Here is a 121,896-nt window from a genome sequence, read left to right on the forward strand (position 1 = left end):
GCTGAAAAGAGAAAGATTCTAAGATGAGAAAAGAGAATTTGGAAGGTGGGCCTTAAAGAGGAACAAGAGGGAATTCCTTTCTCTCAGCCTCATTCTCTTGAGCCTGCAATCCAAGGAGTCATAATATGCTCACTAGTACTTCCAAAAAAAGAAGGGATAATGGCATCTGCCATATGAAGGCAAGCTAGGAACTAAGTTGGGGAGTTAATGAGTTAATACAAGTCAAGATCTTAAAACAGTACCTGGCACATAATAAGCACTCCACAAATATTAGCTATCATCACCTTCATAATTATTATTATATGTGATATGATTACCGTAATTTAGCATAGCCTTATTATTATTATTTTTGAGACAGTCTTGCTCTGTCACCCATGCTGGAGTCCAGTGACACAATCTCAGCTCACTGCAACCTCCACCTCCCGAGTTCAAGCAATTCTCCTGCCTCAGCCTCCAGAGTAGCTGATACTACAGGCGCATGCCACCACGCCTGGCTAATTTTTGTATTTTTAGCACAGACGGGGTTTCACTATGTTGGCCAGGCTCGTCTCAGACTCCTGACCTCGTGATCCATCCACCTCGGCCTCCCAAAGTGTTGGGGTTACAGGCAGGAGCCACCACGCCCGGCCTAGTCTTATTGGAGGAAAGACAATAAAAATGCACTTTAGACTCAGCTTTGATAGAGATTTAAGAAAAGGGTTTATATGGTCTGGAGGGTAAAGGAGAGAGATTCCTCCTCTCCCTCAGAGGCCACTGTTGGTCATAGGGATGAATAATAGCTCAAAAGGAAAAGGGAAGCTGGAGTGAGCATAAGGAACCAAAAACTCTCAGTTCCAGCCAACCCTCTCAGTGTGGCGCTTGTCCTTCCAGTGCCAACTGTGGATGAAAAGAGTGTTTATCAAGTTACTTACAAAGGAAAAAAAATCAGGCTGGCATCATACTTCTGCATAACACATTAAATTTCAGAAAAGATTATCCACAGAATATTGCAGATGAAAAACTTCAGCTGAAAACTCCACAACAAGCCAAATTTCATTCATGTGTGAAGCCAATTGAAAGGCACTCTCAATTATGCAAAAGCTCAAAATACCTGCAAACCCTTTTTTAAAGAAAAATTTATTTCATGACCCACTCAAGCCAAGAGAGAAATATTTTTGTTTTTTGTTGTTGTTGTTGTTTTGTTTTGTTTTGTTTTTTGTTTTTTGAGATGGACTTTCACTCTTGTTGCCCAGGCTAGAATGCAATGGTGCAATCTTGGCTCATTCAACCACCACCTCCCAGGTTCAACCAATTCTCATGCCTCAGCCTCACGAGTAGCTGGGATTAGAGGCATGTGCCACCATGCCTGGCTAATTTTTGTATTATTAGTAGAGACAGGGTTTCACCATGTTGGCCAGGCTGGTCTCGAACTCCTGACCTCGGGTGAGACACCCGCCTCAGCCTCCCAAACTGCTGGGATTACAGGTATTAGCCACCGCGTCCACCCAAGAGAAATATTTTTTGAAAGAATTCAAGGCCAGGCATAGTGGCTTATACCTGTAATCTCAACATTTTGAGAGGCAAAGGTGGGAAGACCACTTGAGCCCAGGAGTTTGAGACTAGCCTGGGCACATTGTGAGACCCTGTCTCTATGAAAATTTAAAAATTAGCCAGGCATAATGGCGCACGCCTATAGTCCCAGCTACTTGAGAAGCTGAGGTGGGAGGATCACTTGAGCCCAGGAACTATAGTGACCTGTGATCATGCCACTGCACTCCAGCCTGAACAACAAAGTGAGATGCTGTCTCAGGAAAAAAAAAAAAAAAGAAAGAAATCAAAAAGGCAAAGTATGAAAGAGGCTGATGATGAATACTGAAGACATTTAAGCATAAAATGAATTAAATGTAACTATTCTAAGTATAGTTACAACACAGAATACAAATATCATAAATAATCCTTAACAAAAATATATTTTTAAAGTAAGGTTTAAAATCCCAGATTACACCAACGTAAGCTTGGGTATTGTGTGGGGTGAAGGGAGTAACAAAGAAGGAGAAATGTGAGAAAGTAGAAGTGTCCTGGTATTCTCAACGTACAAAGATACTATCTTATTCTCTATGTTAGTAATAAAAAAATATAAAGTTGTGTGTGTTATTTTAAAACAAAATGCATGCCTTCCAGATTACTAGGAAACAAAACAAGAAACAAGGACTACAAAGTCCATATAGCAAAAAGAAGAAAAAACAGAAAAAAGGCAAAAATAAAGACCAAACACAGAAAATACAAGAGCAGAATCATTAAACCAAACCAAAATATTGGTCTTTATTAATATAAAATATAATATGCAACAAAGACACACTATGAATCATTTTGCACTGAAAAATAAGGCACTGGACTGTATGAAGCTCTCAGAAAAAATGGAGATATGGACAGAAAAATAGTAGCAATAAAAGACTTCAGTCCTTGACGAATTCATAGAAGACAAAAATAGAGAGGACCTAAATGTAATTTACAAGTCTGATTTAATGGATATGTAATGAAATGTTAAAAAAAAATTTCCTATGTCTTGGAGTTTCAGTAAGGCTACATAACCAAGGACAATAAATGCTCAATGTCTACACTTTCTGAAAAGTGGTACAAAGCACAATCTAGAATTCCTTAAAAAAAAAAAAGTAGCCCCTAAGTGGTCTTGCAACTCCTAGCTCACAATCCACCTCTGGGTTATTTAAGAGAAAGATAAGGGTTAACTGATAGGAGCAGTCTTTGAAGAGAGTTGTCAGACTAGAAGAAAGAGCTGTGGTGTTTCTCACCCCCTTCTCTCATTCCCCTCCAAGTGAGGGGCTCAAGGAAAACCTCTGAGACTTTCTGGGAAGCACTTGCTGGGAGGGAGGCCTGACCTCTTTCTCACTAGTCATTAGTGGCCTATTAGTCTGCAGAAGTTCACAGGCTCACCTCTGGCTGCCACAGTAGCCAAGCTTGCAGGAGCTTGATGTGTGTCCTCAGAATTTGCTGGGACATAGACACGGTGACCTTCCCTTGCCCAGGGAAAATTGTAGCCTTGAATAAGTGTTTCTTGTGGGCCAAATTCTTCACCATCATATTATTTTATTATAGTAAACACCACTAAAAAAAAAATCCAAAAGGTAGATTGGTTAAGTTACAAATGACATAACCATATGATGGAATGTTATTGAGTCAATAAAAATGTTATAAAGTATTTGGCACAAGAAAATATTCATAATATACATTTTTTTGAGACACGGTCTCACTCTGTTGCCCAGGCTGGAATGCGGTGGTACAGTCACAGATTCTTACAGCCTCAACCTCCTAGGCTCAAGAAATCCCCACACTTCAGCCTCCAGAGTAGCTGGGATTACAGGTGCACACCACCATGCCTGGCTAATTTTTTTTTTTTTTTTTGGTAGAGACAGGATCTCCCAATGTAACCCAGGTTGGTCTCAAACTCCTGGGCTCAAGTGATCCTCTCACCTCGGACTCCCAAAGTGCTAGGATTACAAGTTTTAGCCACCATGTCTGGCCTATAATACTATAATATATTTCTTTTTTTTTTTTTTTTTGAGACGAAGTCTCACTCTGTCACCCAGGCTGGAGTGCGGTGGCACAATCTCAGCTCACTGCAACCTCCGCCTCCCAGGTTCAAGTGATTCTCCTGCCTCAGCTTCCTGAGTAGGTGGGATTACAGGCATGTGCCACCATGCCCAGCTAATTTTTGTATTTTTAGTGGAGACGGGGTTTCACCATGTTGGCCAGGCTGGTCTCAAACTCCTGACCTGAAGTGATCCGCCCATCTCGGCCTCCCAAAGTGCCGGGACTATAGGCGTGAGCCACCATGCCCAGCCCCATAAAATATTTCTAAAATGAAATATAATGAAAAATATATAACAACATAGTATACTCATTGTCTTAGTTCATGCTATTATAACAAGATACCAAACATTAGGTGGCTTAAACAACAAAGTTTTTAAAATTTTTTATTCTTAAGTTTTGTGGGTGCATAGTAGGTGTATATATTTAACAAACATTTATTTCTCAGAGTTCCAGATGCCAGAAGTCCAAGATCAGGGTGCCAGCATGGTCACTTCTTGGTGAGGGCCCTCCTTCTGGTTCACTGACAGCTGCCTTCTCACCATATACTCACCTGTCAGAAAGAGAGTGTGCTGGTTCCTTCATCTCCTTGGAAGGGCACAAATCCCATCATGGGGCTTCACTCTCATGACCTCGTCTAAATCTAATCAGCTCCCAAGGGCCCTCCTCCAAATACTATCACATCGGGAACCAGGGCTTCAACATATGCATTTTGTGGGTACACAAACAGGATTCATTTTTTCAATATTGGATCACTAGGAGTCCATAGCACTCCTCCAATTTTGGGAATCCAAAATTGTGATCCAATTTTGGGAAAATCAAAAGGTATATGTGCATTGGTGTGGGTATGCATCACATTAACCAAGAATAAGAATGAATATCCCAGACTTTGGAAATATGCCAGTGTTGTACTCCTTTGCAACTGTCTTAACATTATGGTGGCAAATCTCAATCCAGTGGTAAAGATGGGGACTTCTTTAAAATAAGCAAATGTCCCTGCTGGTAGTTATCCCAAGAAGAGGTCAGTCCTGGAGCAAGAAGTGGTGGGGCAGTAGGGAGAGCTTTCTGCTCTGCCTGAGCACAGACAGCAGGGGACCAGAAGTTTGGAACAGTTCATACAATAAGAACATGAACATCCTTTACTTTGAACTTCAACTAATATATTCCATTTTAAATTTAATCTCTACATATTCTTCCCCTTTGTTCACAAAATATATGGATCAAATTCATTCTGCATGATAATTATATCAACAGAGAATCCCAAAATTAGTTTCAATAAATGGAAAAAATTGGTGTTATATATTTCAAATAATGCCGCTGAATCTTTCCAAATTTGAGAGCTCTACGATCATGTCTTTTCAGTATAATTTGAATAATTGACAACCAAAACTTTTAAATATACATTTATAAATATTAATAAATAAATATACATTGAAACTAATGATGAAGGAAAACTGAATGTAAACTCATAATAATAATAATAATGGGTAAAAATTGTTGCATACTTACTACAAAGTGCTTATTTTCCTGAGGGCTTTATGTATATTACTTACTCTTCATAATAACCTTATGAGATAAGATACTATTACTATCTCTATTTTTTAGATGAGGAAACTGAAGTACAGAGAGTTTAGTAACTTGCATAAAACCACACAACTATTTAATCTTCTTTATTCCTCAGGAACACGGCCTCAAGAACAACCAAGCACTTGATACAGAGTTGACTCTAACTCATATGAACCAGTCAAGGCCCTGGACAGGGCGGTGCATACCAAGTCAGCACCAAGCTCAATATATCCAAAATGAGATTGTATAAGAGGAAAGGACTGGAATGCACCTCCAAGAAGGTCTGGAAAAGTGAGAACCAACTAGGGAAGAGGTTCAAAGTAGACTCAAGGAAGATGAAGGGGAATTCTTGAGCCAAAGCGCAAGTGGTTGGAAAAGATCTTTAGGCTTCCTGAGGCTATAGAGTGAGCATATCTAGAGAAAGGGTGCGGGAGTGGAAAAAAGCAAAGAGCAAAGCTAGCACCACTCTGGCCCTCAGTCCCCTTTCTCTAGACAAATCGGAGCTGGCATTTTCCTAGTGTGAAGGCGCTAACTCACTCTAGGAAAGTTTTGAGATGGGGAGCAGAGTCTCACAACCAGTCCCCAGTCAGTATGCATAACAGTCTCCTGGGATGCCATTACAAATGCAGATTCCTTCTTAAAAAAAAATTGAACTCACAAAAGCAGAGAGTAGAGTGGTGATTACCAGGGGCTGGGGGGGGGGATAGTCGGGTGGGGTTGGAGAGATGTTGGTCAAAGGATACAAAATTTCAGTTAGATAAGAGGAGTAAGTTCAAGAGATCTATTGTACAATATGGTGACTGTAACTAATAAAAATGTATTGCATTTTTGAAAATCTCTGAGAGTAGATTTTAAGTATTCTCACCACAAAAATAAATAAGTATCTGAAGTAATACATATGCTAATTACCTTGCTTTAGCCATTCCACAATGTATACATATTTCAAGATATCATTTTATGCATGATAAATATATATAATTTTTACTTATTAATTAATTGACTCCTAGATTCCTCCTGGGAGTCACTTTCAGAAATCCCAAGTCCACTGGTCTACATTAGGACTTATAAATCTACATTTTAAATAAGCTCCCCAAGTCATGAGAGAACCACACTTTGAGAAAACTGCACTTATATATTTTCTAGGTATCAAGTATAGATACTGCCCATGGGACCATTGGGAAATAAACACTTTTCCTCCGAATACTTGGGGTTTCCTGTCCAGCTTACACTGGTGACTTAGTGGGGCACACAGGGGAGTTCAGAGACTCAGTGAACCTGGCACAGTGGGCAAAACTACAAGATAGGTTGTCTATCCATGAAGGGAGACAGCTGGAGTAGGATGCCATGGAATTGGTGATACCATATGTCTCAAACGATCCCAGACTTACAACTGCATGTGAATCTACAACTATGGCACAATAAGTAAAAAGTTTCAAAAGAAAATCCCTAACAGAGATCATCCAGCCACTGGCATGGGCAGGTGCTATGTATGTGCACGGAGAAGAGGTACTAGGGTGTTTCCCAGGGATCTAATGTTAGTGTCAACTCCTGGGCCCAGTCCTTTTCATTAATTTGGAGGAAGGGGGTGAAGTAGTTAGCTGTCAGTATGTGGATGGTGCTGGGAAGTGTGAGAGTACCGTAGGTATGAACACTGCAGTTGCTATGAAAAAGGACAGTAAAGTGGTGTGAGCAAACACTCATCCAAAGGACACAGACTGATCATCTTGTCAGTCGACTCTTTGTAGCACATCTATGGGACTGGCTGTCAGTCTCTGGATGAGTGGCAAACAATGGCTATTAGTTATGAACATGACATATTTTGAAAAGCTCCCTTGGAAAAAGCACAAACTGGGGACTCAGAGCCCAGATGGTGTGACTGTCCATGGAGGCAGAACCAAAAGATCCCACTATTCTAAGAGGATGGCAGCAGCTAGAGTGGATCAGGAGAATATTACCAGCGGTAGAGATGGGAGGACAAGCCATTTTAGTGTCAGAGTCCACCACCAGCAGTAGAGACTTGCTTTGAAAGGAGAGTCAATTGGATACTAAATGCAGTGCGAAGGTTTCTAAAGACGTTCCTCAATCAAAATCAGGGGATAAAGCAGTCGCTTGAATCACCTAGGCCTGTCCTTTACCTGGACACAAGTGGTACAGTAAGGAGAATTCTGAATAGTGTCACCCAAAGCTTTGCATAGGCCTTAGGCCAGCAGGTATTGCACACCTTTCTCTGCTATTCCTCGTTACTGATATTCTGATCCCCACTGTGCACCCCAGTAAGCCACCAAGGTAAACTGCTTGCCTTGATAGTCTCTTTCAGCACTCTGCACTCTACACACTCTTGAATGTCAGTTAGGTGCTGTTATGTGGGAATCTACCTGCTTACCTAATAGATATAGCCTGGACACAAAGTTCTCTGGTTTATGACACTCCCATTGTACAGCTGCCTCCCACAGCTCCTTGAAATTCTGGATCAGGGATTGGACATCTGACAGGTAGTTTTGACTGCTTGGTATCACAGAGTTCAATCCAACAAAAGGAAGACATGTTCCCTTGTGTGTAATGAATCTGCAGGTCACTTATTCAAACTATAGTAGTCTGAACTCAGATGCTGGATGTCAGGTCCCCTCAGGATTGTCTTCCTGCGTCTTGACTGCAGCCACTCCTACACAGGGTGATTTCCTGGGCTGAAGCCAGTTTGCAGGACTATGAGACTATATAGACTACAAAGCCTAGCTAGGCCCCAGGTCGGCGGCAGAGTAAGCCCCACAGCAATGCATTAAGCCTTCATGAAATGAGTGTTGAATGAATGAGGTAGTGATTCAGTGTATATTTGATCCACTGCAACAGGTGGGAAGGGGGCAGAGGCAGCTACTTCCTAAAATAACCCTTCTTCAGACTCTTAAAGAACTGATCCTTGTTTTGAATTAAAATCTATCTTCATTTAACTTCCAGTCCTTTGCCCTACAGATAATTCATAGCGCCACATCAGTTCTACCCATTCTTTCACATGAAGACAGATGTCATGTTCTGAGTCATCTTTCTTCGCCTCCTTCCAGCAGCCCTTATCTGGTGGCTCACATTTGAGCGAGCTCCAATATGTCTCTGTATAATCTCTCTCTTCTTTTTTCTTTTCTTTTTTTTTTTTTTTGAGATGGAGTTTCGCTCTTGTTGCCCAGGCTGGAGTGCAATGGCGCGATCTCGGCTCACCGCAACCTCCCCTCCCGGGTTCAAGCGATTCTCCTGCCTCAGCCTCCCTAGTAGCTGGGATTACAGGCATGCACCACCACGCCCGGCTAATTTTGTATTTTTAGTAGAGACAGGGTTTCTCCATGCTTGTCAGGCTGGTTTTGAACTTGCGACCTCAGGTGATCCACCCGCCTTGGTCTCCCCAGGTGCAGGGATTACAGGCGTGAGCCGGCCCGCCTGTAAAATCTCTTCAAAGTGTGGTACATGGAGTGCAGTACTCCACCTGTGGCCTGACTGATATGCAGTACAATAGTATCACTAAATTGCTACAGACAGTGTGCTTTTCATTGTTGTCACAGAAATGTATTTGGTTAGTTATATTTGTTAATATCTCATCTGACTTTCCAGTCTTCCCTCACTTTGTACAGTCATATTTGCCGAGTCAAGTAAAAGTTATGACATTTAGGACACAATGCCCGACTTACTATAATTACCATTATTATCTTATGATCATTACAAAACAGAATTACCACTTAGCTCTCAGGCCCTACCTCCTTCAGCCTCAGAAACGTTAACGCTACCTTGCATTGCTGCTTTTAGCACCGCCCCTAATAAGCCCCGCCCCTGGGGCCTCCGTGGCGGGAGCCTAGCGTCCGCCCCACCCACCCCGAGCCCGAGGCGGGGCTGTGGATGTAGCCGCTGATTGGCTGACTGGGGCGCAGCTTGATGGCGTCGGGCTGGAGAGCCGCAGTCTCGGCTGCAGCACCTGGGAGAAGGCAGACCGTGTGAGGGGGCCTGTGGCCCCAGCATGCTGTGGCCTCGGGGAGTGGGAAGTGGAGGCAGGAGCCTTCCTTACACTTCGCCATGAGTTTCCTGATCGACTCCAGCATCATGATTACCTCCCAGGTGAGTCACCGCCTCCCGCCCCGACACCCGTCCGCCTCCCTTTACCGAATCCCCCTCTCCGGTCCTCCGCGGTGCGGGCTGGTCCGGGGTCTCGTTCCTCTCTTACGCGGCCTGCGCCAGTCACTCTGGCACCCAGAGAGGGTGTGCGATTTGCTGCGGCCGGTTCCCTCAGCCCCGGCTGTCAGGAGGCTGGCCTGCGGCCGTCCGCGTCCCCACCCGGCATCCATCCCCGGAATTTCGGTCCACTTTTGGAAGCGGTCCGCCGACCTCCAGGCTAAGAGCCGGCGCCGCCAGCTAAGGCGGCGGTTCTAGGAGCTCCTTGAAGCTTCCGGGCTGCGCCACTGATCCTGGACTGCGGAAGCCTGTGTGGTTCTGGGCGCGGGGTGTGCGACGCGCCAATACTGGATACTGAGGACACGTCAGTGCAGGCTTTGCTGTTAGATGTCAAATCCTGAATCCGGGTGTGGAGAAATTTGCTGCTTCAAAGTATCAGTATAAGATAATACCTATGCTTGAAAGTATAAGGTTTCGTTTTTGCACTGACACCTCGTCCTTTATCCTCTGCTTAGTTACCCACCTTTTCCGGATGTTTTTCTGACCCTCATTTCTTCTCCATTGGCCACCTTCATTTGTTTGTACAGTCAACAAACATTTATAGGCCATTATATAAAGCTCTGAGCGTAAAAACGTGTAAGACACTGTCTCTGCTCAATAAAAGTTTCGTCTAGTTAGCCTCTTGCTTTTACCATGTAATCCATTGTTAATTATTGTTTCTTCCTAGCATTCATCATAGCACTGGCATCATTTATGTGTGTGTTTCTGATTTTGTTTTTTGAGATCCTGCCTTGTTCATAGCTGTATCCCCACTTCCAAGTGCAGGCATTCAATAAATAATTGTTGGCCAATATTTGTGAAGCTCAGACTGCCTGTTGACCTTCTTCCCCTCATCTTTCCAATAAAGATTTTGTGTGTGTGTGGTTGTTTTTACTTGTTCTTTCTCTCAAACGGCAAATAACAGAAACAGTTACCTTTTGGGGCTTAAAGTGAACTAAATTTGTGTTCTTTGATTCAGTTTTTGTATTGCTTCATCCTAATACTCGTCTCCGTAGACCGGAGCATTGTCCTTTTCTTTTCAAAAACTTGTTTACAATATTTAAGAAAATAAGAAAGAAGGAAAAGCCATCCATAATCCTACCACTCTAATGCAATAGTTTTTTCATTTTTAAAATTTACCACCTTTTCTATAGTTTTCATAAGTATCGTTTTTATTGGCTGCATAGTATTCAAATGTATTAATGTAAAAAAACCTAGACATGTAACTCTTCTGCTTAAAACCTTTCTAAGACTACCCAGTGCCCTTGGTGACAACTCAGGGTTATTTTTAGCCTTAGTACCAATTTAAGAAAAATAACAATATTTAATTAGCTTTTCTTTTCACTTAGAATAAAGATAAGAATGTCAGTAGAAAATTGGCTTTGCATTGCAGCCTCTACGATTTTTAGCATGGATATAATTGATACGTTGAACCAAGGAAGTGGCTTTCTAATTTTGTATGCCTTATTATCATAGACTTTCACTTCACACATGCATCCACATGCAGTAATTAATTGTTAAACCTGCTCTTTACAAATGTGGAAGAAAGACCCAAAGATTCCTTTGCATGGAATGTTCTCTGTTCAGATATTTATGTGGCTACTTTATCATCCTTTCAGTAGTAATAAAAATGTCGCTTTAGGAAGGTTTTACCTGACACCCTGCCCACAACCAAAGTAGCTTTCCATTTCGGCTGCCTTCTTCCTCATTTCCATGTTTTATTTTCTCCTTGGCATTTATTACTATGGTTCATTTGTATATTCATGTGTTTGTTATCTGTCCATGAAGTCTAAGATACTGTCTGTCTTGTTCTCTCCTGTATTCACCAGCATCTAGATCAGTTGCAGGCACATAGTAGAGTTGTAGTGAATATTTGTTTAATAAAAAGCACCTCTCTAGAGAGGTGTGGTTACCTTGGAAACACCACCATTACCCCCTGCGCCCCTCCCCACTCATTTTTTCTGTTTTGTATTAACTGAAAGGTTTATTTGAAATGAAATCTGGAATCAGAGGTCACGTATTGAATCTTGCTCACCACGGCACAGGATGAAGTTCAAACTCCTTTACATGGCTTTTCAGGTCCCTTATTGATGGGACCCTGGCTCTTCTCTCTTCAGCTGTGGCTCCAATTTATTCTTTAGACTTCCTGAACTTCTTTTAGTTCCCTAACCTGGCCATGCTATGGTGCCTCCAGATTTCCACACAGTGTGTTTTCTCTTTCTGGGCCTTTTCCTCATATCCCTCCCTTTCTTTAAGCCTTCAGATCTCAAGTTGAACATCCAAGAAGCTTCCCCTAGACTGGACTAGATGTCCCTATACCTACTGCCATAGTACCCTTCACCTACTTCCCCTGTAACAATACTACCACATTGTTTTGTAATTACTTGTTTATCTCCTCCGTAGATTATAAACTCCTTGAGAGTAGCATTCATGCTCTCATTTGCCATTCTATCCCTTGGACCTGGCACATATTAGGCACTAATAAATATTTGTTAAATGATTAAAAGGGTGAATAAATGATCCAAGAAAGGTGTCTTTTATAGTTAATTCTTTAATAACTATCCTGCTGATGGCCATCTTTTTTTTTAACAGTAGCTAATTTTCAACCCAGAAGTCACTTTTTTAAAAGCAACTGTTAACTAACTCATGTTTTGAGCCCTCTATACCATCATAAGACTTATCAGTTCCAGAGTACACTCTTAAGTCCTAAGGTCAAGACTCTGTGCAATTCTGAAAGTATTAAGTCTTATTTTTAATAAGAAGCTATGCGCCTTCCATTTTATTTGCAAAGCTATTTGAAATTGCATTTTGCTTCTGCTTTCTTTTGGATCCTCTATAATCTTGCCAGAATTTGTGTTTACTTGGATGTAAATGAATTCTCCAGCTACTTGTGTGTGTGTGTGTGTAGTTTAAGTCTTTTTTTTTTTTCAACTTTTATTTTATTTTAGATTTGGTCCTTGTGCTGGGTATATTGTGGGAGCTGAGGTTTGGGGTACAAATGATCTGGTCACCCAGGTACTGAGCGTAGTACTCAATAATTAGTTTTTCAACCCTTCCCCCTTCTCCCCTCCCCTGCCCCCAAGTAGTCTCCAGTTTCTGTTTTTGCCATCTTTATGTTGGTGAGTACCCAATATTTAGCTCCCACTTAGAAGTGAGAACATGTGGTATTTGGTTTTCTGTTCTTGCGTTAATTTGCTTAGGATGATGGCCTCTAGCTGCATCTATGTTGCTGCAAAGGACATAATTTTGTTCTGAAAGTCTTTTTAAGCTTTCTTTGTCAATGTGAAAGGAGGCCACAATGAAATATTAAAGGTATATATCTGTTTTGCTTTTCTTCCATTCCCCTCCCCACCATATAAACTTAAAATTTTTGCTTGTTTTCTCTTCCTTATCTAAAGTTCCATTTCATGGCAATCTTGGTGATTTTTTTTTAATCATCCATTTCCACTATACATACCACCCTCAGTCCTAACTGCCCAACTTCTCTGTCTTCAGTCGTGGCTTCATAAGTCATATAAATATGGTGTCTAAACTCTGAATTTACATCTGTCTCCACCGGTAAATATTTATAATAGCCAAAGGATATCCTGGACATTTTCTCCTAATCTGTTTGACCCTTTCCTTTTCTGCTTGATCTAGATGCTTGGATCCAACTTACTTTCTTACACCCTCTTGTTCGTTTACCTTCATGTATATAGAAGTCCACACTTGGATCACTGCTATAGTTTGTTTACTACTAATACAGAGGCCTGAAGGCTACTATAGAAAATCACATAGCTGTGTAGTTTGCCAACGCCGGGAGTTTAACCCTCAGCTCACTGAATTATTCCTTTTCTTGACCTTAATCAGCTACTTGTTTCATTCCCCTCAAAGTTTCTCTGAATCTTTGTCACTCTCCTCAAAGCTCCCTTTTCTAACTCACCTCTCTTACTCTTAGCAGATAACCTTGCCTCGTACTTACTCAACAAAAGTGAAGCCAAAAGGTATGATCTCCTACTATGAATACTTTCTGCATTTTAATCTAAAAGGTTATCTGTGTTCACAACCATTCTTACCTCCTTTCCTCCCATTTCAGAAAACGGGGTTCCCCTACTCAGGTTTAAAGCCATTCTACCTACCTTTGATCTTAGAGTAGCGTACTTTGAAGTGGTTAAAAGCACAGATTTTCTAAACAGACAGACTCAATAAGAGCTGAAAAAATAATATTTTTAAAAAAGCACAGATTTTGGAGTCAAACAAGCTTGAGTTCAATCTTGATTCTGACACTTACTATAAATTGATTAACTTCTGTAAACCTCATCTTTCTCTGTGAAAATAGGATAATCAAACCACTGTACTGAGTTTTTAATTATTTTTATAAGATTATAATGCTAAGTACTACTTAGAGAGCCTGGAGTATAGTAAATGCTCAATAAAAGTTACCTAATAATATTAATAATAGTATTATCAGTTCATCCTCTAGTATTCCACCATCCTTCTCATCTTTTTCTCCGTACTTGACTGCTTTCTTTCCCCTTGGCCAATAAACTTTCCCTTTATTCCACATTCTTCTCTAGCCTATTATCTAATGTTTTCTTTTTTTCTCATTCCTGGCTCTCCCTAGAGTAATTTGCATTTACTGTCCCCACTGCTTTAGCTCCCATTCATTCTGACCTGCTACACTCTGGTTCCTGCCTCTACCTCACCATTCAAAATTGTTTTCCTTATCCTCTAGTGTTTTCTTCTTGGCACATTGCTCTCCTTACTCTAGATACTATTCCCAGGTGATCTCATGTACTTTGGTGGTTTCAGCTCATAGGTATATCTTAGACCTGCCTTCACAATCTGTCTTTTATTCCAGATACTTGCTGGATATCTTGACCCATCTTGCTGGCTGTCCCTCAGGCCCTTAGTGTGTTCAAAAATGAGCTCATCATTTTCCCCATCCTCTGCCCCCTTTCCTAAACCTCTTCTTTCTCCAGTATTCTTTATATAAATTGGGTAGCTTCACTCTTCATCCTGTATTCCAAACTAGTCATCCTTGACTTCTGCCTGTTGATTTTACCTTCTAAATAGTTCTCAAATCTGTTTTCTCCTCTTCTGTCACCAAATGTCTTAATTCAGGGCTTTATCATCTTTCATCTGAATTCCCATAACACATTTCTATAATGTTTCTCTTTCTACACTGTTGTTTCCTTCAAGTGTGTCTTCCACACAGCCACCATACTGCTCTATATAATATAAAACAAATCAGACCATGCCATTTCCCTGCTTAAATAACCCTCACCATGTACAGACTATAATCTAAGCTCCTTAGGGTGGCCTTCAAAGCTCTCAGTGATTGGACATCCACTCCTCCTGTCTAGCCTCATTTTTAACCTCTTCCTTTTTTGAATTTCATCTTCTAGCAGCACCAAACCATGTGTAGTTCCCAGCATATACCATGCTATTCACTCTGTGCCTTTACTCATGCCCTTTGCTATCTGGAAAGCCCTGTCCTCCTACCCCTACCACCTGTTTTTACCCTACCTGATTCGTTTTTTGTTTGTTTGTTTTGTTTTGAGACAGGGTTTCACTCTGTCACTGGAATGCAGTGACATGCTCACAGCTCACTATAACGTCTACCTGCCAGGCTCAAGTGGCCCTTCCACTTCAGCCTCCCCATAAGCTGGAACTACAGGCATGCACCACCATACCTAGCTAATTTTTGTATTTTTTGTAGAGATGGGGTTTCACCACGTTGCCCAAGCTGGTCTCGAACTCCTGGGCTCAAGCGATCTACCCAAAGTGCTGGGATTACAGACGTGAGCCACCATGTCCAGCCTCCCTACTTGATTCTTATTCATCCTTTGAGAGGATGGTTTTTATGTTAGGGGTGGTGGAAACCTTTGACTGTGTGATGAATACCTTGAAACCACTCTAGAAAAATGCACATAACCCCAAAATGTGCATACAATATCAGGTTTTAACCCCAAATTAAAACTTCCTTCGGCTCGGGCATTATCTTCTCCAGAAAATCTGTCCTAACCCCCTACAGATTGGTTTGGTCTCCCTCTTTCATATTGTTTTACAATATCATGTATGTATTTCTATCATTGCACATCCATATTATGTTATAATTATTTATGTACTGTCTTCACTATATTGTGAGCTCCTAGAGGGTAGTAACCATCCTATTCATCTTTGTATCCTCAGCACTTAGCATAGCACATAGGAGTTATTACAGAAAATTTAAGATTGAATGCTGAAGAATAAACCATCTTTTATGTAGACCACTTAGCCATTCAGCAAGCACTTATGGAGAGCCTGCTACGTACCAGGCTTTGTGCTGGATGCCAAGGATACAAAGATTACAAGACAAACATGGTTTTTGTCCTCATAGAGCTTATAATCTAATGTCAAAAAATATTTGAATCACACATTACAAAACTGTATGGTAAGCACTTTGATGAGGGAAGTACAATGTAAAACAGGATTATATAAAAAGAGCAATTTATCTGCATTTGGGAGGGCAAAGAGGGCCTTCCAGGGGGAGTAAACAGCATAACTGGGAGAGGGCTAGAGAGAAGTTCCTTTCAGAGGACATCTACACAGGTCTCGACGTGAAAGAATATGGATCTAAAGAACCAAAGAAGTTCCAGGGGGCTGAACACATGAGTTTGCTAGGCAGCAGGGGCATGATAAGAAGCTAAAGTAGTCTGTGCTAAACTACTGAGTTTACACTTGCTCAGTAAAGTAGTCCCTAGAAAGACATAAAATCATTTTATTCATAAAGGTCCTAGCCAGTTTAAGAAGAAAAGAGTAGTTGTGTCAATGTGTATGTATAGAAAGTTCTGTTTACTACAGACCAGCTTTGTCAGCTGTCATGTGGCTACGGTCTCTGCCAGTTTGAAACAAAACTGACGAAAGAGGGATCCTGCAACCTCTCGGCTTTACACTGAGATGAAAACCACTTTTATGTAGATTAGGCAGGATGGTGGAGAAGCTAAGAAAACTCTCTGAAGGAAACAGATATAAAAAATATTAGGCTTTCTACTACTCCTCTAATTTTGGTCTCAACTCCTCTCCCCTGAAGTTTTTATTTTTTAAATTAATTTATTTTTATTTATTTTTTGAGACAGGGTCTCACTCTGTTGCCCAGGCTGGAGCGCAGTGGTGCAATCATGGCTCACTGCAGCCTCAACTTCCTAGGCTCAGGTGATCTTCCCACCTCAGCCTCCCAGGTGGCTGGGACTACAGGCACACCCCACCACCCCCAGCTAATTTTTATGTGTGTGTGTTTTTTGTAGAGATGGATTTTCACCATGTTGGCCAGGCTGGTATTATTTTTAAATACTTGCAATCAGGGATCATCCATAAGAAGCAAGTCTCACTCTGACACCTTTTCTTTTTTTTTCGAGACCTAGTCTCACTCTATCACCCAGGCTGGAATGCAGTGGCATGATATTGGCTCTCTGCAACCTCTGCCTCCCAGATTCAAGCGATTCTCATGCCTCAGCCTTTGGAGTAGCTGGGAATACAGGTGCCCACACCCAGCTAATTTTTGTATTTTCAGTAGAGACGGGGCTCTGCCATGTTGGCCAGACTGGTCTTGAACTCCTGGCTTCAGGTGATCTGCCCACCTTGTCCTCCCAAAGTGCTGGGATTACAAGTGTGAGGCACCGCGCCTGGCCACTGACTCCTTTTCTATTTGCAAACTTCTCTGGCTCATATAATGATTATCATAAGATTATGTACTTCCATTTTTGTCTTAAAGCATACTCTGTAACATGGATAACTTCAAAAATCCAAGGGCATTTAAAAATTTATTTCCAATGTCATGAGCTTTAATAAGTAGGTCTTATAAGAGTGGATCTTGTCTTTAATCCCTGAAATAAGTTAACCGTCTAGTTAGCCGACCTTTTTATCATAAAAGAGTTTCTATAAAACATTTCTCAAAAGAAAATATGTATTGACATTCTATCTTCTTTCTCCTCCAGATACTATTTTTTGGATTTGGGTGGCTTTTCTTCATGCGCCAATTGTTTAGACTATGAGGTGAGAAGAAATCATTTTGTCATACTTACATTATATGAATTTAGATTGACAAGAAAAATGTCTCCATTAAAGAAACATTATGTTCATTTCCAAGATAGGAAGCTTTTACCAAATAAGTACTATATAACTATTAGATTGGAGAATATAAGTAGACTTAATTGATTTAAAAGGGGGGAAAAAAGGCAAATCAAATATAGCCCAGAAGTTAGGAGCAAGGATTATGTCTTAGTCATATCAGGATATGTACCAATAGCAAATAGTTATTCTGTAGGAGAGAATTTAATTCATAATGTCTCACAAATGTTCCCTTTCATTTGTCTATCTGGCCCTGAATTGCAAACCTTATATTATAAGTTAATACCAAAATCCCAAGGCTATCAGGGGAACCAGTCCCCAATATTTCAACATAGGTTCTTTCTGCTTTCCTTAAGTGTCGGCCAGTCTGAGAAATAAAGAGAAAGAGTACAAAGAGAGAAATTTTACAGCTCGGCCTCCAGGAGTGCCATCACATATTGGTAGAACCGTGATGGTGACTCCGAGCCACAAAACCAGCAAGTTTTTATTAGGGATTTCAAAAGGGGAGGGAGTGTACGAATAGGGAGTGGGTCACAGAGATCACATGCTGTAAAGGGCAGTAAAATCACAAAGCAGAGGCAAAAATTAGAATTACTGATGAGGGTCTGTGTCCCACTGTGCACACATTGTCTTTTTAAACATTTTAACAGGAAATAGGGTTCGAGAGCAGACAACCAGTCTGACTAGAATTTACCAGGCTGGAATTTCCCAATCCTAGTAAGTCTGAGGGCACTGTAGGAGACCAGGGTGTATTTCAGTCCTATCTCAACCGCATAAGACAGACACTCCCAGAGCGGCCATTCATAGACCTCCCTCCCAGAATGCATTCCTTCCCCAGGGTTATTCCTTGCTGGAAAAAGAATTCAGCAGTATTTCTCCTACTCACTTTCTGCAAGAAGAAGAATATGACTCTATTCTGCCCAACCCTGCAAGCAGTCAGACCTTATGGTTATCTTTCCGTGTTCCCTGAAAACTGCTGTTATTCTGTTCTTTTTCAGGGTGCACTAATTTCATATTGTTCAAACACACATGTTTTGCAAACAATTTGTACAGTTAACGCAATCATCACAGGGTACTGAGGTGACATACATCCTCAGTTTACAAAGATGACGGGATTAAGAGATTAAAGTAAGACAGGCATAAGAAATTTAAAAAGTATTAATTTGGGGAACTAATAAATGTCCATGAAATCTTCACAATTTATGTTCAGAGATTGCAGTAAAGACAGGCATAAGAAATTATAAAAGTATTAATTTTGGGAACTAATAAATGTCCATGAAACAATTTATGTTCTTCTGCCGCGGCTTCAGCCAGTCCCTCCATTCGGGGTCCCTGACTTCCCGCAACACAAGGCTGCTGTTGTTTTTATCTTAAGCTTTGGATTCAGAAGATCACCACCCTAGACTCGACATTTCCTAGTTAGTTCTCCTAATTAGTAATAAGATCAGTGGTTATAGTCTACATTTGGGTCATTTCTAGGATATTCTCCATTAAACTTTCCCAGGGAGTTTATTGTCTGAAAGAGCCTGGGATTCTGGAGATTTTCTTCTGCCCAATACTTTAAGACCTCCCAAGGAAGGTTCCAGAACTGATCCAGGATCTGCAGAGTGTTGAAGAACCCCTTTAAACATTAACCATTATATACGAATCTGTCAGTTTTTTGTCAGTATGCATCAGGAATTCTAAGTGCTACCTATGACCCTGTCACTTCATCTTCTTGTCCTCAAAATTCTTCATCCACAGGAGGATGCTGGTAATAGTGACTCAAGATTCAGAAGTGCCACCTATATTGATCTTTTTCTTTAGCTCCAGGCAAGTTGCTGTTGTGGCCCTACTTCCAATGACTTGAGAATTTCCTCAAAATAAGTTTTCTGACTTGTAACCAGAAGGAGGTTATCAGTTCAGTTTTTAAACAAGGAAATAACTTCTAGTCTCTATTTGGGTTTTAACAGATATGTCAGTATGTTGTACAGGTGATCTTCTCCGTGACATTTGCATTTTCTTGCACCATGTTTGAGCTCATCATCTTTGAAATCTTAGGAGTATTGAATAGCAGGTGAGTAAGAGTACTGAAAACTCCTCTTGAAGAGTTCTGTGCTACATTCTTTACAGTGGAAAAGCTATTGGATCTCATAACTGAAAAAAAAAAAAAACACTGTGTTAATAGTTCAGTTTCAGTAACTGCAATGATCACAACAGATATGGGTCACAGCCACCTAATAGCTGGTTTGATAAAGATTATGAGATACCAGGAAACAAAAGATCTGACCGTTAACTCTGAAGAACTCATTGGAGTGAGGCTGTGAAGCCGCAGTCTAGGCTTCACTCCTAGAAGCTTTATTTTTCCAGGACTGCTCGCTGACTGAATCCCAGTAACAGCCCTTCACATTGTTCTGCTGATTGAAAATCTCTACCTGAAAAGATTAGAATTCCTCAGAGCTACTTTAATGATCTCTCTGAAGACCGAAACTCCAGTTCTTACTTAACTTAGTTATTTTTATTGATTTTACAGTCATGGTCAAGTTTGGTTGAATTTAAAGTGTTTCTTAAAACACTTTTTAAAAATAACTCTTTACTCCCCTCCAAATAATAGACTTGTTAGTTTATTAGATAGTCTATCCAAAATATTTCTTGCTTGTTAATCTGCAAGCTTGAGTATGTTTTTAGGCCAGCATTTATATGTAGGGTTCATCAACTATGCTATGCAGACTTTGTTGTGCTTTTTTATCACCACCTGGAAAAACCTTTTAGGAGTAAAGCAGTCTTTCACTCTAAAGTTAGGATTCAGTGCCAAGGTAAGTTCATTATAGACCCCTGGCACTTGAGACTTGTAGAGAGACTATACTCTCAAATCCTTTGATAATCAGAGTTGAAAATGAAATTTAAATTAAAAAGAAAAACTTACTATACAGATGGTTAATCACAAAACATTGAAAGGTTAAAAAAAGAGAGAGGGGCCAGACACAGTGGCTCACGCCTATAATCCTAGCACTTTGGGAGGCTGAGGCAGGAGGATCACTTAAGTGCAGGGGTTCAAGACCAGCCTGGGCAACAAACTGAGACCCTGTCTCTACAAAAAAATAAAAAAAATTAGCAGAGTGTGGTAGTACACGTCTGTAGTCCCAGCTACCCTGGAGGCTGAAGCAGGAGGATCCCTTGAGCCCAGGAGTTTGAGGATATGCAGTGAGCTGTGATCACTGGACAAGACAATGAGACCCCATCTCTTAAAAAAAAGAGTGAGAGAGAGAGAATCAGAGTTGATAATAATGGTCTCTTGATAGAACAATGAATAACATGTATTATGGTAAAATAGAAGTGTTTTCTGATTCTCCTGCTTTTAAACTTTAATAATCCAAACCTTGGCCGGGTGCGGTGGCTCACGCCTGTAATCCCAGCACTTTGGGAGGCTGAGGCGGGTGGATCACAAGGTCAGGAGATCAAGACCATCCTGGCTAACATGGTGAAACCCCGTCTCTACTAAAAATACAAAAAATTAGCTGGCCATGGTGGTGGGCGCCTGTAGTCCCAGCTACTTGGGGGGCTGAGGCAGGAGAATGGCCTGAACCCAGGAGGCAGAGCTTGCAGTGAGCCGAGATTGTGCCACTGCACTCCAGCCTGGGCGACAGAGCAAGACTCCATCTCAAAAAAATAAATAAATAAAAAATAATCCAAACCTTTTCTTGGATGAGCTAGATATAGATCCTGTGACTATAGAGAATAGACAGATATTATTTTACATAATGGTTATTAAATTTTATTATCACAACCTGCATCTTTCACTGCTATTTAAGCAGGGGTTGGCAGACTTTCTTCTGTAAAGGGCCAGATAGTAAATATTTTAGGTTTCTGTGGACCAGAAGATTTCTATCACAAGTACTCAGCTCTGCTGTTGTAGAGCGAAAGCAGTCATAGGCAATATATAAACAAACGAGCATGGCCATGCTCCAATAAACTCAATTTGTAAAAGCAGGTGGCTGTGAGGCCATAGTTTGCCAGCTACTCATCTAAATATTGATACAGAGGATTCAGATATTCTAAAGCTATAGTTACTGTTTTTGGTAGATGATGTCCCCCAACTTTTAACTTATAGTTAATAACCCTTATAGTAAGAAACATCTGTCATACTATGGTGTATGTTTCTTAAATTTCTTAATTAGTTAAAGAGGATAAGAAGTAGCATTGCTAAAATCTGGTTTTTCTTTGTGTGCTATATAGAGGATTGGGTTTGTTCAGTCTGAGACGTATCTTCAGTTATACCTGTTTTTTCATGCTAATGTTTCACCCAATTATGGAACACAAATATGAACCTTGATGATGTATAACTGTCCATTGACTGGACTCAGAATCGTTTTGAAAAGAGAATCTTGGCCAGAATATTCCTTTGACTCACCTTTGAGCAGAGATCATATGACTTCCTATTCAAATATGTAATCTTGTTGGGATCCTTAGTTTTTTCAAGAGAATGTCACTTTACTCTCAGCTCAAAAGACTAGTTAAAACATGTGGTTCACTTTTAATAGGCAGTCCATACTGCCAATTAAAGTTGCACTTGTTATTTCAAACCCACTGCTTCCCAAAATCTTTCAGAAGCTTAGCTGAAATACTATGTAGTATTGCCTGGAGGATGTGCAGCTTGTTTCTTTCTCTAAATGTTCTAAAGTAGGTTAGCCTAGAGGAGCAAAAAGCTGTCAATGTATCTAGTCTAAATGGTATTCACTCCCTGTAGGGTAGCTTTTACTGAATGGCTCTTTGTTTCATGATGCCTGCCATCTGTACTAAGGAAGGAACAATAAGAAACAGCCCTCTGAAACATATTTCTCTTGAAAGGATGTTGTTGATGACACTGTTAATTGCCTTTGCATTTTCTTTATGAAATCTTTGAAGAAATTTCATTGTAATCTTGTTAATAATTCAGTAACAATAAATGATAATTATGCTTCCTTTGAGGAATTAATTTTTATTTTCTTACAGACATGATGATTTTATCTAACTGATCAAATTTTTTATTTCACATTGACCATTAGAAAACTTAAAGCTAAATTTATGACCTACCCATAGCAACTTTCTAGAATTGTATTTTATAATAGCCATCAGGCTTGGCCCAATATTTTACCTGTTACCATTGTTGTTCATATTTCCTTATAGTTCATTTCATCATCCTGTATTTTATTTATCTTTGTAAGCCATTTAACCACTTAGGCCTTTTTTGAAACAAGGCTTAAGTAAGTTTAAAATCAGTAAATACAAAGGACACCATCAAGAAAGTGAACCAACATTCCAAAAACAAGAGAAAATTTTTATAAATTACCTATCTGATAATGGACTGGGACTCGTATCTAGAATATATAAAGAATTCTTGTAGTTTAATAATATAATACAATTAAAAAATGAATAAAGGATCTGAATAGGCATTTCTCCAAAGATGATATACAAATGGCCAGTAAGCACATATGAATGGATGCCCAATACCATTAGCCATCAAGGAAATGCAAATCAAAACCACAATGAGATACCACTTCACACCAACTAAAATGGCTATAACCAAAAAAAAAAAAAACAGAAAATAACAAGTGTTGGCGAGGCTGAGGAGAAACTGGAACTCTCATACACTCCTGAGGAAAATGTAAAATGATGCAGCCACATTGGGAAACAGTGGGAGTGCCTAAAAGATTAAATATAGATTTATCATATGACCCAACAATTCCACTCCATTTCTACCTAAAGAGAAATGAAAACATACGTCCACACCAAAATGTATACACACACATTCATAGCATCTCTATTTATAATAGCTAAAAACAACCCAAATGTCCTCAATTAATGAATGCAGAAACAAAATATAATATATCCATATAATGGGATGAATATTGTTCAACCATAAAAGGAATTATTGATAGATACTACAACATGGATGAACCTTGCAAACATTATGGTAAGTAAAAGAAGCCAGTCACAAAAGATTACATATTGGTGGTTTCCTAGAAACAGAAAGTATATTGACGGTTTCCTAGAGCTGAGGAGATTGGGGAGAAACAGGGAGTGACTGCTAATGGGTACAGGGTTTCTTTATGGCGTAATGAAAATGTTCTAAAATTGATTTAGGTGATGGTTGCACAACTCTTGAGTATACAAAAACCATTGAATTGTACACTTTAAATGGGTAAATTATATCTCATTAAAACTGTTATAAAAAGTGCTAACAAAAAGTTTTAATAAATAAAGTACATCTTATAAACTAATAAAAGTAATTCATGCAAATCAGGTGTTTATATCAAGAGTACAAAAGAAATATTTTTGAGTATAACATATATTACTGTTAACATTTATTTTCCTTTAATTCTTACATTGGAATGAGATTCCTAGGGGTGGGTAAAACAATAGTCATTCTACCAGCAATGGCATATGTTGATACATGTTAATGGTATCTGTTGCCTATGAATATATCAAAAACATAAACATTCTTATTTTAATATATGAAATTCTTAAGATGGTAAGATGGTCATATATACCTTTCAAAAATTTGTATTTTTTAATCTCTACAAATGAGTAGATTTTAAGAGCCTAGTAGGCTGATTAGATAGGATATATTCAATATTGAGTCCAAAGAGCAAAAGGACCCTTTGGAAGACTAAAGAGAAAGAAAGTTGCTGCCCTCTCTTCCTCCCAGTGACAGTCTTTGGCATTTATTTCAGCTCCCGTTATTTTCACTGGAAAATGAACCTGTGTGTAATTCTGCTGATCCTGGTTTTCATGGTGCCTTTTTACATTGGCTATTTTATTGTGAGCAATATCCGACTACGTAAGTATTTTACCCTCTCAGTCAGCGTATAGATTGAGATGAGTATTTGAGGGGACTTAAATTGTGGATAGCTTCATTTCTACATTAACTTTCAGTAGCTACCGCTATTTGAGGATACCTCACACACAACAACTTAAAAATAAATATAAAATAAATATTGAATGAATTGGCACAAAATAAATATTGAATGAATGATTAGGTTATTTGTTCTGCCACAGCTTTATTTTTCTACCTATTAATAATGTCTCCTTTAGTTCATCCCACACCTTAAATTCAGCTAAATTTCTCTTACGATGGTAAGGATGCTTTCACTAAAAATTATGCTGTTCATCAGTCATTTGCCAAGTGAATTAGCAGCCAAATATTAGTTAGCATTATCTTATATTTTTAAATAGAGCAAGCTCTTTAACCTATATCTGTTTTTCGTAACAGTTTTGTCTCCTCTGTCTCAGTGCATAAACAACGACTGCTTTTTTCCTGTCTCTTATGGCTGACCTTTATGTATTTCTTCTGGAAACTAGGAGATCCCTTTCCCATTCTCAGCCCAAAACATGGTGAGTATATATAGGAGGGCAGAGGAAGTGGGGGGAGAAGAATTGTTTAATTTTCTGATTTCAAAAACAATTAATTAAATTTCTTGGGGAAAAAATGTATTTGGGGAAATAATTTATTAATTCACAGGTTCTTGGGATTTGGAAAAAAATTTTTCTGATTGAGGAGGATAGCAAGCTATTTCTCTGAAAAATGTCTGATTTTGAACCACATTTTCTTCTTCATTCTAAGAGATAACTAATGCTGGTTTTGGACCTCACTTCTATCATTCTAGAGTAGGAATTTTTGACCTTCATTTACTGAATATACTTAAAGGGTATAAGGAAAGAGAACAGTGTCTAACTCATATTGTATATGGAACTACAGGAATATATTTGTATGTGTATTTGGAGGTAAGGTATCAATAAACTTTTATCAGATTTGGGTAGCAGATTTGGGTCTGTGACCCAAAAGGTAAACGGCCACTGCTTAAGTGATGATAAAGATACATTAGGGAAGCATATGTATTTGAGGAAAGGTGACATAAAACACCCACAATTAGTAGATAAAGAAAAGCTTTCCAAGAATCGGTGTCTCCCCTCTAACAAAAAAAGTTTATTTTAAAACAAGAAATTTGGCAGAGCCCTAATTTTTAAGCTAAAAACAATGAACAAAAGTACCTCAGCTAACAAGTCCTTCCAGAACTATTTCAGAAGTATGCATGAATCTATCTAAAAAGATTAGAGAATCTATCTAAAAAGATTAGAGAGCCCATCTGTAATAAATATACTACAGGTTTCATGCTGGAACCTTTTTAAAAATATATATATATACACCTCTTTATTCACCATCCTGCCGTACCTATTATTAGGCTTCTTATTGCAGAAAACAGAATCTACTGTAACTAATTTAAAGCAGAAAGTGATTAATTATACAGTATCAGGCAATTTATAGACTTTCTAGGAAAGTAGGGATGCAAAGCTTAACTGCTATATAGTGAAGAGAAATACCCAACTATGCCACAATACTAAACTAGAAAACTTCACTGAAGTTATCACCTGCCACTCAGGGTCTATGATATCAGGGACCTCAGTCCCAGCTGTTTGAGCTCCTAAGTGCTATCACCACCCCTACACTGTTCATTTCTGCATCTGAGGCCTCACATGGGCCTGGTTTTTTGGTGAAACCTAGGTAATATTTAAAACCTTAGCCTCAAGGAAGTCTAAGGCGCTTTTGGCTTTCTAAACTCTGTAGTACCAAAACAAATGCTGGAAAAGGATATTGGAATTAATGTTGAATGAGCCAGTGTCTATTATAGAATCTGCCATACCTCCCACACACCCTTCCATGTATACTGATTGCCTATAGCAGGAATTTCGGGAGAGAGAGGTTACGAGACTCTCCTGCAGTAAGATCAGAGAAGATACGCAGTTTTGAAAAGCATATGCAATACCATAAATAGTTGTGTATTTTTAAAATAAGAATAACTTTCAAAATTTCAAATAACGTTAAAGGCCGGAAAACTTAACATAACACCAGCCTACCAAAAACATTCAAACTCTTAGGTGGCGTATGAGACCTTTCATGACCTGGCTGCTGCTCTCTATACATGTTGCATTCTCCAGTCCTGTGAAATTATTTCAAGTTTCTTTTTTTTTTTTTCTTTTTGAGACAGGTCTCACTCTCACCCAGGCTGGAGTGCAGTGGCATGATCTTGTCTCACTGCAACCTCCGACTCCCAGGCTCAAGTGATCCTCCTACCTCAGCCTCCTGAGTAATGGGGACTATGGGCGCATGCCACCATACCCGGCTAATTTTGGTATTTTTTCATAGAGATGGGGTTTCTCCACGTTGCTCAGGATGGTCTCGAACTCCTGAGCTCAGGGGATCGACCCACCTCAGCTTCCCAAAGTGCTGGGATTACAAGTATGAGCCACCACACCCAGCCTCAAGTTTCTAGAGCTGTTCTATCAGCCTCGACAATCCTTCACCAACCCTGTCTACCTAGAAAATGCCTATTTATCCTTTCTAGATTCAACTGTTGTCAATTCCTTTAGGAAGATTTTCCTGGCCATCATTAGGAGATATTAATTGCTACCGTCTCAAGGTATCTATATCATCTATAAAACTTAAAATTTCATGTTTCCTTTTCTAACTTCCTCATCAACCTACGGGCTCCCTGAGGTCAGAAAACTGCATGTTATTTGTCTTTGTATCCCTAGTGCCTAGTGTGGAAACTGACACATAACAAGTGTTTAATACATGTTCTTTGAATCAGTGAATGGAAGAAAATTGAGTCTTTCCAAAGTGGTAGATGAGTTTACTACTTTAACACTCTGGATAGGAATTTAGGAAATGCTAATGTGATCAGCATGCCTATGTCAATGGTCAACGAAGGGAACGACTTGCACTAAAGAGTCCTGGTAGTGTAGTTCTCATATAAACCTATTTCAAAGAAACCCACAGACAGACACATTTATCTGTGATGGTAGAAGTCAGAGAGAAGAGTTAGAAAAGGCCCCCAGGGCTGCTGACAGGGCAAATACAGTCTCACATGCACTACAAAGACCCGACTCTGACACCTTTCTCCAGCTTTCTCCTGTGTGCATTCAGCTCACATGATCAGTGCAGCCAGGCCACACCAGAGGGAAGATGAAGGCCATTGTATCTATTGTCCTTTCATCCACCCCTTTTTCTAAATTCTATGGGATTACCCTGAAAAGGACACTGAGGGAGAAAGCTAGGGAGATAGTTTGTTTTATTCTTTCCATTGTACTCCAATAGGCATTACAGTTTTATGCCTGAATGTTCAGGTATCTTAATTTATTTAACCCTCTAAGATAAGTAAGGAGGAAGAAAAGTTTAGGTAGTAGCTGAGAAGCAACCAGCCTTACACTGCCTTCTTAGAGCTTTCCCAGGACTGTCCCAACAACCAGTATGGTTGTTTATTGCTGTGGTGACCACAAAAAAATGGGCTGGGCAGGTTGGCTCACCCCTATAATCCCAGCACTTTGGGAGGCCAAGGCAGGGATATCACTTGAGGCCAGGAGTTAGAGACCAGCCTGGCCAACATGGCAAAACCCCGTCTGTACTAAAAATAGAAAAATTAGCCAGGCATGGTGGCGCATGCCTGTAATCCCAGCTACTCCCCGGAGGCCGGAGACACAAGAATTGCTCAAACCCAGGAGGCTGAGGTTGCAGTGAGCTGAGATCGTGCCACTCCCCTCCAGCCTGGGCGACAGAGCGAGACTCTCAAAAAAAAAAAAAAAAAGATAAGACCAATCCTTATGTAAAATGAAAAAAAAAAAAATATGTAAAAGTCCTTCTTGTGCGGTGTCTGAACCAACCTTGGAATGTCCTTAGTGGGAAAGAGTAAGAGAGATTACAAAAGACTGTAAGGAATCTGTGTGAGCAGGTGGCAAAGGTGAGATGATCTTCTGCTAGTCTCCTTATTCATCTGACTTTCCATGTATTAACTGCTAAATGGGGATAATGATGACTGACTCCTACTTCATAGAAATGCTGAGATTAAGTGAATAGTATCTACAAAGTACTTTAAACCAGAAAAAGATATGTAATAAAAGGACAAAGACACCATGTTAAAAGGAATAAAGGTAGAAGGGGAATTTTTTCAGTTTTTCAAATTTAATAACCCACATTAATCTCTTGGATTTTTTATGTTACTGAGTGATATTATAGTCAACAAACATTTGTTAAACACCTCATATGTGCCAAGCAGTAAGGAAAACAAAGATCAATAAGAAATGATGTCTTCTTGTAAAGGGGTTGCAAATTCAAGAGGTATACGGCAAGTAGAATAACAGAATTTAGGTGAGGATTTATTCGTTCATTTAGCATTACACAAATATTTATTGAGCATCTACTTTATATAAATTAAGCACTGGAAATAAACCACAAATGAAACAAACTTAGTTTCTGCCCCCCTGAAATTTATAGTCTTGTGGGTGGAACTAGACAATAAAGAGGTAAATATATAAATAAATAATTGCCAATTGTGATCGTTGTCATCAAGGAGTGAACAGGTTGCTGTGATAGAGAAAAATGCCGATAATGTAGTGCAAACAGTTAGATCCACCCTTTCTGAGACAGGGATATTTAAGCTGAGATTTAAAGGACAAGACCAAAGGAAGACCCAGCAAGAAGGCACAAGAGACATCATGTAAAGCCCTGAGGCAGAAAGACCTTGGTGTATTCAAGGAAAGGCAAGAGATAGAATGGAAAGTAATCATATAGTGTATAGATTTTATTGTTAGGGTGATTATGTCATTTTCTAAGACAGGTAATGCAGAAGAAGGAACAAGTTGAGGGGAAAGATAATTTTAGTTTGGTATATGCTGAATTTGAGTTACTTATGCATATCCAGGTGATGTTAAATAAGCAATTGGATGTACAAATCAGGAGCTTAGGGAAAAGGTGTACATGTATCAGTCCTCATAGAGATGACTCCAGGAATCTAAACAACTAGAAATCATCAACTAAATGCCATTAGGTGAAGCTGGGGAAATTGGTGAGATCACCTAAGCAAAAAATGTGTATACTGAAATGAAAGTGAGAACTCTGGTCCAGACAGAGCAAGAAGTGACCAAGAAAAAGCAATTAGAGAAGTAAAAGGGAAAACCTAGGGAAATGGTGTTGTGGAAGCCAAGAAGATAAAATAATTTTAAACAAAAATGATTCAATGTCATAAAAGAGCCAATGAAACAAGGATTGGAAAATGTTGAATTTTGCAACCAGGGGAAAACTTATTACCTTAGTGTCATAGTGGTTAAAGCCCAGACTCTGGAGCTAGACTGCACTTGAATCCTGACTCTGCCCCTTTTATCTGTGTGGCCTTAACTAAGTTACTTAACCTCTCTGTGCCTCCATTTCTTCATCTGTAAAATTAGGTTTTCAATAATATCTACCTCATAGGATTGTTATGAGGGTTAAATGAATTAGAACATGTGAAATGCTTAGAACAGTGCCTAGTCATAGCAGGTGCTTGGCGAATATTACCTATTATATTGCCATTACAATTATTAGTGAAAGTAATTTCATTCAATAGAGAAGAATGGGAAGAAAGCTGGATTGCAGTCAGTTAAGGAATGAACTGGAGGTGAAGAAAAGGTGCCAATAACTATAAACTTCTTTTAAGAAGCCTGGCTATTAAGGAGGAAATAGATGGGGGTTGGTAACTAGAGGTAAACTTGAAGCCAAGAACAGAATTTCTCTTAGAAAAGAGAATTGAAACTAAAGAGAAAGAACTAGCAAAGAAGGAAATATTGAATATACAAGAGAGAGGAGACAGATGATGGAACAAGACTCTGAAAGAGGTGGAAGGGATTGAATACAATCAAAAGTATGGTGACTTCTAGTTCCAAGATGGTGGCATAGGGGCAAGCTGGCTTTGCTTACCCCCCTGGCAGAAAACCAAAAACAAATAGCACCAAGATTATCACTAGCAATATCCCAGAACTCACATATAAGGATGAGACAGTTCCCAGGGCCCAGAGAAGATCAGAAGCACAAATGGAGAAGTCAGCTTTGGATGCTACTTTGTTCTAAGGGAGACAAGTTGGGAGGATGATTGCAGATATATATTCAATGTTATAAAACAGCCCATAAAACAAAGATTGGAAAATGTTGAATTTTGCAACCAGGAGAAAATTCATGACCATAGTGTAGAGTGAAGGTAGTTTGTAGTAGAGTGAAGGTAGTTTATGGCTAATAGCTATGTCTTTTATAATAAGGACATTGGCAAAGGAGAAGGACAAAGGTAGGAAAAATAAAGAGTAACTGCCGAAGACAATGGAGAGAGATGGCTGACCAAGGGCAAGATAAGGATTAGTCAATAGTGTGAGAGCTCTCTTAGGACTGGAGACCATACATTTGTAATGGCTCCAAAATCAGTATGCATTCTGGCAATTTGAGGCAGCGAAACATGGGCACAGGGAAGGCAGAGTGTTAGACTGATCCAGAGTTGGGAATTTGTAGGATTAGCGCTTCAGAAGGAAGATAGTAGGAGATTGAGGCTCCTGGTGATAGAATTTGAAGCCAGCAAGCCTGGAGTCCAAGCTAGGTGAAGAATGGAGAATCAGAAGACCAGAGGTTGCACTGACCTCTAAAACGAGTGTAGTGGAAATAGAAAGACTAGGAATGGAGGCCAGTAGTCAGAAAAGGAATATTGGAATTTTCAGTTTTGAAGCTGACAGAATTCCTGAATTATAGCTCTGGCATTTGACCATAGGAATGGATGGCTGTAGTGAATTCTATCCTAGAAATAGAAAGTGAAAACCAATTAAAACCATTCTTTTTCTGCAATGCCAAACTTACTGAGTTATTCTTCAGCATTGCTTTCTCTCATTTATCCCAAATACTTCAACCAGCAGTATTTATTTTAACTGCTAAGTTGATTTTCAGCATTCTCATGTGATATGAAACAATTGATAATTAGGATACAATTTGTAATCCGAAACTGATGTGTTTGCCTTTGAATTACTCATTCATCTATAAGTTTAGTTCTTTTATTAGATGAATTCTGTGTTTATTGGATGCAAAAAAGAATAAGACAAAAGCAAAAGAGTATCACCTTAGGGGAAATACATATATATCAAAGATAATTAGCACAAAGTAGTTCCTGCTATTTATACTTTTCCAGCAGATTTACTTTTCTTAGTTTTTTTTTTTTTTTGGCTGATGCTTTTACTAAAAGTACTTTGCTTTGTTAGCATTCATGCTACCAAGAGTAAACAATGATTGTTATTTATAATTATTATTGTTATTATTTTACTGCTATCACCCAATAAAAGAGATCACTCTGAAGCATATGGGACAGGAGGAAAATCAGTAAACTTTTAGTATATTTATTATAAATCATCTACACATTAATAATTAAAAGTTGGTTTGTATGAGTTAGTTATGTGTAATGGTTAATGTTTTAAATAATGTTTCCTTTTGCAGTGCAGATGAGAGCCATTTTGTCTATATTACCTGGCATTAATGTGCCTTGATGTTTTTAGGGATCTTATCCATAGAACAGCTCATCAGCCGGGTTGGTGTGATTGGAGTGACTCTCATGGCTCTTCTTTCTGGATTTGGTGCTGTCAACTGCCCATACACTTACATGTCTTACTTCCTCAGGTAACAGAGCGCTTTGCATCCTTTCTTTTTTGCCCCATTACTTCTTGAATACATATGTCATATTATGCCACCATCTTTAAGATTATATATTAGATCTATGACACTGTCTTTTTATTCTTCTCTTCCTCTGTCCCTGTGGGCATTGACCTGGAAATCTTTCTAAATAAGTATTATCACTTGTACGGCTTGCCTTTATTATTTGTCCTACATTCATTTATTTTTTAAATGGCAAATTTCAATCTGACACTCCCCTCCCACTTTTTTAAAGGCACATTTCTAGTGACCAGCAGTATAAACCAACTCCAACTTCAGCAGTTCAGCTCCTCCTAGATATTAACAGAACAGTAGAAGACAATGCCAAGTTAAAAGTGTGCTTAAACATACATCCTAAATGTCACTGAGCTGAGATCATGCCACTGCACTCCAGCCTCGGCGACAGAGCGAGACTCTTTCATAAATAAATGACGGGTTGATGGGTGCAGCAAACCATCATGGCACGTGTATACCTATGTAACAAACCTGCATGTTCTACACATGTATCCCAGAACTTAAAGTATAATAAAAAATAAAATAAAAATATTTAAATATATATATATCTATAAATGTAACTGGATCAAAGCTAAGAAAAACTGTAAGAGAGCTGGGTGAATTCCATTTCCCTGAGATCCCAGAGGATTAGCTATAAGAAATGAGAGCAAAGGCATTTTAGTTTATTATGGTCATTTTACTATTTTCTAGAAAAAAGTAGTAGGTAACAGTTGAAGTCTATGTTTATCTCCAGATACCCTGTATCATGCCCAAGAGTGGGACCCCAAAACATTTTGCTAGCAGTTTGTGCTTTTTGTAGGAATGTGACTGACACAGATATTCTAGCCCTGGAACGGCAACTGCTGCAAACCATGGATATGATCATAAGCAAAAGAAAAGGTAAGATATCAACACTGTAATACATTTGGACTCTCTTACAATTTCTCAACAAGAAAATTTGACTGTGAATTGGTGCTGGCAGGGAATTTTATCTTACTCATTTTTACTGTAAGGTAAAGTACCAGATTTAGTGTTGGCTGGACACAGTGGCTCACACCTGTGATCCCAGCACTTTGGGAGGCCACGACGGGGGGGATCATTTGAGCCCAGAAGTTCGAGACTAGCCTGGGTAACAGTGAGACCCCACCCCTTTAAAATAACAATAAAATTAAAAATATAAAAAAATTTTTTTAAAAGATTTAGTGTTTTTTGTGAAAGAAAATTCAATCTCATTTCTTGAATTTAGATCATTCTCCTTACATAAATTATTAGAATTTTTTTGTTTAATTTTTTAAATTGTAAATTGACAAATTATGGTTGTATATATTTGTGGCATACAAAGTGGAATAATTAAATCAAGCTAATTAACATATCTATCACCTCACATTTTTTTTTTGTGGTGAAAACATTTGAAATTTACTCTCAGTGATTTTGAAATGTGCAGTACATTATTTATTATATTCATCATGCTGTACAGTATGTTGCAAATAAAAAAAAACCTTATTCCTCCTTGTCTAACTGAAGCTTTGTACCCTTTGACCATTATCTCTCCATTCCTCCCACCCATCCAGCCTCTGGTAACCATCATTCTACCCTCTGCTTCTGTTAAGTTCACTGTTTTAGATTCCACATATAAGTGAGAACATGCAGTATTTGTCTTTCTGTGTCCAACTCATTTTGCTAGCATAGTGCTCTCCAGTTACATTCAAGTTGTCACAAATGAAAGAATTTCCTTCCTTAAGGCTGAATAGTATTCTGTTGTACATGTATGCCATATTTTCTTTATCCATTTTTCTGTTGCTACACATATAGATTGATACCATAACTTGGCTATTGTAAGTAATACTGCAGTGAACATAGGTGTACAGATATCTCTTTGACATTTTACTGATTTCAGATCTTTTGGGTAAATACTAAGAAGTGGGATTGCTGGATCATATGGCAATTCCATTTTCAGTTTTTTTAGGAACCTCCACACTATTTTCCATAGGGTTGTGCTAATTTATATTTCCACCAACAATGTAATAGGGTTTCCTTTTCTCAGCATCCACACCAATGTTATTTATCTTTTGCCCCTTTGATAGTAGTCATTCTGACAGGTATGAGGTGATATCTCATTGTGTCTTAGTTTGCAATTCCTTAATGGCTAGTATGTTAAACATTATTTGATATATCTGTTGGTCATGTGTATGCCTTCCTTTGAGAAATGTCTATTCAGGTTCCTTGCCCATTTAAAAATCAGGTTATTTGTTTTCTTTCTGTAGAATTGTTTGAGGTCCTTATGTATTTTGTATACTAACCCCTTATCAGACATATGGCTTGCAGATATTTTCTCCCAGTCCATAGGTTGTCTCTTCACTCTGTTAATTGTTTTCTTTGTTGTGCAGAAGCTTTTTATTTTGATGTAATCCCATTTGTCTATTTTTGCTTTAATTGCCTGCACTTTGGGGGTTAAATCTAAAAAGTTATTGCTCAGAGCATGATTTGTGTAGTTTTCCCCTGTTTTCTTCTAGTAGTTTTATAGTTTCCAGGCTTAAGTCTTTAGTCCATTTTGAGTTAATCTTTATATATTAAGTGAGAGAAGGGTCCAAATTCATTCTTCTGCAGATGGATATTCAGTTTTCCCATCACCGTTTAGTGAAAAGACCGTCCTTTTCGCAGTGTGTACATGTGGCACCCTTGTCAAAAATCAATTGACCATACATGTGTGGGTTTATTTCTGGGTTCTTTATTCTGTTCCCTTGGTCAATGAGTTTGTGCTTATGCTTGTATCATGCTGTTTTAATTACTATTGCTTTGTAGTATAATATGAAATAAGATAGTATGATGCCTCCAGCTTTGTTCTTTTATTCATGATTGCCTTGGCAATTCAGTTTTTTGTGGTTCCATATGTATTTTAGGATTATTTTTTCTATTTCTATGAAAAATGACATTGGAATTTTGATAGGGATTACATTAAATCTATAGATTGCTTTAGGTAGTATGGATGTTTTAACAATACTAATGTTCAATGAACATTCCAAAAATGAAATCAAGAGAACCATCCCACTTAAAATAGCTACAAGAAAAAATACTTAGGGATAAATTTGACCAAGGGGGAAGAAAGACCTGGACACTGAAAACTATACAACATTAATAGAAGAAATTGAAGACGACACAAATAAATGGAAAGATATCCCATGCTCATGGACTGGTGTATAACTTTTGTATTCAAAGAATGGAATATTGTCTATTGTGATTTTTTTTTTTTTTAAGACGGAGTCTCACTCTGTTGCCCAGGCTGGAGTGCAGTGACGTGATTTCAGCTCACTGCAGCCTCCACCTCCCAGGTTCAAGCAATTCTCCTGTCTCAGCCTCCCGAGTATCTGGGATTATAGGTGCGCACCACCACACCCAGCTTATTTTTGTATTTTTGGTAGAGACGGGGTTTCACCATGTTGGACCAGGCTGGTCTCAAACTCTTGACCTCAAGTGATCTGCCCACCTTGGCCTCCCAAAGTGCTGGGATTACAGGCGTGAGCCACCATGCCCAGCCTTATTGTCCTGAATTTTTTTAAGTCTATTTTCCTTAATTTTTCACAATCTTTTACATATCTGACTTAGATCTCAACTTCCTTCATTCCAACTACTTAAAATCATTTAAGTCCTCTATATCATCTTTGTTATTTAAAAAGTACTTTTAAAATGTGTATTTTCAAGGTGGGATTTCATAGAAATCTATATCACAGTGTATAAAAGCATAGGCTCTGAAATCAGACTGTGTATGAATTTGAATCCTTGATCTACAACTTAATGGTGTGACCTTGAACTAGTTACTTTATGTCTTTGTGCCTCATTTGTAAAATAGAGGTAATAATAATGAGTTAAGACTTAGAAAAACAAGTTAGAGCCCTTAGAACAATGACCCACATATAGCTAAGGACAACTACTGAAATTATTAATAGTCTCTACAGTACAATCATTTGCTTTTCATGCTTTGCCTTCATTTATTCATTCATAGATTCATTCACTTAATAATTTTAGAAAACCTAGTTTACGCCAGGCACTGTACTAGATGCTAGGGATAGAATGATGAACAAGATAATCATTTCTTACCTTCATGAAGCTTATTAGTCTACTCTCTTTATTAAAGTTATTATTACCCATAAGTAAATGGTAACAGGTTTGAATTGCATGAGTATTTTCACATTTCATATTTCCTCCTTCAACACTTTTTTATAGTAAGACCCATAGTCAAGTTAAAGAAGCCTTAATGTAAGAGATAACATTAGACATAAAGGCCAGGTGCAGTGGCTCACGCCTGTAATCCAAGCACTTTGGGAGGCCGAGTCGGGCAGATCACAAGGTCAGGAGATCAAGACCATCCTGGCTAATACGGCGAAACCCCATCTCTACTAAAGATACAAAAAAGTAGCCGGGCGTGGTGGTGGGCGCCTGTAGTCCCAGCTACTCGGGAGGTTGAGGCAGGAGAATGGTGTGAACCCAGGAGGCGGAGCTTGCGGTAAGCCCAGATGGCGCCACTGCACTCCAGCCTGGGTGATGGAGTGAGACTCCGTCTCAAAAAAGGGAAAAAAAAAGAATGATAAAGAAGGCTCAGGTTCACTGACTAATTATTTGTCTCTATTTCTGCATGTCTTTACTAGGCTATTGAAGGTAGACACGTGTATAATTTATTTTATTTACATTTATTGTTTATTTTACATGAGTGTATATAAATGCAGATTTTAAAAAATAGAGCAAGATTATTCAAAAGTGAAAGATTTATATAAACAATACTATTTTGATTCCCAAGGCTATTCTCTTTCTCTCTGTATTTCTTTTATTCATACAAAGAAATGAATATATAAAAGTGAAGTCATGACCGGGTACTCATGCCTGTAACCCTAACGCTTTGAGAGGCTGAGGTCATGAGTTCAAGACCAGCCTGGCCAACATGGCAAAACCCCATCTCTAGTAAAAATACAAAAATTATCTGGGCATAGTGGTGCATGCCTGTAATCCCAGCTACTTGGGAGGCTGAGGCAAGAAAATCGCTTGAACCCGGGAGGCAGAGGTTGCACTGAGCCGAGATTACACCACTGCACTCCAGCCTGGGGGCAGAACGAGACTCTGTCTCAAAAAAAAAAAAAGTGAAGTCATGACCCATGTCAAGTGTGGATACATACTTTTAAGCCATTTCATACTAGTAGTGCTAAGGAATTGACTCTGATCTATACATACTATAGCCCATTTCCCCTATAATGCATTGTCTGGTCAGGATCAGGAATGGTTTGTGGTCTGACAGTAAGTTTTATTAATTTGAGTGGCTCACAGAAGAATCAGCCTCCCAACATGACCCCGTTACCACAGTCCTTTACCCAGTGGAACTAACAGAGCAGATAGACAGCAAACATGACAACACTGGGGCCCTTGGGATTCATATAATGCCCTTGCCATTTACCACAATATAGAAAAACTGTTTTTGTTGTTTACAAGTGGTTTTACAAAATAAAATTTTTTTTAATAAAAAAGAAAAACTGTTTTTGCAAACATTCATAGTTGGGGAGGAGTAGTGACCAGAAAACCATCTTTCACCTTAACAGTAGAGGGCCATAGTGAGATGACATACAAGAAAAGTAACATTTGTTATGTACAAAAAAGTTAGTGGTTTAAAATGGGAGGAGGAAAGAGGCATACGTCTTCCTGTTTGGAACAGTGAGGGAAAAAATGTTAACCTCTACCTTGAATTAGTTTTCTAGGACCTCTTTGAAATTTTCTAGAGATAGGAGGAAGAAATATATTCACTAGTGAAATTTCAGCAACAGCCACAGCCATTCTCAATAGAGGAAACTTCCAGAAATGACAGTGGAAAGAATTTAAGCAATTCTTTCTACAGAAAATCATAAAAACTGGAAAAAATATTAAAAGCAAGTATTTGAAGTTACTGGAAAATGAGCAGAGGCAGGTAGAAATTTGAGAAGAGCATCAGGTAACTTGCAAGTTGATAGCTTTCTTGCCTGGAAGTGCCCCTTAGCCACCACCCACCCTCCCAGCACCCACTCAAGTGTACAGATTGGTAAGAGTTTAAATCAGCTGAGTAACTGAACATTTAAAGGGGAAATTTTGGAAATGAGGGAAATGCAGAAGGACTAATATCCAAAATCTCAGTATAAACCCTTCCCAAATCTCTGTGTCATCATTAAATAATGTATTTCCACGGTAAACACCAAAGAGCCTGAGAAAAATAGGCAGAAACTGGAAGAGAGTCTATCCTTGATATACTGAACTGCTTCTTGGTGCGATTTGCAAGGTTGCTGTGCCTTTGATTGAGTGCATTTTCTGAGCTATGTGCAGGTTGAACACACAGTTTGGATGACAGAAAGTGAAAGCTTTTCTGGCTTGAGGTGTCAGAGGGTAGATCTCAGGACTGGCAAAGCAATTGAAAATTTAGGAGAGATCCCTAGAAGCAAAAGATCCACAGAGAGGATAAGCCCTAAAATATGACTATAGAATTTGTCCAGACTACCACTACCCTACACAAGCTCAAGCTCAGCGGAGAATATCAGGGAGTTAGGCTAAAAAGGAGAAGCTAGAAACCAAGAAACTGAGCAGAAACATTAGCTGCTGCAGGTATGACAGATTTCACAGTTTAAGTAAATTAACTGCTTACTAGTACCAAAAAAATTAACAATTCTCAGAAAAACAAAACAGATTCCAAAGTCACTACAACATATTACCTTCAACCAAAACTTGCTAGACATGTAAAGAAACAAGACGATGTGACCAATGTTCAAGATAAAAAGCAGCCAATAGATACTAACTCCAAGTGGATCCAGATTACACATTTAACAAAGACTTGAAAGTAACCATTACAAATATATTCAAAAAAGTGAAGGAAAGCATGATACAATTGAAAAGAGAGAATCCCAACAAAGAAATGGAAACTTTTAAAAAAACAACAAAATAGAAATCCAAAGACTGAAAACTACAGTAACAGAAATAAAAATTTTACTAGGTGGGCTTAACAGGAGAATTGAGATGACAGAAGAATCAGATCCATAAAAATTCAGGCTGGGCATGGTGGCTCACACCTGTAATCCCAGCACTTTGGGAGGCCGAGGTGGTTGGACACCTGAGATCAGGAGTTAGAGACCAGCCTGGCCAACATAGTGAAACCCTGTCTCTACCAAAAATACAAAACTTAGCTGGCCATGCTTGCATGTGCCTGTAGTGCCAGCTACTTGGGAAGCTGAGGTAGGAGAATCACTTGAACCCAGGAGGCAAGGTTGTAGTGAGCTGAGATCATGCCACTGCACTCCAGCTTGGGTGACAGAGCGAGACTGTCTCAAAACATAAAATAAAAATAAAAATTGAGATAGATTAATAGAAATTATTTAATCTGAAGAATAGATAAAAGATTGAAGAAAAATGGCCAGGTAATCCCAGCACTTTGGGAGGCCAAGACAGGCCTCCCACTTGAGGCCTGGCCAACATGGTGAAACCCCGTCTCTACCAAAAATACAAAAAAAATTAGCTGGGCATGGTGGTGGGAACCTGTAGTCCCAGCTACTCAGGAGGTGGAGGCAGGAGAATGGCTTGAACCTGGGAGGCGGAAGTTGCAGTGAGCTGCAGTCACGCCTCTGCACCCCACCCCAGGTGACAGAGCGAGACTCTGTCTCAAAAAGAAGAAAAAAATAGTAAATATTTTTTTAAAAAAAGATTGAAGAAAACTCAACAAAAGTCTCAGTAGGAGACAATATCAAGCAGTCCAACATTCTTGTGATTGGAGTTCTGAAGAAAAGGAAAGGGGCAGAAAAAGCATTGAAAGAAATACCAGCCCAAAACATAAGAAAACTACACCTATGTGTATATATAGTGAAACTGCTAAAAGGCAAAAGTAAAGAGAAAATCTTGAAAGCAACAAGGGGAAAATGATACATACAGGGCAACAATGGGAAAAAAAAAGTAATGATTATTCAACAACATTGTAGAATACCAAATGAACATACAAAAATCAGTTGTAGCCAGGAGCAGTGGTGAATGCGCTTGACCAGCTACTCAAGAGGCTAAAGCGAGAGGATTGTTTGAGCCCAGGAGTTTGAGTGCAGCCTGAGAGCAACGTAACAAGACCCCATCTTGAAAATCCAATTTTTTTAAATCAATTGTCTTTCTATAAGCTAGCAATGGACATATGAACATCAAATGTTTAAATACACTACTTACAATCACTCACAAAATGAAATACTTACATAGAAGTCTAACAAAACATGTATATAGGACATTTTTGCTGAAAATTATAAAACTAATGAAAAAAATCAAATAAGATATAAATAAACCATGTTAATAGATTGGAAGACTTGAATAGTAATGATGTTAATTCTCCCCAAATTGGTATACAAATTTAATGTTATTCATTTCAAAATCCCAGCAAGATTTATTTGTAGATATACACAAAATTATTCTAAAATTTGTACAGAAAGGCAAAATAACTAGAATAGTTAATACAATTTTTAAAAAGAACAGTATGAGAGGAATTCCTCTACCTGATCTTTAAACATATTATATAGCTACAGTAATCAAGACTGTGGTACTGGTAGACATAGATCACTGGAACAGAAAAGAGAACCCAGAAATACTGACACATGGCCAGGCATGGTGGCTCATGTCTGTAATCCCAGCACTTTGGGAGGCTGAGGCAGGTAGATCACCTGAGGTCAGGAGTTTGAGACCATCCTGACCAATATGGCGAAACCCCGTCTCTACTAAAAATACAAAAATTAGCTGGACATGGTTTCATGCGCCTGTAGTCCCAGCTACTTGGGAGTTTGAGACAGAAGAATTGCTTGAATCCAGGAGGCAGAGGTTGCAGTGAGCTGAGATTGCTCCCCTGCCCTCCAGCCTGGGTGACAGAGCAAAACTGTCTCAAAAAAAAAAAAAAAAAGAAAGAAAGAAAAGAAAAGAAATACTGACACAAATACACCCAGCTAATTTTTGACAAAGATGCCAAAGCAGTTCAGTGGAGGAAAGATAACCTTTCACCAAATGGTGCTAGAGCAATTAGGCGTCCATAGGTTTAAAAAATGAATCTAAATCTAAGTCTTACACCTTATATAAAATTAAAACACGCCGGGCGCGGTGGCTCATGCCTGTAATCCCAGCACTTTGGGAAGCCAAGGCGGACGGATCACTTAAGGTCAGGAGTTCAAGACTAGACCGGCGAACATAGTGAAACCCCGTCTCTACTAAAAATACAAAAAATTAGTCCGGTGTGGTGGCGGGCACCTGTAATCCCAGCTACTGGGGAGGCTGAGGCAGGAGAATTGCTGAACCCAGGAGGTGGAGGTTGCAGTGAGCCGAGATCCGCCATTGCCCTCCAGCCTGGGCAACAGAGCGAGACTCCGTCTCAAAAAAACAAATTAAAACAGATAATAGACTAAAATGTAAAACGATAAAACTTTCAGAAAAAAAAAAAAGAATCTTTGGAATCAAGGGCTACACAAAAAGTTCTTTACTTGATACCAAAAATAAAATCCATGAAAGGAAAAATGGATAAATTGGGCTCCATCAAAATTTAACACTTTCGCTCTGTAAAAGACTGTTAAGGCCCGGTGCGGTGGCTCACGCCTGTAATCCCAGCACTTTGGGAGGCCAGGGTGGGTGGATCACAAGGTCAGGAGTTCATGACCAGCCTGGCCAAGATGGTGAAACCCCGTCTCTACTAAAAATACAATAATTAGCCAGGCGTGGTGGCGGGCACCTGTAATCCCAACTACTCAGGAGGCTGAGGCAGGAAAATGGCTTGAACCTGGGAGGCGGAGGTTGCAGTGAGCCAAGATGGAGCCACTGTACTCTAGCCTGGGTGACAGAGCAAGACTCCTTCTTAAAAAAAAAAAAAAAAAAATACTGTTAAGAGGATGAAAAGATAAGCTACCCACTGGGAGAAAATATTTGCAAGCCACTTATTTGAGAAAGCACTAGTATCTAGAATAAAAAACATTCAAAGCTTACATTTAAAAAAATGCAGTTAGAAAATAAGCAAAAATGATGAACATTTTATTGTAGAGGATATACAAATGGCACATAACCACATGAAAAGGTGTTCAACATTGTTAGCCATTATGGACATGCCATTAAAACTACATCGAGATAATCACTACACACCTATCAGAATAGCTAAAATAAAAATTAGTGACAACACCAAATACTAATAAGAATGCAGAGCAACTGGATCACTCATACGTTGCTGGCATCCATGTAGAATGGTATAGTCCCTCTGGAACACAGTTTAGCTCTTTCTTTAAAAGCTAAACATGCCGTTACCACACCCCAACAATTGCACTCCTGGGCATTTATCCAGAGAAATGAAGATTTATATTCACACAAAAAACTTTTTTGTGTGAATGTTTATAGCAGCTTTATTCATAGTAGCCACAAAACTGGAAATAAATGAGATATCCTTCAATGGGTGAGTGGTTAAACAAACTGTGGTACATTCATGCCATGGAATACTACTTAGCAGGAAAAATGAACAAGCTATTGATACACACAACAACCTGGATGAATCTCTAGAAAATTACGCTGAGTGAAAAAGAATCCCCAAAGAATATATACCATATGATTCTAGTTATATATACATTTTTGAAATGATAAAATTACAGAAATGGAGAACAGATTTGTGGTTGCCGGAATTAAGGAATTGGAGGTGGGAGGGAGGTAAGCTGTACAGGTGCACCCTGAAAGATCCTTGTAGTGATGGAAATGTCCTGTATTGTGACTCTATCAATGTCAGTATCCTGGTTGTACTAGAGTTTTGCAAGATATTTCAGTTGAGGAAATCTGGGTAAAGGGTACATGGAATCTGTATTTTTTCTCAAAACTACATTATCAATCTACAATTATTTCAAAAAGTTTAACTAAAATAAAGTAATGGCTGACTTCCTACTAGAAACAACAGAGACCAGAAAATAGTTGACTGACATTTAAACCTCAGTAGACATTTTTTAGCTTCTTCTGTTGTACACTACTACCAAACCTCAGCCAAGTGCATATGTTTTTCCATATTAGGAACTTTTAAATGACATTGGGCTAATAACAAATAGATAATTCCTTGTAAGCTACCCTTGTTATAAAGAGACAATAGTGATGATGATAGTAAAGAAAAGTTGAAGATGAAGGTGATCTAATTCTATAGTACCTCATATGGTTGGGTGGTTTTTTGATTCCTATTCACGCTTCGGAAGGTTTAATATTGTTACCTTCTTAAATATATGATCATTTCTTTTTCATCTACAACTTATTTGATAAGAGCAAAATTGGTTTAGAATTAATAGATTTTTGATACAATTGAAAGTAAAAGCGAATTGTTTAAAACAAGGCCATGCTTGTCTATGTGCCTCTAACTTTCACTTCTAGTGATTACACTTCTTTGCCTATTATGAGACCACAGCACAGTGTCAATCACCTTTACATATTCAATCGATTCCACTCCACAGCCAGTCATTAGTGTTTGTTGTAGACACTGAAAATAAGGACAATAGAAATGAGCTCTGTGCTTCCTCTCTCACAACTGCTTCCTTTAATCCTGCATGTTAAGCTGAAATGAACTATTAAATGAGTGGAATAGAACCCTTGCCTTCTTTGTGTATGTGTTCTAGCTTTTTCAACTATGAAAATATAAAAACCTAGAATTACTAAGCCTTAATCTTACAAGTCAGAATCTCCCTAGGTCTGAGCCTCTTCTTGGTTGTTTATTACATCTTCCCAAAATGGTGAGTGATAGTAGATGTGTAGTTAGAAGAAAGGCAGAAAGAGCTAAAAGAGCTGTGTTTCATTCACTCAGTATCCAGGCAAAGGTCATTTTCAAAAGGAAACAGTTAAGTCAACATGGCTGACATTCTTTCTTGTTAATATCATTTTAGCCAATGGCTCAAAAAATTTCACCCATAGAAATATCATTTGATCTTTGGTACCATTGGTACTATTTGTATTAGTCCCAGGCATAAATACCAATGCTGTTGCTTGCTCTTCACCATTTTTATCTTTTGCCTCCCAAAAATATCCACCTTGAGTTACATTTTTCTTTGGTCCTGCTACTCTATTTTTATTAGACTCATCCTAGTTCATTTTATGCCTGTAGGCCTTGGCCCATTAAACCCTTTAAATCAATTATGTACAAATGATCTTTTATTTTGATCCTCACTAGGACCCTGTTAATACCTTTGTGGTGAGCTGGGACATGCCAGCAGCTACCACTGTACTAGTCGGTCCTCCGCAGACTGACAGGACCAGGAGTGGTAGGTTTCCTGTTGATTTATTCACCTGTAGGACAGATTACAGAAGGTGAGGGTATTGGACTTAGAGACTGATATTTTAGAAGGGGACAGGTTTATGCAATTTTGCTATTTTTTTTTTCCTTTTGTCTGCCTTTGAAAAAGAAGGAAGAAAACATGTATTGCGTTCTGAACTCTATATTTGGTCCTTTAGTTAGGTATATTAGCTGGGTTTTTTTGTTTGTTTGTTTTTGTTTTGTTTTTGAGATGGAGTCTCACTCTGTCACCTGGGCTGGCGTGCAGTGGCGTGATCTCAGCTCACTGCAACCTCTGCCTCCTAGGTTCAAGCGATTCTCCTGCCTCAACCTCCCAAGTAGCTGGGATTACAGACATGGGTCACCACGCCCAGCTAATTTTTGTATTTTTAGTAGAGATGGGGTTTCACCATGTTGCCCATGCTGGTCTTGAACTCCCAACCTCAGGTAATCCACCTGCCTCGGCCTCCCAAAGTGCTGGGATTACAGGAGTGAGCCACCACACCCAGCCAGGTATGTTAGCTGTTTTATTTTGTCTTTAAATGGTAACTGTAGTAATTAAACTATGTATAGCGCCTTTTAGTTGACAACATGAATTCATATGTATTATTTCATTTATCTTCACAACCATCCAGAGATGAGGAGATGAAAACTCTAAGACCTCCCAGCTTCCAAATAGCAGAGCCAGTCCTCAAATTTATTGCCTAGCCCAAATTCTGTGCTTCTTGACCCAGGCCACATTGCTTCCACATAGTTTCCCTTCAGTTGTAAGCAGTAGAAAAGTAGGACTCCAGAATCAGTATCCTTACATAAAGAGCTCAGTACATGAGAGGCAGTTGTGAGACTGGAAAATGGATGGGACTAGACTGTGAGGGTCCATGCTTGCTTGCTGAGGCTTTATATTTTCTTTCATTTCAGGATGGCAATGGCACGGAGAACAATGTTCCAGAAGGGGGAAGTGCATAACAAACCATCAGGTTTCTGGGGAATGATAAAAAGTGTTACCACTTCAGCATCAGGAAGTGAAAGTATCCTTTGTCCCTCTGCTTGATTCTTTTTCTCAACTCTGGACCAAGAGCAAAAGAAAAAAAGTAGTGTTGGGATAGTCCCTTCTAAGGTACCTGACTACATCAGAGTCCAAACTCCTAAGAGCTAGGCTTAGGAAATACCATGTGTACAGTCATCTTTCCAGCACCTGCACAATATCATAAAATCATTGTCTTTGAGCTGAAGCGGTCCTAAAAAGTCAGCCTTTCCATTTTACAGATGAGAAAATAGACCCAGAGGGGTTAAGTCACACAGTGGTTTGTGGCAAAGCTAGAAACATAACTGTGGTCTCCTCTTCATAGTTCTTTCCACTACACTATTACATTTCTCAACTCTGAAAAGCCACCATAAAGCATAATGGCTACCTAAAATAAATGGCCCATTTCTAAAGTAATTAGTATTCCTAAACAAATTTTAAGTAGCTCTGCTTCTCCAGTGACATTTTGGTTTAAAGAATCAAGGGGAGGCTGGGCGCAGTGGCTCATCCCTGTAATCCCAGCACTTTGCAAGGCCGAGGTGGGCAGATCACTTGAACCCAGGAGTTCAAGACAAGCCTCGGCAACATGACAAAACCTCATCTCTACAAAAAATACAAAAATTAGCCAGGCCCAGTGGCATGTGCCTGTAATCCCAACTACTCAGGAAGCTGAGGTGGGAGGATTGTTTGAACTTGGGAGGCTGAGGTAGGAGTGAGCCCAGATCACACCACTGCACTCCTGCCTAGGCAACAGAGCTAGACCCCCTGTCTCAAAATAAAAAAGAAAGGATAAAGGAGATTTGATTAATAGATTAATAAATTGTTCTTTCCTGATTGGTTATGATGTTGAACTACTTCCCAAATTATGTAACCAAATTTCTGTGTGGCTCTGGCGCTATTAGGTCAAAACTTTGGGGAACTAAGCATGAGATAGCATACTCCTGTTTCCTTCTCTGTCCCAGGGAAATACAAATTCCCTTTTGCCTCAATTAGAGAAGGATGTCTATTCTTGCTACAAATTATGATTTATGTCCTGGTGTCAAATGAAGATAAGAATAAGATCAAAGAAAGGCAAGATGATTGTGGAAGAGAAAGAAAAAGGATTAATTTAGATTTATTTAACCAAGAAACATTTATTTCGTATCTCCTATTTCCAGGCTGAGTGCTAAGAAATAAAATGATGAGTAGAGTATAGCCTTTCTCCTCAAGGAGCTTACCCTCTAATCATGGGAGAGACAGACATGTAACTAGTTAAACCATATTGTTTGGTGGCTTGAACCATGCCAGTAGTAGCCACTATTAAGGAAGGAACTGAAGGGCACTTACTGATTTGGGTAATAGTGGGAAAAATCAGAGAGGAGGGAGGATTTAGATTGAAGTATGTGCTTCTATTTTAGAAGGGGCTATATTTACTATGTTTGTTACTTAAAAGTTCATAAAAGCCAATAATACGGGTTTGAGCTGTGTTAGTGATGAGCTAACAAACATGTCAGGATTATTTAACCTCCCTGAGCCCCTGTTCTCTAAATGGGAGAATAATAACTCTACCTGATTGAGTTCTTGGAAAATAACATAGTGTAATGGAAAGAGCAGGCTTTGGAGGAAAAGAGGATTTGACTTTGCATCTCTATCAATTAATTGTGTGACTTTGAGCAAGTTATTTAACTCTCTGAGCTTCACTTTCCTTATGTGCAAAATGGATAACACCATGGCATAAGACAATCCCATGAAGATAAGATATAAAAGAAGATAATGTTTGAAAAGAAATAAGGTAATGTCTGTAAATCCTAGCCTATATTAGAACACAGTAAAGTATTAGTTCCCTTTTCTAACATTATATTCAGATAATGTAGGAGAAAGCTATGCTTTATTATAGTTATTATTATGTAACTATTTACAATCTTGAACATTACATTTGACTTAATCTAACTAGATAAATCAAAAAACAAATGAAACCATCTGTTTGAGCTGCTTAAGAGAAACTGAGTGGTAATTATTTGGTGGCGATGCTCTTGATGGAGAAGCTTTTACACACCTGCGTCAGAGGTTGGGAAAGTTGCTCTGAAGTAGCGCTGCTGGCTATGAAACAGGAAATTGAGAATATAGGCAACTCCGGGAATCCACTGTAGGAAAAACCAAAAGTATATGCTTTCTCGTTGGCATTTCTTGAAATTCCTATGTGATTAAAACCTTGATGCCCATTCTGTGCCAGATCTTACTCATTCAACAGGAAGTGGATGCTTTGGAAGAATTAAGCAGGCAGCTTTTTCTGGAAACAGCTGATCTATATGCTACCAAGGTACAGAGCAAGGAAACTGAAGTGTGGTTTTTACCTATATTATTAAAGAGAGAACAAGACTAAATGGCTTTTTAGATTTCTCTGTGGCCAAGCAAGAGATACCTCACAGCTTCTATATCAGCCATGAAGCATTAGGGATAAGGGATCTTCACTCTTCATGAAATTGCTCCTGTCACTAGCAAAATCCTTAATGGAACACTCTCAAAAGTAGCAATTGGTGGGATAGTCGGAAGAGGCTTTTCAACATTTAGGAAGGTGGCACGTACCACCTCCTACTAACCTGGGATAAAGATGGTAGCTACTTTTATTCCTTTATAAGTTAGTAATATTATAAGAGCAGTAGACATCTATCTGCCATGGATGGCCTAGCCCTATTTTAAAGGATCCAGATCAATAAGTGTCGAAACTGTAAGAAGTAACTTTCTTATGTACACCTAAAATAGAATATAATTTAAATGTGCAAAATCTGTTAGTGAAGATTGCAAACTTTTAATTCTTTTTGAGGATAACTTTACAGGAGTAACCTTATAGGATAGAGGTTAACACAGGCTTTGGAAACAGATAAACCTGAGCCTACTCACCAGCTGTGTGACTTAGAGCAAGTTATCGAACCTCTCAAAGCCTCAATTTTCTCATCTGTAAAATTAAGATAATAGAACGTATCTCATAAGACTTGTTATGAAGATTAAGTGGATAATGCATGTAAGATGTTTATCCCAGTCTCTAGCTAAAAGCAAGCATTCAGTAAATGCTGGCCACAACTACTGTTATTAGTTTAATATTATTACAATGTATGGTTTTTTGACTTAGCCTGAACAGTGATTCATAGAGGGAAGAATACATGTGTTGAATATAAATTTATATTTTGCTGAAAACTATGTTTTGTGTTTGTTTTCCCCTAGGAGAGAATAGAATACTCCAAAACCTTCAAGGGGAAATATTTTAATTTTCTTGGTTACTTTTTCTCTATTTACTGTGTTTGGAAATTTTTCATGGTAAGTATGTTATTTTTAATTATCAGAGTTTTGATGTTTTTTCCTGGTAGTGGCAGGGAGATAAGAGTGGATTTGACTGATATATTGAACTAAATTACAAATGTGATTGCATCAACAGAGATCATGATCTTCCACATCTCTGGGCTTCATTCGTTATCCTCTCTCCTTTTTAGATTACATAGATAAGGAAGGTTGCATTTTTCTTCTGTCAGAAATTGTTAATAAGGCCTTAGTTTATGAAATATCTAAATTGAGGTCGGGCATGGTGGCTCATGCCTATAATCCCAGCACTTTCGGAGCCCAAGGCAGGCATATCACCTGAGGTCAGGAGTTCGAGAACAGCCTGGCCAACATGGTGAAACCCCATCTCTACTAAAAATACAAAAATTAGCTGGGTGTGGTGGTGGGCCGCCTGTAATCCCAGCTACTCAGGAGGCTGAGGCAGGAGAATCGCTTGAACCCGAGAGGCGGATGTTGCAGTGAGCTAAGATCATGCCACTGCACTCCAGCCTGGGGAGAGGGTGAGACTCCATCTCTCTCTCTCTCTCTCTCTCCTCTCTCTCTCTCTCTCTCTCTCTATATATATATATATATATATATATATAGAATGTGAACATTTCTTATTTTGCATTCTGCTTTCTGTGTTACCCATGAGTACATAACTGTATATATAACTTCAACTTCTACCTTCAGCTCAGAAGTTACTTGTCCTTTTTAATAATGTGTATACCTAAAAAATTAAGTTCACAATAAATTCTAAAATGTATTTCCATAGATAAATTCATTTGCTGTACATATAGCTCTAATTCTTTTGTGGTTTTCTCATAATATTTTTTATGTACAGTATTTGTCTTTACCTCTGACTCAGGTATTAATGGATTTCAATGTGATTACAGAAAAGGCTGATTTGACTTCCGAGTTTGATGACTTTCCTACTGGGTTTGTGTTTGTGCAAAGAGGAGCTTTGTCAGCTTGTTAGTTAATTTTGATCAATGTAGATGAATGAGGATTTTCATTATATGAAGGATCTAGTGTTACAATAAATTGAAGTCAATAATACTCAGATGACATTTTAAAATCTGGATTCATTCAGTGGGAGATAATGAATGAAGATAGTATGTTCAGTTAGCAAAGCTACTAAAAGGTATTTTCCTAAGATGCAGCCTTTAGGGAAGCATGTCTTTTTTTTTTTTTTAGATGGAGTCTCACTCTGTCACCCAAGCTGTAGTGCAGTGGTGCGATCTCAGCTCACTGCAACCTCTGCCTCCTGGGCTCAAGCAGTTCTCCTGCCTCAGCCTCCCGAGTAGCTGGGATTACAAGCACGCACCACCACGCCCAGCTAGCTTTTTTGTATTTCAGTAGACATGGGCTTTCACCATGTTGCCCAAGGTGGTTTCGAACTCCTGAGCTCAGGCAATCTGCCCGTCTCAGCCTCCCAAAGTGCTGGGACTACAGGCGTGAGCCATCACACCCGGCCTAGGGAAGCATGTCTTTTTTTTTTTTTTTTTTTGTGAAGACGGAGTCTCTCTCTGTCTCCCAGGCTGGAGTGCAGTGGCATGATCTCGGCTCACTGCAACCCCTCCGCCTTCCAGATTCAAGTGATTCCCCTGCCTTCAGCTCCCAAGTAGCTGGGACTACAGGTGTGTGCCACAACGCGCGGCTAATTTTTTGTATTTTTAGTAGAGACAGGGTTTCACCATCTTGTCCAGGATGGTCTTGATCTCCTGACCTCATGATCCACCTGCCTCAGCCTCCCAAAGTGCTGGGATTACAGGTGTGAGCCACTGCACCCAGCCAGCATGTCATTTTTTAACAGGTTTATTGGGGTATAACTGATATGTAAACCGAACATATATTTATGTACAACTGGGTACATTTTGACATACATATATACCTATGCAACAACCATCACCATGGTCAAGACAGAGAACACATCCATCCATCACTGCCATGAGATTCCTGAGATTCCTGGTGTCCCTTTGTAATGCCTCTCTCCCACACCTCTAGTCCCCAGACGACTGCCAATCTGCTTTCTCTCATTATATATTAGTTTGTATTTTCTAGAATGTTATGTAAGTAGAATCCTACAGTATGTATCCTTTTTCTGTCTGGCTTATTTTACTCGGCATGATTATTTTACATGTTATCCATGTTATGATTTGTATCAGTAGTTTATTCTTTTGTATTGCTGAGTAGTGTTTCCGTGGTTTGGACGTGCCACAATTTTGTTTGTCCATTCATCTGATGATGAATATTTGGTTGTTTCCAGTTGGGGGATATTACAGATAAAGTTGCTGTGAACACTTGTGTACAATTTTGTGTATAGACGTGTGCTGTCTTTCTCTTGAGTAGGCACTTAGGAGTGGAATGTCTGGATCATATGGCAGATGTAATGTTTAACTTTTGAAGAAACAGCCAACTCTTTTCCAAAAAAATTGTATCATTTACATTTCCACCTGCACTGTGTATGAGTTTCAGTTGTTCACATCCTCACCAACACTCTATATGGCCAGTGTTGCTAATATTAGACATTCTAATAGATATGAGGTGATATTGCATTGTGGTTTTAATTTATATTTTCTTAATGTCTAATGATATTGAGCATCTTTTCATGTGCTTTTTTTCCCACCCATTTTTTTTTTTTTTGATGAATTATCTGTTCAAATCTTTTGCCAATTTTTTTTTAAATTTTAAGTTCTGAGGTACATGTGCAGGATGTGCAAGTTTGTTACGTATGTAAGTATGTGCCATGGTGATTTGCTGCATCTATCAACCCATCACCTAGGTATTAAGCCCAGCATCCATTAGCTATTTTCCCTGATGCTCTCCCTCCCCCTCCCCACCTTCGACAGGTCCCAGTTTGTGTTGTTCCCTCCCTGTGTCTGTGTGTTCACATTGTTCAGTTCCCACTTATAAGTGAGAACATGTGATATTTGGTTTTCTGTTCCTGTGTTAGTTTGATGAGGATGATGGCTTCCAGCTCCATCCATGTCCCTGCGAAGGACATGATCTCATTCCTTTTTATGGCAGTATAGTATTCCATGGTGTATATGTACCACATTTTCTTTATCCGGTCTATCATTGATGGGCATTTGGGTTGATTCTATGTCTTTGCTATTGTGAATAGTGCTGCAGTGGATGTACATGTGTATGTATCTTTATAATGGAATGATTTATATTCCTTTGGGTATATACCTAGTAATAGGATTGCTGGGTCAAATGGTATTTCTGGTGCTAGATCTTTGAGGAATCACCACACTGTCTTCCACAATGATTGAGTTAATGTACATTCCCACCAACAGTGTAAAAGCGTTCCTATTTCTCTGTAGCCTCGCCAGCATCTGTTTCTTGACTTTTTAATAATTGCCATTCTGACTGGTGTGAGATGGTAGCTCATTGTGGTTTTGATTTGCATTTCTCTAATGATCAGTGATACTGAGCTTGAGCTTTTTTTCATATGTTTGTTGGCCACATAAATGTCTTCTTTTGAGAATTGTCTGTTCATGTCCTTCGCTTACTTTTTAATGGGGTTGTTTGATTTTTTTCTTGTAAATTTGTTTAAGTTCCTTGTAGATTCTGGATATTAGGCCTTTGTCAGATGGATAGATTGCAAAAATTTTCTCCCATTCTGTTGGTTGTCTGTTCACCCTGATGATAGTTTCTTTAGCTGTGCAGAAGCTCTTTAGTTTAATTAGATCCCATTTGTCAATTTTTGCTTTTGTGGCAATTGCTTTTGACATTTTTGTCATGAAACCTTTGCCTATGCCATGTCCTGAATGGTATTGCCTAGATTTTCTTCTAGGTTTTTTATAGTTTGGGGTTTTACATTTAAGTCTTTAATCCATCTTGAGTTAATTTTTGTATAAGGTGTAAAGAAGGGTTCCAGTTTCAGTTTTCTGCATATGGCTAGCCAGTTTTCCCAGCACCATTTATTAAATAGGGAATCCTTTCCCCATTGCTTGTTTTTGTCAGCTTTGTCAAAGATCAGATGGCTGTAGATGTGCAGTCTTATTTCTGAGTTCTCTATTCTGTTCCATTGGTCTGTGTGTCTGTTTTTGTACCAGTACCATGCTGTTTTGGTCACTGCAACCTTGTAGTATAGTTTGAAGTCAGGTAGCGTGATGCCTCCAGCTTTGCTCTTTTGGCTTAGGATTGACTTGGCAATGCGGGGTTTTTTTGGTTCCTTATGAACTTTAAAGTAGTTTTTTCCAATTCTGTGAAGAAAGTCATTGGTAGATTTATGGGGATGGCATTGAATCTATAAATTACCTTGGTCAGTATGGCCATTTTCATGATATTGATTCTTCCTATCCATGAGCATGGAATGTTCTTCCATGTGTTTGTTTCCTCTTTTATTTTGTTGAGCAGTGGTTTGTAGTTCTCCTTGAAGAGGTCCTTCACATCCCTTGTAAATTGGATTCCTAGGTATTTTATTCTCTGAAGAAATTGTGAATGGGTGTTCACTCATGATTTGGCTCTCTGTTTGTCTGTTATTGGTGTATAAGACTGCTTGTGATTTTTGCACATTGATTTTGTATCCTGAGACTTTGCTGAAGTTGCTTATCAGATTTTGGGCTGAGACAATGGGGTTTTCTATATATACAGTCATGTCTTCTGCAAACAGGGACAATTTGACTTCCTCTTTTCCTGATTGAATACCCTTTATTTCTTTCTCCTGCCTGATTGCCCTGGCCAGAACTTCCAACACTATGTTGAATAAGAGTGGTGAGAGAGGGCATCCCTGTCTTGTGCCAGTTTTCAAAGGGAATGCTTCCAGTTTTTGCCCATTCAGTATGATATTGGCTGTGGGTTTGTCATAAATAGCTCTTATGATTTCGAGATACGTCCCATCAATACCTAATTTATTGAGTTTTTAGCATGAAGGGCTGTTGAATTTTGTCAAAGGCCTTTTCTGCATCTATTGAGATAACCATGTGGTTTTTGTCTTTGGTTCTGTTTATATGCAGGATTATGTTTATTGATTTGCAAATGTTGAACCAGCCTTGCATCCCAGGGATGAAGCCCACTTGATCATGGCAGATAAGCTTTTTGATGTGCCGCTGGATTCAGTTTGCCAGTATTTTATTGAGGATTTTTGCATCGATGTTCATCAGGGTCTAAAATTCTCTTTTTTTGTTGTGTCTCTGCCAGGTTTTGGTATCAGGATGATACCCTAACTCATTTTATGAGGCCAGCATCATCCTGATACCAAAGCCTGAATTCAACTATTTTCTAATCAACGTAGGAAGACTTCACGGAGGTGGAAAGTGAGTCCTCTCTGGTAGGAAAGGTAGGGATTTAAAAATCCAGGAGCTTTTGAATGAAAGAGAAGTGGCTGGGACAGGAAGAGATCTGCAGGCTTCTAGCACAGTTTTAGAAAGAGCGTGGGAACCTACTAACAATTACAACTGCTTGGAGTGGGCTGGAGTGATCTAACTTAATGTTTTATAGTGATGTTAAGTCATATGTATCACATAGTTTCTGAAGTTTGATAGCAATAGGAATCCTTTCATATGTTATGTAATTAAATTACCCCCAGGGGGAAAGTATAACTTTTTCAGCAGTCTATTTTAAGTCTCTTCTTTATAGTCTTAATCATATGAATTGTTCTATACAGGATTGTGGCATGGAAGAGACACTTTTAATCAAATGTTAACCATATTTCTTACTGTTCGTGACACAGGAATCTAACAGTACTGCATAAATTTATCTCTCTCTTTCTTGACAGTTCTTTTATGCCATCTCTAGCAGTAAGTCCTCCAATGTCATTGTCCTGCTATTAGCACAGATAATGGTAAGTTTAATTAGTTACCTTTATGTTTACAGCTGTAAAATATCAGAAATGTGCTTGATACTTTTAAGAATTTTAATAATTTCCTTTGTCCTGTTCCTCACTACATTCAGAGTCACTTCTGGATTAATTCATTTGACTTACAGGGCATGTACTTTGTCTCCTCTGTGCTGCTGATCCAAATGAGTATGCCTTTAGAATACCGCACCATAATCACTGAAGTCCTTGGAGAACTGCAGTTCAACTTCTATCACCGTTGGTTTGATGTGATCTTCCTGGTCAGCGCTCTCTCTAGCATACTCTTCCTCTATTTGGCTCACAAACAGGCACCAGAGAAGCAAATGGCACCTTGAACTTAAGCCTACTACAGACTGTTAGAGGCCAGTGGTTTCAAAATTTAGATATAAGATGGGGGAAAAATGGAACCAGGGCCTGACATTTTGTAAACAAACAAAATGCTATGGTAGCATTTTTCACCTTCATAGCATACTCCTTCCCCCTCAGGTGATACTATGACCATGAGTAGCATCAGCCAGAACATGAGAGGGAGAACTAACTCAAGACAATACTCAGCAGAGAGCATCCCGTGTGGATATGAGGCTGGTGTAGAGGCGGAGAGGAGCCAAGAAACTAAAGGTGAAAAATACACTGGAACTCTGGGGCAAGAGATGTCTATGGTAGCTGAGCCAAACACATAGGATTTCCGTTTTAAGGTTCACATGGAAAAGGTTATAGCTTTGCCTTGAGATTGACTCATTAAAATCAGAGACTGTAACACTTTTGCCTTACGTTCATTTTATCAAGCATAGCTTGGTATTTATTATGCTTGTGTGATCTAACATGAGTTAGCATCCCACACCTCCTCATCTGATCCTGCCCCATTAAAATAAACAAGAGGTTATCTGTTCTTTTCCGGGAAAGGGGTGGTATGCACCTGAAATAGATTTTACCAAAAGAGAGATTTCAGGTATGTCATTTTTTCTTGATTTCCTGTGAACTTAGTATTATACCCTACTTTCAATTCGGTAGTGATGTTTCCTTTTTTTTTCTATCTGCCCCTCACACTGTGGGGTGAAACCATGAATAACTTAACTGGGGGAATAAGTCACTTGTGAAAGGGAAATGTTGAAAAATTTTTAGAACACTCAGACATGCAATTTAAGAAATTTCTGAATTTTATTACTAAGGTCTTATTCTGTACTTTATTGTGTTTTGGGTTTCTAGAGGCAAATGAAGGTTAAAGCATAAAAAGTGAATCCAAAACAAAAGCACTATCAAGCATACTCAAAAGGCATTTGTTAATGGTATTTATTCTAGCAACCACAACATTGTTACAAAAGCACAATTTTAATAGGCTTATCTGCTAAGATGCTTTTATAAGCAGCTGTCACCTATACAGAGTTATGAATCATCTTTGGTGCTCAAGGAACCTGTAGAAGTAAGAGACATCATCATACAGAGAAATGTAGTTAAGTTGAAGCTTGGAAAAGATCACATGAAAAAAATCTAGCTCTTGCCTTATCTCTTCCTAAGTTAAGCATAAATTAGCCGTCTGCAATAGCCGCCTGTAAGACAAGTGATAACAGAAGACAATCACACATGGTGAATGGTTTCCAATGGAGTTTTTCTTCTAAAGAGACAGTAAACAGGTCGCAACTCATTCCTTGAGAAAGGATTCCTATTAAATACCCAGAAACAGCTATCAAATAGCCAAAGCTATTACTTGTTTTCATCACATCTCTGTATCTTCAGAATTGGAAGAAGAATGTGAGGCTGTACTGTGGGCCTGTGTATAAGAAAACAAAGAATTTACAAATGGTAGAGTAATGAAAGAGGGATGATCTATTCTAGAGTTGCATGACTTAAGTCGGGGAGTAGAGTCACTCACTAGAATTTCTTTCTTTCACAGCATGCAGTTGACAGCAATTGTGTAGAGCTGATAAATCAAGTAAAAAGTTTATCGGTATTGTAATGGGAACCCCCAGAAGAGCCTGAATCAGATGATCTAGGTATGACTAGAAGTCAGGTGACCTGAATTCTACACTTGATTGTTTTCAACTTGCTGTTTGACACATTAACAAATTCCTTAATGTCTGTATATATTTCTTTTTTATAAGACTAGGATATTGACTTCCTAAAGAGAAATTACGGAATTTTTAAATGACAACTAATACAACTAATAGTATTTATTAAGCATTCCTGAATACAAATCAGTGGGCATTGTGTGTGTTCATTAAACTGAGTTTATTAAAATGAATATTCCACCCATTAGCAGAATTAATATAATGGAAAGAAGAACAACATTGAATTAAACTTTTTTAGAGTCTCGGCTTTGCTATAAATTTCCTTTATGAACTTGGATAAGTCAGTTTACTTTTGGACCTCAAGTTCATCTATGAAAAATTGGGCAAAAATATAAAACTGAGACTTACCAAGAAATTTAATCCAAATATATAGAGAATAATATAGAGAATGCTTAATCTTTCCTAGTAATAAAACTGGAATACCTGTCAATTGTTTTAAACAGTATTGTCTTTAACCATCACCACTTACATGCTCACTATGAGCCAGCCACTATTCAAAGCACTTTAATATAGTTAATCTTAGTTAACATGATCCTGATAACAATCCTACAAATTATTCCTGTTTTATGGGTGGGAAAACTGAGGAACAGAACAAATAAATCCATTTCCCCACAGCTGACAAATGACAGAACCAGAATTCATATCTGGATCATCCGATTCAGGCTCTTTTGGGGGTTCCCATTACAATACTGATAAACTTTTTACTTCTTGATTTATTAGCTCTAGACAGTTGCTGTCAGCTGCATGCTATGAAAGTAAGAAATTTGTTGTTCTTATACTGCCTCCTGTCCTCTACAATAACTTGATTTGTTAGTTATCTTTACATTGTCATTTTCTAGTTTTAAAAAAAATCTGTGGCAAACATAGACATTAAATATACTCATAGGGACTGTACCCAGACTCTAGTAAATTAGATCACGAAAAGAAATAGGCCCCCACTCACCCGTTCTTTTCCCATGTGTGAGTCATGCTTTGACTCCACCACTATTCCTTCTTTAGAATCTGGAGGGGTGTCAAGTGGATCAGCCAGGGAGGAAACAATAGGGATTTTCTTAGCTTGGAAATAATCATAGGCCTTCTTTCCACAGACTAGAAGTGTGACATTCTTCCCACTGCTCTGGATTCTATCCACCACCTTCTCATAGGGTTCATCTAGCACATTCACCCCATTCACTTCAATGATGACATCCTCATCCTCTAGCCCAGCCAAGTCAGCAGGACCGCCCTTCTGTACCTGTGAACGGAAGTTCTGAGTTATCAATTTCAAACAGAGAAGGGGACATCAGACTAGCTCTCCTTAAGAGGATAGATGAGGAGCTCAAGAATTTATTTTTAATCATGTTATTATTTCTCCTTGAGGTATAGAAGTTGAGAAAGGTGTTCTAATGCTTTTATATTTATGAAGGCTATAACTTCCATATTCACATGATTAGTGGTATTATAAATAGTGGTTCAGCATCATATGTCTTCTGGGATGAAGGGGGATAAATAGGTCCCCCTTCTTCACTCCCAACTTGAAAGCTATAGGGATTCTTATCAGTCCCTACAGGGTAAGGGGCATTATGCCAAATGCACAGAAGCAAACAAATATGACTGCCAATCAGGGTTGATAGTGACTGTCAACTAGAGTTCAGTCAACTCACACTGTTTGGAACAGATGTTTGGGAAACAAACAAACATGAGCTTATGATGTACTGGTAGCTAACCTAAAGGGTGTGGGACCATGACAACATTTATCTGAACCCAAGTGAGACCCCTCAGTGTGTGCCTTCAATGGAACCTCTCTACTAAGCCATCAATGGGTGGGAAAAGCTGAGACTATACTAATTGTGGCTGTGTTTGTTGGGCTGCTGGAACCAGATTACCATACCTCTTTGATGAATGAGCCTGGCAGACCCCGAATCGCATTTAAGTGAAAGCCATAGCCATTTTCACCTTTAGCCAGCCTGCAGAGTTTAGGCTTATGATCTACTTCCTCTGTAGTATCTGGTGGACTTGAGACTTCCAGAGAAGTGGGAGTAGGAGCTGGAGCCTCCTTGACAGAGCCATTGGGCAGTTCTTGACTTTGATAGTAGAGAAATGGAGAAAAATGAGCCTTTTGAAAAATAAAGGGAAAAAACATTAACTTAGTTGTAACCATGAGTAAGTTATACTTTGTTAAATGTGCTGATTTTTAAGGTATCATACATATTCCACTCTTCTTCTGGATGTGTCTGATTGTAGGCTGTAAAATTCCTCTACTACCCCAACCAGGAAAGGTATAAAAGAAGACTGTGCTTCGTTATGGAGTAATATGTGTATACATGTACACAAATGCACACATGAACATAAAAGCAGTATAGGATGCGGTACAAGGATCCCAAAAGAAGTCTAAAAAATTGCTAGTTTCTTTTGAGTTCATGATAGTGAGCAAGTCACTGAACAAGCTATACATAATCTCCCTGTTGGGAAATGACATATCTGACTGACTAGCCGGTACCTCATGCAGAGTACATTCTTCAGGCTTTTCCTTTCGGTAAGATGGTCTTCAGAGCTCTTTAAACACATTAGAAAAAGTAAAACACAAGACACTTGTGATAGTTAATTTTAGATGCCAACTTGACTGGATTAAGGAATACCTAGAAGCCCAGTAAAGCATTATTTTGGTGTGTGTCTGTGAAGGTGGTTCCAGAGGGGATTAGCATGCGAGTCTGAGTGAACTACAGAAAAGGCAAAGGTGTCAGTCTGTCTGTTAGAGCTGGGATACACTCTTCCTCTCCTGTGCTTGGACATCAGAATTCCTGGTTCTCCAGCCTTTGGACTCTAAGATCTACAGCCGCAGCCCCCCCAGATTCTCAGGCCAAATGCACAGAAGCAAACAAGTAGGACTGCCAATCAGGGGTGATGCCAGTAATGTGGCTCGGTCAGATTTGGACGGATCCACACTACTGGCATCCCAGGGTCTCAAGCTTGAAGACAGCCTGTCGTGGGGCTTCTCAGCCTCCATAATCACACAAGCCAATTCTCCTAATTAATCTCCTCTCATACCTGTATCTATATCCTACTAGATCTGTCTCTCTGGAGAATGTTAATATAACACTATTTTTATCACTATCCAAAGATTCAAAGCTACTAGAAGAGACCAACCCATATACACAGTAATAATTGGTGAGAGGGTGACAGCTGTTATATGGTCACATATTGTAACAAAAGTTGATTCCAACCCTTTGCTGCTTGCCAACACCCTCCCCTTCCAGACCTGGGATCTGTGCTTATTTTGCTATGTATTGTTGTAGGCATTAGCTGTCACTTCTATTATGCCAAACTCTCCAACATCTTTAAATACTCCTAATTCATATCAACTCCCAGACCATCCATGTGAAGAAATGATGATCTTGAATATCGAAGAGGCATAGAACGGGAAACAGGATTGATTTTTTTGTAACAGAATTACAAGCCTAACTGGCTGTTTTAGTTGAGACAATTAGAAGGGTGGACCTGGGTATGGCGTGATCCTGGATCAGCAGCTAAATGGCTGCCCACACGTGTCCGGAACATTTGTTAGGTGATGAGTAGGAAATCAAGCAATGGAAGGTGAGCACAGTGTGGGCTCTACTTCAGATCGCACTGTTTAGCAGCCTGACTAAAATTAGATTTTTAGTCTTCTGGTTATCATGTGTCTTACTAACCACAAGACCACATCTCCTTCCTTTCTAAGTGAGAATACCACCAGCACAGAACCTCCTAGTTACCCAGTTCAACTAACTTCAGACCTTTCAGTCATATACTTGCAACAGTTCCACAATGGAGCCTTTCTCTTTAAAATATGGAAAATTATCAGGTGACTCATTACATTGAAAAATACGTCTGATAACACTACCCAAACAAGCAAATCAACTGTATCTGACAGTCGCAGTTCATCTCGAGGCAAAGTGCAATAACATTAAAACACTTGAGATTTTGGCCGGGCTTGGTGGCTCATGCCTGAAATCCCAGCACTTTGGGAGTACAAGGTGGGCAGATCACTTGAGGTCAGGAGTTCGAGACCAGCCTGGCCAAAATGGTGAAACCTCATTCTCTACTAAAAATATAAAAATTAGCCAGGTGTGGTAGCACACACCTGTAGTCCCAGCTACTCGAGAGACTGAGGCAGGAGACTCACTTGAACCTGGGAGGCAGAGGTTCCAGTGAGCTGAGAACATACCATTGCACTCCAGCTTGGACAACAGCGGGAGACTCTGTCTCAAAAAAAAAAAAAAAAAGAGATTTTATTCATGCTTCATTCAGATAATTGGGTGTCTAGTATGTGCCAGGGACTGCTAGAGGGTTGTGTTTTACTCACTGATGTATCTCAAAGATCCACCCTCCACCCCAACCTACAGGGCTTACTTTGGAGAGGGGGGAAGGAGATGATGAGGGCAGGCTTCTTTTTAGATCAAAGTTCTCTATTAACCAAAACAGAAAAATTACAATTAAATAATTCTATGATAAGATCAGGAGGGGTCAGAATCCCCTTTACAACAAACAGCTGCAGCAGCCACCTCTGATTTCTGCTTGACTTTCCACCAACTGCAAAATGACTCATCATTTCTGGCAGCTTCAGTTGGTTCTTAAGCCAAAAGCTAGCTCCCTATGGCTTCTCTGGTCCTGTTGTGCCCCATAGGACACCTTAAAAAAAAATGTGTGGCCCGGGCGTGTTGGCTTATACCTGTAATCCCAGCACTTTGGGAGGCCGAGGTGGGCGGATCACAAGGTCAGGAGATCGAGACCATCCTGGCCAACATGGTAAAACTACTAAAATACAAAAAATTAGCTGGGCATGGTGGTGCGCACCTGTAATTCCAGCTACTCAGGAGGCTGAGGCAGGGGAATCGCTTGAACCCGGGAGGTGGAGATTGCAGTGAGCTGAGATGGCACCACTGCACTCCAGCCTGGTGACAGAGCAAGACAACATCTCAAAAAAAAAAAAAAGTGTGCTCCTTCTTACATGTAATAGCCTTTCAAATTCTTGAAGATGCTCTCTTCTCCAAAGCCTTACTCAAGCTAAATACTCACATGGTGGCTTCCAAAACCTCTTCCCTGGTTACCCTTTTCATTGCCTTCTTAAAGTGAAGTTCTTGAAACCGGACACAATATTGATTGAACAAATAGAACATTTAGATGTGTGAGGCATTATTCTACATGCTCTGAATATTCCAATTCAACCCTCATAGCCACCCTTCACTGTAGCTACTACCCCTCTCTTACAACTAAGGAAACTGAAGCACAGAGAGAGATGGTAACTATACTACCAGGAATTCCAAGTATGGTCTGACCAAGTAAGTACAGTAAGATGGTCATCTCTAGAAGCCAAGTGTCAGTTAATTTTTAAATTACCATATTTGGATGCGGCAACCACTTGGACTATCAAGTTTCTGGTCTTTTTCTGTAGTCCTCAAATCAGGTCTCACCATGTGGTATTCATACAATTTACTTTTAGGTTAGTATAGTACATCTGAAATTTATTCTTATTTCTTTAGTTTTCATTCTTTCTATCCTAACTAAATATTTTGAGTATTAATTACACCATCCAGCAAATGAATTATCTAGTGCCACTTTAAGTATGTTAATATATTTTCCATATCTCCTTTCAACTTTAAGCACATAAACGGTTAGGAACAAGTAGCATGCCATTAGAGACTTCTATTCAAGTTGATATTCAGGTTGATATCAAGTATTTTCTAGGTATGATTGTTCAAGTAGCTAAAAAAAAGCCATTAATCTAATTAACTGCTTAATCCTGCTTACAAGATTATCTTGAAAAAATGTGCTGGGGAGTATGGTATAATGAATTACGGGTCCAAGAATTTGGGTTCAGATACCACCTTCAGTCTTTACTAAGCTGCGTGACTTTAGCAAAATGCTTAGTCTCTCTAAGCTTCGGTTTCCTAATCTATGAGGAGGGCCTAAGATATCACCACCCATCATATTCCCCCCTCTGTACCGCTTATTTTAGATTCTACTATCATTGTATATCACAGAGGACATTTATCTTGTTCATCTTTACAATCACCACTTAGCAAGACAGATGGTACTTAGAAGGCCCCCCAGGTATCTGTTAAACTAGACAACCTCAGTTCTTGTGTTAAAAGTGAAAAAAAAAAAAAAAAAAAAAAACCTTAAAACATGCAGTAGTGGGTGTTATGATAAAGAGCTGTTAAGAGAAAATAAAGTTAGTTTGATTCAGGTTGGTCTTGGTCTATCTGTGTTTCTTTTTTATTTGCTAAGGGCTTACAAGTTGTTTAATAATCCTTTCTAGGCTTTTATGTGCAGTTGATAGCACTTAACTGACCTAAAGCTTAAAATCTAATTGTTTCCTATTTTGGGAACAATTTTATTTCCAGGCTTATATTCTCCATAGATTTTCTCAGATCACCAAGAGTAAGCCTGCAGTTATATTCACAAATTCTTTCAAAATCTTAAGACCAAGGACTTAAAACTCATTTATCAATCATTTGGCATTCTCTTATCACTACCAATTTGAGTTGAGCTTCAGTTTAGCCTTAATGATGATTGTTATGCCTCTTCCAGTTTGAGGAACAAAGTCCTAACTCAGTGCAAAAGTTGAGGTCATGAGTGAATGGGCCCAGCCTTAATGCATGGAATATATGGCCTTGTATTACTTACCAGTCTGTACATGTTGTCCGTCTCTTTGTCTACCACCAACAGTGAAGTCTGATCTCCACCCTTTCTAATCATTTCTACCACACTGTCATGATCCAGGGTTTCCACAGACTCGCCGTTGACAGCAACTACCAGATCATTGTTCTTCAAGCCAGCCTCCTCTGCTGGACTTCCAGAATCTATGTCCTTGATGATTTGACCTACCCTCCCCCAACCCCAAAAAATAAAATTATCAGTAAGTCCCCTAAAAAATTAAAACAGATTTTCTGCTGGAGCCCAAAGCCCTGATGAAATAGATAAAAAAGGCATGCTGAGTACAACTACCACCCCTTCCACCAGCATCCCAGGAAGCTTATAAGCACACTATCTAGGCTCATTTCCTGCTCAGAACTCACCCCAGAAACTAACCCAGCAATTAACAATGAAGGGGTCTTAACGAAAATAATCCTGTTACTAAAAGTGTCTGACATTTGATTTTGGCAAAATAGCGTATTAAAAGGCTGCAAGTTCCCAGAAAGTCAGTGGGCATACTTGTAGCCACGCGTCTTATGTAAAAGCTGTCATAAAAGATGGGGAAGAATAAAGAACAAAACCCAAAACTTTGGACCTTAAGAAACCCATGCTGGCATTTTAGTAGCAATTGGGTGTGTTCGGTTTTGAATATATTTGTATATACATGCCTCCATGTGCCTTTGGCCTTCTGGTATCTTCACCAGATGCTGCCTTTTTTTTTTTTTTTTTTTAACAAGTTCCTGTTTCACTTTTCCAGCTAGCTGCTGGGTATCTCCAACAAAATATCTCATAGATCTCTCAACTGTAATGTATTCAAACCAAAAATCAGCTCTGCCCATTCTCCATCCCAAAGCCCCTCCTCTTGGTTACCTGTTAGTGGAGCAACATCATCCCAGTCACCAACACTTGGCAATTGATTCTTCCCCAGCATCCAGTCCCCATATCTAGATGATTGCTAAGTCCTCTGATGCTACCATAATACCTTACACATCCCACTTCCTCTACCCTGAATGCAGTTTGTATTAGTTCCTGCCTAGAATTCTACCTAAACTATTACAGCACCTTACCTACTGCTTTCCCTTCCCCAGTCCTTCTGTCTGATACAGATCTGCCTTCAGATCCATCTTGATGCACATTCCTAACCAAGTCACTTCCTGGTGCAACAGAATGAGCATGGGCTTTGGAACTAAACAACTATTTGACCTTACATAATTACTGTATCTTCTCCAAGCCCTCAATTTCAGCAGTTCTTCTTGCATAATTGTTAGGAGTAATTGAGATGTGCAAAGCCCCCAAGACATTATAGGCTGGTTTTTGTTCTTCTCCCTTATACTGCTCAAAAAACAACTCCCCATTGTCAGATAAGCCAAGTTCAAACTCATCAGTCTTGCATAGAAGTCCCCTTGTCACCTCTCTCCAACCTACCTTTCCAATGAATTCTTGTACTACACATCATGTGCCAATTAAACTGCCAGTGTCTCCTGACTGTGTTCACATGACTCCCACCTTGCTGGAATGATCTTCCTTATCCCAGCTCTGTCTACTTTCCCAAATCTATTCATGTTACAAAGCCTGAACTCTAGTGCCACCCCTACTATGAGGGCTTCTGGTACCTTTTTAGTGAGAAAAGCTTACTCTAACGTTGAATTATCACAGTGCTTGATCTGCCCCTGTATGAAGGTACTAACCTCTATCTCCCTTCATTATGGACATACGTCTCTTATCTCTTATCTACTAAATGGTAGACTCCTTGACTAAAGAATTCCTGTCTGCTTCATATGATATTCTTTCTCCAAGGCACTGAGGATGTTTTTACAAAACACAAACCAAATTAATATTTGATAAATTAATGTAAACAGAGAGTGAAAAGAAAATAACAACTTATGGGCGAATAGCAGTTTGTACGGCCTGAACTCATGTTCTTTTATGTATTTACCTTACCTGAAAGAACCTAGTGTTCTTCCTATTGAGTTGCAAGGAAGGAGGACTCCTGGTTCTGAATCCCAAATCCTCACCCACACCTCGGCCTCAGGTCCAGCGGTGTGCTATACTGGCTCACACCGGCTCACAAAAGCCAATTCTGTGCAACACTTCATTGTGTTCAGTGACATCGTGTTAGTAAGTTGAAATTGGACATGGGAGGAGTATTTACATCACAAAATACTACCAATTTGGTACCGAAAACAAACGCTACCAATTTGGATTTCCCCCCACCCCCGCCCCAGAGAGCTAACTTACCAGGATACTGTTGCCCAGATCCCAAATTCTGCCTTATCTTAATGCTATGGAAACTTTTGATGCCCAACATCAGACCCTCATGTGACATAGACGCTGACCCAGCTGTGCCTTCTATGCTATGCCGCTCATGCATCTGGCTGGGAGTTGGGAACCTAATGGAACTCTGGAGTCAGACTGGGATGAGGAATTTGCTGGTTACACTGCCAAGTTTCCTGCTCTTGTACCTTACCTTTCTGTTCTGAGCCTGCCCTCAGATAGAAACCATAGCCATTGCTTCCTTTCTTCATCTCCACAATTCGGGGCTGGTGGGGTAACAGTTTCAAACTGGCTGTTTCTCTTTTGAATTGTATCTTCTGCTCAACATGACGCTTGTCAGTTTCTTTGTCCACCAGCAGGAACATGACACGGCTTCCTGACTTCTTCACCTGTAACAACACACACAGATGAGGAATGACATCAACCCCCAAGAACAATGCTGGGGAATAAGAAAGTTTCAGTATAAAGGCACACAGTCTCTAGGTTCAACAAAAGATATGGGATGAAAGGCCTGAGTTTAAGCTGTTACACTATGCCCTACCAGCTAACTGATATGTATTTATCGCCTTTTTTTTTTTTTTTTTTGAGATGGAGTGTCACTCTTTCACCCAGGCTGGAGTGCAGTGGCACTATCTCAGCTCACTGCAAGCTCTGCCTCCCAGGTTCATGCCATTCTCCTGCCTCAGCCTCCCGAGTAGCTGGGACTACAGGCGCCCGCCACCGCACCTGGCTAATTTTTTTTTTTTTTTTTGTATTTTTAGTAGAGACGGTGTTTCACCGTGTTAGCCAGGATGGTCTCGATCTCCTGACCTTGTGATCCACCCGCCTCGGCCTCCCAAAGTGCTGGGATTACAGGCATGAGCCACCGCGCCCGGCCTCTATCTCCACTTCTATAGTTGTTTTCCCTTATTTAAGTATGACCTACCCACATAGGTGCTAACTGAGCCCAAGTAGGAGCTGGAATTCAGAAAACCCATAAAGGTACCTAGATAAAAGCTAGAACGGGAGTTTGGAAAAGAAAAGAAAGTAAGGGTCCATGTCAAAAAATCATTCTACAAAGAGAAGGTTGGTCAATTTTTAAGGTTCCATATGACCTCAAAGGAAAATCTCGGTTATCTCCCACTTCCTATTAAAGCATTTCAGTATTAACGGCTCAACAGTGAACTTATTGTAAATTCAGAGGGCGCAGTGGCACATGCCCATAATCCCAGCACTTTGGGAGGCCAAGGCAGGCAGATCACTTGAGCTCAGGAGTTCAAGACCAGCCTGGCCAACATAGTGAGACCCTATCTCTACAAAAACACACACACACACACACACACACACACACACATAAAAATTAGCCAGGTGTGGTGGTGCACACCTGTAGTCCCAGCTACTCAGGAAGCTGAGGTAGAAGAATCATCTGAGCCCAGGAGGCCGAGACTGCAATGAGCCGAGATTGTGCCACTACACTCCAGCCTGGGTAACAGAGTGAGACCCTGTCTCAATCAAACAGTTCAGAGGGGGCTCCCAATCAGATACAAACAAGATCCAAAAGGTAAAGTTAATAATTTTGTAGACCTCATGTGAAACTAGGGAAGGTTTTATTCCAAAACCCTATATTAACACTGCTTATACCACTAGTGTGAGTCTGTTCACCCTTAATATGAAGGGGCAACTCAACTGGATATTTTTTCCATCATAAACTCATGCTGTCCCCTACCACCCCTGTCTTCCTGTCATCTCCAATGAGAATAGAGTGGAAGATAGGGTAAGAAAAGTACCCTTTGGGGCATACCTTTTCAACCACTTCCTCATGGCTGGCATCCTCTACATTCTCTCCATTCACTTCAATCAAGTGATCATCAGCCAGAACTCCAGCTTTCATAGCCACACCTTGAGGTGTAATATCAGTCATGTACACCCCCTTTTTACCTGGAAGAGAGTAGGGGTAAACTCCATGTGGAGACACAAGTGACTCCCTCTTGGATGGTAATCTGTGATGTTGACTTCTGATTAGCCCCAGTCCTGTGATTGCCTCCCGATTCCTACTTCATTTACTGTCCCTAATCTAAGAACATGTCAACCTTAATGTTATCACACAAATTATAGGCTATGATGCACTATAGCATTCTTGGCTATTGTGGAGGGCTGCCTTTGATTGTCTTGCTGGAGCACATATACCCTTTCCCTATGGTATATCAGCCTTGAGTCTGGGGAGTAACACAGAGATCTACATGTTTTGTGGCTGTCCAAGACCATGCTTCTGTTCGTAAGTTCCCCTGATAAATTCCAATGTACCAACAAACTGGATTTGCCTGCCTTGTCCTTTGGTTTCTCAGCTCCTTTGGCCTTTGAGGGACTGCTTTGCATACACCACCCTTTCACAGAACACTCCATTGCAAAGAAAAACTAGAAATCCAATGGTAAAGACTTTTCTCCCAATAGAAAAGTTTGTTTGTGAAACAAACTTCTGATTTTAGAGCTAACTCGGCCTTTGGCTTCTGATCTAAAATCACAGTTATAGCTCCTGGCACTGAACTTGACACAGCCTTTACTCAGTGGGTATTTGTTGATTTGAATAGAATTTCTGAGGTCAGCTAAATGCAAAGATGGAATCTTGGGTGGCCTTGGCCCCTTGAACCAGAAAGCGCTAAAACATGCCCACACTGCATTATTGTGTCATATGCCCTTTCTTTGCATTTGTAGAATCAGAAAGCATCTTTACCATTCTCTCCTCTTCAGTTTGTACTATTATATTAGCCATCGTATGCTGTGGAGTCATCTCACCAAAGTAGGCTAACAAGGACGGGCACAGGAGGGAGGGAAGAACCCAAATGCATTTAGGTGGTGAGATTTAGGTGCTACTTACAGAAATGCTGTCAATTCTTCAAAGATATTAATAGAGCAGTTCCCCCTTAACCATGGGGGATACATTCCAAGACCCCCAGTGGAGGCCTGAAACTTTAAGATAGTATACCAAACCCTATATGTTTTTTCCTGTGCTTACATACCTACGATAGAGTTTAACTTATAAATTAGGCACAGTAAGAGATTAACAATAACTGAGCTAATCTTAGCAACCTCAGCATACAGTATTTTTTCTTTCCTTATTAAATCGAGAACTTTTCACTTAATAGAAGCACTTTACAGCCTTTTTTTTTTTTTTTTTTTTAACAGATGGAGTCTCGCTCTGTCACCTAGGCTGGAACGCAGGGCCGCAATCTTGGCTCACAGCAACCTCTGCCTCCCCGGTTCAAGCGATTCTCCTGCCTCAGCCTCTTGAGTAGCTGGGACTACAGGCACCTGCCACCGCGCCTGGCTAATTTTTGTATTTTTAGTAGAGATGGGGTTTCGCCATGTTGGCCAGGCTTGTCTCGAACTCCTGACCTCAGGTAATCCACTCGCCTCGCACTCTCAAAGCGCTAGGATTACAGATATGAGCCACTGTGCCTGGCCACTTTACAGCTTCTCTTTGTCATATCTGAACTGCCAGCATCACTATCGTTGCATTTTTGGCTTTTTTTTTTTTTTTTTTTTTGAGACGGAGTCTTGCTTTATCACCCAGCCTGGAGTGCAGTGGCGCAATCTGAGCTCACTGCAACCTCTGCCTCCCGGGTTCACACCATTCTCCTGCCTCAGCCTCCTGAGTAGCTGGGACTACAGGTGCCCACCACCACACCCGGCTAATTTTTTGTATTTTTAGTAGAGACAGGGTTTCACCGTGTTAGCCAGGATGGTCTCGATCTCCTGACCTCATGATCCACCCACCTCGGCCTCCCAAAGTGCTGGGATTACAGGCGTGAGCCACTGCGCCCGGCCTGAGCTATTATTTTTTATTGATACATAACATTTGTACATATTTATAGGGTGTGTGTCATATTTTGATACCAAGAGCATATAATGAACAAATCAGGGTGTAATATTTAGGACATCCATCCTTGAACATTTATCATTTCTTTGTGTTGAGAACATTTCAAATCTTCTTACAGCTATTTTGAAATGTACAATACATTGTTGTTAACTATAGTCACCCCACTGTGCTATCAAACATTAGAACTTATTCCTTCTCTCTGTGGGTTTGTACCCATTAACCTAGCTTTCTTCATCCCCACCCTACCCCACACACATACCCTTCCCAGCTGCTGGTATCTCTCATTCTACTCTCTACCTCCATGAGATTCACCTTTTTTAGCTCCCACATATGAGAATATGTGATATTTTTCTTTCTGTGCTGGGCCATTATTAAGCAAAATAAGGATTATTTGAACACAGTACTTTAATACCGTGACAGTTGACCTGGTAACTGAGTAGTAAGTAGTAAGACTAACAGGCAGGTAAGCACATGCCACGTGGAGATGCTAGACAAACAGAGGATTCACGTCCAAGACGGGGCAGGACAGCACAAGATTTCATTACACTACTCATAATGGTTCACAATGCAAAAATTATGTATGGAATTTTCCATTTAATATTTTCAGACCACAGTTGCCTGCAGGTAAGGTAACTGAAACTATGGAAAGCCAAACAGGATAAGGGGGGACTCTTGTATGTCAACCTAGGCAAGGGATCGCTTGCTAATGACTACATAAATCACTTGTAAGGAATGACAGTAACTTAAACTCTGCTTACTTAAACACTCAGCATTTCTCCTGCTACCTTGTTATATATTTGTCATGAAGAGACCATTTTCCTCATAAAGCTAACCTAAACCATTCACCATGTGCATTAATTAGCACACGAGCCAGATGAGTAGAATCTGAATTATGATTTTCTTTTTTTTACCACTTTACTGATAATAGGCTTCTAAGACGTGCCAAGCTTCCTTTGACTATGCACACCACTGTGTTTAATAACTGACAGACCTGAGAAATACCCCTTATCGTGAGTTTACATCTCTTGGTACAGGTTAAATAAGCCTTAGAAACTATTTTAAATTTACCACTGGTCTGTTGCTGTATCACTTGCCAAATCATGACCTACCACCAGTGCTTCTCCAGGCCCAGAAAGAACATAGGCAGAGGCAGTGTTCAAGAAGGAACCGACCAGCTAACACAGCTCCTCTGGTTCCAACCAATATCCCAGAGCCACGGTCAACTGAACACAGGTTAGTCTGCACCTCTGAAATTCTAGAAATAGAACTTCTGGTGCTTCCTGATGGTCGGGGTTTCTCAAATCACTATGTACCTCTTAGCTAGAGCTCAAAGATGCACCTCAGAACAGGTGGGGCTGAGCCGCAACTGAGGATACTACCAAATGTTACAGGAGGGTGGAAATTTTTGCGGTATTCTCAGCAAAGGTAACAGTGCCTGGCACATCAGCAGGTGCTCAAGAATTTGTTGAATAAATGAATGACTATCTGGGCACTCAGATAAAAAAAAAGATACCAATCTTACTCAAAAATAGCTATTATGAAGAATCTCATTTTTCTTGCCTTTTATTCCTTATTCTCCCCTTCATTTTCACCCTAAGAGGGCTAGAAGCATCAACCCTCTGGCCCCCTGACCTCAAAGAGTCCTCAAGTGTCAGCCTGACAAACACTCAGGGACAGGAGTACCCAGTGCCCCCCACCCCCACTGCTGTCCAGTGTCCCTCCCCCATTGCACAACTGTGCAAGGCAAGGGAAAGGGCAGGGTGGGAGTGAGAGATGGAGGGAGGCAAGCTGTTGCAAGCTATCTATAGCAACTGAAAAGTCAAAGAAGAAAAGTCATTAACCAGTAGCATCTTTGTTCTGGAAGCCTGTTGTCCGTGCCCTGCCCCTGCCTCCCCCTGCTCCCCAAAAAATTCTCACCTTGGACAGTTTTCAGAGAGAAGCCATAGCTGCCTCCCTCCTTCACGAGATAGCAGAGCCGGGGATGGGTCCAAGTTTGCACACCTCCATTCATCACAGGGGAAAGTATATTATCACTCAAACCTTGCTCCTTCTGACTTTGACCCAACTCTTTCAAGTCCACCCGTGTTTTCACTGCTTTCTCATAGGAATCCCCATCCAGAACTAGTAAAGTCACTGAATTCCCACTCTTTCTGACCAGGTCCACAACCTAGGAGGAAGAAGAAAAAGGTAACTTTAATAACCCTCTGCCAACTGCCAGAGGGAAATGCTGACCATCTGGCTCAATATCTGGCCCTGGAGATGCTGCTATTTGACCCTTGACACCCAAGTAGAAGCAGGTAGTTCCTCAGCCACCTCCATCCCTGCCCTCCCGAGATCCAGGTGCAGATTAGGCTGAGCTTCTGGCACTGCTGGAATTAGAGTGTGGTCCAACCCCAGCCCAGAGGGTTCTTACAAGACTGGTCCTTTCTAGAGAGGAGGGCTGCCCTAGATTGTAACCATTCCTCCCATGTGCATGGGGACAGCACAGTGTAAGGAAAAGACCATGCTTTTGGAGTCAGGCAGAATAGGGTAAGGCCAGACTCTCCCATATATCCTCAGCAGGAACATGTTAGCAAGCTAAGATATCTGTACTTAGCTTCCTAATCTGTGAAATTGTAACATATACCTTATGAGGTCATGATGAGGACTTAACAAGATAATGAATATAAAATTGCTGGCCAGGTGTGGTGGCTCATGCCTGTAATCCCAGCACTTTGGGAGGCCGAGGTGGGTGGATCACGAGGTCAGGAGATCGAGACCATCCTGGCTAACACGGTGAAACCCCATCTCTACTAAAAATACAAAAAAAAAAAAAAATTAGCCAGGTGTGGTGGCGGGTGCCTATAGTCCCAGCTACTTGGGAGGCTGAGGCAGGAGAATGGCATGAACCCTGGAGGTGGAGCTTGCAGTGAACTGAGATCGCACCACTGCACTCTAGCCTGGGTGAAAGAGCGAAACTCCATCTCAAAAAAAAAAAAAAAAAAATACCTAGCACCATTTTTGGTATATAGTGAACACGCAATTCATGTTAGACCTGACGCTATTCAAATCCAAGAGTAATGTGTACAGTTCTTGATTCCTCATAGGGGACTTGATTGGCCAACACGAGGTACAGCAATAAAGGTGTCCTGCCTTGCCAGTGGCAGCCAGGAAAGAACCAAACTCTACCAACCCCCAAAATTATAATCAGCAGAGAAGATGTGGGGGCTGAAGAGATCCTGGAAGAAAAGCCCCAAATGTCTCATTCACCTGCATATGTTCTTCTTTGTCCACAAAGACACCATTGATCCTAAGAACTCTGTCTCCATCTTGAAGGCCAGCCTTCTCTGCTGGGCTACACTTCTCAACCACCCGGACCAGGTGGCCCTCGGTGTCCTTCTCAATTCGCAGGAAGAAGCCATAGTTTTGCCCTTCTTGCTTGGACAGTTTACATTCTCGGGGGTTGAAGGTGGAGGTCATTTCTGTGATGAAAAAAATAAATTAATAAAACCATGGAAAACAGAATCTAATTGGAGTGAGAACCCCATCCTCCATCTCCTATAATTCTGTTCTTCCAATCACCAAATCTAGACTGCTTGGGTAGTAATGCTGGGGCACAGGAGGACACCTTCCAGAACTTGCTAATGATTTCCAAATCTGTTTCCCCAAGGACAACCTTTTTACTAGAGTTTCAGACCCACATATTTTTTACTGAGTACTGGACACAGATGCTTCCATTTCAGTATCTCCAACCAAACCCCTCTTTGTCCTCTGACCTAAAGAAATTAAGTCCAAATACATGACCCAAAAAATTTATGACAAGCCCACTCTCATTCAAACATTTGAAGAGCTTTTCAAGTTCAAGGAATCGAGGCTAAATCTGTAGACAAGATGGACCCATACTTTGCCTCTTCTATTGGGGAACATTATTACATTCCTATAACCACACGTGGTGAGTGTCATGCTGGGGAAGAATGCAGTGATAAGGGGGAAAATAACAAAGGGTCTTGGGAATAGGGAGTGGGATGGGAAGAACAAAGAACATTTCCTGAAGGAATGACACTTCCAAGAACTGAAGGATTAGTAGAAGCTTGGTGAGGTAGGACAGGACAAGGAAGAGCTTAAACCATTAAAAAAGGCAGGCACAGTGGCTCACCCCTGTATTCCCAGCACTTTGGGAGGCCGAGGCGGGCAGATCACAAGGTCAGGAGTTTGAGACCAGCCTGGCCAATATGGTGAAACCCCAGCTCTACTAAAATTACAAAAATTAGCCAGGCGTGGTGGCAGCCACCTGTTGTCCCAGCTATTCGGGAGGCTGAGGCAGGATAATTGCTTTAACCTGGGAGGTGGAGATTGCAGTGAGCAGAGATCACACTGCTGCACTCCAGCCTGGGCAATAGAGTGAGACTCTGCCTCAAAAAAAAAGGACACCAGGCCTTGGAGCTGGTCCAATATGTTGGAGATGCACTAGAAAAGGCTGTTCTGGCCCCTGAAGTCTCTAGCCACAGCAGAAAAGAGATGCTCGATAGAAAAGGGATTCCAGTGGCTAGGTTGGGGCTCTCCCTCCCAGACGCTTTGTCACCCAGGCTGCAGTGCAATGGTGCAATCGCAGCTCACTGCAGCCTCGAATTCCTGGGCTTAGGCGATCCTCCCACCTCAGCCTCCTGAATAGCTGGAGCTACAGGCACATACCACTATGCCCTGCTAACTAATTTTTTTAGAGACTGTGTCTCGCTTTGTTGCCCAGGCTGGTCTCAAACTCCTGGGCTCAAGTGATCTTCATGCTTCAGGCTCCCAAAGTGCTGGAATTACAGAATGAGCCCCCATGCCTGGCCTGAAGCAGCTTCTATTTCCATTCATCCTGCCCCTCCTGTTGCCCCATTGCAGGGGCAAGGTCCTGAGCCATAGGAGGAAGACAGGACAAGTGTAAAACCGACAGCTAGGGCTCCGGCACACAGTTATTATTAAGGGTAAGACTTCTGCCAGTGCCCCGACACCTGCTGGCTGAAAGCTTTTTCTTTTATAGGAGAATAAGAACAGGGGCCAGAACAGCAAGAGGCTGATACAGAAGGCAGAAGGCTCACAACAGAGCACTGGAGTCTGCTCTTCACACCACCTGCAAGGCAAGCCCTCAAGTTCCTCTCATCACAGTTCCCTACCTACAAATCAGAATAAACCACCTATCCCTTCCCTCCTGGAGGGACAAGAACGGATGACCACACAGGATATGGGGGAGGGTGAAGAATAGGCCACAAAGTGCTCCAGGCACCCTAGAAGCCATGGCATGGTGATTGAAGATAGCCATCCCTGACCTTCATGCCCACAGAGACGTACAGTACAAATCGGACAGAGAGCCCCCAGCTGCCCAATACCAGGCCTCTCCTGCAGTCTCTGCAAAGTCTGAAGCCCCATGCCGCCAGTGGCACGAGTGACTAAGTAGCAAAGAAAGAAGCAAACAAATAGACTCCCCATCGAGCATTGAGGCAAGAAAACAGCAAAGCCACTCACCAGTGGTCAACACCAGCACCTTGGGAGAGCTAGGCAGCTCTGCCTTATCAAAAGCCATGACCAGCTGCCGGGAAAACACCACTCTGGGATGAAAGGAGAAAATATGGCATCACCAGAGTTGAGTCACATCCAGGCACCTGTTGGTGGCCCATTCCAGCTCCCTCACCTTTCACTCCTCTTTCTGCTGATCCCAACCTGCGAGCATCAGTTCAGTTTCAGCTTGAGTTCACATCTATGTCCAAGCTCACCTGTAGATCCCTACACCTTTCCATTTCATAGAGCCAAAAGACCCCAAAAGAAAAAAAATCAGAAAAGAAAGACGAGGTCTCAATGTACTTTACTGGGAGGATCAGACAGTAATTACATAAATGAATAGGATCATTTCAGATAATGATATTTGCTGTGAAGAAAATAAAACAATGTCAAACAAAACATGCAAAGCCCTCTTAAAGTTGGGAGTAATTATTGGAGAACCTCATTCAAATCCTACAAAATTTAAAATATGTCCTTATAATCAGAATAAGGCCAACAGATACTATGTTTTCATCAAGAGATGAGGCTGTTTGTGATCAGCATATGAATGCTCATTTCTAAGGCACTCACACCCAAGACTCAACAATCTCACGCCCTGCAGTGTCAACCACAAACTCTTAATCTCTTTGTTTGTAGGCCAAGGATAGAAAGTGAAACCTCCTGACTAGGAGAACCAGCCCTGTGTCTGGAGAGAGGGGAAGAGGCAAAGGTTTTCCTATGTCTCACTGGAGACCGGTGAGCCTGACATACAAAGAAACACAAATCACTGTTTCTTGGCAGAATCTCAAGTTGACTTTTTTGTTTGAAGTTTTCAAACAGCCAGATGGTAATCGCTCAGATCTGCATCTACGGCTTTGAAGGCTCAAGCATTCAAGGTCAGTTTCTTTTTTGTCTGGTTGAAGCCAGAAAATTAGAGCCACTTTATACCAATAGTGAAATGCTACCATACTGGTGGGGAAACAGCTACTGCTGCAAGCCCCCAACTGCCTTCTGCCACTGTGTACTCCCCACCACACAGCCATTAATGGATTAATGCTATGGCCATCGATCTGCATGTACCCAGGCCAAACTGATTAAATATTTAACGCCCCCAACTGCACCAATGGGGAAAGCAGACCTAAACCTCAAAAGCCTGGTCTTACATGGGAGCCTAAAACTATTTGTTTCCTTTGCCATCTTGCAGAAAGATGATTCATCTAGGAGCCAAGGGAGGTGGGCTCTGGTCCACCTCCAGGCCTTGTTCTGTCTAGTCCACATCCTGGTGTTACTCTGTCCCCTAATTCAGAGCTGGGGTATGGCTCTTTCACAAGACTCTGTCATTGCTCCATGACAAGGATGCCTGGGACTCTGGAACACAGGGCCTAATTAGGAAGGATCTTTGTATTTAAGGATACTCTTTCCTACTTCTTTAACCCCACCTCATCTTCTGCCTCCTGAGAAAATCTAGAGATCAGACCCCTCTGGTGGATAGACACAGAAGAAATGAAGGCCTATGGATTTCTAGAATATCATTAGCAGCAATCATTTGAAGTTGGAGTCCATTAAATCCAGCAGGCTTTGTTCCCCAGTTCAAACAGCCAAAATACATGGTGGTACACAACTTTAGTCCCAGCTACTCGGGAGGCTTAGTTGGGAGGATGGCTTGAACCTGGAGGCAGAGAGGTTGCTGTGAGCCGAGATCGGGGGCAACAGAATGAGACCCTGTTTCAAAAAAAGAAAAAAAAAGACTGGAGATGAAAGAAAGCTATAATCATTCCTGAGCTCGGGGGGGAAAAATCAATAGTTGACAACAAAGTTGTTTATCTGTGGGAAAGAGAACAAAGTGTTGGCTGGCAGACAGGAACCGCTCGGGGGTGAGAGCCAATGAGATCTTTTTTTTCACCAATTTTATTGATGAAAAAGCTAATTATACCATTAAATTTTGCTTTTTTCCAAAATGATTAGATTATTGCTGCCAGGAAAGAGAGTAATGTGGCCGTGGTCAAGAAGAAACATTAAATACCCTTTAGAAGTTAGGAAGGCTTGGTAATGACCATGAAAAGGAGGGTGGTATGACCTCTGGATCTGGCAAAGTAGAAAGAACTAAAGCCACTGGTCTATTTTCCACAGGAAAGAAATAGCTGGTGGGACCTAGGGGACTTCTTCCCAGCCCAAGGCAGGCCAAGGACTCTCAGGCCCCAGACGGCCATCAACAGGATTGATATATGAGATCCTCAGCACCACCCTCACCAACTCCTCTGCACAGAAAGCTGGAAGTCTGAGCTGGGAGCTGTTCCTGAGTGCTCTTTGTGTAACTCCTATGAGCTTCCAGGTGTTATTTTGAAAAGGAATTCTGGGCCTGGTGTGGTGGCTCACGCCTGTAATCCCAGCACTTTGGGATGCCAAGGTGGGTGGATCACCTGAGGTCAGAAGTTAGAGACCAGCCTGGCAAACATGGTGAAACCCCATCTCTACTAAAAATACAAAAATTAGCCAGGTATGGTGGTGCACACCTGTAATCCCAACTACTCGGGAGGCTGGGGAAGGGGAATCGCTTGGACCTGGGGGGCAGAGGTTGCAGTGAGCCGAAATCGTGCCAGTGCACTCCAGCTCGACAACAGTGAGATTCCGTCTCAAAAAAAAAAGAAGAAGAAGAAGAAGAAGAAGAAAGAAAGAAAAAGAATTCTGGACTGGGCGCAGTGGCTCACGCCTGTAATTCCAGCACTTTGGGAGGCCAAGGCAAGCAGATAACAAGGTCAGGAGATCGAAACCATCCTGGCCAACGTGGTGAAACCTTGTCTCCTAAAATTCAAAAAAAAAAAAAAATTAGCTGGGTGTGGTGGCAGCGTGAGGCAGGAGAATCGCTTGAACCCGGGAGGTGGAGCTTGTAGTAAGCCAAGATTGCATCACTGCACTCCAGCCTGGTGACAGAGCAAGACTCTGTCTCAAGAAAAAAAAAAGAAAAGAAAAGAAAAGGAATTCTGAAGCTGCTAGAGACCAGACAAAACATGGGCCAGGGGTAAGTAAATTCTTATTCTGAAGAAGGAAAATAAATGGCAACTCCTTGAGGAGTGAAGTCAGCAGAATGACAAGATCTTCCTTCATCTCCTCAGTCCTAGTTGTCCACCCATGCCCAAAGGCTCCAGCTGTCTCATCTGAGTGAGCAGAAGAATTTAGTTGAAATTGTGTAACTCTGTAGACCGTGTCAGGTGATGCTAGCAATAATAAATCATGTCATTTGAAAACTCTCTATGGCACATTATCTCATTTAATGCTCGCAATCACCTTACAAGTTTGATTCTCAATCCTAGCTGCCCCTCAGAATCACCTGTAGAGATTTAGAAAAATCGATGCTTAGGCCCCACCTCAGGTCTAAAGCAGACCTAAAGACCTAAACCCGATCAAAGGAACTAGAGCTTAAAAATCACCCTAGGTGCCGGGCGCGGTGGCTCACGCCTGTAATCCCAGCACTTTGGGAGGCCGAGGCAGGCAGATCACAAGGTCAGGAGATCGATACCATCCTGGCTAACACCGTGAAACCCCGTCTCTACTAAAAATACAAAAAATTAGCCAGGCGTGGTGGCAGGCGCCTGTGGTCCCAGCTACTTGGGAGGCTGAGGCAGGAGAATGGGGTGAACCTGGGAGGCGGAGCTTGCAGTGAGCCGAGATCAGGCCACTGAACTCCAGCCTGGGTGACAGAGCGAGACTCCACCAAAAAAAAAAAAAAAAATCACCCTAGGCTGCCTCGACTCCTCCTGTCTCCCCTCAGCCTCAGGATAACTCCCTCCCTCATGGGTCACAGAGGAATGTTGAGATTGAATGAACTAATCACAGCCACCCTGGGCTCACCTTTATCCAACTTGACAGGCCAAGGTGGCAGCCTCATTAGGAGAAGCCCTTGGTCACACCGTGCAGTCCTTGGGATCCTGTGTACCCACAATCAGTGCCCCAGCCAGCAGGATAGGAATGTGTCGCAACCTGCAATCTGTTCCTTGTGCCTCCCTCCCCAAGTTCTAGTTCTGAGTCGGGTGAGCATAGAACCAAGCAGATAAAACAACCTTTCACTGTTCTCATGGACTCTTTATGCTCTTAATTAAGTCTAGGGGATTGCTCCCCACCTCCCAAACCTAAACACCTTAAAAGCTGAGGCCTTTCCTCATCCTCCTCCAAACCTATGGGCAGAATCCATTCAGGACTGAGGCCCTACCAGTCATCCCGTGAACCCTGGAGGATGAGTGATGGTTGCCAGATTTACTCCACAGTTCTTTGCTCCCTACCAATCTCTTCCCTTTCCCAAACAATTAGCTTCTTCAGTTAGCATGCTGGGGCAGGTGAAATCTGTTTGGGATCACGAACATAGTTCCTTCTATTTTCCATTTCAGCATCAAGAAGACACACTACCCAAACCTGATTTCATTGGTTCATGCCACAGGCATCTGCCCCTCACTTATATGCAAAACACTGTCAAGTGGTTGAAAGGATAAAGTTATACACCACCCCTATTCTCAAGAGCCTTTATAGTTGAATAAAGTTAAGAAAAAGTTTTAGAACAAAAATAACTTGCCAGGTGCAGTGGCTCACACCTGTAATCCCAGCACTTTGGGAGGCCGAGGAGGGCAGATCATGAGGTCAAGAGATCTAGACCATCCTGGCCAACATGGTGAAACCCTGTCTCTACTAAAAATACAAAAATTAGCCGGGTGTGGTGGTGCATGCCTGTAGTCCCAGCTACTCAGGAGGTTGAGGCAGGAGAATCGCTTGAACCCGGGAGGTGGAGGTTACAGTGTGCTGAGATCGCGCCACTACACTCCAGCCTGGGGACAGAGCAAGACTCTGTCTCAAAAAAAAAAAAAAAAAAGGAAAGAAAGAAAGAAAAATATCATTGTGAGCAGAGTATAAGTGAGGTAAGACCTACAATATGAAACAAATTAAGGAAACCTTCAAAAATTAGGCAAGACTTGATTTGAGCCTTAACCACATATGGATGACATTTCAACAAGTGCAGAAGAAGGACGAGACCATTTTAGACACCAAACAGTGTGGACACCATGTTATGAAAGTAGGAAAGTTTGCCAGGTGTGGTGGCTCACACCTGTAATCCCAACACTTTGGGAGACAGAGGCAGAGGTGGGCAGATCACTCGAGGTCAGGAGCTCAAGACCAGCCTGGCCAACATGGCGAAACCCTGCCTCTACCAAAAAATACAAAAATTAGCCAGGCGTGGTGGTGGGCACCTGTAGTCCCAGCTATTGAGGAGGCTGAGGCAGGAGAATCACTTCAACCCAGGAAGCGGAGGTTGCAGTGAGCCAAGACAGTGCACTGAACTCCAGCCTGGGTGACAGAGTGAGACACGGTCGAAAGAGAGAAAGAGGAGAGTGAGAGAGAGAGAAAGAGGAGAGCAAGAGAGAGAGAAAGAAAGAGGGAAAGCTTGGGTGTGGTCAAGGAAGAGCTAAAACCCAATGTGGTTGAAGGACAGCCAACAGAAGGGAAATCATGGGTGACAAATTAGACTATAAAGGCCTTTAATATCAGCCCAAGGGATCTGGCCTTAGCTTGGTGGAAGGGGGCACCACTCAAGACTTTTAAGCAGAGGAATAACAGGATCAGAGTTGGGTTCCAAGAAGGGCAGGTAGTCTGGATTCAAGCAAAGACACACTGCAGAGAGGCCAGGTAAGAGGCTGTTGTCAAAATCCTACTCACACGTGATAAAGGGCCTGCCTGACCCACATAGCAGCCATCAGAATAGAATGAAGGTGACAGAGGTGGAGGAACTACAGAGAGGACTAAGTGACATTGTAGTAACTCTTCAGCCTTGTTCCCTCAGATTTCTCCATGCAGAGATGATCTCAGACAGAACAGCTGTGACAACACAGATGTCCAAAACACTTCTTTACACTCACCATGACAAGTGTCCAGGAGGAACAACAAGTGTGCAGCACCCAGTGTCAGGGCCCACAGGCTCCTGCCACTCTTCCTAATGATGGCTTACTCCCCTGGCATGTAGTTATTTTGTTCTGGTTTCACTGTCATGAGGAAAGATCCCCTGTCACAGAGTGGCAAATGCACAGTTAAGTCTTCTGAGGCCACAGCTCAATTTGAACACTACTGTGCTTTGGGCTCCTCTTAGTCCAGGGGTTGCAAGGACACTGTAGTTCTGTAGCCACTCACTTATCTGCCTGCTTCTCAGCAAGGGCCAGCTGTATACTTTCCCTGAACTGATAACCCTGGCTCAGTATTTTCTACTAACCAGCCTGGATAGCTTTCCTACTTCAAGTCCCGAACTCCCCTTCTATTATAGACTGACTTTTGCCCCCAACTTCCAATTCACACATTGAAGCCCTAATCCCCAATGTGACTATACTTGGAGACAGGAACTTTAAAGAAGTAACAAAGGTTAAATGAGGTCATAAGGGTGGGACCCTAATTCAACAGAACTGATGCCCTTATGAAAAGAGGAAGAGACATCAGAGAGGCACTTGCACAGAGAATAAAGCCATGTGAGGACACAGGGAGAAGACAGGAGAGGGGCCTCCGAGGACCCAAACCTGTTGACACCTTGGACTTCCAGCCTCTAGAACCGTGAGAAAATAAATGTTATTTAAGCCACACCTTCCGTGGTCTTCTATTACAGCAGCTCTAGCACCTTCTGAGGAATGCTGCCCACCCAGGCTGTGTGTTTGAAAGGGAATGTGTCAAAGGAAACTAATTCATGCTTTGGTGACTGGCAGAAATGTGATGCCATTAAAAGATGGTGTAGTCATGAGGAATGAGATGGCAACGTCAGTTTGAGGTAGGTTTCAATTAGAAGACTTGACGGAACATCACCTAGAGCTCAGGAGATGCTGGACTAGAGTCGAGGTTTGGGACCATCTGCACAGCAGCACTACATGAAGCCCATCAATGAGATTACAAAAGGAGGGGAGCCAAGGATAAAGCCTTTGCAATACCTGTATCTAAGTGATAGGAAAATGAAACAAAAAGGAGGCTGGATGCGGTGGCTCACACCTGTAATTCCAGTACTTTGGGAGGCTGAGGTGGGTAGATCATTTGAGGTCAGGAGTTCAAGACCAGCCCGGCCAACTGGTGAAGCCCCATCTCTTCTAAAAATACAAGAATTAGCCGGGCATGGAGGCACGCGCCTGTAAGCCCAGGTACTTGGGAGGCTGAGGCAGGAGAATCGCTTGAACCCGGGAGGCAGTGGTTGCGGTGAGCCGAGATCACACCACTGCACTCTAGTCTGGGCAACAGAGTGAGTGAGACAGAAAGGAGGGAAGGAAGGAAGGAAGGGAAAGAGAGAGAAAGAGAGAAAAGAAAGAGGAAGCAAAAAGGAATAATCAGAAAACAAAATGCCAAAATTTTAGTGTCATCAAAACTAAAAGAAGAATTTTAAGATGGGATAGTTAACAATGCCAAATAATGCTAAGAGGTAGAGAGAATGAAAACAGAAAATGCCACTGACATTCAGAAAATGGAAGTCTGGGCCTGATAAAACACTAAGAAGCAAGTGGATACCAAGTAACAGAAGCAACAAATATTGATATTTTATTTTTTGAGACAGAGTCTCGCTCTGTCACCCAGGCTGGAGTGCAGTGGTGCGATCTCAGCTCACTGCAACCTCTGCCTCGCAGATTCAAGCAAGTCTCCTGCTCAGCCTCCTGAGTAGTTGGGATTACAGGCACCCGCCACCATGCCCGGCTAATTTTTTGGGTTTTTTTTTTTTTTTTTTTTTAGTAGAGACGGGATTTCACCATGTTGGTCAGGCTGGTCTCAAACTCCTGACCTTGTGGTCCACCCGCCTCAGCCTCCCAAAGTGCTGGGATTACAGGCATGAGCCACTGCACCCAGCCTGGATGTTTTTATTTTTAACATTAAGGAAACGATCAGCATGTTTCTGTATCAAGACATGATATGGAGAACATGGAAACTGGGGTTAGCCTTGGTGAGAGGAAATACCTCTTCTCCGGGGGCAGGAGAGAAGTAGAAAAAAATATGATAAAGAAGAAAACAAGGTCACTTACCTCAGCGTCAATCTCTCCTACGAAGTAGTTGACAAAAATCAGGAACTTGGAGAATATGGAGCAAAAGTACCACAGAAAAATAGTCTCTAGGGTCAAACAGGTAAATCAGCGAAGGTGGCCGAGAGGGGACAGAGGAAAAGCTGCTGCTTTTCATGAGAAAACAACTGCCTGAGGAAGAGGAGGCCAGCATGCCACCTTTCAATTTTCAAGAGACTCTGGAAATCTAGATTTACATAAAATGTCCCCATTTAAAAAAACTGACAGCTATTTCAAACTTAAAAGAAATTCTATGTAAACCAAAAGAGAATGGAGCCCCCGAGCTGGTGGTGAACTAAGACAGTGAACTAATGGCCACAGCATTAGTTCACTACAAAGAGTCAATGAATTGAATTAAAATGTCTAAGAAATGACTTAGGTTAAAATATATACATATATATAATAAACTTGCAGCAGCATGGGTTCCCATGGATTTTTCTTACAGTAATATACATCAAGAATAGAAAAGGAAAGTGGTAACTTTTACCCTAAGTTGGGGCTAACATGTTTTTAAAACATAAGGGTAGGCCAGGCACAGTGGCTCACACCTATAATCCCAGCACTTTGGGAGGCCAAGACGGGTGAATTACTTGAGGGCAGGAGTTCGAGACCAGATTGGCCAACATGGTGAAACCTCATCTCTCCTAAAAACACAAACAACATTAGCCAGGTGTGGTGGCAGGCACCTATAACCCCATATACTCTGGAGGCTGAGGCAGGAGAATTGCTTGAACCCGGGAGGCGGAGGTTGCAGTGAGCCAAGATTGCACCACTGCACTCCAGCCTGGGCGACAGAACGAGACTCTGCCTCAAAAAATAAAAAATAAAGGCCAAGTACAGTTGCTCACGCCTGTAATCCCAGCACTTTTGGAGGCCGAGGCAGGTGGATCACCTGAGATCAGGAGTTTGAGACCAGCCTGGCCAACTTGGTCAAAACCTGTCTCTACTAAAAATACAAAAATTAGCCAGGCTTGGTGGTGGGCATCTGTAATCCCAGCTACTCAGGAGTCTGAGGCAGGAGAATCGCTTGAACCCAGGAGGCAAAGGTTGTAGTGAGCTGAGATCACGCCATTACACTCCAGCCTGGGCAACGAGTGAAACTCCATCTCAAATTTAAAAAAAATAAAATAAATTTAAAGATTAGCTGGGCATGGTTGTGCGTGCCTGTAATCCCAGCTACTCAGGAGGCTGAGGCACAGGAATCGCTTGAACCCGGGAGGCGGAGGTTGCAGTGAGCCAAGATTGTACCACTCACTCCAGCCTGGGTGACACAGCAAGACTCCATCTCAAACTAACAAGCCCATGAGGGTAGGATGTGAGGATTTCTAGATTTACAAGGAGCACAGAGCTGGAATGTCAGACTGTGGGGCCAGCATGAATTGGCAGATAAGAGGAGCTAGGAGTTTGGGATTGGGAAGATGAAATGTTTCAGGGACTAGCTTAGCAGCATGAATTGGGAGGAAAGAAGAAGGGACTGTGGAAGCAGTTTCTAAAGTTAGTGGGTTGACACAGGAAAAGTTATCTGAAAAGATCTTTAGAGCAGAATAGTTCCCCATGATGCAATTCTAAAGGAGCCAGATGTGTATACAAAAGAGAATCTGTATTTTTGTTTCCATCTTCCCCCAGGATCGATTCTGAGTAAGGTAGAGTAGAAAGAGCAAGGGTTTTAGAGCCAAACCTAGTTTTTAAATCCTGGCTTCACCGCTTGTTAACTGTGAGAACATGGGTGAGTTCCTTAATTTTGAGCTGAAGATAGAATACCCCTAGAATAGGAAGCACAAGTGGATGTCGTGAAGGTGACTCACAGTAGAGCATGCAAGGCCTCTCAGCACAGTTTCTGGAGCATAGAAGTCCACTCCAACCAAGTTACTCTTTCCTGTCCTCTGATGAAAGGCCTGATGCAATGGGAATCCCATTTTCTGCGAGAACATTTGAAATTTTTCCTGATTTTCTTTTTGCAGAAGACGAGAAGAAATTATAGACTAAGAATGGGCAGGCACCTCAATGATCAGGCAAGGGATTCTCTATCCACTCAGTCCAGATCACTTCTGCAAAGCTAATTTTAGCTGCTGAAAAGTCAGGGCTGGAGATTTTGTTCTCCATGAAAGAAAGCTCAAATAATAAACTCTGGACTCAAAAGTATCCTGAAAGTCTAAAAGCCAGGGAATTCAAAATAGAACCAAATGCTGTGTATCAAGGAGGTAAAGAGTCCAGGGAGCTTTAACAGAATTTCAAGACTAAGCTGGCCAGAGAGTTCCACCGCCTGGAGTGGATGAGCTCTAACAGAAGTGAACATAGGGACCCAAGGAACAGACAGCAGTGGAGAAGATGGAGTGAGTGAGGCATTACCTTAGCTACAGATACCTGGCCCAGAGAGGGACCTTCATAGCCAAGGAGTAGCTAGTGAATAGGCTCACTCACCAGACAGCATCACTGAAATGCCAAAAGATCAGAGAGAGGGCATGGGATAAACAGCATTCTGCTTGGAGGGAGAAAGACAGAAGGGGCACCAGCGATGGCCAGGTGCAATGAAATACCATCAGGAAAGAAAGAGCCCAGGTACTGTCATCTCTGCTCATCTTCCAAGGTTTGGGACTTAGAAGTGGCAGGATTATTCCATAAATATAGTCATCTACACCTGAACCCACCATCACCTTATCTAATAGTAACTAAGAATCAATTATGCAGTCAGTATCACACCACAAAGAAAACAGAGCCTCTCCCCACAAGGCACTTACATAACCAACACTCAATCCATGAAAACACTAAACACTAAAAACTTAGCAGGGGCTGGGCGCGGTGGCTCATGCCTGTAATCCCAGCACTTTGGGAGGCCGAGACAGGCGGATCACCTGAGGTCAGCAGTTTGAGACCAGCCTGACCAATATGGTGAAACCCCATCTCTACTAAAAATACAAAAATCAGCTGGGTGTGGTGGCACGCGCCTGTAGTCCCAGCTACTCGGGAGGCTGAGACAGGAGAATTGCTTGAACCCAGGAGGTGGAGGTTGCAGTGAGCCAAGATAGTAGCACTGCACTCCAGCCTGGGCAACAGAGCGAGACTCCATCTCAAAAAAAAAACAAAAAAACACTTAGCAGGACTGCTGGTGAGGAATGTTTAACCCTAGTTACTCTGACTGTGGAAGGGTATCTGATTGTATAATCTAGTATGAAACCATAGAGTAAGTTATTTCTGTTTAGTTGAGGCATAAGGAAAAGAAAGGGCAGGGTCTCTCCAGCAACATTCAACCTAGACATTACTTGCTTTCCACTGAACTCCATGCTTGCCTATAAAACACTCTGATCTTTAGCAAGAAAAAAGCCACATTCTCAGGACGCTTGACCACAGTGTGCACTTTGAGGAATGCTGTTCTTGCAGCACTTGCGTGCATCTGTGTAACAAGAAAGAAGAAAACAAACCCACTAGACTTTTGTTAGGAAAATACAGTTGGTGGAGACTGTGCAACGTTAAGTCAGCAACTATAGACAGGCTGAGAATTCCCTACAGGCATCAGCCCTGACTCCAAGGCTTCATGCCTCACACCAGCCATGGCTGGCCTCCTTCAGAGCCTGCCACAGAGCCTTGGCACATGCTGTTCCTTCCAACAGCATAAGCAAAAAAATCCTGCTGTATCTGAGCTGCTACTGACAGATGTCTCTAGCAAGGAAGAGATAAAGACAACTCAATTTCACCCTTCTTCAAATATATTTTACCTAGAACAGATCCTATATTTTTATGCAGATCATATTTAAGTCTGCCTGGATTTCTCCTCTGAAAAGCAAGGCATATGGAAATTCAAATACTCAAGTATATTTACCTTAAATAATTAATATCAAAAATAGAAGGAGAAGCAGGGTTCTAAAATATGTATTTGCCTAGTGTACTTTCCCATTGTGATAGTTACTGTTTGGTCTTAGGCAGGATAAATTTCAAATGTGAGAAATCAATGAAATCCATTCCATTGAGAATTATCTGGAGAAGAGTGATCACAGACCCACTGAGTAGTTTTTATTTCTCATTTATGATCAAGAATGAAATCTACTTATCCCAAAGTTCATTTGGCCTGCTGATACTAAGTACCTTCCCTACCTCCAGCCACCATAAACAATACTTTGTCCTATATGGCAAGACTCTGGGCTGGAGTTCAAGGCCTTTCACAGTTTGATTGCTTATCTAAGAGTTCTATGAGTTGGGAGAGGCATAGAGCCAATATTGTGTGGAAACAGAGGCACCACAGAGAGAGGACACCCTCATGCTGCTGATAGAACTAGTACCTGAAGACAGCTCAACCGTCCTGAGCGTCAGCTGAGACAAGTGTTTTCCCCAAATCGACATTTTGTGTTACATGACTTTTTGAACTTGCATTTCTACCCCCCTCACTTTTTTTTTTGGTATGTTTAAACTACTACAAGAGTCCTGCCTCAAGACAAACTTTCTGACCCCGGTTTTATTATATTACTGTCTCAAAAAAAAAAAAAAAAAATCATCCAAGAAAAAGAAGCTCGGCCGGGCACAGTGGCTCACGCCTGTAATCCCAGCACTTTGGGAGGCCAAGGCAGGCAGATCACGAGGTCAGGAGATCGAGACCATCCTGGCTAACACGGTGAAACCCCATCTCTACTAAAAATACAAAAAATTAGCTGGGTGTGGTGGCGGACGCCTGTAGTCCCAGCTACTCGGGAGGCTGAGGTAGGAGAATGGTGTGAACGCAAGAGGCGGAGCTTGCAGTGAGCCGAGATCATGCCACTGCACTCCAGCCTGGGCAACAGAGCAAGACTCCATCTCAAAAAAAAAAAAAGAAGTTCAAGCTTCTTGCTCAGGCACTGAGGCTCAGCATAATCCAGCCCTACCTCAGGCCCCCAGCTCCTCAGCAAGCCCCAATTGGTCTATGCATGGTCACCCACACGAGCCTGCCCTTTGCTCATGCCCCATGCTCTGCCTGGAATCCCTTCCCCACTTCTGACTACTTACTCATAGTAAGTGCTAAGTAAACATTTGTTCCAAGTGAACGAATTTAAGACCTACCATTTTCAAGGCTCAGTTCAAATTTTAGATTATATACGAATCCTTCCATGACCACCACAGTCTGAAGGTATCATTTCATCTTCTGAATTTCAGTTATCGCTCATGTACTTAACAAGTTCTATGTAATACCTACTGCGAGGCAGGTATCAGGGCTCAACCCAGAATAGCTACCGTCCTGCCCTGAAAGAGCCTGGGGTCCAGTGGGGAGAGTTATGAAGTTTAACTGCTGAACAACGGTGTGGGTGCTGGAATATTTAAATACAAAAGCTTTCTTATTGTTATATATATTTATTGAGCTCCCTACTAGGATTAGGAACCAGCCTAGGTACTTTTTATGGGTTCTGATTCAATCCTGATGGGCCATTTTACAAGGAAAAAGAAAAGAGACTCTGAAAAGTTAACTTGGTTTCCCCTGACTATTTGGATAAGCAGAGTCTGGATTCAAACCCAGTTGAGTCTGGATTCCTTCCACCATCTACCCTGCCTCCCAGTCCTGAGGTGTAGAATGTATTCTGGAAATACAAGTAGTCAGACTAGGAAGAGGAAGTCATCCCAGGCAGAAGGAACAGCAGGAGATGCATTCCCAGAATGGTGAATGGTTCAGAAAGATCAGAGCACAGTTATATGTTGAAAAAAAGAAGTAGGTTAGACTGTGAGCACTGGACTCAGTCCAGTAGACTATAGAGGAGCTTCAGGATCCATGTCGTGTGTCCCCAGCAAGATAAGCTTTTTTTTTTGGCCAGGGGGGATGGAATCTTGCTCTTGTGGTCCAGGCTAGAGTGCAGTGGTGCGATCTCGGTTCACTGCAACCTCTGCCACCTGGATTCAAGCAATTCTTCTGCCTCAGCCTCCTGAGAAGCTGGGATTGCAGGCACCTGCCACCACGCCCGGCTACTTTTTGTATTTTTAGTAGAGATGGGGTTTCACTATGTTGGCCAGGCTGGTCTCAAACTCCTGACCTCAAGTGATCCACCCTCCTCAGCCTCCCAAAGTGCTGGGATTACAGGTGTGAGCCATCATGCCCAGCCAAGATAAGCTTTCTTAAGAGCAGGCACCACAGCCCCTTTCTGTATTCTCACACCATCAAGTATGTATTCAATACAACTGGTGGAAAGTCCACGGGCCTTTCTGGATCATTTAGTTTCATGTCCCCATTGGGAACCCATGGTTCTATGCAGCTTTATGAATGCCGACTATCTGTGCCTCCAACCAGGCTTGGCACCTCAGAAACCAGTGACCACCTCAGACCAAAAGCAAACCTTCTCTAGTTGCCACTAAGTGGGCTAGGGCTATCTTTTCTACTTTCCAAAACTCCTGCCATTCCCTGGGTTGCTTCATTTCTGGGGGTCATGTAATAGCAAAGCTGCCTGAAGATTATCTCAATAGCACTTAAGATGTGCTAGACACTATGTGCATTCATTTAACACTCATAACTTCCGGAACTAGGTTCTAATATGCCCATTTGACTGACGAGGAAATAGAAGCTTAGAGAGTCTGATCTAGAGTGCAGGTTTCCAATCCTAATGCTCATTTTCTTAACCACTTAGCCATGACACCCATCAGGCAAAGAGATTAAGGAAATCTGGGCAGTCCTTCATGAAGGACCAAAGAAAGAAGTTGCTGAGATCTTGAGGAAAACACGTCTAGCTCCAGCTTGCCACTCTCATTGCATCCCTATGCAATGAATGCAAGAATCATTTCACTAAGAAGTGACCAGAGAAACCCATTCCCATATGATTAGACCCTGGACTTCAGATGCCCTGAGAGAGGATTGGAGTCCTTCAACCTCCTTTCCTGAGGAACACCTCATCAAAGCCATCGCCATCTGCATCTATTCTTCTAGCTCCTTCCCTGCCACACTAATTCCATTTATGCAAATATGTTCTATGCCAGGTAGTGCTCAAGGGGCTGGTAATACAGCAAGTAACACAAATGACAAGATCCCTGCAGTCTTGAAGCTTAACATCTGGCAAAGGTGACAAGTAAAAGAGATGATTTTTTTTTTCTCGAGATGGAGTCTCACTTTGTCACCCAGGCTAGGGTGCAATGGCACAATCTTGGCTCACTGCAACATCCACCTCCTAGGTTCAAGCAATTCTCCTGCCTCAGCCTCCCAAGTAGCTGGTACTACAGACAGGCAGTACCACGCCCGGCTAATTTTTGTATTTTTAGTAGAGATGGGGTTTCACCATGTTGGCCAGGCTGGTCTTGAACTCCTGACCTCAGGTGATCCACCTGCCTCAGCCTCCCAAAGTGCTGGGATTACAGATGTAAGCCACTGCACCCAGCCCAAATGAGATGATTTCTGATGGTACACGCTATGAATGATAGAGATACTGGTGGCATGGAGGTGGGAGGCTGATTTAGAAAGTCCTTCCTGGGAGGTGACATTTTAATTCATACCCCAATGACAAGGAGCTACCCTTCAAGGCTCCAGGATCTACCTTATACTTGGCCAACTGAAAAAGACATTAATGATGATCTGGTCTCAACTTCTTATTTGTAAGTGAGCAAACAGAGGCTCAATGAGATTAAAAGACTAGGACAAGGTTTCCCAAGTGACTGCAATTTGTTTCTTCTTACTATTCTACAGAGACTTTCGATATACACATTTGAAATCTAGGCATCTTACATCGTGTTTTTAACATATTCATGGTTTTTTGTTTTTTAGACAGGATCTCACTCTGTCACCCAGCCTGGAGTGCAGTGATGCAATCATGGCTCACTGTAGCCTCGACCCCCTGGGCTCAAGCAACCCTTCCATTTCAGCCTCCCAAGTAGTTGACACCACAGACACATGCCACCACGCAGGATTAATTTATTATTATTTTTTGTAGAGACGGGGGTCTCACTTCATTGCCCAGGCTGGTCTCGAACTCCTGGCCTCAAGTGATCCTCCTGCTTGGGCCTCCCAAAGTGCTGGGATTACAGGCATGAGCCACCATGCAGGACCACACATTTGTACTTATAATTTTATTTTCAGTACACTCTTGGGGAAAAGATGACAGACCTTCACTTGATCAATAATGAAATTGAGGTTCCAGTTGGCTAAGTAGTTTGTCTAATGGCCTGTCACTAGCAACTGAATCAAAACTCTGATGATTTGTATTCCAGTCCTATGTTCTTTCCCCTGGGGGAGAAGTAGCTGCCTAGCCAGTGGTCTATGAATATAAGACATCATTACCAGCAACTTCACATCCTATGGTGCAGAGAACATACAAAAGTCAAAGATAAGCACAAGTTACTATCATAACACAGAAATTCAAAGACCCTGAGTAATTTGCTGCAGACTTCAGATGACTGGACAATCATGGCCTGAGGCAGTCCCTGCTACCCCCTCTTGCCTTCTAGATACAAGACTGAAAGCTGCCCTGGTGACACATTGCAGAGATTTTGGTAAATAAAGAAGAATGTGTTTCTCAGAGCCAATGCCCAAATCTTCATAGCTGGACCCAACCCAGACCAGGAGTCTTCACAGCAAGTGAACCCTTAGGTAAGTGTCATACTTAAGTCTCATGAGTCTTCTGCTTAAGAAATAAACTACTAGTGGTTCCCAAACCTACCTGCACTGATCAGAATGATTCTGGGAGAGTTTTCAAATAAAGATCTTTCAATTCACACCAGGCCTGGAGACTTAGAAATGCCAAAGGTGAGAGCCTGGGGAATGTATGTTTTAAAATTCAGCCAGCCTGGAAATCCACTGGTTTTTCTCATGTCTTAGTGCTGCAGTGTGATACAGAGAGGAAAGATGCCTGCTTTTATTACCTAGTGGGCAAGCTAAGTTAGGCTGCATCCTTTAAAGGCTGCTTCCAGAAGAGTCTTCTCTGCTACCCAAGGCCCCTGTATCAGTAGGAAGGTCCTGGGCATATCCGCCTGGTTACCTGTAAAGTCTGTTGTCTCACTCCCTTTGGCTGCACATCAAACCCCCATACAACCCAGGGAAAGCTTTTTCTGAGATCAGTTTACCAATTTCTTTGTGAAGCAGACCCTAGCCTGCAAAGGTGAGGGGCATCTCCAGCAGAAAGAATCTCAGAGCGTGGATCATCTCTCACCCTCAACCACCACCAAAGGGGCCTGGCTGCCTCCCCATGGGACTCTTCTCTGCCCTAGACAGCCAGCTACTGGCTTGGAAAAAGAAAAAGGGAAAAGGAAAAGAAAGAAGGTAGTTCAGGCCCCGGTGGCCAGCACCCTCAAGGAGGACACGAGCAGTTCTTACCTGGAGATGGAAGAGGAGCCGCTCTGTTCATTCACTCAGGAATTCTGTCTCTGCAGGTGAGCATTAGGCTTGCAACTCACTGGACTTTGAACAAAGATTGATTTAAAAGCTAATGTATTTAACAGGGACATGTGGTCTGAATTCAAGTGACCTCTGTCCTGCTTCCTGCCAGCTGGCTGGGCCCTGAGCTGGAAAATCTGACAAACCTCAGCAAACCAAAACCTCTGGCCCACCTGCCTGGCCCTGCGGGGAGGCTGCTGCTCGCCAGCCACTCCCAGAGAACAAGGAGGGGAGAGGGGGCAAAGGACAGCCAGGGAGGAGGTGCCTCCGCTTTCCTTGGTACTCTCCCTTTGGCAGATGCCTTGGTTACACCCAACCAACCCCCAATCCTGTTAGGATCCTCCAGTCCCCCATCCCGGGGTCAGGGCCGAGGCTCATACAGGAGCATCCTCAATCACTGAGGCCTCCCCAAGGAGCAGTAGCCTATAAAACTCCCACCCAGGAGGCCAGTAAGCCCCAGGAAATGGGGCCAAGCACTCAGGGCACCCATCCTGCTTCCCTCTGCCCTGGATTCTCACTTGTGTGCTCCCTAGGAGTTTAGCAAGCAAAGCCCTAGAGCAAGCAAAGCCCTTGTTCTTGTGTCCCAGGCTTCCTTCTTCTTATCCACTCTCCCCTCTCTTTTTTTCTTCTCTTTCTCACCTGATGGTGCTCTTTCTATTCTCCAGCCTAGCGATAATTGTCTTCCCCTTCACACACTCAGAGCCTCTCGGGCAAGCCCAGCAGGGTAGGTGGAAGGCATTTTTACAAACCCCTCCATCCTGCTGCCTTGCTGCCCGAGCAGTAGGCTGGTGCCCGTGTGCTCAGCCCCTAGCCCTAGCCACGATCAGCAGCTGATCCCTATCAGCAGCACCCACACAGACAATTCTAGCACTGGCCTTCTCACTGACCTGAATCCTCAGCCCACAGTGCAAATCAGGGCAAGAGATTGCTCCCAGCACTGAGGCAAAGCAAACCACAGGCCGAGGACTGGGTGACCTCACCCCTCTTCCACCCACACTGGAAGAGCCATTTGTCCTTGCTGGGCCTTGGCTTGGCCCCCAACAAAGACATGACCTGAGCCCATGGATAAACGGTTTAAAATGACAAACATTGAGCAGCTTCCTCATACCAGCTTATCTTCCTCCACCTTGGGGCTAAGCCCTCCTGGCCTCCTCTATATCTTTCAAAGCAGAAGGTAGAATGGGAAAATCTGGATTTAGGATCAGAACACCTGAGTTCACCGCAATCCCAGCAATTTGTGAGGCCAAAGCGGGCAGATTGCCTGAGCTCAAGAGTTCGAAACCAGCCCGGGCCACATGGCAAAACCTTGTCTCTACAAAAGGTACAAAAAGCCAGGCATGGTGGTACATGCCTGTAGTCCCAGCTACTCTGGAGGCTGAGGTGGGAGGATCACTTGATTGAGAGGCAGAGGTTGCAGTGAGCCGTGATCATGCCACTGCACTCCAGCCTCAATGACAGAGCGAGACCCTAGCTCCAAAAAAAAAAAAAAAAAACAAAACAAAAAAGAAAGAAAGAACACCTGAGTTCAATTCTGACGCCACCATTTCCCATTTCCCAGGTGTTTGATCCAGAGTAATTCGTTTTTAACTCTCTGGGTCTCACTTACCTTCATCATGTATAAATAGTTGTTATTGTATGGTTTTTAGAAATTTTTAAAAATTGCTATTGTTGTTGTTGTTGTTTGAGATAGAGTCTCACTCTGTTACAGCCCAGGCTGAAATGCAGTGGTGCAATCTCAGCTCACTGCAACATCTGCTTCCTGAGTTCAAGTGATTCTCCTGCCTCAGCCTCCCGAGTGGCTGGGATTACAAGTGCCCGCCACCATGCCTGGCTAATTTTTTGTATTTTCAGTAGAGACAGGGTTTCACCATGTTGGCCAGGCTGGTCTCGAACTCCTGACCTCAAGTGATCCTCCCGCCTTGGCCTCCCAAAGTACTGGGATTATAGGCCTGGTGTATTCCTTTTGTCTCTGGTTTGTTTCATTCAATATGATGTTTGTGAGGTTCACTCATGTTGCTGTGAGTAGCTGTAGTTCATTCGTTTTCATACTAGGATTCTATTTACATAATGTCCAAATATAGGGCAGAACTTTGGGGGATTCCTGCTTAGGTGGTAACACACTACCCTAACTTCTGGTATGCTGGCAATATTCTAGTTCTTGAGCTAAGTGAAGGTTACACAGGTATTTAAGATTAATTACCGAGCTATGCATTTTTGTTTCATGCACTTATTCTGTATAAATAATAATTAAATTATATTGAAATTTTAAACATTACAATATGTGTATAGCATACTGGAGTAAGAAGAAGCTCTTCAAGTGACCTGCCTGAGGATTTCAGCTGTGCTCAGCTCTGCATGATCTATTCAAAAATGAAAGGGATCAATATCTTGGCATGCCAATAACCTACATGTGGCACACCTGAGCAATCTGGTCAGGAAGCTTTGATCTCTCCAATTTTTAAAAATTGGCTGGGCACGGTGGCTCATGCCTATAATCTCAGCACTTTGGGAGGTTGAGACGGGAGGAATGCTTGAGTCCAGGAGTTTGAGACCAGCCTGGGCAACATGGTGAAACCCCATCTCTACAGAAAATACAAAAATTAGCTGGGTGTGGTGGTGTGCACCTGTAGTCCCAGCTACTCAGGAGACTGAGGCAGTAGGATTGATTGAGCCTGTGAGATCAAGGCTGCAGTGAGTCACGATCATGCCACTGCATGCCAGCCTGGGCTACAGAGTGAGACCCTGTCTCAAAAAAAAAAATTAAATTGTGGTAAAATATTCATAACAAAAAAATTATCATTTTAAGCATTTTGATTATACAATTCAGTGGCATTAAGTACTTTCACACTGTTGGGCAACCATCACCACCATCCATCTCCAGAACTTTTTCATCTTCCCAAAGTGAAACTGTGTAGCCATTAAACACGATTTTCTATTCCTTCCTCCCCAGCCCCTGGCAACCACCTTTCTACTTTGTTTCTACAAATTTGACTACTCTAAGCACCTTCTATGTGTGGAATCATATGCTATCTGTCCTTTTGTGACTGGCTTATTTCACTTAGCAAATGTCTTCAAAGTTCATTCATGTTGTAGCGCATGTCAGAATTTCCTTCCTTTTGAAGGGTGAATAATATTCCACTGTGTACATACACCACATTTTATTTATTCGTCCATCAAGAAATGGGTTGCTACCACCTTTAGGCTGCAGTCAATAATGCTGCCATGAAAATGGATGTACAAATATTTGTTCAAGTCCCTGTTTTCAAATCTTTTGGGTATTTGCCCAGAAAAGGAATTGCTGGATCATATATTTAATTTTTTAAGGAACCACCATACACCATACTGTTTTCCACGGTGGCTGCACCATTTTGCTTTCTCACCAGCAACATAGAAAGGTTCCAATTTCACCACATTCCCATGAACACTTGTTCTTTTCTGTTTTTTGTTTGTTTTTTAATTGATGGCCATTTTAATGGGTTTGAGGTGACATCTCATTGTGGTTTTGATTTGCATTTCCTTAATGATTCATGATGTTGGCATCTTTTCATGTGCTTACTGGCCATTTGTATCTTCTTTAGATAAATGTCTATTCAATTTGCTTGCCCATTTTTAAAATCAAGTTGTTTTTGTTGTTATTGAATTGTATCATCTCAATTTTTCTTTATTATAGAACAAAGACTCAGAGAGGTGAAGTGACTTAGCCAAAGCCACCTCAGGCAGAAACATGGCTAAAAACTCTGTGCTTTTGCTTTTATGGGCAATGCCCTTTCTACTATACCAGTCTGCCTGGCTCTGTGGGTATCTTCAAATTTTTCCTCCAACTTCAGGTCTGATTGTCCTAGTATGCATGTCCTACTACCTTGTCTTTTTAGTAGCTCATTAACTTACTCTGAGCCTGGAATTTTAAGCTCCAGTGGTTTTCTCTCCCTGTCTAGAGTCAATATTTATGACAGGCTCCCTTTCCACTCTCTCTGTTACTCTGGCCTCATCCCACCTTAAGAGGTGACTGTGTACTCTGCATACCTTTGGAGGAATTTATTAGGCCAGGGTCCAGATGCAAGACTGAGATAAATGTTTTATAGCAGTGTGGGTGACAGGCTGGAGACAGGGCAATGCCACTTGGCTGCAGCACACACTGTGGCCCCACATGACTGCTGACTGGAACTTTCTAGTTCTTTTCAGTAACCAAGTGTCAGGACAGGGGAGGCCTGAGGATCCTTGGAGAGCTATGAATTATTAACACTTGCAAGCTGGCTGCCAAGGATATCTGAGTAGTAATTCACTCGTTCTTCCTTTTCCCAGATGAGGGGTCAGAATACACAATCCTTTTCCACCATAAGAAAAAGGCACAGAACAAGAACATGCCATGTTCTGGGTTCCTGCATGTACCAAGGTCTGGTCTTGGCACTCTTGGAGTGTTGGTTAAAAGGGTATTTGGTTGCCCGTTTCTGAGAGATACAGAAACAATCAGTGGTTCTTGGGCAGTTTGGATTCTGCCTTAAAAAGCCAGACCCTCAAGGTCCCCCAAAGGTCCAGAATGGGGAACAGGAGAAGAGCAAGGAAAGTGACAGGGATATCAAGGCTACAGCCTCAGCCTGACCTCATCCCTCTGGGGACCATCCCATCCAGAGGTAAAGGGTCGGTGAGAAAGAATCAGGAACCATGAACAGCCTAGTGGCCCAAGTCTGTAGCTTGATTTAAAAGACATCCCTTGGCCGGGCACGGTGGCTCACGCCTGTAATCCCAGCACTTTGGGAGGCCGTGGTGGGCGGATCACCTGAGGTCGGGAGTTCAAGATCAGCCTGGCCAACATGGAAAAACCCTGTCTCTACTAAAAATACAAAATTAGCCAGGCGTGATGGTGCATGCCTGTAATCCCAACTACTAGGGAGGCTGAGGCAGAAGAATCGCTTGAACCTGGGAGACAGAGGTTGCTGTGAGCTGAGATTGCGCCACTGCATTCGAGCCTGGGCGACAGAGCAAGACTCTGTCTCAAAAAAAAAAAAAAAAAGACATCCCTGCCAGGCGCGGTGGCTCATGTCTATAATCCCAGCACTTTGGGAGGTCAAGGTGGGTAGATCACCTGAGGTCAGGAGATCGAGACTAACCTGGCCAAAATGGCAAAACGCTGTCTCTGCTAAAGATACAAACAAAAAAAAAAAATCTTCCGGGTGTGGTGGCAGGTGCCTGTAATCCCAGCTACTTGGGAGGCTGAGGCAGAAGAATTGCTTGAACCCGGGAGGTGGAGGTTGCAATAAGCTGAGATCATGCCATTGCACTCCAGCCTGGGCAAGAGAATGAGACTCTGTCTCAGAAAAAAAAAAGACATTCCACCTCAAAGTGTTACCTTCCCCAGAATGGTTCCAGTGCCCCCTGACATTCTAGCTTTGAAAGCAAACTAATTGTGCCCATTCTGTTTTCTCTGTTGCTTAGAATTCTTGCCAGGATGCTGGGCACGGTGGCTCACACCTGTAATCCCTGCACTGTGGGAGGCCGAGGCAGGTGGATCACTTGAGGTCAGGAGTTCGAGACTAGCCTGGCCAACATGGTGAAACCCTATCTCTACTAAAAATACAAAAAATGGGCTGGGCGTGGTGGTGGGCACCTGTAGTCCCAGCTACTTGGGAGGCTGAGGCAGGAGAATCACTTGAACCCAGGAGGCAGAGGTTGCAGTAAGCCGAGGTTGCGCCACTGCACTCCAGCCTGGGCAACAGAGTGAAAGAGCGAAACTCTGTTTCAAAAAAAAAAGAATTCTTGCCAAGGAAAAAGCAATGCTTGTCTTTTTTTTTTTTTTTTTTTTGGAAATGTAGTCTCGTTCTGTCACCCAGGCTGGAGTGCAGTGGCATGATCTCAGCTCACTGCAACCTCTGCCTCCTGGGTTCAAGTGATCCTCCTGCCTCAGCCTCCCAACCAGGATTCCAAGTGTGCTCTACCACGCCTAGCTAATTTTTGTATTTTTAGTAGCGACAGGGTTTCACTATGTTGGCCAGGCTGAATTTGAACTCCTGACCTCAAGTGATCCACCCACCTCAACCTCCAAGAGTACTGGGATTGCAGGCATGAGCCACCACACCTGACCAATGATTGTCTTTGTTATCCACTGAAGAAAGTACATTTTCTCCTCTAAAGCCCAAGTCAGCATGAGGATGGCACCATCCGGTTTGCCTTAGGGTAGAGTGCAGCCTCTGTGCCTCCAGACAACTGTAGAAGTGCCTGCAATTCCACTCAGCAGAGTATTTTTTTGCTAAGCACCCTTTGCTAAGTACTACCTACTCATTTCCTCTGGATCAATTGAAAATACCAGGGAGGGTAAATGTTAAATCTTTGATGGAAGAATGAGGCATCAAGACCTGGGACTCTTCGTGCCTGAGGGAAGGTTGAGAAAGAATGGCCATTGCCAAGTGTGGGAGACCAGTTTCCCCAACTTCTTCAGCCAAAGACAGCTTCGCAGGTGTCTTTCAGAGGAGCCCTGCGCTGGGATTCACATAGTGTGGCTTGCAGGCAGCTCTCGGAGCAGCCCCACAGGCCTGGTCTCCCTCAGGAGGAGGCCTGGCCGCAAAGGAACTTGGTGTCCTCTATGACCGGAGAGGGACAAGACAGGCTCTATAGGACACCAAAGTAATTTGGGCACATTTTTCTATGCCCTCTGTTTTAAAAGACATAACTTGAGAGTACCTGGTGAGCCATTCACTACAGACTGGAAATTAGAATAGAGGCTGAGAGAGACATTTTTTTCCAGGCCTGCCCTGTCATCTTGATACCCAAACCCCTGAAGCTGCCACCTCTGTCTCCACAATAAAACAGCCCTGAGGTCAGGTGTGGTGCCTCGTGCCTGTAATCCTAGCACTTTGGGAGGCCAAGGCAGGTGGATTACCTGAGGTCAGGAGTTTAAGACAAGACTGGCTAACATGGCAAAACCCCGTCTCTGCTAAAAATACAAAAATTAGCCAGGCATGGTGGCACGTGCCTGTAGTCCCAGCTACTCAGGAGGTAGAGGCAGGAGAATCGCTTGAACCTGGGAGGCAGAGGTTGCAGTGAGCCGAGATTGTGCCACTGCACTCCAGCCTGGGTGACAAAGCGAGACTCTGTCTCAAAAAAAAAAAAAGCAAAACAAAAAAAACCCAGCCCTGACTCCCTGTCCATATTTTATCATTATTCTATTACCAACGACCCTGGGCTAAAGGCTAGCAGTGACAGTGGCTGGGACAGGGGCTGAAATGCCTGCACAGCTTTGCTGTATGTGCCTCTGGCTCTGAGGCTTGGTTTCCTTCCAGAAAACTGTTGGCTGTGCTAGGTGTCAGTTCACCCTTCTCCAGGGGAGAAGCTGGGCCTCGCACCAGCCCCTGGAGCCTTGAATGTGCTTCCTCACAGCCACTGGGGCTGCTCACCAACCATCACAGTAGGCCCTGAACCGGGCCAAGGTCAGAGTTACTCTCCCTCACCCACACTCCCCAAACTCACACATGCTAAGCAACCAGGGGAAATGTGACAGGAGAACGAGCTCTACCTTTACATGCAGGTGGAGCCTCTGGCACCTTCATGGCCTGGAAGTCTAACACAGTCCAGTGAGATGTCGAAATAGCTACAAAGCTAAAGTGACCTTTGGCTGCAGTGAACACACGAGACTTGGACTAAGCCGAGGCAGGCAGCAGGTCTGAGCCGTGTATCTAACAAGGGAGACTGACAAACTGGACTCTGTTCAGAGAAGAGGGGAAAGGACAAACAAAATATTGGAACCATGAAAGCACTGAAATAAGTATAAGAAATAATTGCAGGAGCTGGGGATATTTAGCCCAGAAAGGAGAAACTTTAGAATGATTAACTTTCTTCAGAGATTTGATAGACTCCCGAGTAGAAAGGAAAACTAGGTAATGCTGGCCAGGTGCGGTGGCTCACGCCTGTAATCCCAGCACTTTGGCAGGCCGAGGCAGGTGGATTGCCTAAAGTCAGGAGTTTGAGACCAGCCTGACCAACATGGTGAAACCCCTCCTCTACTAAAAAATACAAAAAATTAGCTGGGCGTGGTAGCAGTGGCTGCAATCCCAGCTGCTCAGGAGGCTGAGGCACGAGAATCACTTGAACCCAGGAGACAGAGGTTGCAGTGAGCCAAGACTGTGCCACTGCACTCCAGCCTGAGCAACAGAGTGGGACTCTGTCTCAAAAAAAAAAAAAGAAAAAAGAAAAAGAAAAAGAACACCAGGTAATGATACTAGCCCACACCTGAGTGCTTTTATATGCCAAGCACCATGCCAATTGTTTTACACACTTTCTCATTTACTCTAAACAGCAGTTCTGTGATATAACTGCAATTATTATCCCCATTCCACAGTTGAGGAAAACACAGAAAGGTTGAATGACTTATCCAAGGTCACGTAGTAAGTGGTGGAGTCAGGACGTAAATCCAGGCAGTCTGCCTCATGTGCCTGAGACTTGCCTGCCATCCATAGACATTTCCCATGTGGGGCCCTCAGCAGACTTCATTGAAAGTTAAAGGCAGGCAGGACTGACAGCAGCACAAGGAAGAATTTTACTGGAAGTATTCCACAAGGGATATTGTGTGGATACTTTGGGTGGTAGTGAGCTGCAGAACAGTAGAGAGATTCAAGCAGAGGATGCAAGAGGTATTACCCTGAACAGTTCGCAAGGAACATTACAGCAACAATAGCACCAGGGAACTTGTTAGGAATACAACTTCTTGGACCACGCCCACCCGTGCCCTGAGTCCCTGAATTAGAAACTCTGCAGCTGGGCCCAGCCATCTGAATTGTTCAAAGATGCCCTGCTGGTGATGTTAATACACGCTCAAGTTTGGGAAACACTGGCATGCAAGTGTCTGCACACTTCCAGGGACTGGAAGACTGCTGCAGTCTCTTCTGCTTCCAAAACCCCATAATTCTACAGAAGTAAGATGGAAATACAATTCAATGTCCACTCAGTTTTTCTTTGTCTTAATGTCGAGCACTTACTATTAGTATCTTGAAAACAATCTATCAGTTGCTAAATTGTGGAGCTGGACTCATACACCTTAGACATTGAAAGGCCCACAGGATACATATTTGGGAGGTTGTGGATGACCAGGAGGCAGCCTATATTTCAGCCACCTCATTGCTTCACTGACTTCCAAACCAGCCCCATATGTCCAGGCTCCTTGCTGGTTCATACTGTTCCTCTACCCCTGCCTTTTGAAATCCTGCCTTCTTTCAAAGCTCAATTTAAATGTCACATTGTCCACACGGAGTGCCTAACACTGTCTGCGCCCACAGGGCAGTCTCCTTTTCTTCCTCCCAACCTCCCCTGCTTCCTGGGTTCTCTCTCACTTCTGGGGTACTTAGAGCTCTTGGTGCATTCTGCTTCTGCTTCATCTCACGGGAATGCAGGCCTCTCTCAACAGTGTGCTCGCCTTGAGAGCAGGCCCCATTCAGTCATCGTCAACCCCGCAGGGCCTGGCACACAATAACCTTGTGAGAAGTGACCAAAAGCAACATTTGCAGAAAACTGTGCATGCAACTGTTTGCAGGATGGACAGACACTACATGGCTGGTGAAAAGGAAGTGCGCTGCGATTCACTTTTGAGCCCTGAGGTCTTTGCAGAACTTTGAGGTTTTTTGCAATAACCAGTATGAATACATGTGTGTCAGCTAGTACTTAAGTGGCCCCAACCTCACTCACCCACAACTCTGGTTGCCTTTAACTTCTCTTCATGTTGCTAATAATCACTGTTTTACAGCTCCTGGATGATAAGGAATGCTGAGTGCTCTCAGAGCCAACCTTTGGAAGGTTCTCATAGACCCAAGGAGGGAGAAGTCTCCATTTTAGAGAGCAGAGAGGTCATCTGTTTGAACACTATCATAGAGACAGCAAATAAGGATACTGGGATAGCAGAGACCAGGCCCAGTTTAGCAGTTTATGCCAGTGGGACCCAGTATCCTGTGGGCTGTGGTGGACTGGTCCTGTGACCAGGATGATGGTGAGACACTCCTCTTCCCAACATGGGTTCTCAACCCCCAGGCTCCCAGAATGGACTCATTCTGCAGTGAAAGCTAACACTTTGATGGAGTGAAGAAGTATTTCTTTTTTTTTTTTTTTTTTTTTAGAGACACAGTCTCACTCTGTCATCCAGGCTGGAGTGCAGTGGTGCAATCACGGTTCACTGCAAGCTCCGCCTCCTGGGGGGTCACACCATTCTCCTGCCTCAGCCTCCCCAGTAGCTGGGACTACAGGCACCCACCACCACACCCAACTAATTTTTGTATTTTTAGTAGAGGCAGGTTTCACTGTGTTAGCCAGGATGGTCTCAATCTCCTGACCTCGTGATCCACCCGCCTCAGCCTCCCAAAGTGCTGGGATTACAGGCGTGAGCCACCGCACCCGGCTTGGAGTGAAGAAATATTTCTAATGTCTGTCTCATTTGACGATGGCTTCAGTGGAGCCATCTGGGAGTTCTCAAACCCCAGAGCACCCTACTGTTTTTAGGACCACAGAGTACTACAATAACAGGAATAAGAAGGAAAAGAGAGGCTCTAGACTAGTCATGAAAAATTTTCCCCCACCCTCCCTCCACCCTTGAATTCCTGGGTAGCCTGGCACTGGGTGGCAATCATGGCAGGTGTTCCTCTAGAACCATGGGGCTTCCTGGTGTGCTGTGCCCTTTGGCACAGGGCCTGGCCCAGCCTTGCAGGACTTAGAGCCCAATGCTTCTAATTCTCAGATTAATGCTCCTGCCATCTAAGGGCACAACCCTAGAATTTAGGAACAATTGTTGTAATCTCCCAAGGCATCGCTGACCAAGGAAGAACAGAACAGAATAGAAATGGATGGGAAGCTGGGAGTGGTGGTTCAGGCCTGTAATCCCAGCACTTTGGGAGGCCAAGGCCAGAGGATTGTTTGAGTCCAGGAGTTCAAGAGCAGGCGGCACAGCACAGGGAGACCTCATCCATACAAATCATTTTTAAAGTTATCAACCGAGCGTGGTGGCTCACACGCCTGTAATCCCAGCACTTTGGGAGGCCAAGGCAGGCAGATCATTTGAGGTCAGGAGTTTGAGACCAGCCTGGCCAACATGATGAAATTCTGTCTCTACTAAAAATACAAGAATTAGTCCAGCATGGTGGCAGGCTCTCGTAATCCCAGCTACTCAGAAGGTTGAGGCAGGAGCATCACTTGAGCCCAGGAGGCAGAGGTTACAGTGAACTGAGATCATGCCACTGTACTCCAGCCTGTGTGACACAGTGAAACTCCATCTCAAAATAAATAAATAAATAAAAAGTTATCCGGGTGTGGTGGCGTACACCTGTGGTCCTGGCTGCTTGAGGGGCTGAGGTGGGAAGATCACTCAAGCCCAGGAGGTCAAGGTTGCAGTGAGCCATGATTGCCCCACTGCACTCCAGCCTTGGTGACACAGCAAGACCCTGTCTCAAAAAATAAATAAATAAATAAATAAATAAATAAAAAGGAAAGAAAGAAAAAAGAAAAAGAAAAAAATGGGTGGGTGGGAAGATAAGGTCAGTCATTCATCCTCCCCCCCACCACATCAGGACCATTTTGGTGCCCCCACTCGTTGCCTCCCCTGCTCACCACCACCCTCACCCAAGCCTTCTTGACAGCTCCCTGACCTTCTTCCCTTTCAGCCTGGAGCAGCTGTGTTCTCTGTCCTACTTCTAACCAAAACCTACTCTCAGGAGAAGACTTGGTACCTTTCTTTATACTTGAGAGGACATTCTGTCCTTTTATCTTCTAGTTATTCTATCATCAGTCCTTTCCTTATTATGAATTAGCAAATATAAAATCTTTGTTCCCCAGGGTAAAGAAAAGAATTTTAAGAAGTGGTTTTTCTTAGCCCCCTCAGCACCCTAGTCTATTTCTAACACCAAAAAGACAAAACAAGGGAGAGGAAAGGAGAAGGAGATGGAGGACCAGTTGCAGGAGAGAAAGGAGAAAAAAAATCCACAGTGGGGGTGGCGGAAGATCTATGACTGCTAACAACCCATTCTGTGGTTTTCAAAGAGCGAATATAACAGCTATGAAAGTGTGAGCAATGACGAAACTGGAGAGATAGGGTTTTAACAAGATGCAAGGACAATCTGAGGACTGAGAGCCATTTCAACGTGAGCCCCCAGCCTGAGAACAAGAAAGAAGAACTTCTGTCTTGAGGTAAAAAGGCCTGCTGGGGACCTGGGGTCCAGGTGAAGGGATGGGATGGTTGACAGAACTGCTCAGGTGAGGACAGGCTTCCCATGAGGTCCCTGAGAAACTTGCCTTTTGGAGGGAAATGTCCTCTGCCCTCTGGAGCCTGGGGAGAAGGTTATTTCTGCCCGCCAGACCAGCATGCTCGCTTTTCTTCCATGGGCATTCAGGAATCCTGGCCCCATTCTGACATTCCTCAAATGGAGGAATTCCTCAAATTACCAGAGGAAGGTTACCAAAGTTTAGATCTGCTGGAGCTCTTCAAGGCTTGGCCTGAGACAAGCCGGGAGGTGCCACGGGGCTTGGAGCTGGCCCTGTGAGGCACCTCCAGGGGAAGTTCGTGTCCTAGGTGGTTCACGTCATGGACCTCTTGGAGGTCCATGAATAGATTTATTCATGGGATTTGTGAATTGGGGGAAAAATACATCTTTATTTTCACTAATCTTTAATTGAAAGTCAGCACTTGCTTCAGTTATGAATGTAGACAATGAACCACAATAGAATTTGCCATCAATAGAAAACACAAATATTTTCAAATCTCATTACAGTTTTTATAGATTTCTCCAAATGTCCTTAGCGCTCAGCACTACTACAGAATTACAACAATTAGGCTGATGTCAAATCTAAAGAAGCATGTGTACTGCTCTACCACACATCCTTCTAATGTTTTGACAACTGTCTTGTCATAATTTGTTCCCTTTATTATCCCATGTATCTTATTAATTTTTAAATGTTATTCTGAGAAGGGACTCCATATGCCTTCCCAGACCACCAAAGAGGTCCATGGCGCCTTTATGTCAGGCACCTGCTTTGGTGTGTTGAGCAGGAAGCCTGAGATCTCAGACAAGAGCTTCAAGGGCCCCCCAGGCCAAACCTCTATCTACTAACAAGTCTGGTTCTACTTTAAGGCAGTTGGGGTTGTGGAGATTGAAAAAGAAGCCCCTTCACAGCTGCAAATGAGATCTTTCTGGGCATCTTTTTCAGTGTTGTGGGAGATCTGTATACAGAGGTATTTGTGGAGCTCAGAGCTGATCTTCCAGCTCCTCTGAGAGGTTAGATCCGGGCTCCGGTGGCAGAGGAAATGGAGACTCTTCCTTGCTCTCTTGTCCCCACCCTCCCCAGAAAACCTCTGGCAAAGCTTTATGTGTCATCTAACCGTCACCACATTCCTATGAGGGAGTTTTAAACACAAGAGGAATGTGAGGCTGAGTGAGGTCCAGCAATGTGCTGGTCACACAAAGCTTGGATTTGAACCCAGGAGTCCACAAGACTTCAGGACCGCCTCCGAAGGTGCGGGAGAGAAGAGTTTCCCGCCGTCTGTGAGCTGTCGCCTGAGAGAGGCACCGAGCCCTGGGGCCACCAGCGCAGCTCAGGAGCCCCGGAGACCATCAAAGATGAGGATGCCAACTCCACAGGCACCCTCCCCACTGCCCGCGCTGGGGCTCACAACGTTTTAAGAGGGGAGACCCGCCCCTAGCGCGTAGTGGGCCAGGAAAATTCCCAGACTTCTCACGACCACCCGCTCTCCCCCCTATTGAGGGCCAGGTGCCGCTGTAGAGCATGCTGCGTCCCCAGGACCCACCAGGCCCAACTTTGCACCCCCTCATCTCCCCTCCTAGTTTAGACTTTCCCTGGCTAGCCCCCATGCTCGCTGGATGGCCCATGGCTGGAGTGACGCGGGCCAACGCGGGGCAGGTAGGGGGTCACTCGGCTTTGGCTGAAAGGTAGCGCCCTCTAGCGGCCAGAGTGCGAAATCAGCGCCGCCGGCTCCGCGCTGCCCCGCCTGCATCACACCAGGGTGCTCCCCTCCCAGGCACCAAGGTCACATCCCAGAGCATCCCAGAGCCCAGTGACCTCGCCGCCCCCCAGCGCTGGTGAGGGGCCCACAACAGACTTACATGCTCTTCTTCAACTCGGCCCTAGGCACCGCGAAGCCTGGCCACTCCAGCGGAGTGACCAGCTGCATCAGCCCCTCCCGCCTGTCCTCTCTCTCCTTGGAAGCGGGCCCTACCCTGCGCCCCTCCCATCCCGCTGCACCAGTCCCTTAGGAAACACGCCTAGAGAAGGGACACGACCTTGTCAACATTCCATAGCTACCTAGTGCGGAGCCAGGACTGGAAGCCAGATCTCCTCAGCCCATTCCCCACCTTAATTCACCCACCGTATTCTTTAGTCACCAGCTCCCCAGAGCCCACAAACATCTATGAAGGCCTAACTTCATTGCCATCTTGCAGCCTTTCCACATCCCTCATCCAGAATTTCTCCTGTGCTGCCCCTTGACACTTTATGACCTTATTACTGTTCTTAGTACAGTCGTTCTTGTGTTAACAGCTGTTCGTGAATGGATGAGTGGCTGTGAGGAGAGGGACAAAGGGGACTCCAAGAGAAAGACTCTCATAACTTGGGTTAGAGTCCTGCTCCCCAACTTAGGAGCTGTGATTTTAAGCAAGTCACAAGGCCTCTCCAAGCCTCTATATGCTTCGTACAAATAATAAAATTTAAAAAATAATAATGGCTTAGTGTTTTATAAGGACTAAACACAGTCTTGCAGGTAGATGTGCCTGGAACACTGTCCATTGATTCCAATATAAGAAAGCATAAAAATAATCATAGCTATCATTTATTGAGCCCTTACTCTCTGCCAGGCACTGTGCTAAGTAGTTTACGTAGGTGACCTCATTTGACCCTCACAACCCAAGGAAGAGAATATTTTGTCACCATTTTATAGGTCATTAAGAGATTAAGAAACTTGCCCAATATTACACAGATAGTTAAGTTTCAAAGCCAGATCTGAAACATCCTGGTCTGACTCTAGAGACCATTTAACCACTAAAACGTCTGCCTCTGCTGTGTTAGTGATCTCTCTGTGCCCCATGGTGTCTGACACATTATAGATGCTCCGTGTTTCTGAAATATGTCTATTTATTAAAGGCTGAGCATAGTGCCTGGCCCAGGAGCCTAAGAAACTTGACCAAGTCATGCAACTATTAAGGTTTTTTGTTTTTATTTTTGTTTTTTCGAGACAGAGTCTTGCTCTGTCGCCCAGGCTGGAGTGCAGTAGCGCGATCTCAGCTCACTGCAAGCTCCGCCTCTCGGGCTCACGCCATTCTCCTGCCTCAGCCTCCCGAGTAGCTGGGACTACAGGCGCCCGCCACCACGCCCGGCTAATTTTTTGTATTTTTTTTTAGTAGAGATGGGGTTTCATCGTGTTAGCCAGGATGGTCTCGATCTCCTGACCTCGTGATCTGCCTACCTCGGCCTCCCAAAGTGCTGGGATTACAGGCGTGAGACACTGCGCCCGGCGCCACTATTAAGTTTTAGGACCAGGATTTGAACACACTCTGGCTCTAGAGTCTATGCTTTTTAACCATAATTCTGGGCTGAATGAATAATTGCAATCCTTCTTTATCTTCCTCTTTGAATAAAATGATTTGTCATTTTATTCATTTATCCTCTTTGTCACTTAATATTCCATGTTTCAAGAGTCACCAGGACATTCTGGTGTAGCATGAAGGTATGATAACACAGGAGAAGGAACAAGGAGAGGTCAAGGCTAGGAAAGGACATTGGGGCCATACCATGAGCTGCTGCTGGGATGTTTTATTAGGATTGTGACAAATGTATAGATAAGTACAGAAGAAATTAACAATCGTCTCTACTTAGATTTTCTTTTATGTTCCTTAATAGTACTGTATAGTTTGTATCCTATAGGTCCTATTCGGAATGTTGTTACATTTTTCTGGACATTTGATGGGTTTTTTTGGTTGCTATAATGCATGGAACTTTTTCTTCTACCATATTTTCTGACTAATAATTATATCCAGGAAAATTTTTAATCTTATGTATTAATAAGTACCTTATTAAATTGTATGTATATACACTAATTTAGTTTATTATTTTATACAAATTATAATTACATAACATTCTATTCTGTGGATCTGCAATAATTTATTCAACCATTCTCACCAGCGGGTCTTCACCTGTTTCCTTTTTTTATGGGGGCAGGAAGGCGACGAAGTTTTGCTCTGTTGCCCAGGCTGGAGTGCAGTGGCGTGATCTTGGCTCACTGCAATCTCTGCCTCCCAGGTTCAAGCAATTATCCTGCCTCAGCCTCCTGAGTAGGTGGGATCACAGGCATCTGCTACAACGCCCAGCTAATTTTTGCATTTTTAGTAGAGCCAGGGTTTCACCATGTGGGCCAGGCTGGTCTCAAACTCCTGACCTCAGGTGATCCACACGCCTCCCAAAGTGCTGGGATTACAGGTGTGAGCCACCACACCTGGACTTCACCTGTTTCTATTTTTTTGGTATTATAAAAAATGCTGCAGTGAATATCCTTGTACATATATACTAGCACACTCATGCTTTTATTTCTGTAAGCTATAGCCAAAGGGACAGGGTATGTGCATTTGAAATGTTAATATATAATGAGTATTCCCCCAAAGCTCTGTAACAATGTATAGTTCTACCTAGAGTGAATGATTGCACATATTTCTTCTTACCCTTACCAAAATTTGATTTATCTTTTAAATTTTTGTTCACTTAACAGGTGGTAATTCTGAAATTCTGAACTCTGAATTTTTAATTTGTACTTCCCTGAATACTTGTAAAACTGAAAAACTTCTTATTGCATTTCGTCTTTTGTGAACTGCCTATTCAGATACTCTATCTTTTATTGTTTCTAATAATTCTTAATTAAGTTTCTTGGGTTTTCTAGATGTAAGTTATATCACATATAAATAGTAATAAATTTGCCTTAAGATTTCCAATATTTATACCCTTTGCTTTATTTTCTTGTCTAAATATAATGGCAAACACTTTCAGAACAATGTGAAATAACAGAAATAATAGGAAGCATCTCTGCCTTGCTCCTAATATTAATAGAAATTATCCCATATTTTACCATTAAATATGATGCTGCAATTTTATCTGAGATATACATTTCTCCATTATATTGAATAGTATTCATCCATTACCGTTTTACTTAGGATTTTAGTGGGAATTAATGTAAGATGTTATCAGAAGGTAATATTGACTTTCTTTTTTATCCAGTAGTATGTTAATTAATAGATTTCCTAATATTAAATCATCCAAGAATTTCTAAAAATGAAACCTTATTCCATCTGTCATAGTGTATTATATTTTTAATATCTTGTACGATTGGTTAATTTTTGTGTGTGTGTAATTTTTGATTTTGGTTTTCTTGAGACAGGGTCTCACTGTCAACCAGGCCAGAGTGCAGTGAAGATCATACCTCACTGCATCCGTGAACTCCCGGGCTCCTCCCACCTAAGTCTCTTGAGTAGCTGGGACTTCAGGTACGCACCACCACACGTGGCTAAGTTTTGTATTTTTTGTAAAGACATGGTCTCACTTTGCTGCCCAGGCTGCTCTCAAACTCCTGGGCTCAAGTGATCCTCCCACCTCGGCCTCCCAAAGGCTTGGGATTACAGGCGTGAGCCACCGCAACTGGGCCTTTCAATTTTTAAAAATTTAAATAAAATATTATAAAACAGAATACAGCAGCACATGAAAAGAATAACATACTAGGCCGGGCGTGGTGGTTCACGCCTGTAATCCCAGCACTTTGGGAGGCCAAGGTGGGTGGATCACAAGGTTAGGAGTTCAAGATCACCCTGGCCAAGATGGTGAAACCCCGTCTCTACTAAAAATACAAAAATTAGCCGAGCGCAGTGGCAGGCGCCTGTAATCCCAGGTACTCGGCAGGCTGAGGCAGGAGAATCGCTTGAACCCAGGAGGTGGAGGTTGCAGTAAGCCGAGATCGCGCCACAGCACTCCAGCCTGGGCGACAGAGTGAGACTCTGTCTCAAAAGAAAATAACAACATACTATGACCAAATGGCTTCAGTTTTTGTTTGTTTGTCTGGGACTGCAAAGATGTATCAATTTTAGGAAATCTATTAATGTAGATCGCCATCTTAATATATATCTTAAAGAAAAATAATATCATTTTAGTTGATATTTAAAGGCAATTAATAAAACATTCACATCCATCCTTCACATTTTAAAACTCTTAATAAAATAGAAATAAATGTATATTCCTTAACATAATAAAATACATCTCATTCTCAAAGCTACTATAATACTTAATAAGGAAACATTTAAGCATCCCCCATTAAACTTAGAAAAAAGACAGAGATTCATTATTACCATTATTATTTAATATTTTTCTGGAGATATTAACCAACACAATTAGAAGAAAGAAATCAGAGATATAAAATAGAAAAGGAAGTAATTATCATTATTTACACATAATATGATTGCATAACTGGAAAATCCAAGAGAATCAACTGAAAAATGATAGAATTAAGGGAGTGGAGCTGGGTATGAAATTAATATCTAGTAAAAGAAATAGCCTTTCATATATGAACAATAATGAAAAATTAAAAGATATAATGAATGATATAAAGAGACTGAAAAAATAAGTTAAAAGATACAACGAGTGGAAACAACAGATGCTGGAGAAGATGTGGAGAAACAGGAATGCTTTTACACTGTTGATGGGAGTGTAAATTAGTTCAACCACTGTGGAAGACAGTGTGGGGATTCCTCAAGGATCTAGAACTAGAAATACCATTTGACCCAGCAATCTCATTACTGGGCATATACGCAAAGGATTATAAATCATTCTACGATAAAGATGCACAAGTATGTTTATTGTGGTACTATTCACAATAGCAAAGACTGGGAACCAACCCAAATGTCCATCAATGATAGACTGGATTAAGAAAATGTGGCACATATACACCATGGAATACTATGCAGCCATAAAAAAGGATGAGTTCATGTCCTTTGCAGGGACATAGATGAAGCTGGAAACCATCATTCTTAGCAAACTGTCACAAGGACAGGAAACCAAACACTGCATGTTCTCGCTCATAAGTAGGAGTTGAACAATGAGAACACATGAACACAGGGTGGGGAACATCACACACCGATGATGTTCCATGGGTGGGGGCCCGGGGGAGGGATAGCATTAGGAGAAATACCTAATGTAAATGACAAGTTGATGGGTGCAGCAAACCAACATGGCACATGTACAACTATGTAACAAACCTGCACATTGTGCACACGTACCCTAGAACTTAAAGTATATTAAAAAAAAGATATAATGGGTAAAAGACGACATTTTCAATAGTGAAAAAATATGAATTACTCAAGAAACAAACTTAGCTAAGAAATGGACGAGGACTTTATGAAGAAAACTTCTATACATACCTGAGACACACATATTTGAAAAATGAATATCACATTCTCGGATCAAAAGAATCAATGTCACAACAAATTCAGTTCTGCCTAAGTTAAAATATAAATTGAACATATCCCAATTTTAAAATACCAATAGGACTTTTTCTTGATGGTACACACAGCAGGAAGGGCAAGACTAGACAAGCTGATTATAAAAATCAGAAAAATAAATTTATAGAAAAATTCTTGTTTTCCCCTTTTGAATTTTAAATGCTGTGAATGTAATTACCTCTTCAAAAGTTATAAACTACAAAACTTTAAATATATTTTTAAAACATATACACACATAGAGAGGATTTTTTAAAATAAAAATGTATTTATTTTATATACATAATTGCAATTTGCCCTTTTTGACCTAATGCTATATCATGAACATCCCTCCAGGCCCATATTTATAGAAGTATCTCATTCTTTTAATAATATATAATATTTTGTCACATAGATTAATTGAAACTTATTAAACCATTTCCCTATTGATGAAATTCAAGTGTTTGTTTTTCTTCAGTTTGTTTATTTTGAAACAGGAGTAATTTTTCTTAGCCAGGATTAGAAGATGTAACTATAAAAAGTAAAACAATAAAAATATTGAAAGAAAGTTATAGCCTCAATTGGAGGGAAACTTTCCTAAACAATGCAGGAAACCCAGACAACCTAAAGGAAAAGATAGATATGTTGTATTTAATTACATGCAATGTAAACTTTCCTTGTGAAAAAAAGCCTCATAAAAAAAGTGAAGAGACAAACAACAAATTGGGAGAAAGTATTTGCCTAAAAAAATGGCAGATGGGTTAATATCTCTAATACGGAGAAAGTTCCTAAAAGTTAAGAAATGTAAAGAATATGAACACACAATTCACAGACAAGGGAATACTAATGACCAATAAGCATATGAAAAGATCCTCAACCTCACTAATCATGGAAATGCACCATAAAACAGATCTAATTTTTCATCCATCAGATTGGCAAAAATGTTAAAGTACAGATAATACCAGGAGCTAGCAAGGGCACGAGGAAATGTACACTATCAAGCATTCTTGGTGAACATCTGATTATCAACAGCCTTTTTGGAGAGCAATCTGATTATAGTAGAAAAAAAGTTTTAATCATCATATTCTTTGACCCAGCAATCCAATTTAACTTAAAAAATATATATATATGAGAAAATAGCCTTTAGTGTCTCCCTATGCCCCTCCCTCCCCGGCTCCCAGCGTATCTCACTTGGTTTACCGCCTCACTTCCCAGCCAGCTGGACTCTCATGCCCAAGCCCTCCTCTACCTCCATCATACTCTAGCCAATCAAAGCTAGAGCCTGGGATGGGGAAATGGTCTTGGAACCCTGGAAGGCGTTGTCTAGTGGGTCCCCCTGTGCTTTTAGGAGACTGAAGCCAAGGATACCAGCAGAGCCAACATTTGCTTCAAGTTCCTGGGCCTGCTGACAGCGTGCAGGATGCTGTTGGAACCCGGCAGAGGCTGCTGTGCCCTGGCCATCCTGCTGGCAATTGTGGACATCCAGTCTGGTGGTGAGGATAGACCCTAGAGCAGAGACGGCCATGGGGAGGATCCTGGGCTTGTGGGAAGGGCTGGATCCCGTGATTTTCTCTAGTGGGGAAACAAAGGACTCTTTTTTTTTTTTTTTTTTGAGGGAGTCTCGCTCTGTCACCCAGGCTGGAGTGCAGTGGCGCGATCTCGGCTCACTGCAACCTCCGCCTCCCAGGTTCAAGCAATTCTGCTGGCTCAGCTTCCCGAGTAGCTGGGACTACAGGCTTATGCCGCCACTGCCAGCTAATTTTTGTATTTTTAGTAGAGACGGGGTTTCACCATATTGGTCAGGCTGGTCTCGAACTCTGCCTGACCTCAGGTGATCCTCAGGCGCCCGGCTGACTCACTCTCCTTGACATTAAGGAAAGGGTAAAGAATATATTGTCTTTTTCTTTTTCATTAGAACTGATACTATTGCCTCTCTATCAGACACTCTGTCTCTGCTATATGTTTCAAAGAGCCTGGTAATCTGCGCCTCAACCTAAGATTCCTTTAGGCTCTTATATACTATAAATTTATGAAATCCAGGTTTGAGATCCAGATACTGCAATCTTCATTAACTTCAGCAGCTAGTTTAACCACTCTGTGCCTCAATTTGTGTATTTATAAAATGGGAAGAGTAATACCTGCCCTCTATGGCTATACTGAGGATTTGATATACAGAAAAGCACTCTAACAGAGACCCTATAGAAGTTCCAGCTGGAAAGTAGAAATAAAATATAAACCATTTTGGACTTAATCAATGGCTGGGATTGCAGGTCTCCCTCAGATATGGGTCCTGGAAGACCCATATCTCTTACTCTTGTAGGAGAATGGCATTCAATATGTAGGGGGCAGCCTCCATCTCTGCCTCTTCACCGTTTTCATGAGAGTGAATTTAGTTTACTATGTATACCAAGGGGAGTCTTAAAAGGAAAAGCAAGTCATAGCGGATCTAGCTGCCAAGGGAGTGGGGGAGGGGGCTGGCAGCCTCAGCATCTGCCAGATGAGTTTTCAGCAGAGAGCTGGATTTAACCGAGGTTGGGGTTTTGCGAGGATCCATCACAGTAGGAGTAAAGCTAAGGGAGCTGAGGGTGGATATAAGGGAGAGATTATAATAATGGACTACAAAATATAAACTACAGAAGGAAGTGAAGTTTGAGGAGAGTGAGGGGCAGTACAAAGTTGGCAGGGCCAATGCATTGCAAAATTAGGTCAGAGACACCCATCGAGCCAAAACATCCTGGGTTAACCCAACTATTTTCTCCACTTCTGTATCCAGGTTACAGATTACTTACAGGGAAAATCAAGTGGGCAGATTGGCACCATCAGAGTCATGGTCTTTGGATATCAATGGTCCCTCAATAATTAGTCTGTTTCTCCAGTCCATTCTCACTCCATTTCCACACAGTGGCTGTTTTTAATCATCTCTGGTATTTCCGTGGTCTCTCTCATCCTATATTTCTTAGAAAAACTTTTACTCATCCTTCAAGTCAGCTCCAGCACTAACTTCACTGTGAAGTTTCCCTGATGCTTCAGACTCAGAAATCTCTAAGATTCCTCAATTATAATAACTGTGGAATTAAATTGTAATTTTTTGCTAATTTGTTTTTACATTAGGCTTTAAACTCTGAGAGTGGCCAGGCACAGTGGTTCATGCCTGTAATCCCAGCAGTTTGGGAGGCAGAGGCAGGAGGGTTGCTTGATGCCTGGAGTTCAAGACTAGCCTGGACAACATAGTGAGAATCTGTCTCTACAAAATAAAAAGTTAGCCAGGCATAGTGGTGCATACCTGTAGTGTTAGCTATTTGGAAGGCGGAAGCAGGAGGATTGCTTGAGCCCAGGAGTTCAAAGGTGCAGTGAGTTACGATTGTGCCACTGCCCTCCAGCCTGGGTGACACAGCAAGACCTTGTTTTAAAAAAAATTTTTTTAAATTAAAAATCCCCGGTCATCTAATGGTTAGGGGAAAAAAAAGGTCTGACAGTGGGGCTCACATCCTAGTCCTCATAGCCCCAGCAGGGCTTGGCAGAGTGAATACCTAAACGTATTTGTTAAGTGGAGGAACAAATAAACCTATGAATTAATGGATGCTTTGAGCATATTATTTAGGCCCTTAATTTTCATTTTCCAGATGAATAAACTACTGCCCAAGGAGTTAGGTAACTTGCTTACAGTCACACAGCCATCAATAGAGCTGGAATTTGTATTTCCTGTCTGCCAGCACTACTGCCAGGTTCTGCTTCAGTCCTTCCTTGAAGACTTCTAGTGATAAGGAGCAGTTACGGTGAAATTCACAGAATGCTACCTGACCTCTGGGTAATTCTTCCCTTTCCATTCCAGGATGCATTAACATCACCAGCTCAGCTTCCCAGGAAGGAACGCGACTAAACTTAATCTGTACTGTGTGGCATAAGAAAGAAGAGGCTGAGGGGTTTGTAGTGTTTTTGTGCAAGGACAGGTCTGGAGACTGTTCTCCTGAGACCAGTTTAAAACAGCTCAGACTTAAAAGGGATCCTGGGATAGATGGTGTTGGTGAAATATCATCTCAGTTGATGTTCACCATAAGCCAAGTCACAGCGTTGCACAGTGGGACCTACCAGTGTTGTGCCAGAAGCCAGAAGTCAGGTATCCACCTTCAGGGCCATTTTTTCTCCATTCTATTCACAGGTGAGTCTCAAATACTCCTAATGCCACCAGGTGGGACAGTGAGCAGGGTTGACAGTGGAGATGTAACCAGATGGTTCAGGTCCTGGAAAGGCAGTTTCCTTCTTCCTCAATCCTTTTCCAACATCCCCATTGGCAGATGCTGCCTTTCTTCAAAGTGCACATACAAACATTATCTCATTTTGTCTTTAATTTTAAAACTCTTACTTGGGGTGGCCATTGCATTTTTACTGACAGGGAGATGGTGACACAGGGGTTGAAGAGACTTGTCCAGTGCTACTCACTGACCGGTGAAAGTAAAACCAGATAGAAATTAGGCTTCCTGGCCTGGCATGGTGGCTCATGCCTGTAATCCCAGCACTTTGGGAGGCTGAGGTAGGCAGATCACCCGAGGTCAGGAGTTAAAGACCAGCCTAGCCAACATGGAGAAACCCTGTCTCTACTAAAAATACAAAATTAGCCGCGTGTGGTGGCGCATGCCTGTAATCCCAGCTACTCAGGAGGCTAAGGCAAGAGAATCGCTTGAACCTGGGAGGCGGAGGTTGCAGTGAGCCGAGATTGCACCATTGCACTCTATCTTGGGCAACTAGAGCGAAACTGTGTCTCAAAAAAATAAAAAAATAAAAAACAAGAAAAGAAAGAAATTAGGCCTCCTGATTCCCAATTCAGAACTCTCCCAGAAATGTGGCTATATTTCTAAATTCAGGCAGACAACGAGATTAGGTTTGAGATAATATGGGTGTCTGTCTTAAGGAGCATTTAGTTGGAAGAAACAGAAACCAATTCAAAGTACCATAGATTAAAGGAGGAAAAAATAAAAAAGTACAGCTGGCCCTCATGAGTTCTAGCTCCTGGAATCAGAAACTAGAAAGGGGACAGGATGCAAAACAGTTACCATTTCAAACTGTGAGGCAGCAAGGCCTCTGGCTTCTGCATCTGTCTTTCACTCTATGCATGCTCCCCCTGCTCCATTACTACTTTGGCATATCCTAAATATGGCCACTCCAGCCCCAGCTTTAAGTGGCTTCCTTAAGTCAAATTGTGCCCAACAGAAAGTGTCTCTCTGTGTAACTATATTCCTAGACAATAGAGCAAGCCTTCAAAATTCTGTGGGAAAAAAAAAAGTTTACCTAGAATTATATATTCAGCCAAACTATAAACCAAATGTAAGGAAAGAAAAAAGACACTATCATGAGATGCAATGACTCAAAAAAATTTGCCTTCCATGTGATCTTTTCAAAGAAGCTACCAGAGGATGTGCTTCAGTAAAACAAGAAAATGAATCCATAAAGGGGATAAAATGAAATACAGGAAACAAGGAATCTAACAAGGAAGTTCTAGGCTGGACACAGTGGCTCATGCCTGTAATGCCAGCACTTTTGGAGGCCAAGGTGGGAGGATCACTTGAGCCCAGGAGTTAGAGATAAGCCTGGGCAACACAGGGAGACACCATCTCTAGTGGAAAAGAAAAAAAAAAAGGAAATTCTAGAATTAAAAAAGGGCAGTTAGTCCAGAAGAGAGCAAGAGAAAGAAGACTCTGGAAGGGAGATCTCTAGGAGGTAAAAATGGAATCGACAGATCATCTTTCTAAAGGCCCATTAAAGACCCGATAAAAAGATTAAAGAAATGGATATGGAAAACTCTGCCAGTAAAAAAATAAAATCAGGCTCTAGAAAAAACTAAATTTTACAAAAGAAGCATAGCACACAACTTGATTTTGCAAAAAATAACACAGAATCCAAATTATGTAAACATGGCTAATTTAAATAAAATTTGTGGTACAATTATTTTTAGAAGAATGCAGAGAAGGAAAATGGGTGAAAATATAATCCTCATCTACTATATTCTAGCACATCTTCATCTACTATAGCAGAAAGCCAATAGAAAATGTCTAAATTTTATCACTAGGAAGCAGCAATATAAGCATATTATTTAGGAATATAATAAGACATCTCGAAGAGTTGACAGTGGTTGTCTCAGACAATAAGCCTAGGAGGACAAAAGGGCACTGCTATTATTCTCTATGAACTTTTACAACTATCTTACTTCTCCATGAACTTACAACTATCTTACTTTTTTTTTTCTTTTTCTTTGATTTTTTGAGACAGACTCTCACTCTGTGGTCCGGGCTGGAGAGCAGTGGCGTGATCTCTGCTCACTGCAACCTCCACCTCCAAGGTTCAAGTGATTCTCCTGCCTCAGCCGCCCAAATAGCTGGGACTACAGGCACACGCCACCACCCATCCAACTAATTTTTTTGTATTTTTAGTTGAGACGGGGATTTGCCATGACGGCCAGGCTGGTCTCAAACTCCTGACCTCAGGTGATCTATCCGCCTCAGCCTCCCAAAGTGCTGGGATTACAGGTGTGAGCCACCGTGCCTGGCCTATCTTACTTTTTAAGAAAAATAAGTATAAATTACCCACTCACCACCCTCCCCCCATGAAAAACTGGCCCAGAGCCTTTGAACAAATGTTTCTAATCACCTCCTATGGTTCCTAGTTAATTCAAATTTTCAACTTGTTTAGTTTGATTGACTTTGTTCCTTGCTTCCTGGTGTCTTCCTGTCTGACCTAGCTATAGCATTCAGCACTTCTGACTATTCCCTCCTTCATCAAACTGTCATCTCCAGTGGCTTCTGTGACTGTACTCCCCTGGCTGTTCTACCCGCCTGGCTGTTCTTTTGTCTTCTCTATTTCCTCCTCCCACCTCTCAAACATGAGTATTCCCCAAGACTCACTTCTCACCCCTTCAACCTTTTCTCTTTACTCTCTCTCCCTAGTTCTCATCCACCCACGATTTAAATCAGCATCTCCCTGCAACTGACCAGCAAATCAACTTCTCCAGCTTGAACACCTTTCCTCAGTTTTAATTAAACGTTTAAACTAAAAACTGTACTCCTAGCTCCTGGATGTCCCACTATTTCCTCAAACTCAGTATCAAAGCTATCCTCCTGAGACCCTATTTCTGTTCATGACTGAGTCAACTTTGGTTCCTCCTTTTTTCTTAACCCCCAATTCAGAGAGTTACTAAGTACTGCTGTTCTTCCGCACAGCAGTACTTAGTGGGGAAGAATAGCAGTACTTTGTTATTCCTTTCCTTCCAAAGGTGTTTTTCAGGTCTTCATCACCTCACACTTAACATATTCCTATAGTCTCCTAACTAGTGAGTCCCTTGAGTTCAGCAACTGTGCCCTAGTCACCTTTGTATCTCCCACACCTACCACAGGGCCTAGCACTGAGCTGTTGCCTAATAAATGGTCCAGCAACTCTAAATACTGTTTCTGCCTCCAATCCATTCTACATACTACCACCAGCTTGTCTTTCCAAAATGCTAATTTGTACATGCCACATCACTCAAAGTTTTAATGGCTTCTCACTGTCTATGGAATAAAGTCTAAATTACATTAGCCTGGCACTAGAGACTCTATAGCATTTCATTCTATTTATGTGAATACATTGCTTCAGTTAAACTGCACTAGTGGATACTCCTCTTTCATTCATCTAACAAATATGTATTGTGCATCCCAGGCCCAGCGCTATGCCTTGGAGAACAGAATGAGGTATAACACAGTCCTTGCTCCTTATAACCTAAATCCTGTTCTCCTAATATATTGTTTTAGTTGTGAAGATTCTCCCTAAGGAAGAATGCTTTTCTCATCTTCTCAGCATATTTAAGTATTAGAGTCAGCACATCTAGATGGTTCCCCAAATGTGGAAATTAGGTGCATTTTGGAAGGTAAAACTAGTTAAGAAGAGACAGGTAACAGATAATAAACAATGTCAGGGTGGGTGGTGGCTCATGCCTGTAATCCCAGCACTTCGGGAGGCTGAGGCTGGCAGATCATTTGAGATCAGGAGTTCGAGACAAGCCTGGCCAACATGGTGAAACCCTGTCTCTACTAAAAATACAAAAAATAGCCGAGTGTGGTAGCACGCACCTGTAATCCCAGCTACTTGGGAGGCTGAGGCAGGAGAATCACTTGAACCCGGGAAGCAGAGGTTGCAGTGAGCCGAGATTGCGCCACTGCACTCGAGCCTGGGCGACAGAGCCAGACTCTGTCTCAAAAAAAGAAATAATAAAATAAAATAAAAAACGATGTCTGCCATTTACTGAGTGCTTACTGTGGGCCAGGCATTGTGGTAAGTGATATTATATTATTTAATCTCCATGGTCTTTTGAGCTATTGTCCTGTGATAACTCAAGCTTGAAGATAATTTATGTTGATCCAACTAGTAAATGATGGATAAAAATCCAGATCTAGTCCAGGTGCAGTGTCTCATGACTGTAACCCCAGCACTTAGGGAGGCCAAGGCAGGTGCATCACTTGAACCCAGGAGTTCGAGACCAGCCTGGGCAACATAGTGAAAACCTGTCTCTACAAAAAATACAAAAATTGGCTAGGCGTGGTGGCACATGCCTGTAGTCCCAGCTACTAGGGAAGCTGAGGTGGGAGGATCGATTGGGCTCGGGGCATGAGGCTGCAGTGACCCATGATCACGCCACTGCACTCTAGCCTGGATGACAGAGCAAGACCCTGTCTCAAAAAAACAAAAACAAAACAAACAAACAAAAAAAACCCAGATCTATTCCAAAAGGGCAAGATTTTAACTTATGCTAGATTGCTTGAACCACTCTAGAAAATGGGGCTATTTGGGGATACCCAAGTCCAAGGCGACTAAGCTGTTTCAGCTATCTCTGTGGCAAAACTTTAGAATTACTTTAAGATCTATCTGCATCCCTAGTGTCTGACACACAGGAGATTCTATACTTATTTATGGCTGCCTAAGTACATCATCATTACCCACAATGTTAAAAATACTTATTTGGGCAACGAATTACAGAGGGAGGAATCCTTGGAGATCATAAAAGAGATGTTATGAGATGATGCAAAAGGAGATACTGATGATTTCTGAAACCCTCCCCTGATCCATGATTCTCTTTTGAACCAGAGACAGGGAACTACACAGTGACGGGATTGAAACAAAGACAACACCTTGAGTTCAGCCATAATGAAGGCACTCTCAGTTCAGGCTTCCTACAAGAAAAGGTCTGGGTAATGCTGGTCACCAGCCTTGTGGCCCTTCAAGGTATGTCCAAAAGAGCCGTAAGCACCCCAAGCAATGAGGGTGCTATTATATTTCTGCCACCTTGGTTATTCTCCAGGAGGAGAAGGTTGGAAAGGATGTCCAGGGGGAGAGAAAAATGTTACTCAAGCCCTGGCTATCCACAGGAAAGTTCAAACCAGTTTCACTGATCCAAAGGCACTAAGGAGGAAGACATATAAATCAGACTTTTCAATGGGTAGGAGGTAAGACTCATTAGGAAAGAAGGCCTGTGAGAGAGGCAAGTTAGTACAACCACCTCTACTCACTGCATGAACAGAGGGCTACAAGTTGAAGCAACAGATTTTCGGCTATTAGAGGAAGAAAAGGCAAGAGACAGACTTGGTTTGGAGATGGGTTTTGAACAATGCGGCTCCTTAGCAAAGGCTGACGGCCAGATTGAGTATATTAAACACATGTAGCTGAGTCCTCTGAAAACCATTTACCAATATGGATTAGCGTTTTTCCTATTAGATAACAAAAAGTGAAACTTCCAATAATTTGTCATAACATTTTTGCAAAACAAGCAACTGATTCAGGTTTTTGCCTGGCCTTGGCATTCTTAACTCCATTTTATTTAGGCATTCCTCAAATCAACAACTACCACTGTTTTGAATGGCATCAGAATGTAAGCTCTATATATATGTAAGGACTTTGTCTTCTTTACCCCAACAAAAAGTCCCACACATATGGCAGGCTCTTAATAAATTTGTTAAAGAACCTGTATGATGAATCAGATGCTTTACACATGATGATTCTAACCTTATACAACCCTTGCAAGCAAACATCGCCTGGTTACTCATCAGGAAACAGACACAAGGAAGTTAAATAGGGCCTGGTGCGGTGGCTCACGCCTGTAATCCCAGCACTTTGGGAGGCCAAGGCAGGCAGATCCCTTGAGCCTAGGAGTTTGAGGCCAGTCTGGGCAACATGGCAAAACCCCAACTATACAAAAAAATACAAAAATTAGTCAGGCATGGTGGCACACAACTGTAGTCCCAAGCTAAGGCATGAGGATCACCTGAGCCCAGGCTGGTTGAGGTTGCAGTGAGCCATGATCATGCCACTGTACTCCAGCCTGGGTGACAGGGTGAGACACTTTCTCAAAGGAAAAAAAAA

At 41.9% G+C, this 121,896-nt stretch overlaps 3 protein-coding genes across 6 annotated transcripts; 2 read left to right on the top strand and 1 right to left on the bottom strand.

Annotated features, from left to right (window-relative positions):
• The first annotated feature begins 9,062 nt into the window (after positions 1-9,062).
• Positions 9,063-55,091, top strand: GPR89A (G protein-coupled receptor 89A). Of its 4 annotated transcripts, none has more exons than XM_063697846.1 (13): positions 9,063-9,243; positions 13,277-13,319; positions 17,295-17,352; positions 19,380-19,483; positions 24,120-24,226; positions 24,679-24,780; positions 31,777-31,897; positions 32,745-32,824; positions 45,126-45,235; positions 47,444-47,530; positions 48,433-48,525; positions 54,254-54,319; positions 54,463-55,091. In XM_063697846.1, exons 4-9 carry the CDS (start codon positions 19,437-19,439, stop codon positions 45,197-45,199), a joined length of 531 nt encoding a protein of 176 aa, XP_063553916.1. In that variant the 5' UTR covers positions 9,063-9,243; positions 13,277-13,319; positions 17,295-17,352; positions 19,380-19,436; the 3' UTR covers positions 45,200-45,235; positions 47,444-47,530; positions 48,433-48,525; positions 54,254-54,319; positions 54,463-55,091. The 4 variants fall into 4 exon arrangements, with proteins under 4 accessions (XP_063553916.1, XP_063553852.1, XP_063553904.1 ...); XM_063697834.1 differs by having other exon boundaries at positions 9,075-9,243; positions 13,274-13,319; XM_063697782.1 differs by lacking the exons at positions 13,277-13,319; positions 17,295-17,352; positions 19,380-19,483 and having other exon boundaries at positions 9,066-9,243; positions 24,659-24,780.
• Positions 55,092-55,606: 515 nt separating this feature from the next.
• Positions 55,607-92,432, bottom strand: PDZK1 (PDZ domain containing 1). The gene is made up of 9 exons (XM_055356920.2): positions 91,979-92,432; positions 72,434-72,645; positions 71,102-71,351; positions 67,109-67,245; positions 65,522-65,717; positions 63,046-63,242; positions 58,271-58,495; positions 57,344-57,634; positions 55,607-56,102 (listed from the first exon to the last, which is right to left on the bottom strand). Exons 1-9 carry the CDS (start codon positions 92,007-92,009, stop codon positions 56,049-56,051), a joined length of 1,593 nt encoding a protein of 530 aa, XP_055212895.2. The 5' UTR covers positions 92,010-92,432; the 3' UTR covers positions 55,607-56,048.
• Positions 92,433-104,058: 11,626 nt separating this feature from the next.
• Positions 104,059-120,929, top strand: CD160 (CD160 molecule). Its single transcript, XM_031009357.2, has 4 exons — positions 104,059-104,188; positions 112,865-113,009; positions 115,349-115,675; positions 120,625-120,929. The coding sequence occupies exons 2-4, from the start codon at positions 112,937-112,939 to the stop codon at positions 120,927-120,929; spliced, it is 705 nt and encodes a 234-aa protein (XP_030865217.1). The 5' UTR covers positions 104,059-104,188; positions 112,865-112,936.
• The last annotated feature ends 967 nt before the right edge of the window (positions 120,930-121,896 follow it).

Source organism: Gorilla gorilla, chromosome 1 (assembly GCF_029281585.2).
Source record: "Gorilla gorilla gorilla isolate KB3781 chromosome 1, NHGRI_mGorGor1-v2.1_pri, whole genome shotgun sequence".
NCBI lineage: Eukaryota > Metazoa > Chordata > Mammalia > Primates > Hominidae > Gorilla > Gorilla gorilla.

Excerpts from the sequence above, each read along its gene's own strand:
- GPR89A (XM_063697782.1), top strand. The coding sequence starts at position 9,202 with ATGAGTTTCCTGATCGACTCCAGCATCATGATTACCTCCCAG. Across the intron at positions 24,227-24,658 it reads TGTGAGCAATATCCGACTAC|TTTTGTCTCCTCTGTCTCAG; the intron begins GTAAGTATTTTA and ends TTTTCGTAACAG. Across the intron at positions 32,825-45,125 it reads GATCATAAGCAAAAGAAAAG|GATGGCAATGGCACGGAGAA; the intron begins GTAAGATATCAA and ends CTTTCATTTCAG.
- PDZK1 (XM_055356920.2), bottom strand. The coding sequence starts at position 92,009 with ATGAACAGAGCGGCTCCTCTTCCATCTCCAG. Across the intron at positions 63,243-65,521 it reads GGCAGGCTCAGAACAGAAAG|GTCAAATCATCAAGGACATA; the intron begins GTAAGGTACAAG and ends GGGGGAGGGTAG. Across the intron at positions 57,635-58,270 it reads CAGGCTCATTCATCAAAGAG|GTACAGAAGGGCGGTCCTGC; the intron begins GTATGGTAATCT and ends TTCCGTTCACAG.
- CD160 (XM_031009357.2), top strand. The coding sequence starts at position 112,937 with ATGCTGTTGGAACCCGGCAGAGGCTGCTGTGCCCTGGCCATCCTGCTG. Across the intron at positions 113,010-115,348 it reads TGTGGACATCCAGTCTGGTG|GATGCATTAACATCACCAGC; the intron begins GTGAGGATAGAC and ends TTTCCATTCCAG. Across the intron at positions 115,676-120,624 it reads TTTCTCCATTCTATTCACAG|AGACAGGGAACTACACAGTG; the intron begins GTGAGTCTCAAA and ends CTTTTGAACCAG.